This window comes from Eurosta solidaginis, chromosome 5 (genome assembly GCF_040869045.1).
Source record: "Eurosta solidaginis isolate ZX-2024a chromosome 5, ASM4086904v1, whole genome shotgun sequence".
Taxonomy (NCBI): Eukaryota; Metazoa; Arthropoda; class Insecta; order Diptera; family Tephritidae; genus Eurosta; species Eurosta solidaginis.
The window spans coordinates 273,795,346-273,939,524 of NC_090323.1; the positions used below are offsets into that span (position 1 = coordinate 273,795,346).

General features: G+C 37.7%; 7 protein-coding genes and 1 long non-coding RNA gene across 8 annotated transcripts; 4 read left to right on the plus strand and 4 right to left on the minus strand.

Annotated features, from left to right (window-relative positions):
* Window positions 1–1,435: 1,435 nt before the first annotated feature.
* Window positions 1,436–2,368, minus strand: LOC137253602 (uncharacterized). Its single transcript, XM_067790852.1, has 3 exons — window positions 2,098–2,368; window positions 1,934–2,008; window positions 1,436–1,871 (listed from the first exon to the last, which is right to left on the minus strand). The coding sequence occupies exons 1-3, from the start codon at window positions 2,247–2,249 to the stop codon at window positions 1,493–1,495; spliced, it is 606 nt and encodes a 201-aa protein (XP_067646953.1). The 5' UTR covers window positions 2,250–2,368; the 3' UTR covers window positions 1,436–1,492.
* Window positions 2,369–5,242: 2,874 nt separating this feature from the next.
* Window positions 5,243–8,703, plus strand: LOC137253598 (uncharacterized). Its single transcript, XM_067790846.1, has 2 exons — window positions 5,243–5,374; window positions 5,447–8,703. Exons 1-2 carry the CDS (start codon window positions 5,351–5,353, stop codon window positions 6,296–6,298), a joined length of 876 nt encoding a protein of 291 aa, XP_067646947.1. The 5' UTR covers window positions 5,243–5,350; the 3' UTR covers window positions 6,299–8,703.
* A 24,787-nt stretch (window positions 8,704–33,490) lies between these two features.
* Window positions 33,491–71,153, plus strand: LOC137253605 (uncharacterized). Its single transcript, XR_010953842.1, has 2 exons — window positions 33,491–34,324; window positions 69,611–71,153. It is a non-coding gene; the product is annotated as an uncharacterized lncRNA (long non-coding RNA).
* Window positions 56,949–61,333, minus strand: ArfGAP1 (ADP-ribosylation factor GTPase-activating protein 1). Its single transcript, XM_067790854.1, has 7 exons — window positions 61,102–61,333; window positions 60,464–61,032; window positions 60,293–60,407; window positions 60,145–60,234; window positions 59,942–60,001; window positions 59,735–59,864; window positions 56,949–57,447 (listed from the first exon to the last, which is right to left on the minus strand). Exons 1-7 carry the CDS (start codon window positions 61,159–61,161, stop codon window positions 57,122–57,124), a joined length of 1,350 nt encoding a protein of 449 aa, XP_067646955.1. The 5' UTR covers window positions 61,162–61,333; the 3' UTR covers window positions 56,949–57,121.
* A 3,131-nt stretch (window positions 71,154–74,284) lies between the features above and the next one.
* On the plus strand, window positions 74,285–76,175 carry LOC137253607 (nucleoside-triphosphatase THEP1). The gene is made up of 3 exons (XM_067790856.1): window positions 74,285–75,522; window positions 75,572–75,734; window positions 75,788–76,175. The coding sequence occupies exons 1-3, from the start codon at window positions 75,483–75,485 to the stop codon at window positions 76,149–76,151; spliced, it is 567 nt and encodes a 188-aa protein (XP_067646957.1). The 5' UTR covers window positions 74,285–75,482; the 3' UTR covers window positions 76,152–76,175.
* On the minus strand, window positions 76,097–77,888 carry Polr3E (RNA polymerase III subunit E). The gene is made up of 4 exons (XM_067790855.1): window positions 77,708–77,888; window positions 76,828–77,647; window positions 76,549–76,763; window positions 76,097–76,491 (listed from the first exon to the last, which is right to left on the minus strand). Exons 1-4 carry the CDS (start codon window positions 77,747–77,749, stop codon window positions 76,168–76,170), a joined length of 1,401 nt encoding a protein of 466 aa, XP_067646956.1. The 5' UTR covers window positions 77,750–77,888; the 3' UTR covers window positions 76,097–76,167.
* Window positions 77,889–89,927: 12,039 nt separating this feature from the next.
* Window positions 89,928–96,127, minus strand: msk (importin-7 msk). Its single transcript, XM_067790858.1, has 14 exons — window positions 95,906–96,127; window positions 94,591–94,826; window positions 94,423–94,523; window positions 93,934–94,330; window positions 93,686–93,862; window positions 93,482–93,627; window positions 93,314–93,423; window positions 92,518–93,205; window positions 92,215–92,438; window positions 91,978–92,154; window positions 91,785–91,918; window positions 91,510–91,712; window positions 91,183–91,449; window positions 89,928–90,907 (listed from the first exon to the last, which is right to left on the minus strand). The coding sequence occupies exons 1-14, from the start codon at window positions 95,993–95,995 to the stop codon at window positions 90,711–90,713; spliced, it is 3,147 nt and encodes a 1,048-aa protein (XP_067646959.1). The 5' UTR covers window positions 95,996–96,127; the 3' UTR covers window positions 89,928–90,710.
* Window positions 96,128–138,542: 42,415 nt separating this feature from the next.
* Window positions 138,543–143,494, plus strand: HIPP1 (HP1 and insulator partner protein 1). The gene is made up of 6 exons (XM_067790866.1): window positions 138,543–140,561; window positions 140,626–141,387; window positions 141,473–141,648; window positions 141,731–141,941; window positions 142,008–142,151; window positions 142,210–143,494. Exons 1-6 carry the CDS (start codon window positions 138,873–138,875, stop codon window positions 142,360–142,362), a joined length of 3,135 nt encoding a protein of 1,044 aa, XP_067646967.1. The 5' UTR covers window positions 138,543–138,872; the 3' UTR covers window positions 142,363–143,494.
* Window positions 143,495–144,179: the final 685 nt, after the last annotated feature.

A 144,179-nucleotide genomic window follows, 5' to 3' on the forward strand; every position in this document is an offset into this window, starting at 1 on the left:
ACCTATCCAGAATCAACCCCGACATACAAAATGTATGCCCCGCTTGCAATGTGTCCCCACATGACACCAACCATCTCTTCAATTGTAATGTGGAACCAACGCCTCTAACACCCCTTTCCTTATGGTCCACCCCTGTTGAAACGGCAAGTTTCCTTGGACTCCCGTTAGAGGATATTGATGAAAATTTGTGATCGGTCGCGGCTATTAGGTGGGGCGAGCATTGCTACAACAACAACAACAACAACAAGACAGGTTACCGTGGTAAGTTTTGTTTTTTTGCATGGAATCACTACCCAACATCGCTTACCGTTCACTTCTCTCATTAGTTACGGAGTATTTAAAGTAAAACTAAAAAAACATGGAAAAATAAGAAAATATAGGGTACTCTCACTAGAGTTCGACCAAATATTCGTTTCGGGTTCGGTTACCGAACTGCTTGGCTTTATAGTACGAATTGGGGTTCACTTCAGATTGGGCTAAACAATTTGACTAACATCCGAGCTTTTGTGAGATTAAATAAATGAATAAATGTAAGGCGCGATAAGCTCCGAAGAGATCTAAGGCCGAGCTTCTCTTCCAATTTGCGTCGTGTTCCTCTTGCTTTTCCCTACAAATTGGCCGGATTTGTAAGATTACCCTATTTAAAATTTGTATCGCAAGCATAGTAGCACAGGGCTATGCCGTATTACCTCTACTCTGTACGTGGTCTTCTACACTTTATCGCATTGTTTTCATGTAAATTCTCTTATTTTTTATTTAGGTATGTTAGTTTCTCTTAATTGGTTTGCGTTTCGGTTAAAATGCAATCTTATATAGAAAACTCATAGTTATAAAGCTAACAAAGATTTTGTACTTCAAAAACCTGGATAAATCCGGAAATTGTCCTTGCATTAATATCTATGCGCCACTTAATTGTTATTCACAGAAATCAAAGAGCAAATATCTGTCATATTTTAAACCTTGAAAGGGTAAATTTTGGCGGAGGAGTGGTATAAATAACTTTCAATGGCCAATAATAAAACGTTGACATACAAGGAACTTTGGTATTGTGGTAATTTAAAACTTTGGTAAGTCTATACGTGGGCATTACACTCTTAATACACGTCCAAAAATGTCGTTAAAAATTTGACTTCTGTCATCGGATATTCCCGGAAATTATCCCAGACTGCTCCGAAACCGGGGTTGAAATTCATAGTATTTTAGAGCAGAGCAGCTTTCTGCATTAGAGGCCTTCGGGCGCGCTTATAAAAAGTCATGCTGGTTGGGTTCAAAACCGGGTTGATATCAAAATTATATCCGTCCAAATTACCTTCCCAATTTATAAAATTACCAAAACTTTTTAATAATAAAAAGAAACTGTGAATTGAGGTGGAGGAGAATTCGAAATTAAATTATCCAAATACTGTGTGGGAAAGTACGAATAAAAAAATCAGAATAGGAACAGCCCTTACTTTTTATTAAAACAATTCTTTCATCTGAAAAATAATTAATTTTAACTTTCAACACTATTTGCTTCCGCACTTGTTTTAAGGGAATCTTCCAATGGTGAATTACCGACCACTGGCAGGAGATCAGCCACATTTGTTAATCCTTCAACGTTTGTCAGATGAGGTTTTAATGTTTCGCTGGCATTTGACTTCGTCAATTGATAGTAAGCTGTATTGCTATGCGTTATATTAACAATTGTACCCGTTAGAGGTAGTGTTTTCAAAAGTTCAGTTGGACTGCTAAAAGCGCCAATATTAACCGGCGCTATGCCAGTAAGGATTTGTCCGGATATGTTCGTTTGTATCGGTAGCGGCACATTACCAAGATCTATGTGGCTCTGATTAGAGTGCGCGTCGTAAAAAGTCAAATCTACACGCTCCTGACTGCAAATAGTATGTATGTAAGCGCTTGAGTCAATTCAGTTATGTAAGTGCGTATTATTTACCTTTCGAAACTAGTCACGTTGTCATCTACTTCCGTTAGTACTCCGATTTCATAAGCAACAGCCTTTACAACATATCTAAATACACACAATTCTAATATTACTTTAATAATTAAAAAATAATTATGTATAGGTATATAATAATTCATAATCAATGAATAACTTACAAGTCTTTCGGTGTATCATTAACACTGGCTTCCATTTCCTCAACTGTAGAACTATCGATTTCGGATGATGCGTCCAATACAGGCAATGTGACAGATGCCGCAAAAAGTGTAGCCATCACAAAAAGACTTAATATTTGGAGTTTAATCGCCATTTTTATTTATTTAAACCCACAGCGATATATGCCTAAGGAGGCTATATATTGTTCCATAGAACTTGAGCTTCGTTTCAGGCACAACAGTTTCCAACTGAATGATTTCGTTAACTGAAGTTGTTATTTATAATTTCCGTAGTTTTTATATGAGTAAGTAGATGCTAGAAGACTCTTAATTGAAATCGATGCTTATATAAATATGTTACAATTCAGATTAATTATCATCGACTGTTAGTTTGTCGATTCAGAGGTGTTAATTTGGAACGTAGTGAAGCAAGTGCGGAAAACGCTTTATGGCTCTAATTAATTTTGCGCGTTTCAGAAATTTAAATACAAACTCCTCAGCTCCCAAAATTATACATGCCTGGCAATTTATTTCCCTGAGATGTGGGTGTATTTGTGTTTACCTATGGCCATATTTATCCTCTTTGGCTTTGCTTGCAACAAAATTTGAGAATTGGCTACTTTTTCATATCAGATGGCGTCGCTCGATCTGTCGTTCTCCATAGAAATACGTGCAATCTACTCATAATGCATAAGATTGAGTAAAACGCATCTATATGAAAAACTGCTAATGCGTCTGGGCTTTTACAGTCAAAAAAGCCGAGGAAAATTGTATCCCTGTTACGGCGTTTTCACAGTCACTACAGTTATTGTGGTTAAATTCGATAATTCCTTAACACATAATGTTGTATCTTAAGGCGAGGAAGTTAGAAAGTCTACAAATCGCAAATCACCCGAAATTTGAATGGCGTAGGCGATGTACATTGCAATTAATCATCCTTTAGAAGATTGTGGATCAAATATATAGAATCGGAGACTTTATCCGGTCATTTTGAAAGCGGATGACCACGAAAGGCAACTGAACGCCATGATAGGGATATCATAAAGATAGCTCTTCTGAACACATTTAAAACTACTGCAGAATTGCCATTAAGTTTAAGGTACAGCGTCTCTTGAGGAAAAAGAATTTGATGTCCCATAGCTAAAAAAAATCCCACAAAAAAACGATACCGCACGCTAACTGGTATTACGAAAACATAAATTGGACAGGGAATGATTGGCTATGATTCATATTCTCTTACGAGTGCAAAATAAATTTTATTCAGTTAAGGTTCGCGATGCGCAGTAAGTCCCACAAATCAGGATGATTGAGTCAAAACTGCTTTAAGGCAACAGTGAAGGATTCTCCGTTTATAATGGTCTGGAACGCCTTAAAAACCGTCAGAGTTGCTTAGATTATGTTATTGGGGAGTTAAGCAAACTCCGCCGCCTACATTAGACGGCATCTCACCAAGAATTGAGGGGCTAATCGAGTACGGTAATCTGATCGCAGCTGTGAATCCATATTTTTGTATTTTTGGGGCTAACCACGCATTACAAAACTTAATTGAATATTTTTATTTTGTGCTAATCAGAGAATATGACTCATCCCCAGTCGCTGTGAGGCCCGTTTCTTTTTTGCAGAGCCAGCTTAGTTGGGGGAAGGATTTTTGTGGTAAGAAGCTGGTTTTATTCTAGGGACCATCCAATTTGTTTACCTCAAGTGACAGCGGACCAACAATATTATACGCGGAAGTTTCTGGAACAATTTTAAATGTATTCAGAAGAGCTATCGTGACAATATTCCTATTACGCGTTCAGTGGCCTTTCGTGGTCGTCCACTTCGATAACGTGTGGATAAAGTCCTTATTCAATATATTTCGTCCAGAATCTCCTTAGGGGTAATTCATTATAATATTCTCAGCCGCCGTTTTCCATATTTTGCGTGATTTGTTCTTTTTAGAAAATTGTGTTAATTTTTTCTTCAAGGATAAAACTATTACTTATATAAAATATAGTTGATTTCAAGAAAACTGCTAGGAACTTTCTCACCTTAAGATACAACATAATGTGTTAAGGAATTATCGATGTTAACCACAATAACTTAAAAGTTTCGTTACGCAGCTGTAGTGACTGTAGGAACGCCGTAACAGGGAACAAATTTTCCTCGGCTTTTTTCACCGTAAGTGTACGTTACAAAAATGTATTAGGTAATCTGGTTTGGGCATTTGTCACACCCTCAAGTGCTTTAAACTAAATTATAGATGTTTCCAACATTTCTACGCAATTACAAAAACTATGGCAACTCTGGGGAAGGAACTTTTAATATGTAGAAACAATAGTAGAAAGAGGGCAGAACACCGTGGCAAGTCTAGTTTAATCCTCCTTGATTTAGATTTTTAGTTCATAAATTGTGCAGACGACTGTATTATGTCATTCAAATAATTGATGGTCCTTCTCTGTGTGGGAGAGAGTATTTGTCTTGGAGTTGGAGGCCATGGTTGCCCGTCTCAAAAGCAATAAAATTCGTCGTTTATATGTACATAGGAGTTTATGGCACCTAGCGCGGGGGCTATGCATATTACGGAAGCCATGCTGATGTTATTGGTAGTGTAGGAGGAGAGGCGAATTTTCTTGAGTGTCTTCTCTGCCAATTTGCGTCGTACTCCTTTTTAGTTTTTCCTACAAATTGGCGGGACGGGACCCACTTGTTTAATGCCGACTCCGAACGGCATCTGCAAGGCAGATGAGTTTTCACTGAAAAGCTTTTCATAGCAGAAATACACTCGGAGTGCCTGCCAAACACTGCCGAGGGGCGACACCGCTTAGAAAAATTTTCTTCTAATTGAGAAAACTTATTTCTAAAATTTTGATATTGCTTTGCTCGAGGCGTGAACACAGGATCATCGGTGTGGTAGGCGGAGCACGCTACCATCACACCACGGCGGCCGCGCGGAAGAAATTAAACGCGCGTTATTCGTATTTCATTTGATTAAGAACTACATTGTCATATTAAGGAATATGTTAGTACAAAACTAGTTTTTCCATAAAACTCTTCAATGCTAATGCTGGGTATTTATATGCATAAACGCATTAGTGAAACAATTAGCACAATCACATACCGCTTTGCATAAAACGAAAAAGCTTTTCTACTAACTGCGATGAAAACTTTTAAAAAGCCTCACTCCTAACAATTTCATTTTTAAACGTATTGAACTTGAGGAAACGCAAACACATCTCCAAAACTTTAACTCACAGTAAAATTAAACACATGCAAGATGGTGGAAGCATCACATTTCCTGGTAAGCGATTTAGGATGTGGATATAAGTAAATCAAAAATTAAAGAGATAATAATAAATAAATTGTTTGCTAGATATTCTGCACATTGTGTGTTATGACGTTTGCACGTCCAGCGGACATTGATGATATATTTGATAGATATATAGGGAATGTAAACCTTATTAGCTCAGAGAGCCAAATGCATATAGTGAAACGCCTTACAGATGAAGGCAATAAGGATGTTGATGGTAAAAAAGTGTCCCTGAAGTCAATAATTGGGGACTTGGAAAAAAATTTTGTGCAATCTGCATCTATTCTTTGTTATAATCAAAGTCAATCGACGGAGTCCAATCCGATTTCATCTGATAACCACGCAATACTTAAACGGAAAACGGAAATTACTAAGCCGGCCGGGAATTTTCCACATAAACAAGAAAATCACAGCTTAGAGAATACAACAACAACTGACTCAATTGAAACAACGACCACAAATATTTCCACTCAAGAAATTGGGTCAACTCGAATACAATTTCCGCTAATCTCAGATGAACCGTATTATGGGGACTTGCCTGTTATACCAGCCTTTGATGTAAATCAAGCAAAACTGATCCCACCTACACTTAAAAACGGTAATTCAGATTCGAAACTACAAACAATCGACACAACAACAAATAAATATGTTGCAACGTCACAAGAAAATGCCAAAAACTCCAATGAAAATATAAAGGAAATCATAGCAAATCACCCAAACGACAAGAACCATGATTATACCGAAGGTATTCATGATTCCAATAATCGTGTTATTGAGAAATCTGATGTATTGACTTCTACAACAACAGCTGCTTCGAAAAAATCTGCAGAAGAATTAAAAGAAAGCGAAGCAGAACTTCAAGAAAAAATTGCCGAAATTGAAGCAGAACCAGTGATTTTATCAGCTAGAGTTTAATACAAAAAGTACACTATGCGACAAAATCAACTTTTTTCTGGGTATTGGGCCAAACCAACTTTTTTGAGGAGATTGAGGCTTAAGTATAAAAAGTAATATCTCCGTTTTCCTAATTCCTTTATTTTTTTGTTAACGCGTTCAGCAAATTAAAAAAGTAAAAATTAATTCTATTTGTGAGAAGCTTAGTATAACAGCTGTTATACGAGGTGAAAAGTCAGAGCTTCGAAAATATGAAAAACGTGATATTTCCGTATTTTCGGAACCCATATAAAAAAAATCGAAGGTGGCTAAATGGCCTTTATTTTGATTTGCATATCTTTAAAGAAAAATTTGGCAAAACCCCTGTTTAAGCGAAAAAAAATTTTTTTTTTAACAACACAACTTCTAGCTGGTAAAACTATTGAATATTAAATAAATCACAGACTTGCATTAAATGTGCTATTTTCAAATCAAAGTACTGCGTTTTTATACTTTTGAGCTCTTAACAGTACTTATGTCCAGCAATATTAAAATTTTTTTATGTGGGCTCCGAAAATTCGGAAATACGAGGTTTTTCATATTTTCGAAGTTCTGACTTTTCACCTCGTATAACAGCTGTTATACAAAAATTTTCCAAAAAGAATTCCGCCAATAAAATAAAAGAAAAAGGCGGACCACGACCATATTTTTAATTTGTTAATTTGCTGAACGCGTTAACAAAAAAAAAAAATAAAATTTCGAAATGAAGAATTTCGAACTTCGAAAGCCGAAAGCCGATATCTATTTTTTGGAGGCTAACTTCGAAAAATGGAGATGCATAGTACATACTTTGTCTACTTAAGCCTCAATCTCTACAAAAAGTGGGTTTGGTCCAATACTCAGCGGGCTGTTGCACAGTGTTATGTGCAAAATTTTGATGGAAAAAATAATAGGGACAAATATCAAATCCCTTATATCAGCGGTACTTCTATGTGTTTCTTGGCATGGTGCACCTTATAAAAAAAACAGCTAAAGATTGTTCTTTTGTAATAAATTGTATTCCGCCTTATTTGCGAAAATCTGAATGATTCCAGATTTAGCTTGGAAAAATAAATAGGGACAACAAATTTTTGATAATATTTTTCCACAACATAAATGGTAAAAAATTCGTTTTTGAAGCTTCTTATAACGTATTTAACGCATGTTAAGTAAATTAAAATAATAATATAGGTTATTGAACTATAAAATATAATTAAATAGGCCGAATTAAACACTGCACAAAAAAGGAGACGAATTGAGTTAATAGTAGTAGTTAGTAGTACTCACTTCCCCTCATCGCGAAAAAAAAACAAAAAACACGAAGTGAAAATCGCAAAATCTCTGCGGGCGATGAAAGGAATATAATTCGCCATTGCAAAGTTAACCCTTTTTTCCTATAAAGAGCTGAAAACAGAACTGAATTTAAATTATATAAGCCGAACGATTAAGTACAAATCGGCGGATGCCAAACTTTCAGTCAGAAATCCTGAAATGAGACTTATACTAAGCCTTATAAACAAAAACCAATAGACTTGCTCTTACCGGAATACATCTTTTTCGCCAAAGTTGAAGATTGTGTTCAAAAATGTGTTTATTAGCGGTTTACATATTGTTTACCATCTACTTCAAGCATAACAATTCAGGACTTTCAGACCGCAGCACATTTTTTCAAGTTTCACGGAATGGATGTATTCTGGTAAAAGCAAGTCTATTGGTTTTTGTTTATAAGGCTGAAAGTTTGGCATCCGCCAATATTTACATAATCGTTCGCCTTATTCAATTTCAATTCAGTTCTGTTTTCGGCTCTTCAGAGGACAAAAATGGGTTAGCTTTGTAATGGCGATTTCAATTCCTTTCATCGCCAGCAGAGATTTGCCGATTTTTACTTCACGTTTTTGAGGTTTTATGCTATGAGGGGAAGTGACCACTACCTTTTTCAAACAGTTCACCATATCTGCTATCTTACTCATCTCATTGTCTTTTTTCTTTAGACTTATTAACTAAATTCTTCTTCTTTTTGGTGCAGTGTTTATTTCGGCTTATGTAATTATATTTTATGGTTCAATAACCTATATTATTATTTTAATTTACTTAATGTGTTTAATTATTATAAGAAATTTTTTGCAAATAAGACAAATTGGCGGAATATAATTTATTGCAAAAGATCAATCTTTAACTGTTATTTTTATAGGGTGCACCATGCCAAGAAACACATTGAAGTCCTGCTGATATAATGGATTTGATATTTGTCCCTATTATTTTTTCCATCACTGTAAGTATGTAAGTAAATAAGGCTCATTGCAAAAATACTCGACTTTTGATGTGAAGTAAAGTTGATATGATGAACGTGTGAATACACATCACATGGCTTAACTATTTAAATAAAGCAGTTATGAATAAGACTCGAATTACAAAGTCAATAAAAATCTCACAGCTTTTAGGTGAACAATAGTTCAAATAATTCTCAGTGTTATAGTGAATGATTCAAATTTGAATTTAAGCTAACTATTTAATACTCAACGAGGTATATGCATTCGAACATGAATTAGAATATTATAGCTATTCCGAAGATATACATAGGGATGCCCCGTTAATGAAAAACGACATACCTACATATTTACTTAAAAACGCCATGATGAAAATGGTAGCAATACACCGAATGTTTGCCTAACCACTGCCGGTGGGTAACCCCCATTAAATTTTGTTTGTGTTTTAAAAAAGTATTTAGCCGCGAAACAAACGCGACGAATTTCGCCTAGTCAAAAATAGAAACGCCGTAATTACATGAAGATAAATACAATAAAAGCGAAGAGCGAAATTAACTTGACAGCATTTAGCGACGATAGATTTATTTCTATATTCTCCGGAATGCGTGCTCTGAGTCCATTTGTTTATGGTTAATGCAGGAATACACATGCCATATATTTTTGTCTGAACTGGCCTACTTAACTATTTTGTAAATAACATAAATATAGTTTAAAAAACTAAACAACAGCAGCAGTACCGAGGCTCGTGTCTTCGCTATTAAGCACAACTCGTTTTGTAGCGAGTTATTTAACTACTGCCTTCTTCAATAATTTCCGCTAGATGGGTCTCTTTGCGCGCCTAGCCCATTGTGGTATTTTACACAATGGCCTAGCCTAGAGAGTTGCAAACATACAAGTGACCGCAAAATATTTACAGCTATGTATTGCTACAATGCTGGGCAGGCTCGAAATTGTTTTCAGAGCTATGCCTTAGGTGAGCTGTTTCTAAGAATTTTAAGGAGCATCGAAAGCTGCTACGAATTTTGTCGAAAATAATGGCATAATGCAAATCGGGCCACCCTAATGGATAGATAAACTGTACAACATATTTAGGGTACTCCATGAAGTAATGAATATTCAGGTGTTCTCATCCCGTTTACGTTTTCCCTTATTCTGACAAGTTCGGCATGCATATTGTAACGAATTTACTTGCAAATCCTTTTATTTGCAATCCTCTGCTAAGTTCGAATCACTAAACTGTTGAATAAATAACTCCAATATGTAATAATGCAAAATGGCCTTTATTAAAGTACTTCACAATAACACTCAAACTGTGCAACGAATAACTTGCTTAATAACCAATCTGATTCATAGCTCAAATGAAACTCTACTATTCAAAATAATACTGCTCTTGCTCGCTAGATAGCGTCTTAGTCGAAACTGCTTGACAGCTCAAATCAAACTGAATTCCAGCGCCTCTACAATTGCCGCCTTTTATACTCTCGGATTTCAACGTTCGCATCTTCTAGGCGCTTCCAGAATCCACTAGTCCAGCAGCTCTCAAACTTCTCAGCTGTAACTACAATTGCATGATTTTATAGCTTTTCTCATTGCATACTTCCAGGAGTATCTCAGATATATGCATGTGTTTGTGCACTGACTCTCCGCTGCTCGTATACGTACATGGTACATATGTGTAGACGCAATTATTGTTTCGTTTATGTAGATACATAATGATTGAATTATTGATGTGAATTCACGTCACTGCTTAGCATCGGCTTAGAGATAGCAGCACCCCTTAGTTTTGCTAATATTGGTAACACTGCCCTCCACCTAAGTCTGATCGTCCCGATCAGACAAATCTCTCGATCTAAACGCTGCTAGCATCGCCAAATGTACCACTCTTCTATTACGTGATTTCCCAATTGCTTGTATGCGGTAGACGACATCACTGATCGTCTTCACACAACTCTGTACGGGCCTTCCCAACTGCACCGATATTTGGATGGAACACCTTTCCGCCGGTAAGGGTTGTATAGCAGTACCAAATCTCCCTCCCGGAAACCTTCCAAATTATTTTCCTTGTCGTACCTGTGTTTCATCTCACTACTCATTATCCTGGATCGTTTCCTCGCACTCTGTTGCTTGGCCAATGAACTACTTGAACTACTTCGTAGAGCTTGCGCTTGACGGATTGGCTTCGCATAATCAGTATCGTTCCCACATTTCACAACAGTAGTGCGCTCCGGCTTGAAACTACCCTCGCATTCTTTCTCGGAAATTCGTTGCTTCGTTTTCCTGCGTCTTTTAGGTTTTGTCAATGCCAGTGTTTCCCTCGCAGGTACCTAATTTTGATTTTGCTTTATCTGGCCCATTCGACCTATTAACCTTTGCCTTTGACTTCCGTGGTTTTTGTCGAGTCTTCTCCACCAGTACTCGATTACTACTGAATCCTTTCCGCAAACTGATGTTAAGTGGTATATCCTGGTTCTCATAACGCATCACCCTTCTCTGCATATCGATCCTAATGTCATGGTCAACCAAGAAGTCCACTCCCAATATGACTTCTTCAACGATCCTCGCCACAACGAATTTGTGTAGAACCGTGACCTTTCCAATCAAGACTTCACATATCACTTCTCCCTGAACTTGGTTATACTCGCCAGTGACCGTACGCAACTTTGCTCCAAGTAACGGTTTTATTATCCTGTTGACCAAGTCAGATCGGATCAAGGAATGAGATGCGCCCGTATCTACAGTCAGTACACGTTCTTTACCATCCACATTCCCTCTGACGGTAAGACTGCTTGATTTCCTTCCAATTTGCGACACAGATATCACAGGACATTCAATAGCCGGGGCAAGTTTTCGTTCTTTACATCCGACACGCTCTTGCTCATTTCCGCCAGCTTTGCGTTTACGGCCACCCACATTGTTGGAACTATTAGGACCAAGATCGCAGTGACGTGCAATGTGACCTGGGTTGCCGCACTTGAAACATTTAATAACTCCGGCATTCTTCTGTTGAGATCCCTTCAGTGCTTCCGAAATTGTGTCTACCCACTCTGGCCTTTCTACTTCCACACGGCGTGCTTTGAAAACTGGCTTACACATAAGCGACGCTGTTTCCTGAATCAGAGCTTGTGACACCGTTTCTGCGAATGTTGGCTTTGGGTTTGCATATGTCGCTCGCTTCGTTTCTACGTCCCGTATGCCATTTATAAAACTGGATTTTTACCCTCTCGGTGTATTCCACGGGTGCGTCCGCATTTGCCAAATGTGCCAACCTTTCAACATCCGAGGCAAACTCCTGCAAAGTCTCATTCGCTCTTTGGTGACGGTTTTGCAACTCAATTTGGAATATCTGCTTTCTATGCTCGCTTCCATAACGTCTCTCGACAGCGGCTATCAATGCTTCATAGCTGTTCCGTTCGTACTCTGGAATCGTCTGTAAGATTTCCGCTGCTGGCCCCTTCAATGCCACGAACAGTGCAGCAACTTTATCTTCCGCATTCCAGTTGTTCACTGCTGCGGTCTTCTCAAACTGTAGCTTGAAGACCTGGAAAGGAACAGAACCGTCAAAAGATGGAGTTTTTACCTTCGTATTACTCGCTGAAGCAGCCGGTCGATTAAGTTGCAATTCCTGTATACGACCTCTCAAAGCATCCACCTCTGCCTCGAATTTTTCTTCAAACTGCGTTATTTTCTCGTCCATACGCGCTTTGAGTTTTGATGATATACGCGCCTCTTGCTCTTTCAGTTGTGTTTCCATCTTTGATGTAATCTGTGTCGACATTTCTGAAATACGTGTCTCATGTGATTCCAATTGTGATGACATGTTGGTAGATATTTGTGATGACATTTCGGACATTTGTGCCGATATTGCAGTCAATATCATGTTCAGGTCTGTGTTCGCCATTGTCTGTGGTGTTTCATTTTTCTCTTCAATTTTTGTTGTTGTCTCGTCCCCATCAAATAAAAGACACATCAATTCCTTCTGCTTCCATTGCCTCTCGTAGCCGTGCCTGAAGTTCGAGTTAAACGCCGCTTGTATTCAATCCACGGCTCTCCAACTCCTTCTTCAGTTGCTGGATCTTCAATTCACTGAACTTTGCCATGTCCAAGTTGTATTCCCAATCTTCGGAATTTATTCACAATTCCTCTTCTGACACCAATTGTAACGAATTTACTTGCAAATCCTTTTATTTGCAATCCTCTGCTAAGTTCGAATCACTAAACTGTTGAATAAATAACTCCAATATGTAATAATGCAAAATGGCCTTTATTAAAGTACTTCACAATAACACTCAAACTGTGCAACGAATAGCTTGCTTAATAACCAAACTGATTGATAGCTCAAATGAAATATTCAAAATAATACTGCTCCTGATCGCTAGATAGCGTCTTAGTCGAAACTGCTTGACAGCTCAAATCAGACTGAATTCCAGCGCCTCTACAATTGCCGCCTTTTATACTCTCGGATTTCAACGTTCGCATCTTCTAGGCGCTTCCAGAATCTACTAAACCAGCAGCTCTCAAACTTCTCACCTGTAACTACAATTGCATGATTTTATAGCTTTTCTCATTGCATACTTTCAGGAGTATCTCAGATATATGCATGTGTTTGTGCATTGACTCTCCGCTGCTCGTATACGTACATGGTACATATGTGTAGACGCAATTATTGTTTCGTTTATGATACATAATGATTGAATTATTGATGTGAATTCGCGTCACTGCTTAGCATCGGCTTAGAGATAGCAGCACCCCTTAGTTTTGCTAATATTGGTAACAATATTTTAGAGGGTTGTCTATCATACAGAACTGCCTTTGAGTTCTACTACGATCGGAGTAAATTATACTATACGTTTAGAAATAAAATAACTATATAAGCCGCTACTAGAATTGTTTAGCCAAAAAAATTAAAGTAACTTTGTGTTCCCCAAAAGAATATAGAAAACAATTTGCAGAAAACTAATTTTTTGGGGAAATTTGTACGAAAAATTAAGCAATAAAATTTAATAATTTTGTAAAATTGTATTAATGTAATTTGTACTATAAAGGACTAAAATTCTACAATGAATTACCAAATGAAGTTAAATTTAGGAACATAAGGGAATTTAAACACAAGTTGTACAATTACTGTAGAGCACTGCCAATCTAGTGCAAGGTGGGCAAACTTTCGAACCACCAATAGCATTGCATACATCCCTAGTACTCTACGCTGGCACTAGGAAGCTTTCCCACGGACGCAAAAAGTAGACGAAGCTCATACTGTAACGCTTCACTCAACCTAATAAGTGCATCGCCGTTCAGATGTTTCCTTCGCACTTTAAATACGTTAACAGCGTCAGATACAACTGGTACAATCCTTGCGTTGGTGTCATTCGTCTGCTACCTATATCTTACTCCATTTGGGCAGTCAATAGATGCAGATAAATTAATTTAATTAGATTATATATTAATTACTATATATATGTAGTAGAGATATACGCCGCCGATAAACGCCGCCGCCACCGCCGATTTTGGTCGTTTTTCGCACGCCGCCGCCGAATATCAAAAATATCGGCGTGGCGGCGCGGCGTCCGGCGCGTTACTATATTTTCTACTCGTTTAAGACTGTTTAGGCCATTAATGTTCATGTCGAAAATTGGTCGGATATGGTCGAAAGTGGTATCAACGGATGCGCATCCCTGCCTGTTATAAGAAACTAATTGCGAAATTTAACTCTTTATAACTATTCAAAAGTTTTTTAAAATAACAGGCGCTTTGGATGTCAGCTTAACACGGACTTTCCATCACCCAATTCAGCAAGTTATTAAAACAAAACACTAAAAGAAAAGTTATATAATAAATTTATATGCTCACTTTGCATTTTTGAAAAAATTAATAATGAACAATTAATTCAAATAAAATGACCCAAGGCGAACATGATTTTAAACTGTCCTCAAGAATAAGCGAAATCAGTGATGCAAAATCCTTTAGTAGGTTCTAGGGGCATAAACACTCCTTCGAAATTATTCTTACCTCATACTTAAGTTGAGGATATATGTACATATGAGAAGGGTGTGAAAAATCGCTTGGGCTTACATTCAAACATCTGTTGTTTATTTGCGAAACTATACAATAGCGTCTGAAATGTTAATTTTGATTTTCACACTTCATCCTTCAACACCCAAGTCTCCCGGTTTGACATTTCCTAAATTTGGCGGCCCTATCCAAAACTAGTCCCTTGGAGTGAATCACATTGATTATAGCCTATCAACCAAGTTTAAATATCACCTACACGTTACGGCTCCTTTTACAATTGTGAATACTTAGGCACATATATCTACCAGGTGAGGCTTTGTCCCTCGCAAGAACACTCAAAGTGGTGAAGCAAAAGCTTTCCCAAGACAGTGGAACTAATGACCGTGTGTGATACTACCCTAACGTAGTGGACAGTTGAACTTGTCTGAAAACTGAAGCTACGCGGTCATCCATAATGAGCTCCTATATCGTAAGGCCGAAAAACAGTAGTTAACAACTTTCAACTTAAAATCCGTCGACTTTCATTCTAAATTTAACGAAGACTATTGAAATCAATGTTGTGAACACAAACGTCTGCAATCTTTGGTCTACATTTTAAAAATTTTATCCAGGGTCCTTGTAAAATTTTAGTTATGTAGATGCGCCGATGATTATACAGATTTTCACCCATGACGCAATGACATCCCTTAGACTGCTTATGATTTCGAGGGCGGCATCTTTGGCCGAATAGTCACACCCTAACGTTTCAAAGTGTAGCTCGGCAGCATAGCGCAACAAAAGCATCCGTTGGAAAGTCTTCGGAGCTACACCTAGAGCTTCTAGGAAAGTGACGTCGGCGAAGGTATGAGTTCGAAGTCGCAGTCGTATAGCTTCTGTACTGGCATATGGTGTGAGGCTCATGAGGCGTGGTAGCGACTGGTGGTAGGGATTCCTACTGTTCGCACATCGGAAATTTTAGCTCATAAAAACAGCTCAAAAAACTGGAGGCGCCATGTGCCACGATAGTCATGAGTATTAATAGACCATTCATAGCGACCCTAAGTCGCCTTTATGCGTGACCGCCAAGGAGCGACAAATGATTTAAAGAAATTGTGTTCGCGACGATTATTAGGAGTTAACCCTAGGTGAAACTACGCTTTGCACGAGATATACAGGCAAAAGTGTGACTATTTTATGTATCTCTATTTCTTTTCAGCAGACGCATCAGTACCAATTCCAAAGACCGGGGTTACGTTCGAAGCCTCTCTGGAGCATGCGAACGAGGGACAATCCCTTCGCAAGGAGCTACTCCTGAAAATTTTTGAACGGTCTGCGAGATTTTGATGCAAAAACCCCGGATCTTTCCGAAATGGCCAACACGTTGATTTCGTTAAATACATATAAACAAAAACTTTCCTAAATATTATTTTTTTAAATAGAAAAATCAAGCTTTTAAAGTAAGAACACCGGCGTACGCCGTCGCGCCGCCTACGCCGCCGCCGCCGGTATATACTAGAGCCTACGCCGCCTCCGCCGATAAAGTGATCGGCGTAAACCTCTAATATGTAGGTATAAGCTAGGCTTAGTATAAGCTGTAAGAAGAAATAAATAAATAAACATCGAGCAAATGCCTAAAAAATAACGAGTGACGGCTCTTATTATATATATACCAGGGATGCACCTTAACGTTAAGCTAATCGTTTATCAAAAAATTTCCACCGTTTCTGTTGAAACACTTCGAAATATTAGCCGTGTTTTTTAACACGCGTATATCCGTTTACGCTTAAACTTTATATTGACTGCTAAGGGACAAACTATAAATACACCTCTGAAATTGCTGCGCATAAATTTTGTCCTACTAAATTTCAATACGCATTATACTCAGATGTAACTGAAATATGTGTCTTTGTGTCACCCTCTACACTAATTCTATGTATTCTATGTGTGTCCACAATTCATCGCAACTGATTCAGCTATATGTTATACCCTATGGCCATCAGAGCGTTGCGTCTCCGCTTTTCGGTACACCGTGTTGCTGTAGCTAGTTGTTTAACCACAGCCGCTAGATGGGTCTCCTAAGCATTATCTAAGCGAAGATAGGCGTTTTTTAACACGCGCAAACGAAACGTATACGCGCGTGTTAAAAAACACGGCTATTATCGATAAAAAAATTATCAAGATAAATTGTATCTCGTTTTTAACCGAAACGAAAAGCTTTCGTTAACGTTAAAAACGTTAACAAAAACGTGATAGTTTATGCTTGAATTGTGCTGGCAATGCTATAGCCATGGTGAAGCCGTAAGGTGGTAACAGCGAGCGGACATACACACACAAACTCCATGTAATTTGTTTGTGTAATTCGTTGGTGGTAATGTCAAAAATACTCTGAGAAATGTTCGTACTGTCAAAATTCATGAGAAAAGTTGCAATCAGCTTGGCTAATGCTTTCACCTTTAATGACTCCGCCATCAATCAGCTTTGCCAGCATAGTTTGAAATAAATAATCAACATAAACGATTTGATTTCGTTTTGATAGGGCAGAAAACGAAACAAAATCATTTCGTTAATTTGACGTTCTTAACGTTAATAAACGAAAATTAATGACTTTGTTTCGTTTATTAACGTTAATTATCGTAACGAAATGATATCGGTTCGTTGGTTAAGCATGCCTGATATATACTCTTTGCCTCTTTGACACAAGTAAATACTGGATAATAGAGGTACTGAAAAAGTGAAGTTATGTTGTTGACATCACCTTTGTAATTACATCATGAGGTACTCAGAGTCCCTTTTAAAATTTAATTTACCACACTACCAGTGTTGCCAGAAAAAGAATTTCTTTGGGCTAGAAATAGCTAAATTTCTTCAAGAAAATCCGAAACCCGTGCAAAAAGAGCTAAAAGTATAAAATATACATATATGCAAGTTTTCACATTTATTTCAAATCAAACTTAGGCGAAGTTATAAAAAAGGTACAGTAAACTCGTAAAAAAATAAGGAACAAGAGATAATACTGTTTTTTATAGTTCATTTTATATTTTTTAATAACAAAAATACGTTTTTTTTTTAACTTTGGTAAGCAGTATATTTCACATATAGGTTCGCCAAAAATACGACTTGCCAAAATGTTGGCCGATGAAAATTAATTAAAATTTTTTCCAATTTTTTTATTCGATTTTTAAAGTCTGGTGTACGAATCGCCATTAAAACACACGCGTGCGACATTCAAGTTTATGTTGGGACGAGATATGTTTGAAGGGCCTTAGACTTCAAAATCTATGATTTACACTCATAAATATTTTTTTTGTTCAGATATGTATTTTTCCACTGCATTTGTAATCTCGTTATTTTATCAGAACTATACTTGTTTTTTTCATTTGTGAAATATGAAAACCATTGAAATTTTACAATTCTCAATGTGTTTTCAACCGAAAATAAATCTATTTTGCTAAGTGTTTCTATATTATACGGCAAGGGTTACCTTAACTGCTCTATTAATTTAATTATGAAGTCGCGACATATATTACGTATCTTTCTTTCAATGAATTCGTCTACACATTTACCTTCTTTTTTAATTCGTATATATTCTTCAAAGGTATAATGAAAATAAAGTACGGGAGACAAAAAATTTATTATAATTTGAAGGTAAAGGGTCGAAATTCTTAGACGGTGACACTATGCTACAGCACAAGCTGGAAAGCAAATGTACAACCTCATGACACGGTTAATCGATTAAAGCTTTTCATATCAGTTGAGTACCGAGTTGCCACATCATACATAACGAAACAAATAAAGTAAAACTTCGACACACATAAAACATATTATAAATTTCACAATACGTATTGCCGAAATAGATTTGGAGCCAAAAAGGGGCAAACATTTTAAAGAGGGCCAAAAAAGAGCTAGGGACTAAACCGGAATTTTTGGAGCTAAACGCAAAAAAAGAGCTAGATCTGGCACCAAAAACACTAAAATGGCAAAACTGCACACCACCATATCGAGACTGTGAGCATTCACTTATGTGTCAACCCACCGAGCATTTAGGTGACTAAATTTTGAATTTTTTTCCTACATATCAATACTATTTGATTACTCTTTCTGACTAATGAGTTATCATACGATAGAACAAAAAAAAAAAAATAAACAAATATAAATACTTTTGATGATCAAAAACTGAAAAAACATTTTTCGATCACTTTTTGGAACAATTTTTGAGGACCTTTGATTATTTAATCTTAACCCAGATATGCCGACGGACCTCCTGGTGAAGCAATTTCCACAATTTTTTTTAATACTGTTCTTTTAAAATAAAATATTACAGAAATTAATATAAATTAAAAAAAATATTTTTAAACGATTTTGTAGGGTGTACTACATGTAGTACGCTAGGCACATACACAAGGAAGAAGTAGTAATTTTTGGTTATATAGGAAAAATCGATTTTATTCTTCTAGAGTACTTATTATTTCATTTCAAGTTAACTCTGAAACAAAAAATTTGTTGTTTTTTTTAATTTTTTTTTGTACTCTAATGCCGAGCGTACTACATGTAGTACGCCAGCAAATAAATCAACAAAAATCACATATAATTGGGTTTTACACTTCGACTACTGGTGAACCTCAATTTCTACAACTATTTTAAATAAAAATATACAAAAACAGAACAAAACAAAAAAGGCTTAAATATTTTTTTCTTACCGATTACGCGACACCTTCACACATTTGACAATTTCATAAAACTCGCATTTTTGATATTAAAAAAGGCAATCAAGGAATTGCAACAGAAATTTTTTTCAAAGCCAACTATGATGCCTGTTTTGTACAATAGCACAGCGACAGGTTGGTTAATTAGTTTAAATTACTGTTTACGAAATATTTTCAAAATAACAGGTGTTCTACATGTAGTACGCTCGCCATATCTGGGTTAATATTTCAAAAAAAATCAACAAAAATAATAATCAAATTTGTTCACCTTTGATCATGATGAAATGAATATTCAGGTGTTCTCATCCCGTTGACGTTTCCCTTATTCTGACAAGTTCGGCATGCATGATTTAGAGGGTTGCCTATCATACTGAACTGCCTTTGAGTTCTACTACGATCGTAGTAGATTTTACTATACGTTTAGAAATATTATAACTATATAAGCCGTTACTAGAATGGTTTAGCAAAAAAATTAACGTAACTTTGTATTCCATAACAGAAAATACACAAAATTTTGCAGAAAACTAATTTATTTCAAAAATTAAGCAATCCAAATTTATTACGTTTGAAATGCACGCAAATACTGGCAAATAGAGTTGCCGAAAAAGTGGGGTTATGTTGTTGACATCACCTTGATTATTACACCATGCCTTTGATGATCAGAAGCTGAATATAGTTTTTCAGTCATATTTTGGAATCATATTTGAGACAACTGTATTAACATTAGAGGAACAAAAATTTCTAATAAGCTTTCTGAATCTTTTCTGACTATCTTTGTTGCTGAATAATGAATTTTGTACTTGTTTAAAAAAAAATTTGACTTATCATTGAAAATCTTATTTTTTTCAAGGCTCAATTATATGGTTGTAGTGATATATTTTATATCTTAATATATAAAAACACGTGTCACTATGTTTGAGGCCAATGGACTCCTAAACTACTGAACCGATTTTGAATTTGTTTTGAACCCCGTGTGTAGTTTGACCCAAATATAGGATAGGTTATATCTTAGTTTATAGTCGCAATGTTATTTTATTGCAAATTTTTTTATTTGTTTATACGTAATAATAAAATGTTACGTATACGCACCGGCACTCAAATTCTCAGGGGTCCGGATATACTTCCGTGTAATTGGTTGGTGTTTAATTAAACAACGTGCTTATCAATAAAAAATATTATAGCGATTGATATCAAGTATAGCACATCACCAGGCCCGCCGAGAGGGGGGAGGGGTTTCTGAGGGGCCCGCGATTTAGAGGTACTATGACATTTTTTTTAATTTAGGAGAGTCTTTAGTTGTTCCATGTGGAATTTTTAAGCCGAATTTCAAAAGCAACGAAAATCTGCATTTCGTTTAAATATTATAGTGAAGTGTGAAAAATAAAAGTCTATATATATAAAAAGAAAGGCCGGTGTTTGAAGTGATGCGTCGGTCGATTTTGTTCAAACTTTCACACAAGTTTCATAAACCTCACGCGGTGGTTACTACATAGGTTTGGTTGCGATTGACGTACAGGGTCTCGAGATATAGGCCGAAACGTGGACCCGGCTACCCCTAGAATGTGTTTATAGAATATGGATAACAAATGAAAGCTGTTGATGAGTGCTTTAGTAGAGGATAATTTTCATAGCCCTGGGTGACTAGGATCTCGAGATATTGCCCAAAACGTGGGCCCGTGAATGCCTAGACAGTGTTTATACAATATGGATATCAAATGAAATCTGTTGATGAGTGCTTTAGTACAGAGTAATATATTATCCAGAGACGGACTGGGACTGGGATTAGGACTAGGACTGGGACTGAGACTCGGAGTGGGACTGGGACTGACACTCGGAGTGGGACTGGGACTGGGACTGGAATAAAATACATACCACCCACTGGGACAGGCAATAAGGGATGCAGAAGAATGAGAAGGAATTGAGAGAAGAGAAAAGAGAGAAGGAGATTGAGAAAGAGATAGAATGAGACGAAGATGGAGATAGATGAAGCGAAAAAGACGGAGGGAGGAGTGAATAAAAGGATTAGGAAAAAGTGAAGAGGGGGGAGGGCAGAGTGAGACGGAAAAAGCTTATTAAAATGTATGCAGATAGGCCAAATTTAGGGCAGGACAACGTCTGCCGGGTCTTCTTGTTAATTATATTTTGATATATATTTTAAATTTTTTAATAATTTTTATTTCAATGTAAGTACATATATACATATGTATAAATGATATATCAACAATTAATAATCAAAAATTTTCTTTTCTTGATGCAACAATTAAAAAACTACTTAAATCTATATTTTCTAATATAACAAAGTTCAAATAAGTAAAGTAGAATTATAAACCCTACAATGGCAAACGCAAAATGTAACCAACAAATGACAATTATTTACTGTCGTGGTAATAAATTAAAAAAAAAAATAGTTTCACATCACTTTAAGTTATTTTTTTAGTAAATGCACCATTTTGGTCCTTTTTAGAGCGTATCCCCGATTTTGGTACTCTTCTTACTTCTTCACAGAGGTAAAAATATAAAAAACTGCCAAAAAAATTTGCCACACTTTCATTAACCCACATATAATTTTAAATTTACTGCATTTACCTATCTTACCACAAAAATTGCTCAACCAATAAAATGTAGAAGAGCAATGGCAATTCACCTAGGAGATAATTTAGGCGAGGAATTAAAAAGAAAAGTGTTGGATCTTAGGACAAACAAATGTTCGCTAGTTGTTGATGAAACAACGGACTTATCAGAAAATATTTAGTTTTGGTGGCTAGATATCGATCGGTTATCAAACACTTTTCGTGATAGATTCTTGTCCATAGTAAAGCTTAAAGAATTTGTTTCAAACGCACGTGTGCATCTACGAAATTTGGCATAACTTATTACTGATGAAGCCATTACGATGGCCGGCAAGCTAAAAAATTTAAAACTAGATTAAAGAAGGAACTAATTTATATTAAGTGTACTCATCCAATTGATGCTCAAGCATACCGATAGATGACGGTTGCCGTGGTGTGGTTGTAGCTTGCTCCACCACCCCGAAGATCCTGGGTTCACTCCGAGTGAATTTCTGACATGAAAAGCTTCTCAGTGAAAACTCATGCCATTCGGAGTTTTCGTAACACAAGTAAAGCTGCTGTTAAAATAATAGCACCACGCCCAAATTTATACTGACTCCGTTTACATCTGTTTAACTGTTGGGCCGATTCAACTCAAAACAAAATAATAAACCCTTTGATGTTAATGGTTTATTATCATAAGGAAATTATTTGGTATTTTTCTACAGTTTATAATACGCTACGTGAATTAAACAAAAACCTAAAAACTACACAGTCAAAATAATAGCACTTCAGTTCATTCTCAACAAAAATTAGTGGTATTTCTTAAAATAAATCAAAAAATGCACTTGGATATCTTGTATATAAACAAATTATATGGTTTCAACTGCGCAGGTCACTCCATTACATTGATAGAGTTATCGATGAACCATTTTTTTGCCATTTTGCTGGTGTGTTTGGGGTCATTGTCTTGCTGGAAGACCCACACCAGCGGCATTTCGTAGGAAGCATACGGCAGCATAATTTCATCAAGGATTTTTACATAAACCGATGAATCCATAATGGTTTTGATCTAATATATAGGACCCACACCTTGATACGAGAAGCAACCCCATACCATAATACTAAGACCTCCACGTTTGATAGTTTTTGCTGTAAATTGTGGCTTGTATTCGCTGTTACGTGGCCTACGGACAAAACATCTGGAACCCTTTCCACCAAAAAGAACAATCTTGGATTCGTCAGTCCATAGCACATTTCTCCACTTTTCTTTTGCCTAATTTTGATGTGCTTTAGCAAAATATATCCGTTTAGCAATGCTTAGAGGAAAGGAGCGGCACTTTTCGAGGACGACATGCATTGAAGCTGTTATTTCGAAGTATACGGCGAATAGTTTCCACGCTTGCCGGCCCATCCAATGTTTTTTTGAGCTCTGTAGCTGTCATAAAGGGATTTGCTTTAGTCGTCCGTATTAACGTTTTTACTATTAAGGGTGACAAAACTCGCTTTCTACCACGGGATTCAACTTTTTGCTCATATCTTAGGGACTTTATTGGAACAGCCTAGCAATTCCCTTATTTGGGAATACGATTTACCCTCGGACACAAATTTTTTTTATTAGTTCACGTTTTCCAGGGGAACAATGCTTTCCGAGACCCATAACTGTAAAATTTTTATAAAATTATTACACGATTTTATAAAAAGTACATTAACAAATTTGTATTACCTTCCGTTTTCACTTTTTTCACAAAATTTTGCAAAACAAATTTAAAAAAACCGACTGGTGCTATTTTATTGACTGCACGAAATGATAAGTGTTGACAAAAGATCTTTTACCACTCATTAACAGTTACAAAATTAGACAAAAAATGCACACATACTGAGAAAGCATACAAAATGTAACTGTAATGTACCCTCAAAAAACTAATATAGTAAATAGGTGAAATTTTTACATCTTTCGAATCAGAATATTGCAACCGGCACTGTAGGTCCAGACCCCCAAATTTGCAGGAAAAACTTAAAAGGAGCACGACGCAATTTGGAGTAAAATCTAGGCCTAAAATCTCTTCAGAGGTTATCGCGCCTTGCATTTACTTTTTTATTTATGCCGATAGATTTTGAGACTTTGTGCAGGAGTTCAAAGCAGCTCAGTGAGTGCAAGGATGCCCTAGTTAAGCTACGCAAGATACTTGAAAGCTAGGTATTTTGACACAGGAAATGTTTTTGTTGAAAGTAAGCGAAAACTTTACAAATCAAATTACAAATCACCGATTTGTAAAAAAAAAAAAAATTTTTATATTCTGCTTTTGAAGCAAATGTAAAAGAGATGTGATTTCGGAAGAAGTGCTTTTTGTAAAATTAATCCCGCAGGTGTTAGCAGAATTCCATACAAAAACAACGCTGTTAAATGTAAAATTCAGTAAATGTGAGTTTTGAAATAATTACTTTCCTTTCATACAAATTATATGGAAAAAAGTTGTGCATTCCAGTATTCAAACTTACTGAATCTCGGCCCTGACATGGGCTTTTTAGCGGTTAAGAAAAAAGTAAGCATCTATAAAAATAGCATTAACAAAAAATCTGCCTAAAATTGCTTAGGCTCCGTTTTTCAGTAGTTGGTTAAGCTAAGCTTAAATTAAGTTTGCTTAAACTCTAATCAAATTTAAACTCCAGTTAAACTAGTGAGTAGTTTTTCAGTCACAGTTTAAGGCCGCCTTTGGGGTATGCTTATTAGTGCGGCAACATTGGTTTTTTTTATTACTAGATAATTTGTAGATACGGCAACAACTGGATTTTGTTTACCCAACAAACATGGAAAAAAAATTCTCCAGCGAAATATATGTATATCTTGCTCCGGAAGTGATATCCAACATCATTATTTAATTATTCATAATCCAGATAGTTCTCGAGTTGATATCCAACATTATTCTCCAATCACTATCCAACATTTGAGAAATTTTGTCAAACTAAAAGCTTTTGAGTTGATCTCCAGCGTCATTAATACTTTCCAACTATTATCCTAATTTTGAGAGATTTTGAGAAATATACAGTTCTCAAATGAATATTCAACACATTTCTTCAGTTGATATCCTACATTGCATATCGAGTTGAGGTGGAGTTTAATAAAATCTCCAAGGCGGTACCACCAAAACCAACAGATGTTTATTGTGAGAAATAAACACCTGTTGATAGCAGTAATGAAGCGTAATTAATCAAAAATTAATTTTATATAGGCGGCCGTCGTGGTGTGATGGTAGCGTGCTCCGCCTACCACACCGATGATCCTGTGTTCACGCCTCTAGCAAAGCAATATTAAAATTTTAGAAATAAGTTTTCTATTAGTAGAAAATTTGTTTGAGCGGGGTCGCCCCTCGGCAGTGTTTGGCAAGCACTCCCAGTGTATTTCGGTGCAGTGAAATAACTCCCAAATGCAATAACTCCCAACAAAAAAATTAAATAACTCCCAAATATTTTCCATACAAATTGGGACTTATTTCATAATTTTTGCGGGTAATTATTTCATAATGAAATAATCCCCAACAAAATTTCTTTGGCAGTTATTTCATAATTTTTTGAGATTTGGAGTTATTTCATTTTTATTGGGACTTACTTCATTGTTTGTAATTCAGGCATTGGGAGTTATTTCATTTTCTTAAAAATACAAATTTATCAAACTTTGACGTTCTTCTAACAGTTTCTATGGGTCGGCTATACATTAAGGGACCAATTGGTTTTATTCGTAAACCAAAGGGGTTTGAACTTTGAAATTTTGCACATAGGTTCTCAGGGAGTTCCCCAACGAGAATCAGTAAGTAATTTTTAATTGTTATTAACAATTTACTAGTAATTAGTAGTTAAAGTTACCATGGTATAACTATCACTTTTTATCTACACAAGAACACATTCACAAGAATTTTATACATAAGTACACTTTATAATGTTTATAAAACCACAATCAACTATTTTCATTTGTTTAAACTTGCGTATGTATTATTGTAAAATTTAATTATTTATTTGTTTACTTTCCGCGAACACAAGCATACAGCCATTTTATCTAATTCACTGCTTGCTTGGTGGTACCAGATGCTTTAAATTGTTCCAACGAATGAAAAATTTTTAAGTAGTAAAAATAAAAATAAATGTAAGGCGCGATAACCTCCGAAAAGATTTTAGGCCGAGCTTCTCTTCCAATTTGCGTCGTGCTCCTCTTGATTTTCCCTACAATTTGGCCGGACGGTACCTACATGTTTTATGCCGACTCCGAACGGCATCTGCAAGGCAGATGAGCTTTCACTGAGAGCTTTTCATGGCAGAAATACACTCGGAGCGCTTGCCAAACTGCAGTTTTACAGCTCCGGCTCACGCTCAATTCTCACGGGAATGCTCTGGATCATTGAGAGACTTGAGAAGCAGATGTCGTGAAAAAAATAATCTGGCTCACAAATTGAACCAGACTTCTATCAGGATTTATCTGGCTCAAATCGTTGTTGTTGCATTTACATGCAAAATTATTTATCTGGCTCAGGATTTTGCCACCGGATGACAGCTAATGCCGGGCGAAATTGACGTTGTTTATTCAGAGTGGCCATTATTTAGAAATAAAATCGAACCAAAACCCTAAAAACTAATTGGTATGCTAAAGCCGTATCATCATCTAGAATAATAAACTACCATTCAAATCACCCAAGGATACAAAAAAAGAACACGGCCATAAGCTTTATAAAGAAAATCTACAATTTAAGTGAACAGGAGTTCATGACCACAAATTTTAAAAAAATTAAAAATATTTTATATAAGAATGGCTACCCTAATACATTAATAGACGCATGGATAGCAACAACAATTAGTCAAACCAACTGCGCGCAAAGCATCACTGAACAAAAGAATGCAAAAGAAAAGCAAATATATGCAGGCGTCAATTACATACCAGGATTAACGGACAACAAAACATTGTATAGCATCACACGCAACAACAATATAAAATTTGCGCATAAACCAAATCGAACTTTGAACACAATCTTAACACAAACAAAAGACAAAATCGACAAAGAACAACAACCTAAAGCCGGAGTCATTGGTGCCGTATATCGTATCGCTGTAGTCGTATCCCTAACGTAATCAGCTGTTTATCGTTACGACGGTAAAACCAAAAACCAATTGGTTGCCTACGATACGGTTACGACCTTAGCGACACCAATAATCGATTGCATTGATTCTCATAAGGTTGGTCGAATCAGCTGTTAAAAGGTTACCGATACGGTTACCGATAAAGCACCAATGACTCCGGCTTAAGCTGGTATGTCGTATCGCTGTATCCGTATCCCTAACGTAATCAGCTGTTTATCGTTACGACGGTAAACCAAAACCCAATTGGTTGGCTACGATACGGTTACGACCTTAGCGGCACCAATAATCGATTGCATTGATTCTCATAAGTTTGGTCGAATCAGCTGTTAAAAGGTTACTGATACGGTTACCGATAAAGCACCAATGTCTCCAGCTTTAATGTGTAAAATGTAATGGGAGCGCAGGAGAAACTTGCAATAAAATCAGGGATGCACCTTAACGTTAAGCTAATCGTTTATCAAAAAATTTCCACCGTTTCCGTTGAAACACTTCGAAATATTATCGATAAAGAAATTATCAAGATAAATTGTATCTCGTTTTTAACCGAAACGAAAAGCTTTCGTTTGCGTTAAAAACGTTAACAAAAACGTGATACTTTGTTTGAATTGTGCTGGCAATGCTATAGCCATGGTGAAGCCGTAAGGTGGTAACAACGAGCGCACATACACACACAAACTCCATGTAATTTGTTTGTGTAATTCGTTGGTGGTAATGTCAAAAATACTCTGAGAAATGTTCGTACTGTCAAAATTCATGAGAAAAGTTGCAATCAGCTTGGCTAATCCTTTCACCTTTAATGACTCCGCCATCAATCAGCTTTGCCAGCATAGTTTTAAATTAATAATCAACATAAACGATTTGATTTCGTTTTGATATGGCAGAAAACGAAACGAAATCATTTCGTTAATTTGACGTTTTTAACGTTAATAAACGAAACGAAATGACTTTGTTTCGTTTATTAACGTTAATTATCGTAACGAAATGATATCGGTTCGTTGGTTAAATATGCCTGAATAAAATATACATTGGAACGACGAAGCGATCGCTAAGTGTACGAATAAACGAACATAGACTAGACGCCAAAAATAGAAAAACAACAACAGCACTATGCGAACATTTGACCAACAAAACACACACAGCGGACTTCGAAAACGCAAAAATATTAGACGTTGAGGGGAAAGAACGAACTCGAATGACGCTGGAAGCTCTACGAATACAACAAAAAATCAATACTGCAATGAATTTCAAAGAAGACGTCAACAATATAAACTGCGCTTATATGACGGCATTATCAGCCAATGGATGAAGCAGGAAACATGAATGGTGGCAGTAAATTAAATGTAAAGTTTTTTTTATAGATTGAATGTAAGTATTATGTTAACAACAGAGTGATGTAAATTGTGTAATACTAAGTAATGTGTTAATGTTTGTTTTGTTTTATATCATATTTTATTATAATAATATAATATAAAAATATGATATAAAAATATATTTTATTATATATATATGTTTGTCGTCATCGCCCGGCGGCGACGAGAGAAATAAATCTATCGTCGCAAAATGACGTCGCGTAAATTTCGCTCTTGGCGATCATTGTGTTCACCTCCTTCATGTAATTATGGTGATTCTATTTTTGACAAGGCGATGTTCGTCGCGTTTATTTCGCGGCGTCAGGGCATTGTGTTTCAAGTTTAACACGTCAAATTATTCTATTTTGTGGACAATATTCGTCTCTGTTCCTCTTGTTGGAAATTGTTTTTGTAATTTGACTTTCCGATAAAGTTTCGTCAGTTTTTTGAGCTTGGAAGATGAGTACTATATAATGCAATGAAGGCCTCAGTTTAAAAATATATACAATATTGCGATTTCGATGCCAGCGCCGCTATTACCTATGCTTCACTCAAATGCATGGTGGAATCACCAGGTGAAGTAAATAAAAGAAAAGCTTATAAAGACAGAGGATGTACGCTATCTGAAACGGTAGTGATGTGTCTTCAGCGGCCAGAAGAAGGCAAAATTTTTACCCGCTTTGAAAAAATAAGACTAGAAATATAAATACCTTGCTGCTAAAGCCATTACAGAAACTGTTTTTCACAGGACCAGTGCGAGTTTACATTACTTTTTGGACTGTAGACTCATGACGGGTATTCTGACTGGTCACTGCCTTCTGGCGTCACATGCCTTTAAATTGGGATTGGTCAGTGATAGCAGATGTCGGAAGTGCGGGTTAGAGGAGGAAACGATCGAGCACGTTCTATGCTCGTGCCCTGCACTTGCCAGGCTAAGACTACAGCTGTCAGATCTAGAAGCAGCAAGTGGCTTAAGTCCTAGGAAGCTTTTAGTATTTGCCAAGAGGACGGAGTTATTTTATAACATAGGTCCCGGTTTTTGATAGGGTTTTTCAGTTTGGTCATTAAAACAAACTTCTGGTAACACTACGGACTCAATCAGTCTATGTGAGGTCCTCATGGACCGGCCAGTTCAACCTAACCTAACCTTACATTACTTTTGGCATCGAATAAAAATTAAAGAACTTAAGCTGTGATGAGCAGTAAAATTCAATGAATGGGTCTAAAGTAAACTGACCTCAACTTCAACTGCAGTTGAAACTTTCATCGAAAAATCGGGCATAAAAGGGAGAGGTGTTATCCATTCTTAGTTAACTGTAGTAACTTTGCGCGCACTGAAATGGGCTTCTGGTTTGATGAAAAGTGTTATAGTCACACTTGGAAGTGATCGTAATACTTTTAAATGGGTTTCCATCCCTAAACATTGCCATCTGCTCTGTGGATTTGTCGTTGAGAGTCGGAAGTAAAACATATGCCCTTCTAATATATTATACAAACTTGATCAGAAGATCCCTCAAAAACTCTTGACAGTTGAATTCATGATGTATTACTAATGTTACCAAGTTCTTATTTACTAAAATATGTCAGGGGATATACTAGCCCCGCGGCAGTTGGCGTAGAACCAGAAGATGCCCATCCGATCGAGCTGGATTCATATTTTCTAATCTACAATACATAACTGTAATATTCCTCTTATCTTAGTGGTCTGATTTTTAGGGCAAAACAACAACAGTGAGTTTAAATTTTTTGTAACTATATTTAGAAATTCATTTCTTTAGCGAAATTTTTACATAAATAAGGTGAATACGACAGTTTTGGTGTTCTCGTTGTAGGAATGACAAAAACATTCCTCGAAAGTCTTCAGTAGCGCTGCACAGGCGAAAATCCTTAGTTGGATATGACGTGAATACAAATAGTTTCTTTTAACAAAGACCTGTTTCAATTATTTTGGAACAAATTAAACATACATATATGCACGTAATAGTTTAGCACGGCCTTACTTATGGAAGCCAACACCAAAGATATCGAAATGATGAATCTCTGTAATTAAATCAAGTAAAGGCCCATCGATATTCACTACTGGGGTTTATGTGAAAGAAAGTACTAAAACTATCATATTTTACTCCTGAAAAATGCAAAAAAAACAACAGTTTTTCGGGGACAACATTGGTGAAATATTTTCAGATAGCCGAATGACAGAACAAAGAAGAATTTAGAGCGAGACAATTGACGGCGTACTTCCCCAAGTTATTTCATCATGCTCAAATGCATAGAAACATTTTCGAATAAGTAGCAAAGAGGGTAAATTATAATTAGAGCCACCAATTTGCTGCGAGTGGCGAGTAACTCGCTGGAAATAAAAAAATTGATGCTGAATGTTTTCTATGAGGGACATTTTTGAAATGTCTCCCATTTATCCATGCGGTGTAGGCACCTTGTGCAACTGTGATTTTTGGAAAGAGAATTAATTAATTAATTGATGTATATTGGAACGACTTTCCGTCATCCCTTGTCAAATTTGGTTTTGAGACAAACCGGTTTCGGCGTTGTGCCATCATCAGTGTCGATTTTCGTTCTGATCTGTTGTTTGTCCTGTATTCATAGTTCATAGGAGCAGGTATTGTCAAAAATGATGCTTGTGCATATTTAGTTTTGTGTATGTGCTGTGTGTTCATTCAGAACCGAGGGTGGTTTTTACTGATCGATTTGTGTGGCTGACTGGGGCAGGTAAAAATCCGTCATTTTAGTCGATTAATCTTCTTTGTGGTTTTGTTGTTTTGGTGCGTTAATTGTTTTGTGTTTATTTGTTGTTATGTGTTTGTCTGTTGTACCTGTGTGATTACTTTGTTTCTTGTAAACAAGTTTTAAAGGCTCGAATATTGGGTCAGAAATTGTGTTTATCTGTTCGTTTATTATTCAACCGTCGAATGTTTTCTGTTTGTAGATTTCCGTGTTTTCGAGTACGTTGAGACGTCGGCCTTTTGCTTGTATGTGAAGAACCCTAACTGTTTTATTGATGTTTGCTGGGGAACATTCATTCTCGACCATGTGATTCGCGAAGTTAGACTCCGATATAATATTTGGATTCCGTATTTTTTTGTTGTAATCTCTAATATGTTCTCTGAACCTCGTTCTTATTTGCCGTTTGTCCTATGGCATCCGCAGGTAAGCTTGTATACGCCGTGGCTGCTAAACGGATCCTCTGAGTTAGTGTTAGTTCTTAGTTTTCGTCCTAGATTGTTCGATGTTTTGAATGCTGTGTTAATGTTGTATTTTTTAAAGAAGTTTGCCAATCCAATCACTATCCAACATTTGAGAAATTTTGTCAAACTAAAAGCTTTTGAGTTGATCTCCAGCGTCATTAATACTTTCCAACTATTATCCTAATTTTGAGAAATATACTGTTCTCAAATGAATATTCAACACATTTCTTCAGTTGATATCCTACATTGCATATCGAGTTGAGGTGGAGTTTAATAAAATCTCCAAGGGGGTACCACCAAAACCAACAGATGTTTATTGTGAGAAATAAACACCTGTTGATAGCAGTAATGAAGCGTAATTAATCAAAAATTAATTTTATATAGGCGGCCGTCGTGGTGTAATGGTAGCGTGCTCCGCCTACCACACCGATGATCCTGTGTTCACGCCTCTAGCAAAGCAATATTAAAATTTTAGAAATAAGTTTTTTCTATTAGTAGAAAATTTGTTTGAGCGGGGTCGCCCCTCGGCAGTGTTTGGCAAGCACTCCCAGTGTATTTCGGTGCAGTGAAATAACTCCCAAATGCAATAACTCCCAAATATTTTCCATACAAATTGGGACTTATTTCATAATTTTTGCAGGTAATTATTTCATAATGAAATAATCCCCAACAAAATTTCTTTGGCAGTTATTTCATAATTTTTTGATATTTGGAGTTATTTCATTTTTATTGGGACTTACTTCATTGTTTGTAATTCAGGCATTGGGAGTTATTTCATTTTCTTAAAAATACAAATTTATCAAACTTTGACGTTCTTCTAACAGTTTCTATGGGTCGGCTATACATTAAGGGACCAATTGGTTTTATTCGTAAACCAAAGGGGTTTGAACTTTGAAATTTTGCACATAGGTTCTCAGGGAGTTCCCCAACGAGAATCAGTAAGTAATTTTTAATTGTTATTAACAATTTACTAGTAATTAGTAGTTAAAGTTACCATGGTATAACTATCACTTTTTATCTACACAAGAACACATTCACAAGAATTTTATACATAAGTACACTTTATAATGTTTATAAAACCACAATCAACTATTTTCATTTGTTTAAATTTGCGTATGTATTATTGTAAAATTTAATTATTTATTTGTTTACTTTCCGCGAACACAAGCATACAGCCATTTTATCTAATTCACTGCTTGCTTGGTGGTACCAGATGCTTTAAATTGTTCCAACGAATGAAAAATTTTTAAGTAGTAAAAATAAAAATAAATGTAAGGCGCGATAACCTCCGAAAAGATTTTAGGCCGAGCTTCTCTTCCAATTTGCGTCGTGCTCCTCTTGATTTTCCCTACAAATTGGCCGGACGGTACCTACATGTTTTATGCCGACTCCGAACGGCATCTGCAAGGCAGATGAGCTTTCACTGAGAGCTTTTCATGGCAGAAATACACTCGGAGCGCTTGCCAAACTGCAGTTTTACAGCTCCGGCTCACGCTCAATTCTCACGGGAATGCTCTGGATCATTGAGAGACTTGAGAAGCAGATGTCGTGAAAAAAATTATCTGGATCACAAATTGAACCAGACTTCTATCAGGATTTATCTGGCTCAAATCGTTGTTGTTGCATTTACATGCAAAATTATTTATCTGGCTCAGGATTTTGCCACCGGATGACAGCTAATGCCGGGCGAAATTGACGTTGTTTATTCAGAGTGGCCATTATTTAGAAATAAAATCGAACCAAACCCTAAAAACTAATTGGTATGCTAAAGCCGTATCATCATCTAGAATAATAAACTACCATTCAAATCACCCATGGATACAAAAAAAGAACACTACCATAAGCTTTATAAAGAAAATCTACAATTTAAGTGAACAGGAGTTCATGACCACAAATTTTAAAAAAATTAAAAATATTTTATATAAGAATGGCTACCCTAATACATTAATAGGCGCATGGATAGCAACAACAATTAGTCAAACCAACTGCGCGCAAAGCATCACTGAACAAAAGAATGCAAAAGAAAAGCAAATATATGCAGGCGTCAATTACATACCAGGATTAACGGACAACAAAACATTGTATAGCATCACACGCAACAACAATATAAATTTTGCGCATAAACCAAATCGAACTTTGAACACAATCTTAACACAAACAAAAGACAAAATCGACAAAGAACAACAACATAAAGCCGGAGTCATTGGTGCCGTATATCGTATCGCTGTAGTCGTATCCCTAACGTAATCAGCTGTTTATCGTTACGACGGTAAAACCAAAAACCAATTGGTTGCCTACGATACGGTTACGACCTTAGCGGCACCAATAATCGATTGCATTGATTCTCATAAGGTTGGTCGAATCAGCTGTTAAAAGGTTACCGATACGGTTACCGATAAAGCACCAATGTCTCCAGCTTAATGTGTAAAATGTAATGGGAGCGCAGGAGAAACTTGCAATAAAATATACATTGGAACGACGAAGCGATCGCTAAGTGTACGAATAAACGAACATAGACTAGACGCCAAAAATAGAAAAACAACAACAGCACTATGCGAACATTTGACCAACAAAAGACACACAGCGGACTTCGAAAACGCGAAAATATTAGACGTTGAGGGGAAAGAACGAACACGAATGACGCTGGAAGCTCTACGAATACAACAAAAAATCAATACTGCAATGAATTTCAAAGAAGACGTCAACAATATAAACTGCGCTTATATGACGGCATTATCAGCCAATGGATGAAGCAGGAAAGATGAATGGTGGCAGTAAATTAAATGTAAAGTTTTTTTTATTTATGTGTTAGATGTTAAAAGTTTCAATGTTATAGATTGAATGTAAGTATTATGTTAACAACAGAGTGATGTAAATTGTGTAATACTAAGTAATGTGTTAATGTTTGTTTTGTTTTATATCATATTTTATTATAATAATATAATATAAAAATATGATATAAAAATATATTTTATTATATATATATGTTTGTCGTCATCGCCCGGCGGCGACGAGAGAAATAAATCTATCGTCGCAAAATGACGTCGCGTAAATTTCGCTCTTGGCGATCATTGTGTTCACCTCCTTCATGTAATTATGGTGATTCTATTTTTGACAAGGCGATGTTCGTCGCGTTTATTTCGCGGCGTCAGGGGATTGTGTTTCAAGTTTAACACGTCAAATTATTCTATTTTGTGGACAATATTCGTCTCTGTTCCTCTTGTTGGAAATTGTTTTTGTAATTTGACTTTCCGATAAAGTTTCGTCAGTTTTTTGAGCTTGGAAGATGAGTACTATATAATGCAATGAAGGCCTCAGTTTAAAAATATATACAATATTGCGATTTCGATGCCAGCGCCGCTATTACCTATGCTTCACTCAAATGCATGGTGGAATCACCAGGTGAAGTAAATAAAAGAAAAGCTTATAAAGACAGAGGATGTACGCTATCTGAAACGGTAGTGATGTGTCTTCAGCGGCCCGAAGAAGGCAAAATTTTTACCCGCTTTGAAAAAATAAGAGTAGAAATATAAATACCTTGCTGCTAAAGCCATTACAGAAACTGTTTTTCACAGGACCAGTGCGAGTTTACATTACTTTTTGGACTGTATACTCATGACGGGTATTCTGACTGGTCACTGCCTTCTGGCGTCACATGCCTTTAAATTGGGATTGGTCAGTGATAGCAGATGTCGGAAGTGCGGGTTAGAGGAGGAAACGATCGAGCACGTTCTATGCTCGTGCCCTGCACTTGCCAGGCTAAGACTACAGCTGTCAGATCTAGAAGCAGCAAGTGGCTTAAGTCCTAGGAAGCTTTTAGTATTTGCCAAGAGGACGGAGTTATTTTATAACATAGGTCCCGGTTTTTGATAGGGTTTTTCAGTTTGGTCATTAAAACAAACTTCTGGTAACACTACGGACTCAATCAGTCTATGTGAGGTCCTCATGGACCGGCCAGTTCAACCTAACCTAACCTTACATTACTTTTGGCATCGAATAAAAATTAAAGAACTTAAGCTGTGATGAGCAGTAAAATTCAATGAATGGGTCTAAAGTAAACTGACCTCAACTTCAACTGCAGTTGAAACTTTCATCGAAAAATCGGGCATAAAAGGGAGAGGTGTTATCCATTCTTAGTTAACTGTAGTAACTTTGCGCGCACTGAAATGGGCTTCGGGTTTGATGAAAAGTGTTATAGTCACACTTGGAAGTGATCGTAATACTTTTAAATGGGTTTCCATCCCTAAACATTGCCATCTGCTCTGTGGATTTGTCGTTGAGAGTCGGAAGTAAAACATATGCCCTTCTAATATATTATACAAACTTGATCAGAAGATCCCTCAAAAACTCTTGACAGTTGAATTCATGATGTATTACTAATGTCACCAAGTTCTTATTTACTAAAATATGTCAGGGGATATACTAGCCCCGCGGCAGTTGGCGTAGAACCAGAAGATGCTGATCCGATCGAGCTGGATTCATATTTTCTAATCTACAATACATAACTGTAATATTCCTCTTATCTTAGTGGTCTGATTTTTAGGGCAAAACAACAACAGTGAGTTTAAATTTTTTGTAACTATATTTAGAAATTCATTTCTTTAGCGAAATTTTTACATAAATAAGGTGAATACGACAGTTTTGGTGTTCTCGTTGTAGGAATGACAAAAACATTCCTCGAAAGTCTTCAGTAGCGCTGCACAGGCGAAAATCCTTAGTTGGATATGACGTGAATACAAATAGTTTCTTTTAACAAAGACCTGTTTCAATTATTTTGGAACAAATTAAACATACATATATGCACGTAATAGTTTAGCACGGCCTTACTTATGGAAGCCAACACCAAAGATATCGAAATGATGAATCTCTGTAATTAAATCAAGTAAAGGCCCATCGATATTCACTACTGGGGTTTATGTGAAAAAAAGTACTAAAACTATCATATTTTACTCCTGAAAAATGCAAAAAAAACAACAGTTTTTCGGGGACAACATTGGTGAAATATTTTCAGATAGCCGAATGACAGAACAAAGAAGAATTTAGAGCGAGACAATTAACGGCGTACTTCCCCAAGTTATTTCATCATGCTCAAATGCATAGAAACATTTTCGAATAAGTAGCAAAGAGGATAAATTATAATTAGAGCCACCAATTTGCTGCGAGTGGCGAGTAACTCGCTGGAAATAAAAAAATTGATGCTGAATGTTTTCTATGAGGGACATTTTTGAAATGTCTCCCATTTATCCATGCGGTGTAGGCACCTTGTGCAACTGTGATTTTTGGAAAGAGAATTAATTAATTAATTGATGTATATTGGAACGACTTTCCGTCATCCCTTGTCAAATTTGGTTTTGAGACAAACCGGTTTCGGCGTTGTGCCATCATCAGTGTCGATTTTCGTTCTGATCTGTTGTTTGTCCTGTATTCATAGTTCATAGGAGCAGGTATTGTCAAAAATCATGCTTGTGCATATTTAGTTTTGTGTATGTGCTGTGTGTTCATTCAGAACCGAGGGTGGTTTTTACTGATCGATTTGTGTGGCTGACTAGGGCAGGTAAAAATCCGTCATTTTAGTCGATTAATCTTCTTTGTGGTTTTGTTGTTTTGGTGCGTTAATTGTTTTGTGTTTATTTGTTGTTATGTGTTTGTCTGTTGTACCTGTGTGATTACTTTGTTTCTTGTAAACAAGTTTTAAAGGCTCGAATATTGGGTCAGAAATTGTGTTTATCTGTTCGTTTATTATTCAACCGTCGAATGTTTTCTGTTTGTAGATTTCCGTGTTTTCGAGTACGTTGAGACGTCGGCCTTTTGCTTGTATGTGAAGAACCCTAACTGTTTTATTGATGTTTGCTGGGGAACATTCATTCTCGACCATGTGATTCGCGAAGTTAGACTCCGATATAATATTTGGATTCCGTATTTTTTTGTTGTAATCTCTAATATGTTCTCTGAACCTCGTTCTTATTTGCCGTTTGTCCTATGGCATCCGCAGGTAAGCTTGTATACGCCGTGGCTGCTAAACGGATCCTCTGAGTTAGTGTTAGTTCTTAGTTTTCGTCCTAGATTGTTCGATGTTTTGAATGCTGTGTTAATGTTGTATTTTTTAAAGAAGTTTGCCAATTTATATGTTACTTTTCAAGTATATGTATGTCATAGTCGTCCAGCTATTATTTTCCTTTTCATTATTTCTTTTTGGTTCTCCATTTGTCCTTCTGAGCTTATCTACTAGTGCTTTTTTATATGCGTTGTTTGCAGCGATATTATATATAACCTCATAAAATAAAAAAAATAAATGTAAGGCGCAATAACCTCCGAAGAGATTTAAGGCCGAGCTTCTCTTCCAATTTGCGTCGTGCTCCTCTTGATTTTCCCTACAAATTGGCCGGACGGGACCTACATGTTTTATGCCGACTCCGAACGGCATCTGCAAGGCAGATGAGTTTTCACTGAGAGCTTTTCATGGCAGAAATACACCCGGAGTGCTTGCCAAACACTGCCGAGGGGCGACCCCGCTTAGAAAAATTGTCTTCTAATTTAAAATCGTTATTTCTAAAATTTTGATGTTGCTTTGCCCGGGGTGCGAACCCAGGGCATACGGTGTGGTAGGCGGAGCACGCTACCATCACACCACGGTATGACCTCAAGTTCTCTCTTATATGCCTCTTATGTAAGAGGTGTTCTTTCAAGTCTATGTACCAAGTGCCTTAATGCTGCATTTTTATGCTGTTGGGGGTGATTTGAAGTATTATGTGTTATTGTGTCGGTGGCCGTTGGCTTTCTATATATGTCATAGTTAAATCTTTTGGCTTCTTTATCAATATTTATCGTGAGGTCTAGATAATTGATTCCTCCGTCTTTTTCGGTTTCCATTGTAAATTTTATATTTCGGTGCTGCTAGTTAAGGTACTCCAGTACAAGCTCTTCGTTATTAGTAGTTAAAATGCATATTATGCCATCCACGTATCTAGCATAAAATGACACGCCTAATTTGGACTTCAGCTCCTGTATGTACTTTTCTTCCAGATTTTGGATGAACACTTCCATAAGAATTGCTGATGTGGGGCTTCCCATTCCAAGACCGTTTGTCTATATATTTTATTGTTGAATTGAAAATAGTTTTGACGTAAAGTGGTTCTTAGCGTATTTGTGATTTGCATACTTTTCACTTTGTCTTTTGTATTATGAACTATTGTTGACCTAACTATGTCCAAAGTCTCCGATAGTGGTATTGATGGGTATAAATCTTTTATGTCAAAAGATACCAATTTGCTGTTCTACGTTAGCTCTACGGTCTCAAGTTTCTCTATTAGCTCTGTTGTGTTAGCTATTGCATATTCGTTCCTTAGCTCCAGAGTATCTTTCAATATCGTTCTTAAATTTGTAACATGGTGCCGATTTAAATATAATTATGGGCCTCATTGGCGTGCCCAGCTTGTGGTTTTTTGGTAGCGCAATGAGTGGAGGAGCCGAAGGGTTCATTTGGACCAATCTATGTGCTATGTTAGAATCTACTATATTTGTTGCATTTTTTATAGCAACTTTGATTTTTTTTCATCTGTGGGATCCTCTCTTATTCTACGACATTTCCTCTATGAGATCTTCGGTTTTGGATATATTTATTTATTTTATTTATTTATTTTCGTCATAGTTTACAAATAAATTTATAAACTATTTTTGGTTAGGGTACCTGGTTACTGAGACCATATGGTTCCCTGCAATTAAACATATTGGTATGTAAGCTAAGTGTATATTGTCTTGTCTTAACTTAAAGGGTATTTATTTTTCTTTGCTGTGTTAAGTAGTGTGGTAGACGTTGTGAGTTTTCAAGGCGTTATTGACAGTGTTTATCGTTTCCGTTTTACTGCAATCTAGTGCAACATCCATGGGGGTTGATACTTTCGTCAACGGACAAATTTGCATCATGTGTTCGGGAGTCAATGCAGTGGAGCATGTCGAACATTGAATCGGGCCATTATCATTGTAATGATGAGATATGCTGAACAGCGTGGTTCCAACTCTCATTCTTGCAATCTTTATACATTCATCCCTGGTAAAGTTTATATTGTAGTTTGGCCGCTTTGTGCCCGGGTTGTGTGTTAGAAGAAATAAAATTGAACTTTTCCATTTTTCTTGTTCTTCAGCATCTTGACAAATGTAAAATTAGTGTTAAGATGGGCTTTATGTTGATAGTTTGGTTTTTGTTGAGTCGATTTGGGCTATGATATGAAAGTCGTCTACGTATGTACAGAAAGTTAGCTCCCTAATCATTGATATGATGTTTGCGGGTTTGTTATAAGCAGTTGAAAATAGTACCACTGATGGGAATTCTGTTTAAAATGTGTTTGTTTTATACATTTGTGGTAACTGTCAAAAATTTTATTGTATAGAGAAACTAGGCGAATTTTAGCTGTGTGTAAAAATTGCTTTTATATCGCGTATGTATTTAATTCTGCCAAGACCTGGAATGGAGCCCTTTTATTTGTTCAGCGTTATACATAACATCGTATAGGTAATGGATTTTTCAATTTTTGCGCCTTTTCTGTTAGTAATGTTGTTCTGTGGGTTTTTCCAAAGAGCTTCCTTTTTAGACTTCAATGTGTCCGGGAAATTAAAGTCGTCCGGTTGTTCCTACCAGTGGGTACAAAAAGTATTGGCAATCTCAAAGTTGTCCAGTTTGGTAAAGTTGTCATGCGTTACGCAGTGTGTTCCGGTGAGGGGCTTAATACCGCAAAATCTTCTAATATTCGAACACGGTTCTCTCGTGGGAGTAGTGGATTTACATAATTTCAGAGGTGAAAGCAGATATTGAATATTTTTTGGCTATTGTAATTTCTCTTTTTAATTTAGAGGTTGCTTTTTTATAATATAATATTTTCGCTTTTTATAACTATTTTTTGCATGTTTGTTGACAGTTTCACATGTAGACATCTCGTTAAAAAAACTTTTCTGAGAGATTATGATAAATCTCCCAATCCGCATGTGCTATAAGGAATTTAGGTTTCGAGGATGTGCGACTGGTAAGAAAAGTCACATAGTGTTGTTACAATTGGGTAGAGGTTGCTTCCTAAGAGGTGATTTTCAACGTTCCATATTGCATCGATAGCTATTTGGGGGGAACAGAAATTGCGGTCTAAATGGGGGGGGGGGGGGGGGGGGGGGGGGGGGGTTCAATGTGTATTGAAATGAGTGGCGAGTCGTCAAGGTATAGTTAGAGTTATATAAGAAATTAGCAATTAATTCTCCACGGAAATTATTGCGTGGGGAACTCCATTTTTGATGCCAACTGGTAAAGTTGGGTAAAGTCGTCGGTAATAATGACATATATATATGATTTCATATTGAATTTTGTTATGAACAGAAGTGCAACCCCTCCGTAGGTATTTGAGGAAATATTATTTATAGGTTGTAAATGTGTTTCCTGCAGAGATATTATATGCGGGTGCGGGTTATGTTTTTCATTAAGGTAAGAACTCCATTATATTGGTTAACATAACCGTTTATGTTGCACTGTATTACCTTCAGGGTCATTTTAACGATGTTTATACTCAGCTGAGCAGAGCACACTGAGTATATTAACTTTGTTCGCATAACGGCAATCCGTAACGGCATAAGCTAATCGAGATAGATATAGACCTCTATATATCAAAATTCATTTAGCCATGTCCGTCCGTCCGTCCGTCTGTCCGTGAACACGAAAACTTGAGTAAATTTTGAGTCATCTTAATGAAATTTGGTACGTAAGTTCCTGGGCACTCATCTAAGATCGCTATTTAAAATGAACGAAATCGGACTATAACCACGCCCACTTTCGATATCGAAAAACCGAAAAAGTGCAATAATTCATTACCAAAGACGAATAAAGCAATGAAACTTGGTAGGTGGGTTGACCTTATGACGCAGAATAGAAAATTAGTAAAATTTTGGACAATGGGCGTCCACCTTTAAAAGAAGATAATTTAAAAGTTTATCAAGCTGTAATTTGGCAGTCGTTGAAGATATCACGATGAAATTTGGCAGGAACGTTACACCTATTACTATATGTGTTCCAAATAAAAATTAACAAAATCTTACAAATCTACTTAAAAAAAAAAATTGTAAAAGTCAAATTTAACAAAAAACTGAATATCTTTACAGTATATAGGTAAATTATGTCAACATTCAACTCCAGTAATGATATGGTGCCGCAAAATAGAAAAATAAAAGAAAATTTCAAAATGAGCGTGGCTCCGCCCTTTTTCATTTAATTTGTCTAGAATACTTTTAATGCCAGAAGTCGAACAAAAATCTATCAATCCTTGTGAAATTCGGTAACTGTTTTCTGTGAAAATGGGCGAAATCGGTTGAAGCCACGCCCAGTTTTTATACACAGTCGACCGACTGTCCTTCCGCTCGGCCTTTAACACGATAACTTGAGCAAAAATCGGTATATCTTTACTAAAATTAGTTCACGTACTTATCTGACCTCACTTTATCTCGGTATTAAAAATGGGTGAAATCCGACTATGACCACGCCCACTTTTTCGATATCGAAAAATGAAAAAAATTACATAATTCTATACCAAATACGAAGAAAGGAATGAAACATGGTGGTTGGATTGGTTTTTTGACGCAAAATATAACTTTAGAAAAAACTTTGTAAAATGGGCGTGACACCTACCATATTAAGTAGACGAAAATGAAAAAGTTCTGCAGGACGAACTCAAAAGCACATATATAAATAAATTAGCTGTACCCGACAGATGAAGTTCTGGATCACCTTGGTCCACATTTTGGTCGATATCTCGAAAACCCCTTCACATATTCAACTAAGGGCCACTCCCCTTTGAAACCCTCAATAATACCTTTAATTTGATACCCATATCGTACAAACACATTCTAGAGTCACCCCTGGTCCACCTTTATGGCGATATCTCGAAAAGGCGCCCACTTATAGAACTAAAGCTCACTCTCTTTTAAAATACTCATTAACACCATTTGATACCCATGTCGTACAAACACATTCCAGGGTTACCCTAGGTTCATTTTCCTACATGGTGATTTTTAGTATTACCTTTTGTATGTATACATGAAAAAGACAATTTTGTCTCCAAAGCTCTCAGCTGAGTATGTAATGTTCGGTTACGCCCGAACTTAGCCTTCCTTACTTGTTAAATAAAAATTTAATAATAATTTAAACTATGATAAATGTGGTTTTAAAGATTAAGGCGTTTGATTGTTGCTATTAGCGCGTTTGGGTTGATTGTTGAGTTGTTTATCCTTTGGAGTTGACATCGCAGGCGTCTCGACGATTTTAAAGGAAGTATTTTGGTTGCGGCTGGTGATTTTTTGGTGCTAGTTGGTTTTGGCTCAGAGCCGTTTTCTGAGTCTAAACCGCTAGATGATCGGAGTATGTTGCTTGCCCTGTCTGTGATGGGTGGCGGTAGATGTGCTGTTATTATTTGTGTGTTGTTAGTGATCGTTTTACTATTTTTTGTGTCTTTTCCATTTTCTAGAATCGGTGGCTGTCTAGTTTGGTTGTTATTGCGAGCTATTGTTCCGTATTAATGTTTTTGTGCTGGTGTCTTTCTTTGTAAATGACAACTACCTTTTAGTGATCGTCTTTTTGTACAGTCTTTATTGCCTTTTCTTTTAAGAAAAATGAGCACTTCCTGTCGTTGACTGAATGGTTTTTAAGTTCTGGGTGATGTGAGATACAGTTAATGCAGGTATCTTCATTATTGCACTCTTCCATCTCTTCTTGGAGGTGGTAAATACTGGCGCATTTGTTGCATTTTTTTATGTTTACATATTTTTGCGGTATGGCTGCAGCTAAGGCAGTTTTTGCATTTTAATGGGAGTGGCCTATGTTTAGCATTGTTGGTAGAATAGTGGTTTCGACTGTTATTATAAGTAGTCCTGTTTCGACGAGATCGGTATTAACTTTCTTCAAAATTTTGTTTTATTTTGGGATTTCAATTCTGTTAGGATGAGTTTTTAATTTATTTATTATTACGGCTGTTTAGGCCTAAAACTTAAATTACTAAGTACAATTCATGATTATAATCACTTATTTCTATTGAATATGCTGTTGGAATGCCATATGATTCCGATCAGCATATTTACTGGCGTGACAAACGGACGAGTCTGGGAGCCACTCATTTAAGGAAGGTTGGAAAGGACGCGTTTCAAATCCTCCAGTGCTCCCAGCTTAAGGCAACAAAACTTGGAACTTATATTTTTCAATTATATTTGTATTTTAAGCTGTCGGAATGTATTGGTCTCCGATCAATACCGCTAAACATGTCTTTGGATGTTGGAAATTGAAAATAACGTGTACCCAATCACCCCTCAACTTTGTTTAGTAAAGACGCTGTCGGAATGCATGAAGATTCCGATCAGCACAGCTCAAAATATAAGTTGAAAAGGACGTGTTTCCAATCCCCCCTGCTCCAACTTTTGTTTGACCTTATTTTCGTTACACAATATTATTGTTATATTAATGCTGTGGGAATGCGAGTGCTTCCGATCAGCAACGGTAAATATAGGCTGAAAATACCGAATTCCAGCGAAATTAGTTGTTGGAACTGTCTGGAGTTACAAGTGGCGACTGATTATCTTTTCCTTAGGGCCGGGTGCATTGTATTTTGCTGCTACCAATATTACCATTCCCTTTTCGCGCTCCAGTATCGGATATATCATGTAAAATAAAAATAAAAGAAAAAAATTATCTTATTGGAAGGGTTTTACAATGCTCCAATAAATTTTTTTAAAAGTATTGAAGTTATTACTACTTTTTATGTGATTAGGAAGTTTATTGAAATATTTCAGGCCCTTATAAAATATATTTTGCTTGTCCACTTCTGTTTTGAAAAGAGGTAATCTAAAATTATTGTTTTCTCTGATTACATATGAATGCGCATCATTTACATATGTATATAAGCTTTTCGCTGAGGTATGTTGGTAATTTACCGTGCTTAATATTAAATACAAATTTCATACTGTGGTAGAATATAAGCTGTTTTATACTCAACCAGTTTAGTGCTTCTCATGTTATTAATGGGAGTATCATACCTCATGTTTAATATAAATCTCACAGCTTTATTTTGCATAACTTGTAGCTTATCTACCTGAGTTTCATTGGTCATAAAGAATATTGTGGGACAATATATGAAATGCGACTCTATGATGGATTTATACACTTTCAGTTTGTATTTTGTACTGATAAATTTTCATGACTCTTCCAAAAACCAATTTTTTTGCCTATTTTGGCAATTATATAATCAATATGATCATTAAATTTTAATTTATTATCAATCTGAACCCCTAAATACTTGAAAGTTTTAACTTCGTTAATGTTTGAGTTCATTATTTTTAGCTCGATATTACAAGATTCCTTATTCATCGCTCTAGATATGGGTTTTATTAACATTAAGTTTAAGCTTATTGTTACAAAGCCACCTGTATAGGGAGTTCAAGTCTTCCTGCATTTTGCTCCTAGCTTACATGATATCAATTTCACTTACTTCGAGCAATGCGTCATCCGCAAACAGCCTTATTTTACCATGTTTTAGCGCCGAAGATATGATATATATATATGTTAAATAGGACCGGTGCCAAAACCGATCCTTGTGGCAATCCAATTCCTGTCAATACTCCATCCGAGACAACCGACTCAATGGCTGTTTTTTGTCTTCGGTTACTTAAAAAGCTCTGAAACCTCTGCTGCTCGTTGCCCCTAATTCCAATTTTTTAATCATTATATTTCTGTCTACAGTTTCAAATGCTCTCTTTAAGTCGATAAAAACCGCAAGTATACTTTTCTTTTGATTTAGTTCTTCTTTCCAACTCGATATTACATAATTTAAAGCCGTTTCACAAGAGTGGCCTTCTCTGAAACCGGATTGTTCTTTAGTTAGTATTTTATTTATTTCCAAGTAACTTATGAGCTGATTTTTTACTACTGTTTCTAGAATTTTTGGCAACGTGTTGATCGGTCTAAGATCTTCTGCCTTTATTGATTTCTTTACCTTCTTTATTGGCACTATTGTTGATATTTTCCATGCGTCGGGCATTATTCCTAAATTTGTTCCTCCGGTTTTATATTTTAACCTTTTAGCTACCAATATGACATCATCAACCGTAACTTCTTGGAATTTCAGACATGTGCTAAGCGTGTATTGCACACTGTCGCCTATCAAAAGTTTCGATTTCTCGATTTATGTCAACAATACTATCAACAAAGAAGGAATTCAATGCTTGAGCTATATCTTCGGGTGTTTCATATGTTATACCATTTACAATCACTGTCTGGATATTGTCTCGCACCTCAGTTAAGTTTACTGCTTGCTTAAGGTGTTTCCACATTAATTTCCTGTCAGAGGAATTTAAGGCGATATTTTTTTCCATATACTTAATCTTTTTAATTTCGATTAGTTTCTTATAATACTTCGCAACCGTATTATATTCCGAAAATTCACCAGAGGATCTGGCTTGTGAGTGCAATTGGATTTTTAATTTGTTAATTTCGGTCAGTTCGTGATCGTACCACTTATTTCTCAGCTTCACTATCCTGTCTTGTTCTGATGTAAATAAACCCATGCAGTGTGATAAGCAGGTATTTATATATTCAACCGAGTCATTGAGATGCATATTTTTTAATACGCTGAAATCATAGTTTCTTAATAAGTAAATGAGGTTATCGGCAGAATAATTCTTCCAACACATTGTGGGTATCATTCTCCGCAGAGGATTTGCATTACACACTTTGAAAGCAAATGAAATGGTTTCGTGATCAGAAGTTCTGTTATTTTCAAGATTAGTACAGGACAGTACATCAGCATTTGCATTCTCGTTTGGGACCTCTCAGCAATCCTTGTATTGAAATTTACCATTTGCCTCATCGCACTACGTGAAAATATCTCATTGAGCTTAAAACTCGTTGCGGTATTAACATTCAGGTTAATGTTAAAATCTCCAATTAACAAGGAGTTTGTACCATTCTCCAGTTCCTCAGACAAATCTCTAAGGGGGTAACAAAAGCTCACCCCTTTAGAAAGGTTTAGTGTTTTGTGTTGTATAATTTCACCGTATGTATTGTTGTAGAGTTTTAAACTTCTGTTTTTTTTTGCACTCATCAATTTCGGTGCCGCGTGCTGCGTCGATCGTTTTTTTACTAGTTTGCTGGGGTTTCTTCGGTGTTTGTTCTTGACATTATCAAGTATATAGGACTGCTGGAAGTTAAACTGAATGCCTTGGTTTTGTCCCATTTTAGCATGTTAGTGTTGCCATTAGTTTTGTCTGCGGTTGACCCATCTTGAGGGTCTTAAGGCTTTAAATGCATTTTAATAAATACTGAATATTTTTATTATCAGATGTGAATTGAGAAAAAAAAGTGGTTTAGATGCATATAATGTATGTATGTATGCGCGAATGTCGATCAAAAAGGATTATGTAAATTATATTGACTGTTGTTGTTGTAAAGTGGTTACACTGTAATTATATTGACTATCCACTATGCTAAAAATTTCAAGGATGTAGTGCAATGTCAAAATAGATATAGGTAAAATATTATTAAAAATGTGAATGAAATAAACTATAGAAATTTTAGGTGAGTATACCAACTTATTTTCCTATATACTCGCTTATATCAAATAATTTCTTATGGCTGAGCACAAGGGGGTTACCAATTTCAATGCCTACGAGTTTTACAAAAACAAAATGAAGCACGTGTGAATATGGAATGGGTATCTCTAATTAAAAGCATATTTCAGAATAGATATTTATTTGAATTAAGTTATTTTTATGTTGTTACGAAGATACACAACTTTCACATCAGTAATCGGATATTACATGTGTAGGTATATAAATGTTTTGAACTATGGTAAGATTGAAATATTTTATTTCATCAACAAATCCCATGCAGCATCTTCTTCTGTACTTTTTCCACTATTATTACTTTTATTTGGCACATTTTTAACATCAAGATTGTTTAGCCCTTCACATAGTTTTTGAGAAGATATTTGAAGCTTTGAATTTTTACCTACATATGCGGTTTTTGTATCCTCCGTAGAACTTTTGGATTGTTGGTAAGCATTTTGATATCCGCTTGCGTCAAAGCCTGCCCAGTTGTTATCATTCATTTCACCCAATTGTTGATGGTATGAATTAGACTGAGGAAAATTTGACTTCGATGTATTATTTTCCCACTCCCAGTCACCGCCCCCTGTAATTTGAGGTATTTATTTCACACAATACCTAGACTATTATGTATGTATATGTTCATATATTTGTGACCATAAGCAAGAAGTTTCGATTTGATATAAGTATGTATAAGCTAACAGTTTGGCGACCCCCGTGGAGTGGCGAACTAAGCCGTAACGAAGTTCCAAGGTTCAAACTACGAGCAAGTAGCATTAAAAATATATTGGAAACTTGTTTCTAAATTGTGTCAGGGGCCTTATTACGTAACTCGATTCGAATGGAAATACGACTCGAAAGCCAAATCACATAAACATGTTTTTTACATCGGAACGAAATTTCTTTCGATTAGAGTTACTACATACTAAAGCCCCAGCTCTGAGACCAATCCACTTTCTGTGAAGTGATAAATCATAAAACAAATTTTCGAAACGTAATAAAGTATTCATTATATCAAAGAACACGAATTGCCCCCATGGGCAGTAGTTTGGCAGTTCTTTCAAGTTCGGTCTTAATATTTTCGGGTGTTATCAAACTAAACTACTATTATAAAAAAAAAAATAAATGTAAGGCGCGATAACCTCCGAAGAGATCTAAGGCCGATCTTCTCTTCCAATTTGCGTCGTGCTCCTCTTGATTTTCCCTACAAATTGGCCGGACGGGACCTACAGTTTTCACTGAGAGTTTTTCATGGCAGAAATACACCCGGAGCGCTTGCCGAGGGGCGACCCCGCTTAGAAAAATTGTCTTCTAATTGAAAAACATTATTTCTAAAATTTTGATGTTGCTTTGCCCGGGTGCGAACCCAGGGCATACGGTGTGGTAGGCGGAGCACGCTACCATCACACCACGGTGGCCGCCAAATTACTATTATATCTAATATAATTATTCGATTTCTATTAACGCCATGTTTTACCGTTCATCGGAGTTTATCAAACCAAATTACTGTTATATCATAATGATTCGATTGACTTTAAGGTGATGTCTATTCCGCAGCTGTACTTTCGAATTCAATATGATTCTCACTTTTATGGTAGCTAAAGCATAATCCAATACATGGGTGTGTTCGAGATGCAGCTGTTGCAGCAGTGTTATTTTTTTATTACAGAGCATCACTTTCTCCGGCAAAGACTGAACAGCTGTGGCAACGTAACTCGTTCGTCGAATAAAATGCTGACAATCTATTTATCATAACTATCGAATCAAACACAAGAAAAAAATTTCACTGCGCTGTTGCAGCACATTATCAACAACTTTCCATCAATTAAATACCACTTTAGCAAAAAATACAAGGCGCGATAACCTCCGAAGAGAGTTTAGGCCGAGATTACCTTCCATTTTGCGTCTTTAATTTTCCCTAGAAATCGGCGGGGCGTGCTTTACGACTCCGAACGGCTCTGCAAGAAATTTAAGTTTTCACTGAGAAGCTTTAATTGGCAGAAATACGCGCGGGAGTGTTTGTCAAAAGCGCCTATTAACAGAGCCCTATCAGAAATTAATTGTTTCTCAAATGTTTTGGATAATGATTTCCCGGACTAAAAATACGCTTTTCAACTTTAACTAAAAAATTACTTAATCTGTAATAATATAAACTCTATTTGGTAATGTGTTCCACAGCTTAATATAAGCTGGTTTCTGTAATTTAGTCATAAGTGTCTGTGCTAAACATTTGTTACTAGACTAAATAAATAAATAAATAAATGAAAATTACTGCCGAGGGGCAACCCAGCTTAGGAAACCTTTTTCTAATGAAGAAACTCGTAACTAAATGTCCAATTTTTCTTTGTCCAGGACTTGACAGGACAGGGGGGGGGGGGGGGGGGGGTTCAATGTGTATTGAAATGAGTGGCGAGTCGTCAAGGTATAGTTAGAGTTATATAAGAAATTAGCAATTAATTCTCCACGGAAATTATTGCGTGGGGAACTCCATTTTTGATGCCAACTGGTAAAGTTGGGTAAAGTCGTCGGTAATAATGACATATATATATGATTTCATATTGAATTTTGTTATGAACAGAAGTGCAACCCCTCCGTAGGTATTTGAGGAAATATTATTTATAGGTTGTAAATGTGTTTCCTGCAGAGATATTAAATGCTGACAATCTATTTATCATAACTATCGAATCAAACACAAGAAAAAAATTTCACTGCGCTGTTGCAGCACATTATCAACAACTTTCCATCAATTAAATACCACTTTAGCAAAAAATACAAGGCGCGATAACCTCCGAAGAGAGTTTAGGCCGAGATTACCTTCCATTTTGCGTCTTTAATTTTCCCTAGAAATCGGCGGGGCGTGCTTTACGACTCCGAACGGCTCTGCAAGAAATTTAAGTTTTCACTGAGAAGCTTTAATTGGCAGAAATACGCGCGGGAGTGTTTGTCAAAAGCGCCTATTAACAGAGCCCTATCAGAAATTAATTGTTTCTCAAATGTTTTGGATAATGATTTCCCGGACTAAAAATACGCTTTTCAACTTTAACTAAAAAATTACTTAATCTGTAATAATATAAACTCTATTTGGTAATGTGTTCCACAGCTTAATATAAGCTGGTTTCTGTAATTTAGTCATAAGTGTCTGTGCTAAACATTTGTTACTAGACTAAATAAATAAATAAATAAATGAAAATTACTGCCGAGGGGCAACCCAGCTTAGGAAACCTTTTTCTAATGAAGAAACTCGTAACTAAATGTCCAATTTTTCTTTGTCCAGGACTTGACAGGACAGGGGGGGGGGGGGGGGGGGGGGGTTCAATGTGTATTGAAATGAGTGGCGAGTCGTCAAGGTATAGTTAGAGTTATATAAGAAATTAGCAATTAATTCTCCACGGAAATTATTGCGTGGGGAACTCCATTTTTGATGCCAACTGGTAAAGTTGGGTAAAGTCGTCGGTAATAATGACATATATATATGATTTCATATTGAATTTTGTTATGAACAGAAGTGCAACCCCTCCGTAGGTATTTGAGGAAATATTATTTATAGGTTGTAAATGTGTTTCCTGCAGAGATATTATATGCGGGTGCGGGTTATGTTTTTCATTAAGGTAAGAACTCCATTATATTGGTTAACATAACCGTTTATGTTGCACTGTATTACCTTCAGGGTCATTTTAACGATGTTTATACTCAGCTGAGCAGAGCACACTGAGTATATTAACTTTGTTCGCATAACGGCAATCCGTAACGGCATAAGCTAATCGAGATAGATATAGACCTCTATATATCAAAATTCATTTAGCCATGTCCGTCCGTCCGTCCGTCTGTCCGTGAACACGAAAACTTGAGTAAATTTTGAGTCATCTTAATGAAATTTGGTACGTAAGTTCCTGGGCACTCATCTAAGATCGCTATTTAAAATGAACGAAATCGGACTATAACCACGCCCACTTTCGATATCGAAAAACCGAAAAAGTGCAATAATTCATTACCAAAGACGAATAAAGCAATGAAACTTGGTAGGTGGGTTGACCTTATGACGCAGAATAGAAAATTAGTAAAATTTTGGACAATGGGCGTCCACCTTTAAAAGAAGATAATTTAAAAGTTTATCAAGCTGTAATTTGGCAGTCGTTGAAGATATCACGATGAAATTTGGCAGGAACGTTACACCTATTACTATATGTGTTCCAAATAAAAATTAACAAAATCTTACAAATCTACTTAAAAAAAAAAATTGTAAAAGTCAAATTTAACAAAAAACTGAATATCTTTACAGTATATAGGTAAATTATGTCAACATTCAACTCCAGTAATGATATGGTGCCGCAAAATAGAAAAATAAAAGAAAATTTCAAAATGAGCGTGGCTCCGCCCTTTTTCATTTAATTTGTCTAGAATACTTTTAATGCCAGAAGTCGAACAAAAATCTATCAATCCTTGTGAAATTCGGTAACTGTTTTCTGTGAAAATGGGCGAAATCGGTTGAAGCCACGCCCAGTTTTTATACACAGTCGACCGACTGTCCTTCCGCTCGGCCTTTAACACGATAACTTGAGCAAAAATCGGTATATCTTTACTAAAATTAGTTCACGTACTTATCTGACCTCACTTTATCTCGGTATTAAAAATGGGTGAAATCCGACTATGACCACGCCCACTTTTTCGATATCGAAAAATGAAAAAAATTACATAATTCTATACCAAATACGAAGAAAGGAATGAAACATGGTGGTTGGATTGGTTTTTTGACGCAAAATATAACTTTAGAAAAAACTTTGTAAAATGGGCGTGACACCTACCATATTAAGTAGACGAAAATGAAAAAGTTCTGCAGGACGAACTCAAAAGCACATATATAAATAAATTAGCTGTACCCGACAGATGAAGTTCTGGATCACCTTGGTCCACATTTTGGTCGATATCTCGAAAACCCCTTCACATATTCAACTAAGGGCCACTCCCCTTTGAAACCCTCAATAATACCTTTAATTTGATACCCATATCGTACAAACACATTCTAGAGTCACCCCTGGTCCACCTTTATGGCGATATCTCGAAAAGGCGCCCACTTATAGAACTAAAGCTCACTCTCTTTTAAAATACTCATTAACACCATTTGATACCCATGTCGTACAAACACATTCCAGGGTTACCCTAGGTTCATTTTCCTACATGGTGATTTTTAGTATTACCTTTTGTATGTATACATGAAAAAGACAATTTTGTCTCCAAAGCTCTCAGCTGAGTATGTAATGTTCGGTTACGCCCGAACTTAGCCTTCCTTACTTGTTAAATAAAAATTTAATAATAATTTAAACTATGATAAATGTGGTTTTAAAGATTAAGGCGTTTGATTGTTGCTATTAGCGCGTTTGGGTTGATTGTTGAGTTGTTTATCCTTTGGAGTTGACATCGCAGGCGTCTCGACGATTTTAAAGGAAGTATTTTGGTTGCGGCTGGTGATTTTTTGGTGCTAGTTGGTTTTGGCTCAGAGCCGTTTTCTGAGTCTAAACCGCTAGATGATCGGAGTATGTTGCTTGCCCTGTCTGTGATGGGTGGCGGTAGATGTGCTGTTATTATTTGTGTGTTGTTAGTGATCGTTTTACTATTTTTTGTGTCTTTTCCATTTTCTAGAATCGGTGGCTGTCTAGTTTGGTTGTTATTGCGAGCTATTGTTCCGTATTAATGTTTTTGTGCTGGTGTCTTTCTTTGTAAATGACAACTACCTTTTAGTGATCGTCTTTTTGTACAGTCTTTATTGCCTTTTCTTTTAAGAAAAATGAGCACTTCCTGTCGTTGACTGAATGGTTTTTAAGTTCTGGGTGATGTGAGATACAGTTAATGCAGGTATCTTCATTATTGCACTCTTCCATCTCTTCTTGGAGGTGGTAAATACTGGCGCATTTGTTGCATTTTTTTATGTTTACATATTTTTGCGGTATGGCTGCAGCTAAGGCAGTTTTTGCATTTTAATGGGAGTGGCCTATGTTTAGCATTGTTGGTAGAATAGTGGTTTCGACTGTTATTATAAGTAGTCCTGTTTCGACGAGATCGGTATTAACTTTCTTCAAAATTTTGTTTTATTTTGGGATTTCAATTCTGTTAGGATGAGTTTTTAATTTATTTATTATTACGGCTGTTTAGGCCTAAAACTTAAATTACTAAGTACAATTCATGATTATAATCACTTATTTCTATTGAATATGCTGTTGGAATGCCATATGATTCCGATCAGCATATTTACTGGCGTGACAAACGGACGAGTCTGGGAGCCACTCATTTAAGGAAGGTTGGAAAGGACGCGTTTCAAATCCTCCAGTGCTCCCAGCTTAAGGCAACAAAACTTGGAACTTATATTTTTCAATTATATTTGTATTTTAAGCTGTCGGAATGTATTGGTCTCCGATCAATACCGCTAAACATGTCTTTGGATGTTGGAAATTGAAAATAACGTGTACCCAATCACCCCTCAACTTTGTTTAGTAAAGACGCTGTCGGAATGCATGAAGATTCCGATCAGCACAGCTCAAAATATAATGGGAAGTTGAAAAGGACGTGTTTCCAATCCCCCCTGCTCCAACTTTTGTTTGACCTTATTTTCGTTACACAATATTATTGTTATATTAATGCTGTGGGAATGCGAGTGCTTCCGATCAGCAACGGTAAATATAGGCTGAAAATACCGAATTCCAGCGAAATTAGTTGTTGGAACTGTCTGGAGTTACAAGTGGCGACTGATTATCTTTTCCTTAGGGCCGGGTGCATTGTATTTTGCTGCTACCAATATTACCATTCCCTTTTCGCGCTCCAGTATCGGATATATCATGTAAAATAAAAATAAAAGAAAAAAATTATCTTATTGGAAGGGTTTTACAATGCTCCAATAAATTTTTTTAAAAGTATTGAAGTTATTACTACTTTTTATGTGATTAGGAAGTTTATTGAAATATTTCAGGCCCTTATAAAATATATTTTGCTTGTCCACTTCTGTTTTGAAAAGAGGTAATCTAAAATTATTGTTTTCTCTGATTACATATGAATGCGCATCATTTACATATGTATATAAGCTTTTCGCTGAGGTATGTTGGTAATTTACCGTGCTTAATATTAAATACAAATTTCATACTGTGGTAGAATATAAGCTGTTTTATACTCAACCAGTTTAGTGCTTCTCATGTTATTAATGGGAGTATCATACCTCATGTTTAATATAAATCTCACAGCTTTATTTTGCATAACTTGTAGCTTATCTACCTGAGTTTCATTGGTCATAAAGAATATTGTGGGACAATATATGAAATACGACTCTATGATGGATTTATACACTTTCAGTTTGTATTTTGTACTGATAAATTTTCATGACTCTTCCAAAAACCAATTTTTTTGCCTATTTTGGCAATTATATAATCAATATGATCATTAAATTTTAATTTATTATCAATCTGAACCCCTAAATACTTGAAAGTTTTAACTTCGTTAATGTTTGAGTTCATTATTTTTAGCTCGATATTACAAGATTCCTTATTCATCGCTCTAGATATGGGTTTTATTAACATTAAGTTTAAGCTTATTGTTACAAAGCCACCTGTATAGGGAGTTCAAGTCTTCCTGCATTTTGCTCCTAGCTTACATGATATCAATTTCACTTACTTCGAGCAATGCGTCATCCGCAAACAGCCTTATTTTACCATGTTTTAGCGCCGAAGATATGATATATATATATGTTAAATAGGACCGGTGCCAAAACCGATCCTTGTGGCAATCCAATTCCTGTCAATACTCCATCCGAGACAACCGACTCAATGGCTGTTTTTTGTCTTCGGTTACTTAAAAAGCTCTGAAACCTCTGCTGCTCGTTGCCCCTAATTCCAATTTTTTAATCATTATATTTCTGTCTACAGTTTCAAATGCTCTCTTTAAGTCGATAAAAACCGCAAGTATACTTTTCTTTTGATTTAGTTCTTCTTTCCAACTCGATATTACATAATTTAAAGCCGTTTCACAAGAGTGGCCTTCTCTGAAACCGGATTGTTCTTTAGTTAGTATTTTATTTATTTCCAAGTAACTTATGAGCTGATTTTTTACTACTGTTTCTAGAATTTTTGGCAACGTGTTGATCGGTCTAAGATCTTCTGCCTTTATTGATTTCTTTACCTTCTTTATTGGCACTATTGTTGATATTTTCCATGCGTCGGGCATTATTCCTAAATTTGTTCCTCCGGTTTTATATTTTAACCTTTTAGCTACCAATATGACATCATCAACCGTAACTTCTTGGAATTTCAGACATGTGCTAAGCGTGTATTGCACACTGTCGCCTATCAAAAGTTTCGATTTCTCGATTTATGTCAACAATACTATCAACAAAGAAGGAATTCAATGCTTGAGCTATATCTTCGGGTGTTTCATATGTTATACCATTTACAATCACTGTCTGGATATTGTCTCGCACCTCAGTTAAGTTTACTGCTTGCTTAAGGTGTTTCCACATTAATTTCCTGTCAGAGGAATTTAAGGCGATATTTTTTTCCATATACTTAATCTTTTTAATTTCGATTAGTTTCTTATAATACTTCGCAACCGTATTATATTCCGAAAATTCACCAGAGGATCTGGCTTGTGAGTGCAATTGGATTTTTAATTTGTTAATTTCGGTCAGTTCGTGATCGTACCACTTATTTCTCAGCTTCACTATCCTGTCTTGTTCTGATGTAAATAAACCCATGCAGTGTGATAAGCAGGTATTTATATATTCAACCGAGTCATTGAGATGCATATTTTTTAATACGCTGAAATCATAGTTTCTTAATAAGTAAATGAGGTTATCGGCAGAATAATTCTTCCAACACATTGTGGGTATCATTCTCCGCAGAGGATTTGCATTACACACTTTGAAAGCAAATGAAATGGTTTCGTGATCAGAAATTCTGTTATTTTCAAGATTAGTACAGGACAGTACATCAGCATTTGCATTCTCGTTTGGGACCTCTCAGCAATCCTTGTATTGAAATTTACCATTTGCCTCATCGCACTACGTGAAAATATCTCATTGAGCTTAAAACTCGTTGCGGTATTAACATTCATGTTAATGTTAAAATCTCCAATTAACAAGGAGTTTGTACCATTCTCCAGTTCCTCAGACAAATCTCTAAGGGGGTAACAAAAGCTCACCCCTTTAGAAAGGTTTAGTGTTTTGTGTTGTATAATTTCACCGTATGTATTGTTGTAGAGTTTTAAACTTCTGTTTTTTTTTGCACTCATCAATTTCGGTGCCGCGTGCTGCGTCGATCGTTTTTTTACTAGTTTGCTGGGGTTTCTTCGGTGTTTGTTCTTGACATTATCAAGTATATAGGACTGCTGGAAGTTAAACTGAATGCCTTGGTTTTGTCCCATTTTAGCATGTTAGTGTTGCCATTAGTTTTGTCTGCGGTTGACCCATCTTGAGGGTCTTAAGGCTTTAAATGCATTTTAATAAATACTGAATATTTTTATTATCAGATGTGAATTGAGAAAAAAAAGTGGTTTAGATGCATATAATGTATGTATGTATGCGCGAATGTCGATCAAAAAGGATTATGTAAATTATATTGACTGTTGTTGTTGTAAAGTGGTTACACTGTAATTATATTGACTATCCACTATGCTAAAAATTTCAAGGATGTAGTGCAATGTCAAAATAGATATAGGTAAAATATTATTAAAAATGTGAATGAAATAAACTATAGAAATTTTAGGTGAGTATACAACTTATTTTCCTATATACTCGCTTATATCAAATAATTTCTTATGGCTGAGCACAAGGGGGTTACCAATTTCAATGCCTACGAGTTTTACAAAAACAAAATGAAGCACGTGTGAATATGGAATGGGTATCTCTAATTAAAAGCATATTTCAGAATAGATATTTATTTGAATTAAGTTATTTTTATGTTGTTACGAAGATACACAACTTTCACATCAGTAATCGGATATTACATGTGTAGGTATATAAATGTTTTGAACTATGGTAAGATTGAAATATTTTATTTCATCAACAAATCCCATGCAGCATCTTCTTCTGTACTTTTTCCACTATTATTACTTTTATTTGGCACATTTTTAACATCAAGATTGTTTAGCCCTTCACATAGTTTTTGAGAAGATATTTGAAGCTTTGAATTTTTACCTACATATGCGGTTTTTGTATCCTCCGTAGAACTTTTGGATTGTTGGTAAGCATTTTGATATCCGCTTGCGTCAAAGCCTGCCCAGTTGTTATCATTCATTTCACCCAATTGTTGATGGTATGAATTAGACTGAGGAAAATTTGACTTCGATGTATTATTTTCCCACTCCCAGTCACCGCCCCCTGTAATTTGAGGTATTTATTTCACACAATACCTAGACTATTATGTATGTATATGTTCATATATTTGTGACCATAAGCAAGAAGTTTCGATTTGATATAAGTATGTATAAGCTAACAGTTTGGCGACCCCCGTGGAGTGGCGAACTAAGCCGTAACGAAGTTCCAAGGTTCAAACTACGAGCAAGTAGCATTAAAAATATATTGGAAACTTGTTTCTAAATTGTGTCAGGGGCCTTATTACGTAACTCGATTCGAATGGAAATACGACTCGAAAGCCAAATCACATAAACATGTTTTTTACATCGGAACGAAATTTCTTTCGATTAGAGTTACTACATACTAAAGCCCCAGCTCTGAGACCAATCCACTTTCTGTGAAGTGATAAATCATAAAACAAATTTTCGAAACGTAATAAAGTATTCATTATATCAAAGAACACGAATTGCCCCCATGGGCAGTAGTTTGGCAGTTCTTTCAAGTTCGGTCTTAATATTTTCGGGTGTTATCAAACTAAACTACTATTATAAAAAAAAAAATAAATGTAAGGCGCGATAACCTCCGAAGAGATCTAAGGCCGATCTTCTCTTCCAATTTGCGTCGTGCTCCTCTTGATTTTCCCTACAAATTGGCCGGACGGGACCTACAGTTTTCACTGAGAGTTTTTCATGGCAGAAATACACCCGGAGCGCTTGCCGAGGGGCGACCCCGCTTAGAAAAATTGTCTTCTAATTGAAAAACATTATTTCTAAAATTTTGATGTTGCTTTGCCCGGGTGCGAACCCAGGGCATACGGTGTGGTAGGCGGAGCACGCTACCATCACACCACGGTGGCCGCCAAATTACTATTATATCTAATATAATTATTCGATTTCTATTAACGCCATGTTTTACCGTTCATCGGAGTTTATCAAACCAAATTACTGTTATATCATAATGATTCGATTGACTTTAAGGTGATGTCTATTCCGCAGCTGTACTTTCGAATTCAATATGATTCTCACTTTTATGGTAGCTAAAGCATAATCCAATACATGGGTGTGTTCGAGATGCAGCTGTTGCAGCAGTGTTATTTTTTTATTACAGAGCATCACTTTCTCCGGCAAAGACTGAACAGCTGTGGCAACGTAACTCGTTCGTCGAATAAAATGCTGACAATCTATTTATCATAACTATCGAATCAAACACAAGAAAAAAATTTCACTGCGCTGTTGCAGCACATTATCAACAACTTTCCATCAATTAAATACCACTTTAGCAAAAAATACAAGGCGCGATAACCTCCGAAGAGAGTTTAGGCCGAGATTACCTTCCATTTTGCGTCTTTAATTTTCCCTAGAAATCGGCGGGGCGTGCTTTACGACTCCGAACGGCTCTGCAAGAAATTTAAGTTTTCACTGAGAAGCTTTAATTGGCAGAAATACGCGCGGGAGTGTTTGTCAAAAGCGCCTATTAACAGAGCCCTATCAGAAATTAATTGTTTCTCAAATGTTTTGGATAATGATTTCCCGGACTAAAAATACGCTTTTCAACTTTAACTAAAAAATTACTTAATCTGTAATAATATAAACTCTATTTGGTAATGTGTTCCATAGCTTAATATAAGCTGGTTTCTGTAATTTAGTCATAAGTGTCTGTGCTAAACATTTGTTACTAGACTAAATAAATAAATAAATAAATGAAAATTACTGCCGAGGGGCAACCCAGCTTAGGAAACCTTTTTCTAATGAAGAAACTCGTAACTAAATGTCCAATTTTTCTTTGTCCAGGACTTGAACTCAGAACCCTCGGTGTTTTAGAAGGAGCACGTTACCACCACATCACTTGTACTTTACAATTACTTAAAATTTTTGATAATAGGCTTTACTGATCTAAGTCGAGTGTGCAAATAAAACTAAATTATTTCACTATCTTCCCAACGTTTCGCTAGTTTATTGCCAATTTTTCTGTTTGTGGCCGGGATTTTTTAAAATAAATACTCCCCTGCAGATGCCAACAAAGATTAGCGAAACGTTGGAAAGATAGTGAAATAATTTATTTTTAATTGAACACTCGACTTAGATCATTAAAGTATATTATCATAAACTTTAGAATTACTGTTGTCAATATTTGGCCGCTCGGACACACTACATCTTAGATTGTTTATGACCACAAATACATGCACGTGTGCCAATATCTTAAAGTAAGTCGGTGTGTGAAAAATATTCAACCCACTGGCTCCTCATCATTGAATTTATTTAGCCTACTTGAAAAGTTTGACACATAAATATAATGAAATTCGGTATGTTACCACCAACGGAATGTGATCGCTGATACGAATTTTCATTGCATCCATTATTATTGCCAACAGCATTTAATTGATTAGATGGAACGTTACTTCCGCCAATATTGCTCCAACCTCTTTTGCCAATATCTGTCACCTATAACCAAGAGAAATTAATTAAAAAAGAATATTAAGGTAAATTTCTGTAAAATTTGAACATCTAAAAATACAAACCTTGTACGCTACACCAGAAACATGACCCTGGACGGTTTCTAGCAAACCGCCGTCTTTAATCTACAAATTCATGACAAAGAAAATTTAACTTAAAATAAAATCAACAAACTGAAGTTCTTAAAAATTAAAAGAAGAAAAAACTAAGCTATTTTGCTAACTAAACAACGTCCATTTAATTAAATAAACGTAATTGCCAAACAGACCTTTGATGAAGCCAAACTAACAGTCGTAACAGCTTTTTCCTTAGCAGTAGTAGCTATCTTCGATGCACCTGCTGAAAGCATACTCCATCCCTAATTGAAAAAGAAAATTCGAATAAAAAAAATACCAAAAATTGTTGAACAAATTTACCGAAGCTAAAGAGGACAGCGTAGTGTCGAGGATTTCTTGAGATTGAGTTTTAGGTGGAGGATCGCGAGAATAGCCGAAACCAGAATACTTTCCACCTTGGCTGGGAGGCAAATTGCTATACGAATTGAAAGAATAAAATATAACTATGGATGACTATTTTCTAATACTCACTCTGGTCGTGATGCATTTTCTATTTTTCGGCGCTCAAAGAACTCCTCTTTTTGCTCTTTGAAGGCTGATGTATTAAATTGTTGGTAATTATTTGCATTATATCCACTTGATAAGCTTTCTTCCGACTGATAAGCTCCATCAGCGTTACGAGACCCACTGCTTTTAGAATGTGATGTATAACTTGCATTTTTATCTTCGAAACTACTTCCACCGAAAGCATTGGGAACGACAATTTGGTTTTGGGCTTCAACAATATCCCATGGTTTGCCTTGGGCTAAAGAGCTTATTTTGTCGCGATACAAAGCAGCAGATTTGGAATTGTATCGCTGAGAGATTGGTGCACGATCGTCCCAATCGAGTTGTCTTTCGAAAAATTCTCGAGCTTTACTATTACCACCTACTTTCATCTTTTCCAACTCAATGTCCTTCCACTTATCCATAGTAACTGAACGCACAAACGATATGTGCACGCCTAAGCCGCGATGTTTTCCTGAACATTCCAAACATATCCAAATACCATACGTCACAGAAACCCACTGTGGATTATGCGTACCGCATTCAAAGCATTTCTTAATATAATAAGTATATAAAAGCATTTATATATTCATTATCTCTACTTTTTATAAAAACCAACTTACGGAGTTTTCATTTTGTGGCTTTAGCTCTTGTAGAACGCGACGGGTGCGAGGGCTAGCCATTATAAAATGCTATTTACTTTACGGTTAAATCTATCTTTAGGATGGCAAACTTTAGCTCAACATATTTTCGCAATAATCGTGTTTTATTTTTTATTGTCAAGTCGATGGGTGGAACGAATAAAAATTATTTTGTTGACGTGTGCTAATCAGTGCGCCATTGTGAATGATAACATAGTGTACCTATACCAAGTGTGTTCACTAAGCGATAAACGTCAAAACTACAAACAGCCTCGCTCACCTGATGGAAATCTCAGGTCTAGAGTCGCATTTTTAGTCTCAACGACAACATTTTTGACTACCAATCGTATGGACTTTTTCAATTTTTCAATCATTCGGAGCATTCGGTAATGGTATCCATTTTGAATTCGCTGTCATTCCGAATCCAGCGAGTGCCTGTCAGAATGCTTGACAGATAAGTCAACACACTTGTACTTGTACACTATGAATGATAACTAAGTGTGATATATTCTGCATAGACGTCAAAATTCCAGAATGATTGGATCACCTGATTTGTAATTGACTATCGCTATCTCATTCTGCATCTCTCTATCACCCGCTGAAGATATGCGCCGCCATATTGAACACCCTGTCAAAACGCTAAAAAGTAGCCATATTGAACATCCTGTCAGGCAGTTGACACATTCACAATGCAGTGCGCATTGTTTACCATGATGTAATAACGGCAAGGTGGTCTATGTAGTGACAGCTCCTTTTGAAACCTCCCATCCCATACAACACGAATGATGAGAGAAAGGGGAAGAATAGAAGAGGCCGTTTTGTGAAATAGTTATAAATAAAGTACTTTTTTGTATCAAGCCTAAGTACGTTTTTTACACTTTTCATGAAAATAATTCTTATATTAAAGTACGTTTATATAAAAAAAATCAAAAAGATAGTAATTTTGGAATTTAGGATTACGCGAGAAAACAATAATTGAGTGGGAATCTTCATTCATGAAAATCCGTGCCTGCGGATTTATTGAGGAGACTGGTGACCGAAGTCGAAATTGAGGTCACGTGAACCCCAAACGGCGCGAAAGTCTATATGATAAAACAAAAATCCTTTAGCATTTAAAGACTCACCTGGTAAATAAATATTCCACATCATTATGCAGCAATGAAATCTTGTCCTGGTGGTTGGGTTTTGTGTCGCCTTTTTCCTTTAAAATTACCGACCGAAACCGCGCTTCTAATAGAAGGCAATTTGCCTTACATCAAAAAACTAAAGAATTATTGTTTTCGGCACTACACTGATCCTTTCTGGATCTCCGCGCACAAGGAATTTTTTTAAGAAACTTAATCGAAAACAAAAATTAAATGTATTTTGTTTTATTCGGAAAGCGGCGCTCGCACTGTAGCCCGATATGCTGCTATATGTTACTTTACTTTTGTTCCCTCCAGTTACCCCTTTTATACTATCCAAACCGCTGAAAAGAACCGTTTCCATTTGCCGTTTCCCACGGTCTTTCTTTCGTCTATCGCAATCAGGCATGCTTAACCAACGAACCGATATCATTTCGTTACGATAATTAACGTTAATAAACGAAACAAAGTCGAAACAACGTCAAATTAACGAAATGATTTTGTTTCGTTTTCTGCCATATCAAAACGAAATCAAATCGTTTATGTTGATTATTAATTTCAAACTATGCTGGCAAAGCTGATTGATGGCGGAGTCATTAAAGGTGAAAGCATTAGCCAAGCTGATTGCAACTTTTCTCATGAATTTTGACAGTACGAACATTTCTCAGAGTATTTTTGACTTACCACCAACGAATTACACAAACAAATTACATGGAGTTTGTGTGTGTATGTTCGCTCGCTGTTAGCACTTTACGGCTTCACCATGGCTATAGCATTGCCAGCACAATTCAAACATAAAGTATCACGTTTTTGTTAACGTTTTTAACGTTAACGAAAGCTTTTCGTTTCGGTTAAAAACGAGATACAATTTATCTTGATAATTTTTTTTCGATAATATTTCGAAGTGTTTCAACGGAAACGGTGGAAATTTTTTGATAAACGATTAGCTTAACGTTAAGGTGCATCCCTGATCGCAATCATGACCACCCTATATCTATCCCTGTCCTTATTCTCACCATATCATGCATGCCCATCTGGCGATCTTCCCAATAAAGCTTTTTTCGTCATTGTGAATTTATGTGAGTTCACCATGCATGGTGTTTTTGGGACATTTTCATTTGACGTTTCTCGTGTTTACATTTTTGGTAAACACGATTTTTATAAATCGTTGGGTACCCAACAGAAAAAACTGTGAACATAAGTGTTTTGTGTGGATATAGTTTTGGTCTCCAAACCGGTGTTGAACCCACCCAGGGTACTTCTTTATAAGCGCGGCAGAAGGCTGCCAACGCAGAAAGGTGTTCTGTGCAAACATGCTGTGGATACCACCCCTGGTTTAGGAGGGACCCGCTGGTAATTATTCGGTTTCTCGTCATTCACCATCGAATGACCCACGGGTAGACTGACCATCAGTATGGTAATGTGTTTAGGGCTAAACCCATGCAAGTTCACTCCGTCATAACCTCTTTCGTGTTTTCCTGATGGACCGCTTTACAATGAGTATTTTAACGCTATTGCTTGCTGACCGAGATGAGCACTGGAATTGGCACCTGCCACATAAAACAACATATACATGAAAACAAAAGAGCCACCAAACGATATGAAAGAAATATAGTCATTTGTGGAAAAGCTTGACTCTTGTGTAGTAGTTCTTGAATGTAACATTAATCTACGAGCTACAGACGAAGAATATTGATTGTGCTACCATTGCGCATTAACAAAAGTGTGCCTGTGTGACACCTTAAACATTGGCAAGGTGATAATTCTGTCTTCCGATATTATGGTCCACTTGGGAGAGTCACTCTTGGAACGTATCAGTTGGCTGGTGATAGGGAAAAAGGTAGGATTCATCCTCACTCATGGTTGCCTGGTTACACACCCTCCGTACTAAATTAGTGCAGGTGGCATCGCCGAGAACTTTATCCTATCCTATCAGCTGACTTTGTTTCTTCCATCACTAGTAAAAAGAGATGGCAAAAGCAAAACATAATCAACACATTGGTAACTACTGCGGCCGTGATGGTGAATATTGTTTTTTTTTTTATAGCGCTCTAAGCTATCTCTATTGGCAGTCCAATTAACTCAGCGCACAATTCTCTCACGACGCAAGAGTTGAATTCCATACGCCCATCATCAACACTACGACAAAATCGGAACATGGTATGTGTGACAGGGGCATGAGCCAACAGGTGGGTTAAACGAACTGATAAAAACATGGAGGTATCGATTGATCGGGGGATCTAGCGGAAGCGGATACGGAAGCGGGTTTTTTTTTAGCTTTTTTCTCTTCTTGGCTGGCTGCACACGTGAAAGGTGGTAGAAGTCGGAACGGACGGTAAAGTTTCTGAAGGAAATACGGAAATATTTAAATTGAGAAAGAGTTGGGGAAGTTACTTCCAAAATAAGCAAAACAACATCCATTAGCATTATTTTGTGGGTTTGTTCCTAAGTTGTGCTTTGAAACCCACGAAAAGCCAGATTGTAATGCATTTTGGAGCGACGCATACACAACTATAACGTGAACATTAACTTTGCTGAACCATGTTACGGTCTGCTGTTATGGTCTACGGTTACGGTGCAATTGGGAGGTGCGAACACACCTAGTGATTAGTGATGGGACCAAAAAGTTGCGATGCAATAGTATGGAAACAAGAAAGAAAAGACCGGCGATCACTAGCGAAAAAAAAGCCATGCGTTTCCGGCCGTAAAACCAAGAAGGTGAGAAAAATTTTTAGAAACCAAAAAAGCAAAAAGATAGCCACGAGTTTTCCGGCCGAAAAGAAAAAGAACAAGTAATGAAAAATTTGGGGCTCCATAACGAACATACACATGCATAGGCATATATATTTTGCTAATCAGCAAATAAGGGAGAAAAGGAGATAAATAAGTTGGGGGAAAAAAAACCTTGAGCTATGAACCAATTGAAATTCACGCTAGCGCAGATTGGTATTTTGGTCAAACAACCGAATAAGAAAAACTTTGCTGAAACAAAATAGTGCATTAATCAATATATACAAGAGATTGGCTTGGAAGCGGATCGCCATTGCTTGCGCTGCCTATTCTCTATCATCAATTTTGCTGATACGACGGCATCGACAAGTCCGAATTCAAATAACAATTTTATAATAGTACAAGCACAAGCGAAATTGCTATGTGATCAATTAGAAAGCCAACTAACTAGATCAGCTGTTATATCGAATATCTGTTTGTGCCGTCGACCACTGCTTTCCTCAACAGAAGACTCTTAAACCAACACCGCAGCTGATTGGGCAAATAACAAATATAACTGGAATAACTCAACTGTGTGAAGTTGTAGTATCATTGGCATTAACACACTCATCGCAACCCGATTTCAATAAGTTGCACTCATTCCGCAAGACGTTTGAAACTGTACGCAAATTTAGCAATACATATGACTACGTCCTTTGTGACGGTCGTTTGGTAGGACCTGCATCCGGGTTTTATGGCAAGGTACACCAAAACCCCCACAAACTCCATACGCAGCAGCATATGATACAACGCCAGCAACAACAACAGCCGCCACCAGTACGGCTAGACCGAGCGCAACAACCACCAACAGTACCAACACAGCGCGCCCAAGACCGCGCGCCACGAACACCAACCGCGACAACTTAACCAGCAACAACAACGTCACCAGTAACCACGCCGGCAGAGGCCCACGGTACGTACTCTGGCGGCTATGTAAGTACCAGCCATGTATAAACTTAGATACTATTGGATTTTTTGCGACCTGTGTTCTTGCAAATATTTGGCGATTCTGCCTGCTCAAGGTCTCTTTAAATAAAACACATAGGTTTTTTTTTCCTTCCGATATATTTCGGTTACACTACGGTAACCGTCCTCAGGGAACTACAAACGTACAAAAAATTTTTATTAATAAATAAAACCAAAAACTTTACAATAAAATTAATTAAAAATATCATATACATTATTTTACACGTCCTTCCGCCGTGACGTGGAGTTTGGTACTGGTCGTTTGTTTGTTAGTAAATATTTATAGTTGTGAGCGGAATGGTCAATGTTAGTTTTATAGTTCAGTCTAATGTGTTCTGGAGTGTTTACGATATGTAGCATTTCCAATGTAAAGCGCTTATTCTAGTGTTGCTCTTGTTGTAGAATGCTCGCGCTCTCGAAGCTCGGTATATGGCCGCTAGCTGCACAGTGAGACATTAGTGCAGTTTTATGATTATTAGACTGTTGGCAATATTGGCAAATAAAATCCCATGCGGCGGCAAAAACAACGAACCATGTAACAGCGTTTACGTAGGAACAACAAAATCAAAATTAAAAACCAGATTGTCGCAACACATATCAGATTTAAAATATTGCCAACAGTCTAATAATCAAAAGACTGCACTAATGTCTCACTGTGCAGCTAGCGGCCATATACCGAGCTTCGAGAGCGCGAGCATTCTACAACAAGAGCAACACTACAATAAGCGCTTTACATTGGAAATGCTACATATCGTAAACACTCCAGAACACATTAGACTGAACTATAAAACTGACATTGACCATTCCGCTCACAACTATAAATATTTACTAACAAACAAACGACCAGTACCAAACTCCACGTCACGGCGGAAGGACGTGTAAAATAATGTATGTGATATTTTTAATCAATTTTATTGTAAAGTTTTTGGTTTTATTTATTAATAAAAAATTTTTGTACGTTTGTAGTTCCCTGAGGACGGTTCAAGAAGGCCTCAACGGCACTCTATGCATGTAAAAGAATGCTGGGGTGTACGTGGGGCCTATCGCCCTCTCTTTATCATTGGGTTTTTACAGAGATTGTAAGCCCTATTATATACTATGGAGTTCTTGTTTGGTGGAAAGCCACACAAAAAACAACATACCTCAAAAACTTAGATATGCAGACTATCGATGCTTAGCATAACGGGAGCCCTGAAAACAACCCCGACGGCTGCACTGTATGCCATTCTGCACATCCCACCTGTAGACCTGGTAGCAAAGAACAAAGCTTTAACGACCGCAACCAGGCTCGGTGCTTCAGGGCAGATTGAGCGCCGACTATATGGCCATAGTAGTATAGCGTCATCAATCACAAGACGAACGGACTACATGATTCCCTATCTGCGTTTCTACGGTTAGCGCAAGGGTGCGCAAATGGCGGACGAGGCGGTACATGTGTACACCGATGGTTCCAAAGTAGTGGAAGGAGTAGGGTCTGCGGTATACTGCGCTGATCCGCAAATAAGCAGATCCTACAGGCTGCCGGATTACTGTAGCCTTTTCCAAGCGGAAATATTAGCCGTAACCAAAGCAGTAGAAACCCTGGAAGAGAATAGTTTAAGCTGCAACCGTGTTAACTTTTATATTGACAGTCAAGCAGCAATTAAGGCAATAATCTCGCATAGCACAGCATCTAAATTCGCGTTAGAGTGTAAGCAGTCTATAAAGAGAATCGGGACAGGGAGAAGCATACATCTATATTGGGTCCCAGGGCATATGGGAATAGATGGGAATGAAAAAGCGGACGAACTAGCTAAAAAGGGCGCATCCCTTGAAGCTTACTCCGTAGATGTCATAATTAGATTGGGCGAGATTAAGCGAAGGCGAGAGGTGCACATGATCGACCAAGCGGGAAAGGCGTGGGTTCAAGCGCGGGGCTGTAAAGTGTCGAAGATTGTGTGTAGGTCTTACAACCTTAGACTAACACAGTTGCTTCTATCATTAAAAATGGAGGACTGTAGATTCATGACGGGTATTCTGACTGGACACTGCCTTCTGGCGTCTTATGCCTTTAAATTAGGCTTGGTCAGTGATAGCAGATGTAGGAGGTGCGGGTTGGAGGAGGAAACGATCGAGCACGTTCTGTGCTCGTGCCCTGCACTTGCCAGGCTAAGACTCCAGCTATTAGGTGTGATACAGCTGTCAGATCTAGAAGCTTCTAGTATTTGCCAAGAGGACGGAGTTATTTTATAACATAGGTCCTGGTTTTTGATAGGGTTTTTCAGTTTGGTCGTTTAAACAAACTTCTGGTAACACTACGGACTCAATCAGTCTATGTGAGGTCCTCATGGACCGGCCAGTTCAACCTACCTACCTGTTGTTTTACTCATTAAAAATAAAAAAATTATATTCTAAAAAATTGTTTGAAATTTCTAAATTGATTAACAAATTCAACATTTAATTTGCGTGCACACAAAGCGGCGCGACACGTAGCGGCAGCGGCGCTTCACTTTTTAAACGGTTTTATATAGGTTGACTTGACATTGAATTTCGTAATTAAAATTTAAGTAACTTCCCGATAAGCTACAAGCTTAAAACTTGGAATATAGTTCAGAACTTGATGACAATGCAATAATAAGAAAAAAATCGCCGCTAAGTGGCGCAAGGATCGAGATATTCACAAAAATTGTATTTGTGGTCCGATTTCGCTCATATTTGGAACACATAATACATACAAGAATAGAAACGACCTATGAAAAAAATCGCCGCTAGGTGGCGCATGGATCGAGATATTCACAAAAATCGTATTTGTGGTCCGATTTGGTTCATATTTGGAACACATAATACATACAAGAATAGAAAGGGACCTATGAAAAAAATCGCCGCTAGGTGGCGCAAGGATCGAGATATTCACAAAAATCGCATTTGTGGTCCGATTTCGCTCATATTTGGAACACATAATACATACAAGAATAGAAAGAGATCTATGAAAAAATCGCCTCTAGGTGGCGCATGGATCGAGATATTCACGAGAATCGTATTTGCGGTCCGATTTGGTTCATATTTGGAACACATAATACATACATGAATAGAAAGCAACCTATGAAAAAAAACGGCCGCTAGGTGGCGCAAGGATCGAGATATTCACAAAAATCGTATTTGTGGTCCGATCTGGCTCATATTTGGAAATCATATTTGACATAAAGAAATAGAAACCGCTTTAGTACAAAAAATTCACACTAGGTGTCGCAAAAATTGAGATATTCAAAAAACTCGTACTTGGCTGTCCGATTTGGCTCTTTGAAAAAATATTACTAGAAGTGGCATCAAAATACTTTGGAGCACATAAGTTCCAATTTTGTTAGTGAAATTTCTGTAAAAAATTCATTTCCCGGTAGAAGTGACGTAAAAATAATTTGGAGCACATAAGTTCAAATTTTGCTAGTGAAATTTCAGTATTAAAATTCTAGTCCCGTTAGAAGAGACGTGAAAATACTTTGGAGACATAAGTTCAAATCAACGCCCTAGATTGATGAGGAGTGTGATGGCTAGTACCTAGGACCTATCAAATTATTTTCTATCTTTTAGTATGTAATGTTCTTATATTTAATCTGTCATTTCACCCATTTTATTATACCTTGCATTTCTGACAGATCGTAAATGTTACCTGCTGGCGGAAATGCAGCCAACTTCGCTTTTGCTCTGGGGCCTTCTTCTTCCGGTGACAGCGAAACGCAGAGGTTGTTCAAATAAAAATAAAGCAAAAGAAATAAATCAAATCGTTTTAAATTAAAAGGAGCAAATTGCATCCTCAGGTGTGGGGTGCTACCCTATATACGCATAAATAAATATTAGAAGAAAAACTCGAACCATAAAAGAAAAAAAGTGAAAATGCCGCTCACATGTTTTAATACATCAAGCGCATCGACAGTGGAGCAGAAATCTACAGGTACACAAAGAAAACCTAAGGCTTCTGAAAATAGCACCATCGTTGTACGTCCGCCTGCTCCTGGTGCTCCTGCTGCATCTGCCATTTCATCGATCGCTGTAACTGCTGCCACTACCTTTGCCACTATGGCGCCTGTTGTCACCGGCGTGAGAATACTAACAACGTTGCCTGGTATGGTTCCACTCAGCCTCATGTGAATGAATCCGCTGCAAACTATGCCATAAGCCCAGCTATTGCTTCTGACGTATCTGTTTGCCTTGAAGCCACACCATCAAGTGGAGAAATAAACCACATTCAAAAGCAGTTAAGATCATTGAAGCTACGTAAAGAAGTAATGGAGCTCCAAGGTGTAGTCCAGCAATTGGAGTCTGGTCCGGTCGTGCGCATAGGAAAGTACATCCATTTCGACGAACTTGATGCAGCACTCCCGAAGTTTAGTGGCGACAATCACTACGATATAAATCGATGGTTTTTACAGTTTGAAGACTATGCTGATGCTAACAACTACAATGAAAGACATAAATGCCTAGCATTGCGCCGATGCATGACTCGAACAGCGAAATAATTCGTTTTGAACCAAGGCGTAACTGATTACTCCACGATGACGCTTTTATTATGTGCAATGCTCCGCCGTAATTGCTCTCGACAGGAGGTCTATCGACAGCTACGGTTATGCAAACTAAAACCGTCAGAATCGTGTGTCATTTATGTGGTGGCAATGCAATCAATCGCTGCCCAATCGGAGATAATGGAACAGGAGACATTGTAGTGGACGGAATCCCAGACAGCAGCAACAATATAAGCATCTTGTATGGCGCTAATACTATAAGCGAACTCACGCCGAATGGACCGTTACGAGCAACGTCGTCACAGCGTTGGTGTGCGCAAACCATTGAGCACAGAGGTATCAAATACCGCAGTAAAGGCAAACACTACTGAACATCTTTCCACTGTACGTTGTTTCAACTGCTCGCGATTCGGACATTATCAGAGTGCCTGCCCAAAGCCGCAAACGCCCAGCCGGGTCATGTTTTATTTGCCACCAACTAGGACATATGCATCGCAATTGCCCAAAGAAGAAAAACGAAACATCTCAAGTTGCAGCCGTATCCATGGATGACTATGTTCCTTTAGAATCTCAGCAAGAGGTTAGTGTGGCCTTTTACAATAAAAATTTAATAAAAACGTTAAACAAAAAGTACCTTCTAGAAATACTGAATTAAATAATGAAGATCCGGAAAAATATATATCTGATTCGATTATTAATAAATTTGTTGATGGTGACATAAGTGTTAAATTAGATGGTAATTAAGGCCCCATTACTGATACTTAGCATAGACTTGACTTGACTTGGAGTAAACTTGACAACTTAGCCTTGAATATACTCCACTTAGCTCATACAATCTGGCTCATAATCAATAAATGTCAATTTGTATGACAAAATGTCAAAATGAAATGGAAACAAACAAATGGCATCTCAAAATGTAAACGTCACTTAGAACTTACATAGAAAATCAAAATTCGACAGACTTCTAAGTCAAGTTAAGTGTTGCTAAGTTTTGAGTAATCAGTAACATGCAATGTTCATTTAACAGAACTGTAAGTGACAGTTCTCAAGCCAAGTCAAGTCTAGTATCAGTAATGGGGCCCTAAAGCCCCCATTACTGATACTTAGCATAGACTTGACTTGACTTGGCGTAAACTTGGCAACTTAGCCACGATTATACTCCACTTGGTGCATAAAATCTGGCATCATAGTCAGCGTTGAAATTTATTTTTAAATAAATGTCAATTTGTATTACAAAATGAAATGGAATCAAAAAAATGGCATCTCAAAATGTAAACGTCACTTAGAACTTACATAGAAAATCAAAATTCAACAGACTTCTAAGTCAAGTTAAGTTTTGAGTAATCACCCTACAAGAACACTGACTATCATATGACTATCATCTGATTGTCAGCAATGTCAACCTAACGATCAGCGCCTCATACAAACTTAAGGGGACTTGCGCAAATGTGATGTAAACAACTGTGTACGTGTGAGTTTTTGTCTCCTTCTTATACACCAACATCGCCTACTGATTAAGTATATAGCCATACTGCTCACTCTCATTCCTTTTCCTGGATCAGTGCTGACACTCTAACTATCAAAAAGTGTCATAAATGATAGTTTACTGTAGATATCAGGTTTGACTGTTATACTATCATAAATGACCATTGTTATATTCCGCCAAAAATGAAACAATGCTTTTTGCTTTTTATTTACTTTATTTCATTACGTTTTTAATTTTGTACGTGATAAAAGCATACGTGTTTATTTGTTTAAAATAAATAGTTTTATAAGAATTCGAGTTCAAAATGTTCAATTTAAATTCAGAAAATAACAAAACAACAGAAGAGCGCTTTCCTCATGCGGAAACACATTTAAAAATGAATCAACACTAACCACTATTATTTTTCGCGTATCAATTTTTTGAGTGCACCCCATACATTCCGCCAGCTTTTGGTATTTTTTAATCACCCCTATTCTGCATTTCGATTACGTTCCCGTTCTACGCTCCGCTTCAATCGAAGTTTGGTATTCTGCATTACGACGGAATCGTAAAGATAAGAGGAAGAGCAAATGATTTTTCGAAATCAGCTGTTGGTACGGAATGTGTGAACATTGGAACAAAATCAATTAAAGAAAATTTGTAAAAAACACTGAAAAACGTTTATATTTTATTATCCACGCCATTTTGTACAAAAAAAGCAATAGAATATATTGCCGCAGTGTTATATTTTTTTGAGTGAAGTTCTTTCATAATTGTAAGTGTGTTTTTGTCGTTCTTTTGGCCAATTCCCTGCCGTGGCCACCAAGTTTTGTTAAAACGGATTCCTGCACGAATATAGTTGACATTTTCTGAATTTTAGGGATGCTAATTTCATTGCACTGGCCTAAAATACTTTATAAAGGTTTATTTATTCTTTCCGCACGGATTGTTTACGTTTTCGCTTCACCTTCCTCTACGCCGGCAGCTTGCTTTGGCATATAACTAGACCCAACGAACAGACACAAATTATAGCTGTCTATTATAATGGAATCAATAGCCGCGGCATTATTTATGGAGTTGGAAAGCAACGCATACAAAAATTGCCAGGCAAGAATGGAAAGGCAAATATTGCGAAATTTGTGTAATCCATTTGAGATGAGTGACGAATTGTAAGAAATTGAACTTAAGAGTGGTAAAGTTTAATGACTTATTTTCTTATTTAGGTTCAAAAATAACTTTCGACTTAACAAGTATGCTTTCAAGTATGTGTTAGATACTTTTGCGGGGCAAATACGTCCAAGGACTTCGACATCGACATGTTGTTTTTGACCTGGAAACATATAAAAAACAATCATCATCAATCCTTCTACGTTTCTTAACAAGTTTTACTTATATTTTTGTCAAAATTCTGTTATAAATTAATAAAAAAATAAAAAGAAAATATTTTTCCGCCAACTAATTTGCAACTTAGAAAAACGGAACTACGATCGAAATGCAGAATACAAAAAATCGAACGATTCGAAGTTGGATCGAAAGAGATTGGAACACAGAATACCAAAATTGCCAAATCGAAAAAATTCCAATCCAAGTCGAAATGCAGAATAGGGCTGAATATTATTTTCGATTTTTTTTTCTTTTAGCATGGAGCTTTGAAATGCTCTCTTTTTCATTTTTTAAACTTATTTTTTATATGGTTTTCGTCGGTTGAAAATGGCGGAATTTAAAAAATAACAAAACAACCGTGATAATCATTTGAATGTCATATGACAGTCAGTAGTGACAACATGATTAAATCGGAAAATCTGTTCTCGCATACATAAAATTCCGTTGAGAATTATGTATCTGTCTCACATGCATTATGGTATGTGCTGTATGTTCTTTTGTTCTGTACCATGTGTCCGAAGCTTTCCCAGTTTCAGTCCTTTTTCATGATTATAGGCTGTCGTTGGGAACATGCGGACATGCGTGAGCGAACAAAGGAACATACATAAATTTGAGTATCAATGTTTACGTCATCGCAGGATCAGCATTGTCAATTACAAGTGTGAGTGTATTAGTAAAACTATCAGCGTTTCTTGTAGGGCAGTAACATGCAATGTTCATTTAACAGAACTGTAAGTGATAGTTCGCAAGCCAAGCCAAGTCTATGCTCAGTATCAGTAATGGAGCCTTAAGCCTACATTAAGTGAAGTATATGACAGATGTGATCATAATAAGCAGGACTCAAAAGAAATGGGCAATTACCCCTATGATATGACGGATCTGTTTGATTCAGCTGTGAAAGAGATAGGGGCAATAGATGAAAGTGTTTTTCAGTCGGAAATATGTAGATATAGGGCCTAAACGAGAAACAGGGGGTAGTAATGGAAGTGTGGTCTAGTGAATATTTATCGCCTACATCAATTGAAAAAAAAACCGTATGACTATAAAATGACAATCCGTACAACGGATGATATACCTTTCTATTCTTTGCCAAGACGATTATCGTTTAAGGATAGGGAAGAGGGAAGATCACTGATGATTTAATGAAACGCGAAATTATACGACCTAGTAACTCCGCTTATGCTTCTGCGATTGTCCTGGTAAAAACAAAGAGTGGCGAAACTCATATGTGCATCGATTACAGAGCTTTGAATAAGAAGACAGTACGCGACAATTTTCCATTGCCCCTAATAGACGATTGTATAGATTATATGTCGTGGAAAGGGAGTGGTTCACTCTCTTGGACTTGAAATATGGGTTCAATCAGTTAGCAATGGATGAGGGATCTATTGCATTAATATCTTTTGTCACACCACAAAGGCAATTAGAGTACCTTAGAATACCATTTGGGTTGATGAATGCACCGGCTAATTTTCAGAGATTTGTCTATAACATCTTCCGAGACCTAATTGATACAAAATAATTGTTGTGTATATTGTTGACATATTAATAGCGTCAAGTGATCTTGAAAGTCATATTAAGATCCTGCGTGAAGTGCTTAGGGGGACTTATGAAAAAAATTGCAACTTTAACTTAGGAAGTGCAAGTCTTGCTACAACGTCATTAAGTATTTGAGTTATCAAGTTACTCCTTCAGAATACAGCCTTCGAGGATCCATATTAAGGCAATTGCGAATTAACGATTTATATGGCCACATTAAACCTTCAGGCCATCCTCCCTCCCCATTCCATGAGGAGCTTGGGGTCGCCAGAGCCTCGTCTGTTAGTGAAAAGGGATTCGCCGCTCGAAGGTGAGGTTGACAATTGGGTTTGGAGAAGCTATATATTACGCTGGCAACCTGAAAAGGTTGCGCTACACAACACCTTGAATCTGGTATTTTAGTCGCCTCTTACGACGGACATACCTACCGTGGGTATATTCTAACCCCCCTAACCCTCTGGGGTACAATAATTGCTGATGTTGACATATGTAGCTGATATCAGCTGATTTAGTTGTTTATTGTTTTTATATTCACAACTATTTGTTTACTTTCAACACGGCCTACATTTATATAACATCATAATTACATTTTCGGCGATTTCCCTGTCAGTGGCACCGGTAATGGAACGCAGTAATTTGATACTAATTACAGGCCCGCCAGGTAAACAATTGAAATGGTTCTTTGTGCCAAAATAAGCAATATTTTTAAGGTGTGGGCAAGACAACATTGGTTCTAAAAATATGCGATGAGCTTAAAGAAAAGTTTATTTGCCGTGGTTTCGTTACCGAGGAAGTTCGCAGTATAGGTAAGGCCTGCAAGCGCATCGGATTCGATGTGCGAACACTTCACGGCGAACGAAAGCCATTAGCTAGGTGGGTAGGTATGTCATATATGCTGAAGTAATTCTAATTTCAATTTATTTTAGAGAATGCTCCCAAAACAACTACACAATGCCAAAAGTTGGCAAATATTCAGTTTACGTTAAAGATTTCGAGGATCTAGTTTTACCTTTACTTACCCAACCTACTACAAAATCCTTTCTGCTAATTATTGACGAAATCGGAAAAATGGAGTTAAAAAGTAAAAAATTTGAGGCCATAGTGAGGACCCTAATCAACAAAGTCCCAATTTTGGCAACCATACCATCTCAGATGAGTCACCAAATACCACTGGTTGAACATTTAAAATCGTCGCCTTCCACTCGAATATTTGAAATAAATAAGGGTAATCGTGATAAGGTTCAACATGATATTATAAAGTATATTGACAGCATTTTAAAAAGGAAATAAAGCAACAATAGGGTTTTTATGATACTTCCCCTTGAGATGATTGGCTAGACTGGGACTTGGATTCACGAATAGAACGTTTTCGGGAACGCTTTGGAGACTTTTCGCAATCCATTTCATTATAAGTTTGTTCAGTAGCACGCCATACCATTTCTTGGCGTTGCACAAGTTCTGGATATCGTTGTTCAAATTCTTTGTTAGGAGCTAGTAATAGCTCCCACTTTTTTTCTGAATTTAAACGTGCAACAGAGTGAAGAACTTCAGCAGCCTCATCAGGCGGTAGCTGCGTGGCGGAGATGACTTGACGCCGGTATACGTACTTAACACGAGAAAATCTGTAAAGCTACAAAAATAAGTATTCAACACATGTAAATATGAAATAGAAACAGCGTTGGTTTACCACATAATCTCGGGCACGTATCATAAGATCGGATGATACACCATTTGAATTTGATATTGTATCTGCAGGATAAATTATATCGGATTGCGGTACCCAATTGCCATGAATCAATACCCCCATTTGGGGTAAAGCACGTAAAACTTTCTCGTTTGGAATTTTACTATCACTGCATTCCTGGAGTATGGCATTTATATCTTCAAAACTCATCATTCGTACTATAAAATAAATACAGCCTCATGAATAATTGTCTTTGTAATAACATCCAATAATACTACTCACCGTCTTTTAAAATTACTTTCAGTTGGTCTACAAGGGGCATTGACTTCAAACGGGATTTGCTGATAACCTTAGGAGGAAGTACAGCGTCTATTCCTAAATCTTTTCCGTCGTCCGGTAAAAGTTTTCTTACATATTTATGTGAGTCTAGACCCAACGCTAAGTTTATTTGTTGGTTTGTTGCAAATAACTTTTGCCTTTCAAGTTCTGCGGTAGGAGATATTCGTGGATGCCAATACGTTTCGCACCACGATTCTTCATTGCTTCTTTTGACATAATTTGCATAGCCTAGCTTTTCTTTAGTTTTTGTCTTTTTATTTCCAACGCCGGATTTTGCGAACTTCACTGTTACCTGCTGCAATTCTTCCTCATCATCTTCATCATTTAATGCTTTTTGTTCGGCTTTTATACGCTTATCTTCTTTATCGAAGTGTGAGAACGATGGCCGTAACTGCAATATGTTTGCCAAAGGCGTGAGGTGCAACTCTTTATCAGAAAGAATTCCAACGACATATTTGTCAACATTGTCCAGGGAACGGCTGCTAGTAAACGCTTGTTTATCCATTATGCCACGTTTATACGTTGGACGCTCACCTTTCAATTGACCTTTACCATCGGAAGCCAAAGCGAATGCTTCACCTTTGAAGCGATCATAGAATTGTGACTCGGTATTTAATGCAAAATCAACTTTTACCTCCTGATTCACAGGTTTCACACAGCAATTTACCACTGCCGCATTATCGAAGTTGCTTATCTGAGTTTTGGTTGGGTATTGAAAGAGATACAGGTTTTCCTGTAGATTTTTTGATAAGTAAACGGGAATCTGTAAATTATGCAGTTGGTCAGAAACGAGTATAGTTCTTCATACACGTAGATATCAAACCTCTTCCACTATCACATCATCATCGTCGCACCCGTCCAACATTTTTGTGAATAGTTTTTCTTATTACGAACTATAAAAACGTACTTAAATACAAAACAGATGTTTTGCGACGGTGTCACCAATAACTAAAGATGAAAAGCCACACATCTCGATATTCGTGTAGTCGATTTTATCAGGCATCGCACATCACAATCATCCTTATCGCGAAGTTCACACGGAAAAGTGTTCGCTTTCACTTTTTTGCTCGGTTAAACTTTTTCCGCCTATCGGCAATTTCGGGCGAACAAAAGTTCACTTCGAAACAGCTGATGCCCTATTGTGAATTAGCAGTGAACAAATAATTTACTTTTAATTTTGTAAACAAGCAAAGCATATATTTCCTTAAAAGACAGCAAAAATATAGATAAAAAATGTTTAGTATTGCACATATGTAGGTTGGTATTAGCTGTGTTTTTTTTTACATCTATAGACGTCTACGCTTAAACTTTATATGGACTGCTAAGCGTCAAACTTTAAATACACCTCTGAAATTGCTGCGCATAAAATTAGACGGCCCATACATGACACAAAAGCCATGTGCAAATATAAAACGACGAAATTTGTGCAAATGATAATTTTGACATACACGGCTCAAAAACAGCGCGAATATTAATTATTAAAGTAGCGGTACAAATGAAACATGTGTTTTAGTTGTATAAAAAAGGCACTAATTGTATAAAAACCACTCTATTTTCCACAGTGCTGGTAATTCACTGTATAAGTGGAAAAACTCGCACCAGAAGCATTTTTTTATAATATATATTTTTTAATTGCAAGACCAGCTCAACTTATTGCAGCACTGCGCAATATTCTTTTTTCAACTAGCGCAACAAATGACACATGTGTTATAATCGTATAAGAAATTATTGAATTTGTTTGAATTCCTGGAGATGGTCATTACGCCTTCAATATTAACATTTTTAAGCAATATTTACTGAAAGAAACCACAGGTAAACTGTATAACATTCACCACACACGAAGAAAAAAGCATGTGCAATATTTGCAGACATGCGTAAATATCTAAATCGTTTTGATTTTAGCGCAGTTCTCTGCGCAAATAGTGCAACCAGTGCACACACCGGGCAAATCCTTGTGCACATTGGTAATTGGCACAAGGATACTTGAGTACACGGCGTATTGTATTAGTACTACAAAATTTCAATACGCACTACACTTAGATGTAACTGAAATATATATCTATGTTTCACCTCAACACTAATTCTATGTTTCACCTGTTAAAATGGTGCGTATCCACAATTCATCGCAACTGATACAGCTATAGGTTATACACAGCCATGCAAAAGAGGTTCGTGTCTTTGCTTTTCGGTACACCCTATAATGTAGCTAGTTATTTAACCACTGCCGCTAGATGGGTCTCCTAAGCATTATCTAAGCGAGGATAAGCGTTTTTTTACGCGCAAACGTAAAGGTATACGCGTGTAAAAAAAACACGGTTATCGATTGAGCGCTAGGAGAATATAAATGTGAAAACGATTCGGAGGCAATTAAGGGAATGTTCTAACCCTTTGGAGGTAAGTGATCCACCGTAAGTTAAAAACTTCTATTTTCAGCACTTTTGAATAAAAATTTTACTTTTTTCAATTAATTCAAGGTTCGAATCGAGCTCAAGGCCAGAACAATAATTTTTTTCTAATAATTTAGAAAAAATAAAAAATAACAATAATTATTATTAGGGGGACTCATGTAACCGTATAAATGCCTTATAAAGTGTGTAAACGTATAAATTTATCTAGTTTACGCACGAGCTGTCAAATTTTGTATGAAAAATCATTTACACAATTTGTATAAATTTACGCGCATATTTCATTGTGTAAACGCGGTAAACTCAAAGGAATGCAACCTTGCAGACATTACAGACGGCATTTTCATCAAAAATCTCCAACATCAGCAAGTAAAGGCGTTTTAGTTTTGATTTTTCACTTAATCTTGGTATTTTTTAATTTGTATAACAATCCAAAAAATTTTTTTGGAAATAATACAGCTGAAAAACAATCAAGTTTATCAAGAGTATTACTAGGTGCGTTCATATAACCGCGTGTGTAAATGGATTTAATTTTACACCTTATAAGTTTATATGCTATCATGAGTCCCCCTATTAGAAAAAAAATTATTATTCTGGCCTTGAGCTCGATTCGAACCTTGAATGATTTATCAATAGGCCGATAAAAACAAAAACAATTGTTTTTTCAATTAATTTTCGACAATAATAGAGGCTGAACAAGCGGGCATTCAAATATTTGCTAGACATTCTTAACAACTCCTTGCCACCATTGAAGCAAAAATTTGGAGTTCCAACAATTGTTAAGTTGAGCGCATGACTTCGTTTTTTTCGCAGAGGGAAGAAATCAAAAAGGCGTTGAAAAGGATCATGAGGTTTGGCTTAGCCAATCTTGTCTCAGTGAGGTACTTTCAAAGGTGCTGAACATTTTGGAACCGTTACTTAGTCCACAATGGATAACTTTTTGGTCATTCCATACCTAGAAAAAGATACGTTGCCATAAAAAATTGAATTTAAATACTTAGCAATACAATAATTTTACTTTTTTCACTCAGCTTCACTCTTAACAGGTGGACCAAGGCTATTTAAACATAAAGTAAGCTGCTTCCAGAAGTCCGGAACTTTTTCCCGATCATCTTGTCAAGCAACATTTCCGATTGTTCATTATTTATTGATGTACTCCTAATAATAAAAGTATATATAATTATAATATAAAATTTAAGAACCAAAAATTACTTACAATTTTGTTTTTCTCTCGTTCGTCTGTAAAATATAAGTGAATAAATTTGGGTTTCCCCGCTATTCATTTCGGCCGAACAAAGAGTTGCCGTTTAAGCAGAAATCTTTTTCGAACACGAAAAATTGTTTCGCCACCCTCTGCGATAGGGTGAACAAAAACTGTGAATATTTTCGGGTGAAAATAAAACTCGCGATATGGGTGAATGCGATTTTAAACTTTAAAATTTAAAGACACAGCAACTGCATTATTCAGTTATAGCGGAATATATGTTTTTGTGCAAAGATAATTAGCATTCGGCGTTGTACTCTCTAACTGTGAAGGTGGTAGGCTTTTTGCTATAAAGAAGAATATAACTTATATTGTAAAAGTTGTCTAAATAGCAGTGGTAAAAGAGTGCTCTGTACAAATTGTCATTAAAAGTATTTTGAAAATAGTAAATAGTGGAAAAAAAGTGAAATTAAAAAACATTTTCAGCATTTAATTAGAAATATAAATTCTGGTAAGTGTATCTGAAGACGCTGTATTACTGGGGAAAAAATACAAAATGGCCGACGCCGGGGCGTCGGAGGCAGTGGTCAGGGATGACGCTGGTGCGGACGACATGGAGACGGACGTGGAAGATGACTTAGACACGGGTTTTTTGGAATATAGGAATCGAAATAGGCAGACTAGCTATAGGCGAAATACAAAAAATGAACGAAAGCAGTTAGAAATCGAAGAAAAAAGAAAGTTTGATTTAGGTAGGGAGTTAAAAGCTAAAAAACTAAAAACGGAAAAAAATAACGGCATTCAGATTCCGTTACAAGGTATGCTAATTCCAAGAAGCGAGTGGACCAAATTGGTAGCAGAACGCAAACAAAATGAAAATAAAATGACTGAAAAAATGGGGACAGGAGCAACAAGAAAAACGCAAAATGTGACAAATGAGGGTATGGACATAGGGACAGAAGGAAAGAAGGCAAATAACACGAGTGTTCAAAGTAAAGGTAGAGAAGAAGAAAACAAAGATGTTGGTAAGAAAGAACAAGACAATATTAAATGTAGTGAAGTACAGGCAAGTGGAAGTGAAGCAGGTATAAAGAGTGTACATTATAATAAACGACAAGAGGCAGAAATTAATATGGAGACAGAGGAGAATAAAGATAGGAGAGAGGAAAGAAAAAGTGAGGAATACACGGAAAGACACCGTGGTGAATTCAGTGTATTGGTGGACTCCTCCAAAAGTGAGTTATTTAAAAATGTAAAAATTAGTAATGGGCTTTTTTTATGGGAAAAAATCAGGAAGTTAAATGTAACAGGAATTAAAAACATAAAATTAATTGGAAGAACATTATTCAAAATAAATTTTTTAAGTCATAAGTATGCAAATGAATGTGTAAACAATGAAAAGGTGAAAGAACTAGGGCTCAGACCTTTCATACCCAAAAAATTTGTAGAAACTGTAGGAGTAGTAAGGAATATTCCTTTAGAATTCACTGAGGATGAAATATTGAGTAATATAAACACGGATATAAAAGTAACATCTGTCACTAGGATAACCAAAAGAGATCCGGAAGAAAAAGAAAAATTCGTTCCGACCTACACGGTAAAAATAGGTTTTGAAGGGCATGAGATACCTGAGGCTATAGATATTTACTGTGTCAAATTCAAGGTGACACATTACATTCCAAGAATTAGGCAATGCTATAACTGTGGTCGGCTAGGACACACGCGACTGGGGTGTAGAGCTAAGCCCAGATGTATTATGTGTGGAAAAGATGAAGGCTGCGAAAAAAAAAATTGTAAAGAACCAAATCGGTGTGTTCTTTGTGGTAGTGGTGAGCATTGTGCTCTGAATAGAAACAACTGCCCTAAATGGGAAAAGGAAAAACAGGTAATAGAAATAATGACGGTTAAGAAAGTTTCAAAAGTTGAGGCGTTTGAAACGTATCATAGCGCCATTAATTACAACAACAGATTTAGTCTTTTAGAAGAAATGGATGAAAGTTTTCCGATATTGAATAAAACAAATGTGGAATGCATTAACAATGACAAAGTGATAAACAAACGTCTTACAAGAAATAGATATAGTGATGTAGCAAGGAACGGGCGAACAGCCAAACCAGAGAAAAGTTATACTAGGAAAGAAAACAAGTTGGAAGAACCCTGCTATCAAAAGCAGAACTGGACGAAAGTAGGAGAAATAGAAAGATTGCTAACTTTGCTAGTGAAAAAATTTAATATAGACACCAATGATGCAATAGTGCAGCTCATAGAAAACTTATGTCAGAATCAGGTTAGTGAGAGGCTAACAGTTAAACAAAGTCGAAATAATGAATATGGACACAATAAAAATACAACAATATAATGTGCAAAGCTTAAAATCAAACAAGTCATATAGATTTTTTTGATCAAAAAAATAAAATTGATATAGTGTGCCTTCAGGAGATATTTTCTCATGACATAAAAAAATGTAATCACAAATTAATTGGATTTAATTTATTAAAAAAAACTAGGACCGATGGGTATGGAGGAGTAGCCATTGGTTTTAGAAAACAAATAAAATTTACAAAAATCAAATTTCATACTGATCAGGATATTTTAATAGCAAAAACAACTAATTTAAAAACGAATTTAACTATTTGCACGGCATACTTTCCGCCAAACCTAGGTACACAAATGTTTGAATTGGAAGTAAGTAGAATTTTAGCTCATCTGGAAAAATTTGAAAACGTTCTATTCCTTGGGGACTTTAATGCACGGATGTGCACCTGGGGGGATGTAGTGGATACTGCAAAAGGTAAATTTTTACATAGTGCTGTAAACAATATTAATTTGGATATGTCTGAATGATGGGTCGGCGACATATCACTGTGCTAATTATAATACGAACTCGGTTTTAGATTTAGCCTTTACCAACATGGGAAGACTACCAGTTTTCAAATGTCATGATGGGTACCTGGGTGGCAGCCATCACAAGCCGATAGTCATAGAAATGATAAATAGCAAACAACCAAACCTTTTTGTAGCTAGAAAAAAGCTCCAAGATAATTTAAATACGGTAGATTTCATAGATTTGGAAGACTTTGAAAGAAAATTAAGACATGTGAGGAAAAAAGCAACTATTGATTTGAACAATACGGGATACACACCAAAAGCGTGGTGGGATAAAGAACTGGAAAAACATTATAGAGTCCTGACAGCCAAAAGGAAAAAAGCTCGGCAAACAGGCAATGTATTGGACCTTGAAGCGGCAGCAATTGAATCGGAAAGATGGAAGAAAGCAGTTAAGGAAGCGAAAAGGAAAAATTATCTGGAAAAAATTGAAGAAATAAACATGAACCCAAATGCTAAGGAGGCGTGGCGGTTTGTGAACAATGTTCATAACATGAATCACGGCGAAAAAAATTTATGGGCAGAAGAAGATAATGCGAACTATCTTAAAGAACTTGAACAGCAAGTAAAACAAAGTAGCACAAACATATCTGAGCAGGATATGGCAAGTGGGCAACAATTAAGGGAGGAATTATGTTTTAGTTTTGAAAAGTTCCTTGAGTTATTAAACAAGAAAAAATCTACTGCGGGGGGTTTGGATAGGATCACGTTTGATATGCTAAAAGATCTTTCAATTAAAACAAAAGAGGGTCTGTTTTATGCGCTAGTAGAACACTTTAAGAACAATACAGTAAAGGCAGAATGGAGGGAAATAAAAATTATCCCTATCCCTAAGGCTGGGAAGACTTGGATGATTTCAGAAACTATAGACCCATATCACTGTTATCTGTAGTCGTAAAAAGTCTCAATATGATGATAAAAGATAAATTAACGGAATTTATAGAAAATAAGAAAGTAATTCCTAACAGAAGCTTTGCATATAGGGAAAATCGATCTGCCACGATGTGTCTAAATGAAGCCTTGCACTACATTGCAGAGGTAAAAAGCAAAAAAAACAAGGTTTTCATATGCATCCTAGATATTTCAAATGCATACAACTGTGTTGATTTAAAAATTCTCTACAATATTCTAATACAGAAAGAAGTTCATCCAAACATTGCTAAGTGGATATTTAACTTATTTTCAAACAGAAAGTTGACTTTAGGGAAACACACAATACAAATTAAAAATGGTCTACCGCAGGGTAGTTGTCTTTCGCCCATACTGTTCAATGTGTACACTGGAAGATTGCATGAGGTTAATGACGAAAATACACAAATATTTCAATATGCGGATGATGTGGCAATAATTTGCCATGGCAAAACAGACGAGGAGGCACTGTTGAGATTAAAAACTAATATAACAAATTTTAAACAGCTTTGTGAGGAAATTAACTTAGAATTCAATACAGGAAAAACGTGTTTCATGTACATGAGCACTACAAAAAGAAGGTTTAATTTACAACTAAATGGAGATAGCATACAACAAGTAGAAAAAGTAAAATGGCTAGGTAGAATAGTCAGTGCCAATTTGACTTCCAAAGAACATGTGCAGGGAATTAAAAACTCCATCATAAATGCAAAAAACCTCATAAGTAAATTGACAACAATTAGGGCAGGTCTGGCTCCCAAAAATGCTGTAAATTTATTCAAAACTTATGTTAGATCGAAAGCGGAATATGCAAACACGACGTTTGCAGATGCGCCAAAAGGAGCGGGTAAGCAGTTAATTACGTCTGTAAATGAAACTCTGAGAAGATGCCTGGGTGTCCCACCAAACACACCAACGTATGCAAGATATGCTCTGGCCTGTGAACTTCCTCCACTCTCCAGAGCGCTTTGGTTAACTTCCAAAGAATTGACGAAACAATGGCTATTGAACCCGGAAATGAAGAACAGTATACAAAAAAATAGCACAGCTAGATCGAGTTACAGCTATGCATATAATCAGTTTAGACATGTTTTGGATAAGATAAATACAAAGACAAGCTTTCAAAAATATAATAATATAAAATTTACATATTCGAAATTAAGTAATTCCAAAAGGGAATATTCAAGAGAAAATTTAAAAGCAATGTACTATGCCAAATTGGACGAGCTTGTAAATGAGGAATTCTATACACTGGCCACAGATGCCTCAGTTGAAGGTGATAGTACGGGATGTGCTGTATATGACATTGAAAGTAAGGTATCCTATCTTTTCAAAATAGACCAGGTTTTTACTTCAACTTTTGGAGAATTGGTGGCAATATATGAAGCGGTGAAGCTAGCAATAAGGTTTAAACGAAACAAATTAGCTATTTTTACGGACAGCCTAGGAGCAATAAGTATTCTTGATTGTGATAGCACAACAAATTTTTTAGTAGCGGAAATTCATAATCAATTGCAGGCATCAAAAATTGAGACAATCCAAATAATTTGGGTACCCAGTCATATGGGTATAACATTCAATGAAAAAGCTGATGAAGCGGCAAAAAAAGCAACTGAAGTAGGACAACATCTAAATCCAGATTTAACACCCAGAGAAGCCCTTCTGAGAATTGGCAGGGAACTATGGGACAGAACGTTAGGAGAAATAAAAGACAAGTGTCCAAAACTGGATGCAGATATTATAGAACTAATAGCATTAAAGGAAAAGAAACCTTGGTTTAAAAACAAAAAAAACACATTAAATGCATATGACACGAAGTTATTGAATAGACTGATTTTAGGATATACGTATGGAAAGATATACTTAAAAAAATTTAAAGCAAACATCTCTGACCACTGCCAAGTATGCTATGTGGCAGAAACGACGCAGCACATGATATTTGAATGCAACAAATACAGTGCCTTCAGAACCAGTACCATTTTTAAAAAATTCAATAATTTAAAAGATCTCTTTATGACAAAAAATTTTTCGTATTATGAAGAATTAATTAATTTTCTGCATAATGCTGGTCTTGCTAATTCACTTTAAAGCTAAAAAAAAAAAAAAAAAACAATAACAATAAACATTAGATGTAAGATTCCTAGGTAGTAGAATATTTGCCCTAATATTAATAAGAACTTTTGTATTAAAAAGACAAAACGGAGTAAAGATATATGTATATATACATATAGATATGTACAAACCTTAATGTTAAGTAAGAAATGTTAAACAGTAGTAATGAACTTTTAAAAAAATATATATATCAATCAAAATAACTTGCAAAAATGTATACTTAACTTGTTATAAAAATTATAATAAGTAGGATAAAGGGATGAGATACTTATTATATGCTAATATGTACACAACTTATCAAAATGTAATAAATTTGTAAGCCTACCACCATTTTTTTTTTTCTGAAGTAAAAAGTAAAAACAATATAAAATTGAGATAATTAGTACGACTCTGTGAACATGGGAGCAAATGACAGAACGCACAGCTGTTATCTGAGGTTCACATTTCCACATCGCCAAAAATTGTCAAAGAAAGTGACATAAATAAAAACCATTACATTATCAACCTGGTGTATAGAGGAACAGATATAACTCTCACCATTTTAGCTGTATGTGCGACAGCATCAAAGCGCAAAAAAAAAAAAAAAAAATTTAAAGACGCGTTGGTTGAACTAGCCGGTTAATAAAGACCTCACATAGACTGGATGTGTCCACAGTGTTATCAGAATTTTTTTTTCGACCAAACGGAAGAACCCCAATCAGGTACCAGGACTTATGTTAGAGAATAACTCCGTCCTTGTCATTGTGGTAAAAGTCTAGTTGAGAGGGGTCGACTGCTAATACGCTATCCAAAATATCGAGAGAGGTGTCAAAAGACGCGTATTGGCCGCGACTATAATCCGAAGGCGGAGAAGAAGGTAAAAGTCTAGTTGAGGGGTAGACTGCTAATACGCTACCAAATATCGAAAAAGGTGTCAAACGGCGCGTCTTGACATCAGTATTAATAATCCGAAGGCGGAAAATAAAAATTTTAACTCGTTCAAAACATATTAACGAAAAACCGAAAAAAGACCCGCGTGTCCCTCCGAAACCAGGGATGGTATCCATAGTATTTTTGCGCAGAACACGTTTCTGCGATGGAGGCCTTCGGCCGCGCTTTAAAAAAATTTCCCTGGGTGTGTCCAGCACCGGTTTGGAGACCCAAACTATATCCGCGCAAAACACTCATGTTTAGAATTTTTTTCTGGTTACATTACAATAACCACATGAAAATAGCCAACTTCAACTGCAAATATCTCCCGGCAGAGATACGATTTTTTTCCGCCTTCGTATTATTGTTGTCGAGGTCAATACGCGTCTTATGACACCTCTCTCGATATTTTTGGTAGCGTATTAGCAGTCGACCCCTCACAACTAGACTTTTACCGTTGTAGTAATAACGATAAAGACACTCCCCAAAGGCTTTTTCTATAGTGTTATCGCTTTTCATGGTCCTTTGGCGGATATAGATTCGGTACGCCTCGGTAACAGAGCAGCATTAAGGTACTACCCCATCTCGATAACGATTAATATGGACCACATTAAACCTCCTAGGCCATCCCGCCTTCCGCACCCCTAGCTCCATGAGGAACTTGGGATCGCCAGAGCTTCGCCTGCTAAATGTGTATGATACATTCATATTTGTAACAGGATTCCCCTTGCGTAGGTGAGGTTGACAATTGGGGTTGCGAAAACTTTGAAGATATAAAGCATTGCGCTTATCAACCCATTGAATCCCAATAACTCCGTCATCTTGGCATATACTAGAAGTTTTCTAGGGCCTAGCCTAATTGCTGCTTCGAGCCGCCCCTAATAACTTTAGCCTTGACCTGGCGAGCGCATGACACGAACACAGAACGTGCTCAACCGTTTCTTCCTGCAGCTCACACTTCCTACACCTGCTGTTACTGACGAGGCCTAACTTATAAGTATGTGACGCCATAAGGCAGTGTCCGATTAGTATGCCCATCGTGAGCCTCAAGTCTTTTCTCTTCAGAGATATGAGTCACTTTGTGAGTCTGATATCATAGGCTTTGCACATGATCTTAGAAATTTTGCAGCCCTACGCTTTTGACCACGCCTTTCCTGCTTGATGGATCATATGCAACTCCTGTCTCCTTTTAATTTTTCCCAAACGGATTGGGACTTCTGTTGTCGTTTCAGCGAGTGTTGGACCCGCCTTTGCCAACTCATCGGCCTTTTCGGTACCTTCTATCCCTTTATGACCGGGAACCTAGTATATATTTATGGACCGGACTCCGGACTGAGCGAAGTTTTTCCAATGCTTCTTTGCATTCCAGAACACTTAAGCCTTCTTGCAGCTGCTAACGCGACGTTTTTGGCCATTAGGTCTGCAGCGGCATGTCTAGAATGGCGTGCAATGCTGCTGTCGGGGTAGTTTTTGGTGCTCCCGTTATGCTAATCATTGATACTCTGCAAACCCCCTTAAGTTTTTTGGTATACGTACTTTTTTGTGGGGCTATCCACCAAACAAGAATTCCATTGTAAATGTGTATACGCCCGAAAACTGTCTTAAATAAATAAATAATGTAAGGTGCGATTTACTATTATACCATATTAAGGTTTAAAATGATTTTCATATTCGGCACCGAGGGTTCATTGTGAATATCCTAATTTCGATAATAATAAACATATGTATATGTAGCTCTTGTTATGGAAATTTGGAATTGTTATTTCTAGGAAAATTCATTTTAATTCCATCTAAGTACATATACATTATTTGGTACCAAAAGTTCCTTTGGAAAATGTAAGAGTTCTCTTTCGTTACTTAATTGGTTGGGTCTTAATTTCACACCAATTTCTTAATGAAAACAACTTCTTAGTTAGTTGATTTAATGTCTGGACCCCTCGATAGCGTATAAATTTTACAGCAAAACATACCAAGTACCACAACAGAAGAATGTAGAATAATTGATCAAATAAAAGAATGATTGCCAAGATCGCCTCCAACGAATTCATAGTAGCTTTGTATTCGTCCACCCAAGCGTCGGTATACTCATTAAATCTGGACACTAAACTCATTTATCAATTTTGTTTAAATTTTTTATTATTTTTCATACCCAGAATTACCTTTCAGACTCCCTAATTCTATGGTTGAGTTAACATCGATTTTAAGACAGTGAAATACGTCATCCCATTTCCGATCAGCTGCCAGTTTATCTAAATTCGTACACTGTGTATTGAGCATTGTTGATGGTATGTTTAAAGTAAAAGCAATTTTCTTTGTTGACTGATTTGACGAGTTTTGTATTTCACTTTTGAAAAGAAATTCAATCTCCACTTTGATATTTTTATTACATAGAAATTATTGTGGAAACGATATCGGTAAAAGTCTAGTTGAGAGGTCGACTGCAAATACGCTGCCAAAAATATCGAGGTGTCAAAAGACGCGTATTGACCCCGACAACAGTAATCTGAATATATCCGCAATACCCTCTAAACCTTCGGGAGATTTTTGGGGTAACATCGACATTATAATTTACAAACTTTGCTCCTTATTCATTAACAAACCCAAGATATTTATGAAGCTTTTTAAAATGACATTTCCATACAAATTTCTAAATATAAGAACTTTATAAGTCAATATTTCTTTATGAATATGTGGGTAAGCATATACGTATATACATAGTACGTTCAACGAAAATTTTATACATACATGTGTACATTTAAATAAATTGAGTGTATTTATTTCAAAATAAAAAAGGAAAAAAAAATAAACTTAATAGTCAGTTAGATATATGTATGTATCATGTACGCTTTTAATTCTTTGTCGTTCGTGGCATAAAATAATTGATAAAATGAGATGACATAGTAAATATTTTAATTTACCTCTTAACAATTTTGGTAAATGTGTTAGGTTCGAATGTTTTATATATATTTATGCACCGTGCCACTCTCAGCTTCAGAATATTCGTTAACAATATATGTATGTAGTAAAATTTGGAGACCATATGAAACCATTCTAGAGTACAAACATTTCATTATAAATCATCAAAGTTGTTCGTGAGTTTTATATGTAAGTAGAAAACTGTACGAATCTAAGAGTGCTAGTCTCTTTATATGTAGAAAATATTCTACTGAATACACAGATATACAATATACATAGTCTTGAGAAATCACTTTATAATTACGGTACATATATTCACCATGACCAATTATCATCATTTCTATTCCTTTGACATATAGCAACTTTCGAATTGTTAAAGGTTTACTCAAAACATGTAAAACATTATGCATGCAAAATATGCAGTAAGTTTCTTATTTATATTCTTGAATAGGTGTCACACACACAAAGGCTTGAGCTTATTGGTATTAAGACCCAAATTTGAAGGATGTGGGAACAGTTTGTTGTGGAAATGCAAAACCTCCACGTTTCTCTATGAGCTTTGATTCTTTAGCTGCTTTTCGTTGATCTGCGGTAACTACAATCTCTTGCAACGCCTTAGTTTGCTCGGTTGTAAGACCTGATGTTAGAAGTACATACCACGCTTGATCTTGAGTTGATAATGCTGTAAAAAAAAATAAATAAAAAAGAGAAAAACCATTTAAATATGTAGCATTTACGTATTCTTTCATTTTATATATAAGTGGGTGGAATTTTTTTGGCCGGACAAAAGACAAAAAAAAAACTAAAAAAAAAAAACTAAAAAAAAAAGCTAAAAAAAAAAATACCAATACATGTGCGATGTTCAACTATATTCATCTTTAACTGCAGTTAAAACTCGCACTGAAAAACTAGGTTCTTAGTCGAAGTTACGCAGAACGGTTTGTAGAAAAGAATTACCTGTAAATACTTCTTTAAATGTCACATATTCATCAATCGCATTTTCCTCTTCGTCCTCATCGATTGGCGTGGTAAAACCTTCAAGTGCAGTTTCATTTAGATCATCGACAGATTCTTCTTCTTCATCATCGGAATCTTCATCATCTTTTATTTCAGCTTTCATTTCGAAGCCAGCTTCTGCAGATTTTTTTTTAGAAATTTCACCAATTTGTTCTAAATAATTGGATGCAAATTCATCGACTTCATCTTCATCGCTCGACAGAGCCTCTGTTAGTTAATAAATTACAGTTAAGAAAATACATTGAGTCCCTAAGTCTAAATACCCACCTTCACCGTCGTCTTCGTCTTCTTCTTCCTCATCTTCCTCTTCCTCTTGTGCACGTGACTCATATGCTCGCTTAAGTCCATCGAAGAGAAGAATTAAATTCGGTATAATTTTATCGGCCACCTCGCTAAGGACCGCTGGCTTAGCATCACCTAATGATATAAGTGTACATAAACCGAGTACACATAACTTTCTATCGTGGATACTATATAAAAAAATATTATTGGAAACTTTTGATAAATATGTACATATCCATGCATTTATTTTTATTGCTCACCCCAAGAAACAGTCAGTATCATGAAGCCATTGTTTAATGAAATGTGATGAAATAGATCCATTATTCGGCTGAGACATTTTCTCCAAAATATTCAGTAGAAGTTGAGGATTATAGTAAAGTGCTGCTATTACTACCTGCATATATGTTGATAATGTTTATGTACAAAGACTATATATTACATTAAGTACATTACCTGTAAACACATGGTTCGTAATTCGGACGACTGCACTTCTCGGGTCAGGCGTGACAGAGCCAATTCAACAAACATCGGAATTACTGAGTCGATTTGGCCTTTGCATTGTAATATTATAACTTCAAGAAGTTTAGCAGCATGACATTCAGGGTCCTCGCCTGGATTACTCGTCAACATCTAAAATAAAGTGGGTGTGTCATAAAAAAAATTATAATAAATATTTAATATTTCTCTTACAGTCTTACACATGTCAAACATGGCTAGAAGTCGATTGGGATTGGAAAGAAAAGCTGGTGTATCAACAGTCACATAATTATGTAGGGCTGGCATTATATCAATAAAATAATCCACACCATCCTTTTTAAAAACTTGATAAATCAACTCCATCATTTGCCACATTTCTGGAGAAATTGTTTTGGCTGTTAGATCAAAAACCAAAGAGAACGTCTCCTCATAGAAGTCTATAAAGAATTACCACACATTAAAATATAATATACTTATTAAGAAAATTACGTTTTCATTAGGATTTCAAAGTTTTACCTGTGATATTGTTTTGAAATATGTGACCTACTACATTAATTACAATCGGATGTAAGTTTAATAAAACATCGGGGTGGTCTTCCATAACAGTAAGTAAAGTTTCGATTGTGTTTAACAATCCCATTGCCGTGATCGCTTTCTCATCTGAATTTTCTTCCGATTCAAGCACTTGACTGAAGGTGGTAGCCAAATGCTGACATATTTCCATGGCTACCGGTAGAAGTTGAGTAGTAAATGTACACATAATTTTTTGCATAACATTAGTTAGATCCTCGTTTTCGGTTTCACGTATTATTGTTAATAGTTCTTTAGTAATTTCTTTAATTTGACTCTCGACATACTGTGCAGCGTCATCATTGGTTGATAAAAACATTTGCAACCCAATAGCTGCTTCAACCTTAACTGGAAGTTCTTTATCATTTAATAATGCATGTATATTTAAACGCATAATTTCGGCTAATACTTGGGGATTTTTTAAATGAATGTCACAAAAATAGTGAAGCACCCAACAAGCACGGGCGCGCATATGTCCAGCAGGATTTTGAAATTCAGGAAAGACGTATGTGGTTAACATAGTTTCTACTTGATCACGATATATACGCTTCTTAAGTAACACATCTGCTAATGTTCCGATCATATGCAATGCACCATCTTTTTGTTTATTGTCTGCGTTTGGAGATGTTATAATCTATTAAAAGTAAAAAAAAATCAAAACCAAATTAAATGACCGCTTTTGCTATATATAAAAAATATACAATAACAATTCTTTCCCATTCAATAATGATATTTAGCTTACTTGCATTATGATGTTCATAGCCTTGGGTAAAATACCTTTCCGCTTTTTGCAACAAGTGTGTAGTAATGACTGCGCTGCTGGAACCGGTGTTGCATAGTCTTCAAATATATCTTTATGATTCGTTATTTATTAAAATGAAGTTTTTCAAAAATATTTCAACTAAATTACCGAATTTTAATCTCAAATATTCGTGCGGATCAGTCTCCCATAACTCTTGGTCGGCATCGGTAAAAGACATAATAGGAAATATGACATCTTGAACAATAGCAACCATATGAGGTTTAATTAATTTCCAGGAGTATGCGTGACTTACACTGTTCGAAAATTAATATTAACTTAGATATACATATTTATTCCGACAATGTTACTTACGCATTTTTCAAGTAAGCCAAAATATCAGTTAAAACGCGAGGTGATACGTAAATATGATTTCGATATTGATCTAGTATTTTAAGTAGAACTTCCAAAATACCTGACGTAAATGTAGGAAGATACCATTCTGCAAATTTTTGATACTTCTCACTTACAACATTTCGTGGGCTACCATAGCTGGAAAGAAGAAAATAACCAAAATTTACAAATTGAATATTTCTTTATACATTTGATGAATATTGCCATACCGTTCAAACATGCGTACTATTATATGTAAAGCCCACTTTTTTACTTTCCACCATGGAAATTCTGGCTTCTCTTCGTCATCTATATGGGAACAATCTGGTAATGGCCTTTCAGCAATTTGCCGACATATTTCCATCCACTGCGAAAATGTTTCTTTTGTTATCAGATCTAATGGCAGTGTATACTGGGTTAAGGCGTAATAGATTTTTAAAATCTGCTTCTGAAGTAACATGGACTGCTCTGATTGGTCGTTCATTAAATTTATCATCAGCTGATATATCATTGGAAGCAGAAGATTCATTGCTTCATTAAGAGGAACTCGCTCCTCTGAACGTTTGTATTCATACGTTTTTACTAACTGATACATAGTAAGAAGGGCACCATTCCATCCATTGACATCTATTGTTGAATATAGGGGTTTTTTTTTTGTAATGTTACAATATTAGAATTAAGTTAAAGTTGCTTAAATTACAAGTAGAACAATATTGTACCTGGATTTTGAAAGTAAATGCTAATATTATCCACAACTTGTGGCCACCGTCCGGGAAAATCATTTCTTATGATATGGTTTACGCATACTGCCAATTGAACTCTAAATTATATACACAAAATAGGAATGTAGAAAGTTAATACTACGGGATTGGTATACTATGACAAACTTTATAATGTCTGGAGCGTGCACAATCGCATCGACAATTGATCCACGTATCATAGCACGATCTTGTTCATGGATGGAGAAAGGTATTGGCTCACCAGCTTTAGCCTCATGGTCTGACCAACTGTTCGTTATAAGGTTTTTTAAATATATCGCTCCCGCTTGACGCACTGGCTGATCTACATTATTTTGCATAACAATTTGCAATATTGTCGGTACAAATCCAATTATTTTGTGAATCTAAAAATGTGAGAAAACGACATTGCTATTAATAATAAATAAATGCAAGGCGCGATAACCTCCGAAGAGATTTAAGGCCAATTCGCTATTCCAATTTTTTTTACAAAGTGGCGGGAAGGGACCTACATGTTTTATGACGACTTCGAACGGCATCTGCAAGGCAGATGAGTCAACTTCGCTCAACTTCGTTCTGGATACTGTAACAGGTTAAACTCTTACCTATCCAGAATCAACCCCGACATACAAAATGTATGCCCCGCTTGCAATGTGTCCCCACATGACACCAACCATCTCTATAATTGTAATGTGGAACCAACGCCTCTAACACCCCTTTCCCTATGGTCCACCCCTGTTGAAACAGCAAGTTTCCTTGGACTCCCGTTAGAGGATATTGATGACAGTTTGTGATCGGTCGCGACTATTAGGTGGGGCGAAGCACTGCTACAACAACAACAACAACAGTTGTCACTAAGAAGCTTTTCATGGCAGAAATACACTAGTGTTTGCCAATAACTGTCGAGGGTCGACACCAATTAGAAAAACTTTTATCTAATTGACAAATCTATTTTCTATGTTGCTTTGCCCGGTGACGTGAACCCAGGATCTTCGGTGTGGTAGGCGGATCCACACCACGGCGCCCGCCGACATAGCTATTAATTTGGTAATTAAACGATTTTGCATATTATATTTCCGCTGTAATTGTGGCATTTCTTTCACCAAGTACGCTATACCCAAATTTTCCTAAACAAAATCGTTTGTCGTGGCCACGAAATTAAAAAAAATCATCAGTTGCCTAGACTGATACTTGAGTTTCTGTGTTGACCCGCAACACTCCAATTATCTTCAACGTATACATAAAACTAAAAGTTGATAGATGCTATTGGAACACGTGCTGTGAATAATTCACAAAGTTCTCAATAATTGCAAGTTTTCTTCGAATAGGCTCAGGCACATGTCTTCAGATCGAATATTTCACTAAACATGTAACTCAATCAATAAAAATACCCGTTTCAATGCAAAAATTTTGATATATTACCGCGTACGGATGAAATAACCTCAAATATTTTAACTGAGCTTACTTGAGCCAATTGGTCTTCTGCCGACTTCCTTTGCTCCGGATTCGGCTCGATAGTAGCCCGCAACAAATCAGTTAACTTTTGGACATCCATTTCTGCCAAACTATGCAAAGTATATTACACAGATTACGGATTTGTCCAATATTTATACAAAACAAAGAAAATATCGCGACAATACGACAATGTTAATTTTCAAAACGCACCACCCTTGCCGACGTCAATCAAACTAAGATGACAGTCAAACACCAATGCACCAATGCGAAAAAGAGCGCAAAACGAATTGCAATTATGATTTTGACAGTAACAAGTTGCCAATTTAAAAAAGTGGTAATAGCAAAGAGGATATCTATTATCCTCTTTGGTTGAGGGGTCGACTGCTCGACTGCTCGACTGCTAATACGCTACCAAAAACATCGAGAGAAGTGTCAAACGACGCATAATCCACAGACGGAAAATAAAAATTTTAACTCGTTCAAAAGATATATACGAAAAACCGAAAAATGATCCGCGGGTCCCTCGGTAACTAATTCATAGTATTTTTCCGCAGAACACCTTGCTGCATTGTCGGCCTTCGGCCGGACTTTTAAAATATTACGCTGGGTGGGTCCAACACCGGTTTGGAGACCAAAACTATATCCGCACAAAACACTTATGTTAACAATTTTTTTTGTGGGTACTACAACATTGCAACAACCACATGAAAATCGCCAACTTCAACTGCCTTTTACCAAAAAAGTTTAAGGGCCGTTTTCGCCTTCCCCGGGTAACGCTGCCGGCACTTTATCACCAGAATACATTGAAGACAGAAGCCGTGTGGTCAGAAATGTTGAATGCAGTAAGCAAAGTAGAATAAGAGCGTATCGGTTGGCTAATAAAAAGTTAAAACTTCAAAAATTTGTTACGGTCTGCTGTTATGGTCTACGGTTACGGTCCACTTGGGAGCGTTTTCGTGCGAACACACCTAGTGACTGGTGATGGGGCGAAAGTTGCGATACAAAAGTATCGAAACCAAGAAAGAAAAATTCGGCGATCACTAGCAAAAGAAAAAACCACGAGTTTCCGCAGATCGAAAAATCTTTCCTGCTTTCCTTTTCCTGGTTGGCAGCGGACGGAGCATTGTTTACTATATAGTTTGGCAGCTTAAACAGAGGTTATGTAGCGAATAGAGTGGAAGGCAGTGGACTAGGCAGTCGAATGTCATATAATGAAGGAATGGTGTTCGGAGTTTTTTCAATGTTTTAAACAAAAATGATAAAAGCTTTAATATAAATAAAACTATTGTTTTAATAACAACAAAAACGACTTATATATTCTATATACATAAATTCGTAAGGATTATCTCACTTTAAAATTTGAGTTAAATAATCTAAAGTTTTTTTTTGAAACTGAGTCGAGAACTGTGCGTGTGAATGTTCGAATTTTCACCGATCAGCTGTTAGTTGCGCTACTTGGTAAAATTTACAATGGGACGGAGTAAGTCAAACGAGAATTAACAATTTATAGTGGCTTAGCGATTGGTGTGCTTTGAATGCTTTTTTTTCCTGGTTGGCAGCGGACGGTGTAAGTCAGACAAGAATTAACGAATTTATAGGGGCTTAGCGATTGGTGTGCTTTGAATAGTTTTTTTTTCTTCCTGGTTGGCACGCGGATCAACTGAGGGTTACAGATCTATAGTGGCTTAGCAATTTGTGTGCTTTTAATGCTATTTTTTTTCCTGGTTGGCACGCGGATCAACTGAGGATTACAGATCTATGGTGGCTTAGCAATTTGTGCGCTTTTAATGCTTCCTTTTACTGGTTGGCACGCGGAACGAGGATTAGAAATTTATAGTGGCGTTTAGTGATTTGCGTGTTTTTAATACTTTCTTGTCCCGGTTGGCACGCGGACGATTTATGTGCGTTTAATTCTTTCTTGTCCTGATTGGCACGCGGAGTTCGTATGCGAGGGGCCACTCGACCTATTGGCAACAACGACAATTCGAGCAAGGCCTATTAGCCAAAGCGTTTAATGCCTGCGAAAAGTAGGGGTTGCATTCGTACCAGCGCCACCAAAACGCGCCAACCGCCATCGCCGGTGCAACCACAACCATTACAGTGCACAACCGCCAACCGTGCCCACCAAAACCGTGAACCACCACTACTACAGCGACACCAAAACGCGCCAACCACCATCGCCGGTACAACCGCAACCATTACAGTGCACAACCGCCAACCGTGCCCACCAAAACCGCGCACCACCACTACTACAGCGCCACCAAAACGCGCCAACCACCATCGCCGGTGCAACCATAACCATTACAACGCACCAACCACCACCAACAGCGCCTACCATTACAACGCGCCTACCATTACAACGCGCCAACCACCATCACAAGTGCAACCACAACCAATTAGTCGGCGCAACCACCACTGTCATCGCACGCCCAAAACCGCGCACCACCACCAACATTGCGTGCCAAAACAGCAACAACTAGCCGCCTCATAAGCTATACCACCAATATTTAACAACCACCATCATTGCGCGTCAAAACCGCGCACCACCACCACTACTAATAGCGCCAACACTATGCGCACATACTACCAGATACGACGACATCAATACCGGCAACAACACTCCACACCGGCACGACCATTACAGCAGGGCCATGGGCATAGGCCACGACAGCAAACATACGGCTGTTACGCTCTGCTGTTATGGTCTACGGTTACGGTCCACTTGGAAGCGTTTTCGTGCGAACACACCTAGTGACTAGTGATGGGACCAAAAAGTTGTGATGCAAAAGTATCGAAAACAAGAAAAAAAAGATTTGCGATCACTAGCGAAAATTGCCACGAGTTTCCGGCCGCAAGTAAAACGAAGACGTGGAAAAATTTAGAAAAAAGCAGCAAAAACGATAGCCATGAGTTTCCGGCAAGAAAAAAGGAGGAAGGTTGGTAAATTGCTTGAGAAAAATTTCTGGCGGCCCTGCAATTATATATAAGGGATCATATAACACTTAGGGCCACAACTTCAACAGCAAAGGCGTCAAGCTCAGTTAATATACTGCTTCAGTAACTTTATTGCTCACTTCAACTGCGCCTCCCCAACGATACTCAACTAATCACAAAACACCCTCGCCGACCCAGAAACTAGGAAGGAGTCGATAGCGCAAAGTACCGAAACCGTTCATTCCGACAAACCTCGCTTCTACGCGTCTAATTTTGGGTGGTAATAAACCTTACACCGGGTGTGTTGTGTTGACCCAAGATCCCGTTGAAGTAGGTCGGCGTTCACAGTCACACCTAGTGAGATAAACCCCTTCCTCTACGTTTACGAAGAACACTACCACCTGCGGAAAAGCGTCCGACACCACCTTCGTCTCCAGGGCCAGCAGTACGCTGCTGCGTAATACAACTAACGTCAAAATGGCCAAGTCATCCGGCTCGTAAAGGCCAGCACGGGTCATTCGGTTACCTCGGACCAAAGCGCCAACCACCACCAACGGCGCCTACTATTACCACGGGCAGCACCATCGGTAGTACCTCCCCCAACCCCTTCATTAGCGCCAACCACGAGCGCAACAACTACCAGGCGTACCGCCACACCAGTTGCAACGCACGTAGCGGAGCCGCGACGATAGGCCTGCGGCCACTAATGTTAACACCAACAGCAGGCGGTACCACCGACAACAATACTAGCCGCAACATTATCAGCTACGACCATACCGGCTACAACAATACTAGCCGCAACCTTATCAGCCACGACCATTCAGGCTACAACGATACCAGCTACAACAACAACCGCAGGGCAGCGAACCTAGGCCTGCGGCCATCCCGATTACGACAACGAATATCAGCGGTTAAAGCGGTGAGTTCGTTCCGATACTGACTAAATATACGTATTGGTAGCCTCAACCTTGTTCTTTCATTTTTTTTTATGACTGCAACAACATATAGTATTAATATACAAACATATTCAAATTTAAGGCTATAACCCTAGTATAGAATCTTAACATACATACATGCATATACCTAAGTTAAAGAGAGCAAGCAGCATCCACTTGTAGTGAAGTTAAAAAGTAAACGTAACGTAAAGTTAAGTTAAAGAGGTTTAATTAACTTAGACGCAAGAAAAAAAAAACAAAACAATACCAGCACTGACTGGTAAATGCAAAACAGTTAACGTTTTACTTGAACATGTAAAACGATTTCGTTAATTTTACTATAAATTTAAAAGTTCACGTTTTACCTGAGCATGTGAAACGATTCCGTTAATTTTACTATAAATTTAAAAATTTACGTTTTACTCGAATATGTAAAACGATTTCGTTGACGAGTATGATTTACTATGAATTTAAAGGTTTACGTTTTACTTGAATATGTGAAACGATTTCTTCCAGGAGTTTGATTTACCCCAAATTTAATCTTAATTGCTTTTATAACAAATTTTCTTAGTACATATTACATATTAGTGTCATTATACTATGCGTTATACCAATTTGATATTTTGTTAAACTCAAAATAAGTTCTACTACAACAACATAATAATTTTGTAAGGGGGCCCCAATTATCGGAATTTGTATCCAAATTTTATAGCCCTTAAATATGTTTTGTGAATAACAAAAAAAAAAAAGGCCATTAAACCAAATTTTTACTTTGTATGTAGTATATTTACTATCCATAAGCACATTTAATTACATTTTTTTTTTCTCACACCAAGCATTTATAACCCTTATATATATAGGTATAGGTTATAGGTGGGTCGGTGGCCATGGTTTTTTGAGGGTGGGACATAAGCACCGGGCGTCGCAACACCACCCGCGGCGCCCCCATGTATATTCGGCCCTTTTTGTTTATTTTCCCTTTTCAGCTTTTTTTTAATTTTATTTTCAGGGGTTTTTTTTTTGATTTTAAAATTTTATCAATTAGTAACCGGTCATTTCCGGTTCGGTTAGCTTTGTCTCCTTTTGCGTTAGATTTTTTTTTGAGTTTATTCTTTTTGAATTTGAATTTAAAGTTTCGAATGTTAACGGTCTGTCCGTGGCATCCGGTTCGACCGGATGCCGTTTTAATTTGAATTATAAGCGTTTTGAGTCGGTCTCTGCGCTTCTGTCGGTTTTTTTTGAACTTAACAGCTGCTAGTTTGATAGGCATGATATGACTTTTTTTCTGTTTATGGCGCAGGAACAGTAAGGTTGGCAAGGACCCGCCTCAGCCGACAATGACTAGCCACTGTGCACCAACACATCATGCCGATCGCCTTCCTTACTGCTTCCATCGTAAATGCGATTCCATAACACGGCATCATCTTAGGAACACCAAACACCAATTCTAGCAACAACCGGGTGAGTTCGTTCCGTAAAGCGGACAACTACAATTTTCTAAGTTAGGAATTTTCATGTTTAAATTTGGTAGTTTACTTTTTTTCCAATCAGTCATGTTTTAATAACAAGTTTTACTTAAGCCTTAATAATATCAATGCAACAGCGCTCTGGTTTTATGTATACATATTATATTAGTTTCTTTATTCACGTATGCGTATTATATTAGTTTCTTTATTCACACAAATGCTAAATAACATAAGAATATTCGTAGTATAAAATATAAAAGTTGTATTGCCCCTCTTCATTTACTCTCATTTTAAATTAAATTTACTTCGATAATTCTTTCCGACACAATTCCTCTTTAGTACTTTGGCATATGATCCTCTGTGGGTGCTCCATGGAGTACTACAGTGAAAGTACTTTGGAAAGTACTCTCACGTATGTACTCTATGGAATACTCACGAACAAAGCGAGAGTGGGATCACCTACTCCTCTCCTAGGACATCGCAATGTTAATTGGAGCACATTTTTTGTATGAATACAGATTAGATTTGGAGCAGTCCTATGCTCCCAAAGGAGTATTCCTTACATTATTTATAGAGTACTCGCGTTTTTTGAAGGGTACATCTACATTTGGGGGTAAAAAAAACGCTTATCATCACTTAGATAATGTTTAGGAGACCTATCTAGCGGCAGTGGTTATATAACTAGCTACAGAACGGGTTGTACCGAATAGCGGAGGCACGCACCTCTGTTGCCATAGTGTATATATAACCTATAGCTGAATCGGTTGCGGTGAATAGTGGACACACACCATTCGTAGAGGTAATACACAGAGGTAGTGTAGAGGTAAAACATAGACACACATTTCAGTTGCATCTGAGTATAAAGCGTATTGACATTTAGGAGTATTTATTTTCTGCCAAGGCGAATCCATACCAGGTGGTGGGAAAGCGAATTCAACCAATTCGCCGTGCAGAAGAATGTCAAATCAAAAGAAAAGTTTCATTGATTTCGATTAACTGACATTTTAAAGTACAAGGCGCTGTATGGAAAATAATCAAGGCGAAACCATACCAGGTGGTGGCAAAGCGAATTCAGCCAATTCGCCGTGCAGAACGATGCCATGTCAAAAGAAATTTTTCATTGATTTCGATTAACTGACATTTTGTAGTACGAGGCGTTGTATGGAAAATAGTCAAGAAGCAATCAGCTGTTGGGATAACAACACCTGGTACTGAATTCGCGTTGGTGGTGACAAAGCGAATTCAACCAATTCGCCGTGCAAAAGAATGTCAAGTCAAAAGGAAATTTGCATTGATTTCGATTAACTGACATATTGTTGTACAAGGATTTGTATGGAAAATTATCAAGAAGAAGCAATCAGCTGTTGGGATAACCAATCCAATCCGGGTCCGTCTCCTGACCCCGGTCCTGAGAAATGGTTTTGCTGCATCTGCCGGAAAAGAATCGTTTGAGCATGAGCCCCTGCCCCCGTCTTCTCCCTCCATCTTTTCCGGCAGCAATCGTGCAGGTCAGGGAAACAGACTCTTAGTCCCTACCTCCGTTTGCTCCATCTACCAGCACAGAATATATAGGTTTGCGACATCCGACCAATGCAGCTCCTGCCTTGGGTGGTGCCACTTTCCTAGATGTTCTGGTCTGCGCGACGGCAACCCCCCGACGGGTTTCACCGCGCCATGTTGCCAGGTCGCAAACCCAAATCATCCGGGTATCCCAATGCTTGCCCAAGGACGCCCAGTCCCAGGGCCACAACAGCAATTGCGTCCTGGCCTTCCACAACCCAGGCGTAGTCACCCGTCACTTACCCCCAGAGTGGCGGCGTCTCCCCTTATGCACTTCAGAATTCTGCAGTTAAACTGTAATGGACTAACTGGGAAGATTACGGAGATAGTCGATTTCATGAAGTGGCACAACATCCGCATTGCTGGATGAGAGACTAAACTCACAGCAAGATCTGCATTGCAGACCTGCTCTGGGTATAATGTCCACAGGAAAGACCGCGAGAGCGGAAATGGAGGCGGTCTCGCGTTTATCATACACCACTCTGTGCAATATTATATATTTGATCTTGGCATCGACCGCAGGGACAATGTCTTAGAACGTCAAGGCCTATCTGTCCGTTCAGGCGATGCAAACCTAGAAATCATCAACATCTACATCCCTCCTGCCACCTGTTGCCCCAGTGGATACCACCCTAATATCAGGGCCTTACTCACTGGCAACAATCGCACTATCTTAGGCGATTTCAATGCCCATCAAGATCTATGGCATTCAAACTTGCGGGCGGACAGTAGGGGTGAGATGTTGGCGGATCAAATAGAAGAAACGACGTTCTGCACAATAAACGGAGACGCCCCCACACGTATGGTAGGAAGCTAGCAAACTTAGCGAGAGAACGTGACCTTATAAGACAGCTTGATCCAGGCGACCCCCAAATAAGGGATATAAACCAACGCATCGGATTGCTTGTGGATGAACACAAGCGGGCGAAATGGGAGGAGCACCTAAGAGGTTGTAACCTCTCTACCGGTGTGGGTAAACTTTGGTCCACCGTAAAGTCCCTATCGAATCCGACTAAGCACAAAGACAAAGTTTCCATCGCCTTTGGCGACAAAGTGCTGTCGGACGCGAAAAAATGCGCGAGCGCTTTCTGCCGACAATATATAATGCATCCTACGGTCGACAAAGATAGACGGAGAGCCAATAGACATGCAGATAAACACAAATTCAGCGCGTCACCAATCACCATCACCGCTAAAGAGGTTGAGGACGCCATTGGTCGTGCTAAACCATCCAAAGCAGTGGGCCCAGACGGCATAGCCATGCCGATGCTTAAAAGCCTAGGGAAAGAGGGTTTCAAATACTTAACGCATGTCTTCAACCTGTCTCTTTCCACCTTTGTCATACCCGAGAAAGAGAAAATGGTCAAGGTGGTCCCGCTACTAAAGCCTGGGAAACCAGCTAACATAGGTGAGTCGTATCGTCCGATATCTCTCCTATCGCCAGTGGCAAAGACGCTTGAAGCAATTTTGCTCCCTTATTTCCAAGCAAATTTGCAGCTAGCCCCTCACCAGCATGGCTTCAAAAAACTCCATAGCACTACCACCGCGCTAAATGCCATTAGCACCCAGATAAATTGCGGTTTAAATCAATACCCCCACCATAGAACAGTACTCGTAGCGCTAGACCTATCAAAAACTTTTGATACGGTCAACCATGGCTCGTTACTGCAAGACCTGGAAGGGTCTACCCTTCCCCCCTGTCTTAAAAGGTGGACCGCAAATTATCTGAGTGGTCGGCAGGCATCGGTGCAATTTAGAAACGAAACATCAAAACCAAGGAGAATTAAACAAGGGGTGCCACAGGGTGGTGTCCTGTCCCCACTTTGGTTTAATTTCTACATTTCTAAGCTACCTTCACCACCGGAAGGAGTCACAATCGTTTCCTACGCCGATGACTGCACAATAATGGCCACAGGCCCATGCCCAAAGATCGATGCGCTATGCAATAAAATAAACGGCTACCTCCATGATCTCTCCAGTTTTTTCGCCTCGCGAAACCTGGCATTATCACCGACTAAATCTTCCGCGACCTTATTTGCAACACGTCCCAAATGTCGACCATTTTGAACATCCACGTCGATGGCACTACGCTACCGACTGTCCTACACCCCAAAATCTTGGGTGTGACGTTTGATCAGGATCTACATTTTGGTGAGAACGCAGCCGCAATTGTTCCGAGAATTCAGAGCCGTAACAAAATCCTCAAATCCCTCGCTGGCAGTACCTGGGGAAACTATAAAGAAACGCTCATGACTACATACAAAGCAATTAGCCAGCCGATTACGTGCTACGCGTCACCCATATGGTCGCCAAGCCTAAAAATCACCCACTGGAAGAAACTACAGGCCTGCCAAAATACTGCTCTCAGAATCGCCACGGGCTGTCTTCTTATGTCCCCAGAACACCATCTGCATAATGAGGCGAGAATACTTCCCATCAGGGAGAGAAATGAGATGCTGACCAAACAGTTCCTGTTGAATACCCAGAAACCTGGGCATCCCAACAGACATCTGATTGATGAACCAGCACCGCCTAGGGGCTTAAGGAGTTATCTCCGTAAGCATTTTGAGGAAATACGGCACCTGAGAACCCAGCCGTATGAAGTGAAAAAACACAAGCAGGTCCTTGGTGAACTCCATAAACAGGCGTCGGACCTTTATGCCGGGAATTGCCCGGTGAATCCAGTACTTAAAGAAAATTATTCAAAACTCGCGGAAGAGGAACGCATACTCCCCAGGGAAACGCGTGTCACTCTTGCTCAACTTCGTTCTGGATACTGTAACAGGTTAAACTCTTACCTATCCAGAATCAACCCCGACATACAAAATGTATGCCCCGCTTGTAATGTGTCCCCACATAACACCAACCATCTCTTCAATTGTAATGTGGAACCAACGCCTCTAACACCCCTTTCCTTATGGTCCACCCCTGTTGAAACGGCAAGTTTACTTGGACTCCCGTTAGAGGATATTGATGACAATTTGTGATCGGTCGCGGCTATTAGGTGTGGCGTGCATTGCTACAACAACAACAACATAACCACACCTGGTACTTAATTCGCCTTGTTTTCTGCCCAGCAATTTCAGAGGTGTAGATAAAGTTACACACTGGCAGTCCATATAAAGTCTAAGTGCATATGTATATAGATATAAAAAAAACATAGCTAATATACGATATAAAATAACGATAGCCTCCGAAAAGATTTTAGACTGACCTTTCTTTCTAATTTGCGTGAGCTCTTTTTAATTTTTTTGCAATAAAATAATATTTTCTTATATTTCATAAACATTTTTTTTAAATATTCGTTCATTAATTTCTCCACCAAATTTCATAAATTTTTTTTACATTTTACCCGGAATCGTTTATGGTCCACTAAGAGAACATACAGCCACCACTTTTGTTCCGACAATAGAAAAAAAATTATTTTTCAATTAGAAGTTTCGAACAAAACTAAAATATTTTGAAATTAAGTTGGTGGTACTGAAATGTGTTCAAGGTTGGGAAACTTCACATGTTTTTATAATTCCAGCAAGCTTGTGGTGCATAATTCACTACATAGAACTAAAGACTTGACCATTTACTGCCTCTTTTGGCTATTTTTATACTCAGTTGAGCAGAGCTCACAGAGTATATTAACTTTGATTGGATAACGGTTGGTTGTACATGTATAAAGGAATCGAGATAGATATAGACTTCCATATATCAAAATCTTCAGTATCGAAAAAAAATTTGATTGAGCCATGTCCGTAATGCGATAATTCATTGCCAAAGGCGGTTAAAGCGATGAAACTTGGTAGATGTGTTGACGTTATGACGCAGAATAGAAAATTAGTAAGATTTTGGACAATGGGCGTGGCACCGCCCACTTTTACAAGAAGTTAATTTAAAAGTTTTGCAAGCTGTAATTTGGCAGTCGTTGAAGATATCATGATGAAATTTGGCAGGAACGTTACTACTATTACTATATATGTGCTAAATAAAAATTAGCAAAATTGGATGAAGAACACGCCCACTTTTAAAAAAAAAAATTTTTTTAATTCAAATTTTAACAAAAAATTTAATATCTTTACTGTATATAAGTAAATTAAGTCAAAATTCAACTCCAGTAATGATATGATGCAACAAAATACAAAAATAAAAGAAAATTTCAAAATGGGCGTGGCTCCGCCCATTTTCATTTAGTTTGTCTAGAATACTTTTAATGCCATAAGTCGAACAAAAATTTACCAATCCTTCTCAAATTTGGTAGGGGCATAGATTCTATGACGGTAACTGTTCTCTGTGAAAATGGGCGAAATCGGTGGAAGCCACGCCCAGTTTTTATACACAGTCCACCGTCTGTCCTTCCGCTCGGCCGTTAACACAATAACTTGGTCAAAAACCGATATATCTTTACTAAACTTAGCCCACGTACTTATCTGAACTCACTTTATCTTGGTATAAAAAATGGCCGAAATTCGACCATAACCACGCCCACTTTATCGATATCGAAAATTACGAAAAATGAAAAAATGCCATAATTCTATACCAAATACGAAAAAAGGGATGAAACAGGGTAACTGGATTGGTTTATTGACGCAAAATATAACTTTGGAAAAAACTTTGTAAAATGGGTGTGACACCTACCATATTAAGTAGAAGAAAATGAAAAAGTTCTACAAGGCGAAATCAACAGCCCTTGGAATCTTGGCAGGAATACTGTTAGTGGTATTGCATATATAAATAAATTAGCAGTACCCGACAGATGATTTTCTGGATCACCTGGTCCACATTTTGGTCGATATCGCGAGAACACCTTCACATATACATCTAAGGGCCACTCGCTTTTAAAACCCTCATTAATACCTTTAATTTGATATCCATATCGTACAAACACATTCTAGAGTCACCCCTGGCCCACCCTAATGGCGATATCTCGAAAAGGCGTCCACCTATAGACCTAATGCCCACTCCCTCTTAAAATGCTCAGTAACACCTTTCGTTTGATACCCATATCGTAAAAACATTCTAGAGTCACCCCTGGCCCACCCTAATGGCGATATCTCGAAAAGGCGTCCACCTATAGACCTAATGTCCACACCCTCTTAAAATGCTCAGTAACACCTTTCGTTTGAGACCCATATCGTACAAACATTCTAGAGTCACCCCTGGCCCACCCTAATGGCGATATCTCGAAAAGGCGTCCACCTATAGACCTAATGCCCACTCCCTCTTAAAATGCTCAGTAACACCTTTCGTTTGATAATCATATCGTACAAACATTCTAGAGTCACCCTTGGTCCACCTTTATGGCGATATCTCGAAAAGGCGTCCACCTATAGAACTTTTAAAATACTCATTACCACCTTTCATTTGATACCCATATCGTTCTAGTGTCACCCTGGCCCACCCTAATGGCGATATTTCGAAAAGGCGTCCACCTATAGACCTAATGCCCACTCCCTCTTAAAATGATCAATAACACCTTTCGTTTGATACCCATATCGTACAAACATTCTAGAGTCACCCTTGGTCCACCTTTATGGCGATATCTCGAAAAGGCGTCCACCTATAGAACTAAGGATTACTCCCTTTTAAAATACTCATTACCACCTTTCATTTGATACCCATATCGTACAAACACAATCTAGAGTCACCCCTGGCCCACCCTAATGGCAATATCTCGAAAAGGCGTCCACCTATAGACCTAATGCCCACTCCCTCTTAAAATGCTCAATAACACCTTTCGTTTGATACCCATATCGTACAAACATTCTAGAGTCAACCCTGGCCCACCCTAATGGCGATATCTCGAAAAGGCGTCCACCTATAGACCTAATGCCCACTCCCTCTTAAAATGCTCAGTATTACCTTTCGTTTGATACCCATATCGTACAAACACATCCTAGAGTCACCCCTGGCCCACCCTAATGACGATATCTCGAAAAGGCGTCCACCTATAGACCTAATGCCCACTCCCTCTTAAAATGCTCAGCAACACCTTTCATTTGATTCCCATATCGTACAAACACATTCTAGAGACACCCCTGGTCCACCTTTATGGCGATATCTCGAAAAGGCGTCCACCTATAGAACTAAGGATTACTCCCTTTTAAAATACTCATTACCATCTTTCATTTGATACCCATATCATACAAACACATTCTAGAGTCACCCCTGGCCCACCCTAATGGCGATATCTCGAAAAGGCGTCCACCTATAGACCTAATGCCCACTCCCTCTTAAAATGCTCAGTAACACCTTTCATTTGATTCCCATATCGTACAAACACATTCTAGAGACACCCCTGGTGCACCTTTATGGCGATATCTCGAAACGTCGTCCACCTATGGAACTAAGGATCACTCCTTTTCAAAATACTCATTAACAGCTTTCATTTGATACCCATATCATACAAACACATTCTAGAGTCACCCCTGGCCCACCCTAATGGCGATATCTCGAAAAGGCGTCCACCTATAGACCTAATGCCCACTCCCTCTTAAAATGCTCAGTAATACCTTTCGTTTGATACCCATATCGTACAAACACATCCTAGAGTCACCCCTGTCCCACCCTAATGACGATATCTCGAAAAGGCGTCCACCTATAGACCTAATGCCCACTCCCTCTTAAAATGCTCAGTAACACCTTTCATTTGATTCCCATATCGTACAAACACATTCTAGAGACACCCCTGGTCCACCTTTATGGCGATATCTCGAAAAGGCGTCCACCTATAGAACTAAGGATTACTCCCTTTTAAAATACTCATTACCATCCTTCATTTGATACCCATATCATACAAACACATTCTAGAGTCACCCCTGGCCCACCCTAATGGCAACATTTCGAAAAGGCGTCCACCTATAGACCTAATGCCCACTCCCTCTTAAAATGCTCAGTAACACTTTTCGTTTGATACCCATATCGTACAAACATTCTAGAGTCACCCCTGGCCCACCCTAATGGCGATATCTCGAAAAGGCGTCCACCTATAGACCTAATGCCCACTCCCTCTTAAAATGCTCAGTAACACCTTTCATTTGATTCCCATATCGTACAAACACATTCTAGAGACACCCCTGGTCCACCTTTATGGCGATATCTCGAAACGTCGTCCACCTATGGAACTAAGGATCACTCCTTTTCAAAATACTCATTACCAGCTTTCATTTGATACCCATATCGTACAAACATATTCTAGAGTCACCCCTGGTCCACCTTTATGGCGATTTCCCGAAAAGGCGTCCACCGATAGACCTAAGGCCCACTCCCTCTTAAAATGCTCAGTAACACCTTTCATTTGATTCCCATATCGTACAAACACATTCTAGAGACACCCCTGGTGCACCTTTATGGCGATATCTCGAAACGTCGTCCACCTATGGAACTAAGGATCACTCCTTTTCAAAATACTCATTAACAGCTTTCATTTGATACCCATATCGTACAAACAAATTCTAGAGTCAGCCCTGGTCCACCTTTATGGCGATATCCCTAAATGGCGTCCATCCATAGAACTATGGCCTACTCTCTCTTAAAATACTCTTTAATACCTTCCATTTGATACACATGTCATACAACCACATTCCAGGGTTACCCTAGGTTCATTTTCCTACATGGTGATTTTCCTTATTTTGTCTCCATAGCTCTCAACTCAGTATGTAATGTTCGGTTACACCCGAACTTAGCCTTCCTTACTTGTTTATTAAAAAAATAATAATAGTTTGCGGCATATACCTTCGAAGAGATTTAGGCTGAGCTTTTCTTCCAACTGGCGTGGGTAGGTAGGTAGGTTGAACTGGCCCATCCATGAGGACCACACATAGACTGATTGAGTCCGTAGTGTTACCAGAAGTTTGTTTTAACGACCAAACTGAAAAACCCTATCAAAAACCAGGACCTATGTTAAAAAATAACTCCGTCCTCTTGGCAAATACTAGAAGCTTCCTAGGACTTAAGCCACTTGCTGCTTCTAGATCTGACAGCTGTATCACTCCTAATAGCTGGAGTCGTAGCCTGGCAAGTGCAGGGAACGAGCACAGAATGTGCTCGATCGTTTCCTCCTCCAACCCGTACTTCCTACATCTTCTATCACTGACCAAGCCTAATTTAAAGTTATGTGACGCCAGAAGGCAGTGTCCAGTCAGAATACCCGTCATGAGTCTACAGTCCTCTCTTTTTAATGATAGAAGCAACTGTGTTAGTCTAAGGTTGTAAGACCTACACATAATCTTCGACACTTTACAGTCCCGCGCTTGAACCCACGCCTTTCCCGCTTGGTCGATCATGTGCACCTTTCGCCTTCGCTTAATCTCGCCCAATCTAATTGGGACATCTACGGAGCAAGCTTCAAGGGATGCACCCTTTTTAGCTAGTTCGTCCGCTTTTTCATTCCCATCTATTCCCATATGGCCTGGAACCCAATATAGATGTATGCTTCTCCTTGTCCCGATTCTCTCCAGAGACTGCTTACACTCTAACACGCATTTAGATGCTGTGCTATGCGAGATTATTGCTTTAATTGCTGCCAACTGGCGTCACGCTCCTTTAATTTTTCCTACAAATTGGTGGGGCGGAACCTAATTCAAACGGCTCCTGCAAGGCAAATGAGTTTTCACTGAGAAGTTTTTCTTGGCAGAAATACACTAGGGAGTGTTTGCCATATCACGTTGCCAAATACGTTGCGTTTACATTTAGTGGGAAAAGGGATCACGGCCCGCATTACGTGTTACCATCAGTGACTGAAAACAATTTTCAATCAAGCGATAACTGTGCAACTGTCAAACTATTTCTAAAAATTATAATATGTTATGTATCTAACGAATACTCTTTAGCGCTAGTTCGCATATGCCTCTAATCCGATCCACAATTTCAGAGTATTTTGTGATTTAAAAAATGGGCTTCGATAGCGGACCGTAAGATGTAATGCGTGCCCAGAGAAAGGACTGATACGGACTAAAAACAAGTATTTTGCATGCTTTTTTGTTAAATAATCGGATGCGTTTGATGATATTTTGTGGCTGGTACATTATACGTAATTTGCATGTGTGTACCACGAGATCCATCACCGCAAAGCAAAATGGTTATTTCGTTTCTTCACCAGAACTAGAACACTTGACAATTTCACTTTGTAGCTTTCTTACTTAACAATAGCTCACGGCATCGTCTAAGTATTGATTTTCAGACAAAAGACATTCTTCAACCGTATTCTGAGATAGGGTGTTTATGAAACAAATTCTGTAATAGGGCGCTATTGAACCGTTTTCTGAGATAGGGTGTATTCGAAACGGCATCCGAGATATGGTGATATTCCACTCAGCAGTCGGAATATAATAAGGGAATTTCAAAAGGGCACGGAATTTAATTCGCATGTCTCATTTTTTTTTGTTTTGATTGTTTCATTAAAAACAATAAACAAATCAATATATTTTTTTAAATTTTGATTGCATATTTCATGCATTCAAATAAAGCTAAAGAGTAAAATAAAGTTACCAAACGGCCATATGCTTCATGTACCGGCGGGCTAACGTATGAAGTAACTGGCCGGCATGTGGTACTATTCCCTGAAATGGGCTTCCGATATAAAAAACCTATCGGAGAAAGAGGCAGGCCCGCCAAAACTTCAGATTCAGACCTGCCATGAGGTGTCCCTTTGTAGCATAGCAAGGGAGAAATACTATATCTCAAAAACGGTAATGGGATGCTGAACAGGAGCTGAAATTATCTTAACTAAAACAAGCAATTAGAACTGCTTGATGCATGTGTGCCCTCAAGGTACATCTCTATTAGCCCTATGATAAGATCCCATCATATATCACGATATTAAAACAGCATTTCCGTACACTTTAGAAGGAGAAAGAGCACATAGCAGAACACACGCGTAACCCTTCTCATAAGTCACAACTGAAGTGTGGAACCAGTCCCTTTAACAGAAACTTCGTTATGGTTCAGAGGGTTCAGTAATGAAGTCCTTGGACGGCCACCGTGGTGTGATGGTAGCGTGCTCCACCTACCACACCGTATGCCCTGGGTTTGCACCCCGGGCAAAGCAACATCAAAATTTTTGAAATTAGGTTTTTCAATTAGAAGCAAATTTTTCTAAGCGGGGTCGCCCCTCGGCAGTGTTTGGCAAGCGCTACGAGTGTATTTCTGCCATGAAAAACTCTCAGTGAAAACTCATCTGCCTTGCAGATGCCGTTCGGAGTCGGCATAGAACATGTAGGTCCCGTCCGGCCAATTTGTAGGGAAAATCAAGAGGAGCGCGACGCAAATTGGAAGAGAGCTCGGCCTTAGATCTCTTCGGAGACTCCTGCGAAGACAGTCACCTTGTAGCGGTGCAGGGGCTTATGCCGATCGCATTTGATACTAATTGGTCAGATGGGAGCGGCGCAACCGCGCTTACCTGACAAATGTGGTCGAATGCTATCGGTAACCAGGAACTGTCACCTCCTAATCCAGGGTGTCATGCGTCACCGTGCCCATTGGACTGGTTTGCAGCCAGGAGGTCCACAACACCGGCTGTATTATAACGGCGCCTCCCCAAGATCGAGCCACCTTGGGGAGTAATCATGGCTTTACCGCGTCAAGGGGCTCTGCCGCGGCGGACCAACCCAGTTCCCCATATAAATAAGACAACTACGCTTGCCACGTCAAGCATGTACGACAAAAAATGAGTAAAAGTAACAACCAAAACAACAAAAAACCAAACAACAACAGCAACGCAACAAAGAAAACGGGCTCCAAGATGAGCAGCGGACAAAGCAGTAGCAGGCCACGGAAGTACTCCAGGAAATTCCTGGAGAGCCTCTCGAGAGAGGAGGCAATGCTCTTTTTAGAGCATATGAGGGACGATGAATCTCCCTCCACCAGCGCTGGAGTGCGCAGAGAACCGGCTCTTAAACCCACAAACCCAAAGGGCAACACAAATACCCAAGGAAAGCAATGCGGGCCAGAAGAGCATAATAAACAAAAGGCGACGAAAGCCGCGATCCCGAGAGGCATCTCGGCCACTGGTGAGCAGCGCGGGCAAATCAAAAAAGGGGACCAGGAGGGGCAGGCGTCGAGCAATAAACCCGCGAACCATGGAGGGCCCAGTACCACCATAGAGCATCGCAGGCCCCCCGAGGAAAGAGGTACACCAACTAAGCGTAGCTCCGACGGTACCTCTACACAAATGAGCGAAGGTAGCAAAAACAATCATAGCAGGCCCTCTAGTGAGCCGAGTAGAGGGCGCTCACCGTCGAAGCATGATTCTGGAAGCAGCTCACAAGGTAGCTGCGATAGGTCCCAGAAAGGGAACGACACTGAGCGAAACCGGGAAGAGTGGAAGCGGCCCAACAGAAGACATAAAAGAGGCAGGCAACCTGCACTACCACCACCGGGCAGATCAGGATCGCTTACAGATAAATGGCGCCTGGGACAAAGTGGGTCTGGTATAAAATGGTATCTCCGATACCTTGAGGAGGGCCTGTCGCCCAGGGAAGCAAGGCCCAGGGCAGACGAGAACAGGCATAAACCAGCCCACGAGCAGAGAACAGCGACCGCCGAACGGAGAAACAGAGGCGGAAGTAGAGAGAACAGCTGGCCAGCGTACACCCGCTCCCGCTGAAAAGCGTAGGATCGGGCAGATCACACCGGAGGAAACTTCCAGTTCGAAGAGGCAACGGGCCCATACTCCGCAGAACACGGCAACCATGCGCCGGGAGATTTTGGCCAGGGCGACTGGGATACTCGCTGAGTCAGCCCTCAGGGGTATCCGAGTGGCTGTGCTGCCCAGGAACTACGCAGCGGATGCCCTCAGTCAAGAGGACCTGACGATTCCCCAGGAACAGATCATGGAGGGAGTGTTCAGGGGGTGTAGGCATGCCCTAATATTTTGTGTACTTCGGAGCAGGGCTCCTCCTCGCAGACTGCGAGGACGAGAGAACCGCGAAGTGGCTCGAAGAGGTATTACCAACACTAGAGGGGTGGACAGGGCCACCATTATGTACGAGGCGCGGGGATGATATACCGCCCACACATAATGTGACAATGTTCCTCCCCAGAAGTGCGGAACGCCCCAAAGAATTTGCGATCCGGCACCTCGCGAACCAAAACGAGGGCCCCAAGACGCAAAGGTGGCGCGTTATATACTGCAGCGCGGAAGAAACGGGCCTACGTTTCGACGTGGGCATTTACGAGGAATCATACCAGCTCACTCGTAGGAATGGTTTCAAGCTGCATTCCAGATACGGCTTGATCCATGTGAGACCCTGGCGGCAACCAGGGAACAGTGAGCGGCCGGAAGAAAGGGCGGTGGCGGAGGGCGTCGACAAACAGGGGCTGTCGGACGAGGGCATGTCGGATGCAAGCACCGACACCATCCGAGCGTGTGAGTCCACAAACCCTCCCACCGCAGCAAGCAGAAGCGATGCAATCGCACAGCCAAGGGATGAGGAAATCCCTACCACACAGGAGCTCATCGAGGGCTTGAACCTCCAGGAGCTGGCATTGAATAAGCAGAACGACAGCGAGAGCGGGTTGTCGGATTACGACGATCCGATAAGGCCAGCCGGGCCAAAATGACCGGCATAAGTATCAGGCTAGCCCAGATCAATCTCCATCACGCCATTGCAGCCTCGGCAGCACTGGCGAGGAAGTTTGCCTCGAATGATCTGGGATTGCCCTCATACAGGAACCTTGGGTATATAAGGGACAGGTGAGGTGCCTTAATGTGAGTAATAACAGAGTAATTTGGGATCTCTCTGAGGAGAGACCTAGAGCATGTGTAATGCTTAAAACAGATATTAACTATTTTTGCATTACAGAGTTTTTAATTCGAGATTTGGTGGCGGTGCAAATCGATGCAAAGATCAATGGGGACGACTCCAGCATTGTGCTAGCCGCAGCCTATTTCCCGGGGAACGAAAATACAATCCCTACAATCCAGATAACGTCCAGAAGCTGGTAGCAAACTGCAGGAGAGCCAAACTTCCGCTAGTTGTAGGAAGCGATGCTAACTCCCACAACACGGAGTGGGGCAGCAGTGATACCAACCAAAGGGGTGAGTGTTTGCTAGAATATATAGCCAGTAATAATTTAACAATATACAACGTCGGGAGTAAACCGACGTTTGTTACAAGAGCCAGGGCAGAAGTCCTTGATATAACACTCGGCAACAACCTAACTGAGAATATGATCTCGAAATGGAGGGTCTCGGAAGAACCTTCCCTTTTGGATCACAGGATCATAAGGTTTGAGCTGGGTGCTGTATCGAGGCAAGGCAACCCTAAAAGAAATCCCAGGAAAACAGACTGGTGCAGCTACAAAAGAATTATAGAGGCTAACGTAGATAGCCTCAAGAACAAGTGCAGAAGCACCAATTGTACCGAGTTAGAGAGTAGAGTGGACAGGGCAAATCAGATAATGATAGATGCCTACAACTCCAGTTGCAGAGTCTCCTTAGTTAAAGGTAAAAAGACAACCCCCTGGTGGTCGCATGATCTGACGTCACTAAGGAGGAAAGTCAGAATACTTTTTAACGTGGCAAGGAGGACCGGCAACTGGGAGGAATACACTCAAAATCTGACAAAGTACAATAAAGAGATAAGGAAAGCTAAAAGGGAAAGTTTCAGGATTTTCTGTGAGGGAATTTCCAGCACACCTGCAGCGGCAAGGCTCCACAAGGCCTTAGCCAAAGAGCAGAGAGAGATTAACCTAGCAATTAGGCTCCCGGACGGTACCTATACAGGAACAGGGGAGGAGCGAGGAAAGGTTCTGATACAAGCGCATTTTCCGGGTGCCTCTCCGCAAGTACCGGAACCTGTATTCCCCAGAGTGAAACCAATCCCATCAGACTGGCAATTAGCAACTCCCTCTTCTGTGAGGTCAGAGTCAGATGGGCAGTGGAATCCTTTGAGAAATACAAATCTCCGGGGGTGGATGGCATCTACCCGGCGCTAATGCAGCAAGGAACACAGATTATCCCACATCTCGCCAGTATCATGTGAGATAGCCTGGCACTGGGATACATACCCATGATGTGGAGAAGAGCAAAAGTGGTTTTCATACCTAAAGTAGGAAAAAGGGACTATTCACAAGCAAAGTCCTTCAGACCAATAAGTCTAACATCCTTTGTCTTGAAGGCAATGGAAAAGATAATACACCAAGAAATTAGGTCGAACGCCCTCAATAGCTGGCCCCTATATCATAGCCAGCATGCGTACCGAGCGGGTAGGTCCACGGACACAACTCTGTACCAATTAACATTTGAAATACAGAGGGCGTTAGAAACAGAGGAAACAGTGCTTTGCGCTTTCCTTGATATCGAGGGTGCCTTTGAAAACACATCTCACGAAAGAGTAAATATAGCACTGCAGAGAAGAGGAGTACAGATGCCTATCCAGAGATGGATTGACATCCACTCCGCACAAGAATCGCTGAAGTCCATGTAGGTAACAGCGCAGTTAAGGTTAATACCACGAGGGGGTGCCCCAAGGAGGTGTTCTGTCAGCCCTTCTGTAGAGCCTAGTAGTGGAGAGAACTCCTGCAAAAGCTATCAAACAGTGGCATAAGATGCCAAGGATATGCTGACGACATCGTCATAATTGCAAGAGGTAAATTCGAGAGTACGCTCTGTGACATAATACAAAGAGCATTGAATATCACAATGGGGATGGTGCGCCAGTGTGGGGCTTAACATCAACCCATCTAAGACAACCATCATCCCCTTCACCATAAGAAGGGTCCTACCAGCCCTGAGAGCAATGACAATAGATGGCGTGGCACTAGAATATGGAACCGCTGTGAAATACTTGCGGGTCACTTTCGACACCAAGATCCTATGGAAACAACACTTCGACTCCATGAGAGCTAGGGCCACGAGGTCCATCATGGTATGCAAAAGTCTAGCAGGCAAATCATGGGGCTGTAGCCCACATATGCTAAGATGGATGTATACCATGATAGTAAAACCTATGATAACATATGGCTCGATAGCCTGGGCATCGAGAACAACTCGGACGACGACGAGGCAAGCACTGTCAAAACTTCAGCGACTGGCATGTGTATGCATCACTGGAGCTATGCGCACATGCCCTACAACGGCGCTGGAGGCTATCCTCGATCTAACCCTGATACATATATCAGTAGAACAGTCAGCCAAGCGTACCCTCCTGAATATCGTCAAGGAGGGTTCGGGCAAAGGTAAAGTCATGTCGTCCCGGAACATGGAGGAATTGAGAGAGAGGATCCCAATCTCTCAACTCCCGAGGGATGATAGATAGTTTATGAGAAAAGGTACAAGGTAGAACTGGCAGACAAGTGTACGTGGGAGGAAAGCAGAATTGAGAACATTCATCAGCTAAATAGAATAGTATGGTATACCGATGCCTCGAAGACGCCAGAGGGGATTGGATCTAGAGTCGTTGGACCCAGAGCCAAGATATCAACCCCCTCGGAGCATACCCGAGCATTTTTCAAGCGGAAGTATTCGCCATAAGCCAGTGTGCTGACCTGAACCTTCAGCGCGAATACTCGAATGAAACTATTGCCATACTCAGCGACAGTCAGGCCGTCCTCAAGGCGATATTGGCGTCTGAAATAAAATCAGCACTGGACCTTGAGTGCGTTGAAAAGCTAAATCAATTGGGAGCACACAATGAACTACTGCTGGCCTGGGTTCCTGGCCACAGGGGAGTTGAGGGTAATGAATGGGCGGACAGCCTGACCAGAGAGGCAGCAACGAAACGACCTATTGGTCCTGAGCCGATCCTGCCAGTAGGCCCGCAGGAAATTAGAGGGCATCTATTAGTAAAATAGAGGGAAAAGAGAGAAGAATACTGGCGTAATATGCCAGGCCTGAGACAATCTATTTTACTGTTAGGGGGTTACAACACAAATCGATATAGGGCATTAATAGGCCTTTCGAAAGATAACCTAAGAATCCTAACAGCTATTCTTACAGGACATTGTAGACTGAACAGTCACATGCAAAAGCTGGGTATAATATCGAGCAACATATGCCGATTTTGTGATCGTTCAGCGGAGACGGCGGACCATGTGACGCAATCTCAAGACGCAGAGCTGAGTTTATGGGCTTACCATGGCCAGAGCATTCTCACATCAAATCCCTCAAGCCAGGTGAACTGCTAGGGTTCATCAGAGATGTCGGCTTGGATGAAGTGTTGTGAAACAGCTGAGGGCACAATAGACCAATGGTCGCAGTGCGATCCTCAATTAATTATCTATCTATCTATCTAGATCTCTTCGGAGGTTATCGCGCCTTACATTTATTTTTTTTTTAAGGAAGTCCTTGTGTCAAACGATTAAACGACAAGACACAAATTCAAAAACTGTACTGTTGAACCGGTTGCGACCGCTTCGGTCCTCAGAATTACCAAAAATACAATAAAAATCAGTTTATTGATTTATTACAAACATTTTATTTGGCATTTGAAAAGGTCAAACACACAAAATTTATTGTTTGTTTCGGGGAATATTTTGAACAGAGTACCACGATTTTCCAATTGTTTTTTTGAGGGGTAGAGAGCGTCCTAAAAATCACCCTGATCTCTCGGAAACTCTTAGTTTATGAAAAAAGCTTTTCAAATTCCGAAATTTGGTAATATTACAACTTAGGCTTTGCAACTTAAATTCCCGTCGAACTTGTCGAAAGTGGGACCCAAATACGCATATTTTCCTCAAGATTCAGAATCCATATAAAAGAAAACATATGAAGGTGGTGAATAGTATTGGCAATAGAATTTACTTGCGTTCTTCTTACCTACATATATGACACTACTTTATTTTCACAGTATTTTTCTTGTACTTTCTCTTATATTTTTTGTCGCCCTCCCACCTTATACGGTTTCAGTACTGGTGTAAGTGTATAAACTATATTTCAAAAAATGAACATAAAAAAAAAATAAATGTAAGGCGCGATAACCTCCGAAGAAATCTAAGGCCGAGCTTCTCTTCCAATTTGCGTCGTGCTCCTCTTGATTTTACCTACAAATTGGCCGGACGGGACCTACATGTTTTATGCCGACTCCGAACGGCACCTGCAAGTTTTCACTGAGAGCTTTTCATGGCAGAAATACACCCGGAGCGCTTGCCAAACACTGCCGAGGGGCGACCCCGCTTAGAAAAATTTTCTTCTAATTGAAAAACCTTATTTGTAAAATTTTGATATTGCTTTGCCCGGGGTGTGAACCTGGGGCATACGGTGTGGTAGGCGGAGCACGCTACCATCACACCACGGTGGCCGCCGTTCAAAAAATGAACGAAATACAAGAAAAATACAATCTAGTTCATTACAAATACACGAGCCAGTTTGTATTTCGATACGTTTTTTTGACATTCGGCCGTTTTTTCTTTATTTTGTCTGAGAAATGAAAATTTTGTGCATAAAAACACAATAAAATCAAGTTTCTTGTGAAAAAAGTGAACCATCAGAGACCGAAATCATTCTCCCGTGTTATTTGCATTGCTTTTATTGTTAAAAATGGTAATAAAAAATAAAATTTAAAACATAAAAACATGTCAAACTCACTAATTTGGGGCGGATTAGTGGTCTCGTTTTCTCATGGTAGAAATTGTTTTTGTAATTTTGAAGTTCCGATAAAGTTTCGTCAGTTTTTCTAGCCCGGAATCCAAGCAAAAATAAAGTAGTGCCATATAGGTATCTGACGTAGAACATTATAAGGTGGTGGCAGGTCGACATAAATGCAAAAAAACACACATTATCTGTGTATTTTGTTTTATTGCAATTTTTTAAAATGCAAAAATTTTAAATTTGTATGATAGGAAATTTGAAAACAAAGTTTTTTTATTTTTTGAACAATAAAAAATAATAAAAACAAAATTTAAAGAAATATAATGTATCTTATAACTTTAAACGAGCAATTCTTGTATATTTGTATAGCCGAACGATCTCGGGAACGGCTCAACCGATTTAAATGAAATTTGGCACAGAGATAATGTATCACCTTCTAAGACTTTCTACCTAGGTGTTGCCACTCAGAATGTTTCACAAGGCTGCCACCTATTCGAAATTAAAAAAAAAAATGCATGAGATATATCGATATGGGTATCAAACGAAGGGTATTTCACTCCGCATTACAATAGGGACATCTTTGAGTAGGGTTGCCATCTATTCGAAATTAAAAAAAAATTGCATGAGATATGCCGATATGGGTATCAAACGAAGGGTATTTCACTCCGCATTACAATAAGGACATTTTTGATTAGGGTTGCCATTTAAGGTTGCCACCTATTCCAAATTAAAAAAAATTGCATGAGATATGCCGATATGGGTATCAAACGAAAGGTATTTCACTCCGCATTACAATAGGGACATTCTTGTGTAGGGTTGCCATTTAGGGTTGCCACCTATTCGAAATTAAAAAAAAATTGCATGAGATATGCCGATATGGGTATCAAACGAAGGCTATTTCACTCCGCATTACAATAGGAACATTTTTGAGCAGGGTTGCACTTATTCGAAATTAAAAACAAATTGCATGATATATGCCGATATGGGTATCAAACGAAAGGTATTTCACTCCGCATTACAATAGGGACGTTTTTGAGTAGGGTTGCCCTTTAGGGTTGGGGTAGTTAGACGAAATAGTACTCTACTTACTCATATCTTATTAAAGCTTTAAAGGAGAACATTAAAGTTGAAAATCTTCGAAAAAATCTTACACATGATTCGACTTAATTTTCTTAATTTCACACACGCTAATAAAATTGAAATGCAATATCAAGGCACTGTGTCAAATTCTAGCAAAATATATTTAAATGCATATTTTTGGCAAATATGAAATGAATAATTGCAATTTCTTACAGATTACTATTAGAAAGATTTCTCACCATAGCAACAAGATATCTCACCATGGTAATTTTCTACCGTTGAACACTAGAGGCATATGTTATAGTTAACTGATAGTTGTCATAACTGATAGTTGTCATTCGTGAAATTTACAAGTTTTTGGAATGTAATAAAATTGTGAGACTTTCATTTGAAATTAATAATTCGGCGCATGAAGATACTCGACCAAAATAACTTAGTTCTCGATTTCACTAATTGTCATAACAATCCCTTATACTATAGGCTGGAAGTACCCATTTAAAATTTTTCATTCCAGTTAATTTTGCGGTTAGTGTTTGATGTGTTTTTGAAATCTATTTTTAAGGAAATCAAATATTGGTAAGTAAAAATATATAATATATGTACATATAAAAAAGTAGAGTTTGATTAATGATGACATGTAGAACAAAGTATGTTATGCGTCATACTCGAGATTGCCGAGCAAAGCTCAGTCGCCAAGGTACTTTTTATTTATGTAACAAAAGAGTCGCAGGGAAAAGAGAAGAGAACAAAAGAAAAGAGTTAATTTTTAGTGACATTTCATTGGTGAAAACAGTGAGTGAATCAATTATTTATTTGTATTTGTATTGTATTTGTATTTATTTAGTAATTAAACATTAGTACAATAAGACTTAGTCTTTTATAGTACAACAGCAAAATTATCAAAATATAAATGCTTGGGGAAACAATAAAATAGAGATATCGGATACATCATATCTTAAAAGTAATGCAAATCAGCAACCCCACTAATCTTGGCTTGCTAGGACCGATAAAATAAATAATTAAAAATAAAATAAAATTTCATAAAATAAAATAATTATAATTATGTTAAGATTAAAATGTGTATGACAAACATTACAGATTGAAATTAAGCCACTCTTAAAAATATAATGATTCATTGACAAGCAGAGAAGTGACTGTAGATCAGTTTTTTGAAGTGGCCTTTGTTAAACTGGCTTTTTACAGAATAAGGAATTGAATTCCAAAGACGAACGGCGTTAATGAAAAACAGCTTTTCCGAATTTTTAAATTTAAATGTGGGAAGTATTAACAGCAAGGAGCACTCCGATCTGGGAAATGTGAGTTTATCATATAGATACCGAGGTGTTTTGCAGTGAATAAGCTGATATAAGAAAATACAGTTTCTGGATTTCATATATTCGGAAATCTCACATCCCAGAAGAGAGGTTCTCTACGCAGAAATATGGTCAAATTTACGCAATCCATAAAAATATCGATAAACGTGGTTAAATAGAACGTCTATTTTGTGAGAAGAGCTAGAATCAAGTCTACTATATACTAACTCAGAGTATGTAATAATAGGCAAAATCAACTGTAGCGCCAGATTACGCCTAATAGTAAGCGGGGTGAAATGTGCAGATTGTCTCAGGTTCCTCAGAGTGGCATAAACTTTGCGTATAGTCGAGGTGATATGATCTATGCATCTATGCCTAGTGAATGTAAAATACTTGAAGCTTATGTTAAGAACCAGTTAATGAAATACCTTGAAGATAATAATATACTAGCCCACCAACAGTCAGGCTTTAGAAAGAAACATTCATGTGAGACAGCTCTTAATTTGGTGATACATGACTGGAAAGAAGAGTTAAATAATAAAAAAGTGGTTGTTTCAGTCTTCCTTGACCTCAAACGAGCATTTGAAACAGTGGATAGGGAGACCTTAATTAAAAAAAAAAGGGACGTATAGGTATAACTGGTATAGAACTTGACTGGTTTCGCAGCTATTTGAAGCAGATGAGACAGAAAACGGTTATACATACCGCAATGTCTGATGAATTGGAAGTACCCATAGGGTTACCACAAGGCTCAGTTTTGGCACCGATACTGTTCTTAATTTATATTAATGACCATAGTACAGCTCTACAAGTAGGATATGTAGCAGCACGCACATACACAGCCACGCTCACCTGATAAAATGCTTGTTCTTGTTCGTTTTTTTGTGGATACTATTTGGCACTGTTGTACTTCTTAGGTCCAAAAAAAGTGTAGTAGCTGCTAACGAAAATTGAGTAAAATTTTTATCGTAAAATTACAAAGAAATGTCCTTATTTACTTTCAAACGAGCACTTAATTACATCCCTCTTTAAAATCCATATGTTTAGGACAATTTTAATTAACAAATTGTGATAATTTATTAACGGGGACGATTGCTAAAACACGACCAAAACCGTCGGGGGAGGTATTAATAGACGCGTTTTGCCTCGCTTCCAATAATTCGAATACTTCTTCGCCTTTGGACTATTGAAAACAGGACAAAACGCGTCTTCTCATTTCTCTTTCGACATTTTTGGACGGGTTATTGCAGTCAACCTCGGTTTCAAGCTGTTTTTCGCGGAGAACTTTTGAACGGGTAGAAAAACTTAGCACCCGTGTTTGTATTCTTAATACTGGAAGAACTACGCGTCCTCTGATAATCCAATTCAAGACTTTTGCATACTTTTCTGTAGGACCCATATAGGTGCACTAGATTTTCTTACTATATTCGTTCAAAAAATTTACCATCACAGCAACCCATATCTGATATTCCGCTCATTTTTTTTGTTTCCCTGCGTAGCTTCCAACGACAGCAACCCCGGTAATTTTGACACTTCGTTCAGTAGCAAACGCATGCTCCACGCAGGTTCCACTGAGTTCCACAATAGTTTGACACTGACCGAAGTGTCAAACTGCAATGTGTTAGAAAGAGAAATGAGTTGCTTCCTTCTCATACATATCATACTTCTAAACCTGTACTATGATTAATGACTAGCTTTACCAGGCGCACGTTGTAACGCCCGAGATCGAATGGATGTTGCGTTATTTTTTCTGTGTTGTTTGCTGATAATTTAATTTATTGTTCTGTAAATTGAATTGAATTTTGTACGTATATTTGGTGAAATTTTTTGTTAAAACATTTTATTCTTGTATCTTATTGTATCTTATTTTATATTATTGTATTGCTTTTACCGCTGATGATTGTTGCTTTGATTACATTCCGAAGAAGCATGACTGGTGAGCCAATTTTCAAAGTTGATATATGCGCAGGCATTCCTTTTGGTTCTAAGGAGTATAGAAATTCATTTGGATAATTCGCAATTTTATCTTCACCAGGAAATTGATTTTGTTAACATGATCATTTTTGGGAGCTAAGATAGTTCTTTCGCATAGCCAAAAAACAAAAACATTTAAATTTAAAATTCTTAATTCTGAAATATGAAAAACTTTCGTCTTGATCGAAGGAACCTCGAGCCAAAGTTTGGTGATGATCGAAGTATAGCAAACACGTTTTCATAGGGAACACACACACAGAATTTTATTTTTTATAGAAGATGTAGATAGACTGAAGCTAAACAATTTTTTTAACAGCGGCAGATTAAACGTCCAAAAGGCATAACAGCTAAACTCAACAATGCAGTCAAACTTTAGGTGTTAAAATAACTTAAGTTTGTACGGCAGCCATAGTTTTTCCCCATTCCACATTTTACTGGAGGTTTTAGGACCTAACGTCACATAGCTCCTTACCAATTTTAATTATCCTACCATTACGACATCCAGATATATGCAGTATAATATATTCCAATTGTATGGGAGGTGCCACGCCCCCTTTTTCCCAATTCCATATTTTCTTGGTGGTGTTAAGGATTGACCTCAAATAACTCTTTACTGAATTTCAATGTTCTGGCATGTATACCTTCAAAGTTATGCAGTACCAAAGATTCCATTTGAATGGGAGGTTCCACGCCCCCTTTTTCCCAATTCCGCATTTTCTTGGTGGTGTTAGGGATTGACCTCATATAACTCCTTACTGAATTTCAATGTTCTGGCATGTATACCTTCAAAGTTATGCAGTACCAAATATTCCATTTGAATGGGAGGTTCCACGCCCCCTTTTTCCCAATTCCGCCTTTCCTTGGTGGTGTTAGGGATTGACTTCATATAACTCCTTACTGAATTTCAATGTTCTGGCATGTATACTTTCAAAGTTATGCATTACTAAAGATTCCATTTGTATGGGAGGTGCCACAATCAAAATGTACACTTATTTTTATATATGTATATAGTTAACGCTATTGAAGGTTGTGAAATTAAACTATTCGCTGATGATGCATTAATAATGATTAGTGAGAATAATATTAATTCTGCACTATTTGGCGATTCTGCTGGCTCAAGGTCTCTTTAAATGAAACACATAGGTTTTTTTCTTCCGATGAATTTCGGTTACACTACGGTAATCGTCCTCAGGAAACTACAAACGTACAAAAATTTTTTTATTAATAAATAAAACCAAAAACTTTACAATAAAATTGATTAAAAATATCACATACATTATTTTACACGTCCTTCCGCCGTGACGTGGAGTTTGTTACTGGTCGTTTGTTTGTTAGTAAATATTTATAGTTGTGAGTGGAATGGTCAATGTCAGTTTTATAGTTCAGTCTAATGTGTTCTGGAGTGTTTACGATATTTAGCATTTCCAATGTAAAGCGCTTGTTGGAGAATGCTCGCGCTCTCGAAGCTCGGTATATCGCCGCTAGCTGCACAGTGAGCCATTAGTGCTGTTTTTTGATTATTAGACTGTTGGCAATATTTTAAATCTGATTTGTGTTGCGACAATCTGGTTTTTAATTTTGATTTTGTTGTTCCTACGTAAACGCTGTTACATGGTTCGTTGTTTTTGCCGCCGCATGGGATTTTATATATGACATTGTTTTTTTCGGTTTCGGGTATCTTTGCTTTTGTTTTGTTAAAGAAACACCTTAATGTGTTGTTAGGTTTATGTGCAATTTTAACTTTTTCTCCGTCATAGCAATCAGACTTTGCGAGTCGTTCCGATAACCGCGGTATATATGTTACGGATCTAAAAATGGTAGGTTTTTCGGATTTTTGTTTCCCTTTGTTGGATTTTGCATTTTTAATTAATGTTTTAATAATGTTGTTCGGGAAATCATTGCTCTTCAATATATTTTCCGCTTCTCTTATTACCTCGTTGTGGTACGTGTCGTCTGATATATGCAGCATCCGTTGTATACAGCGCATTGCTGTATTCATTATCATTGACTTCGGGTATTTTGAGTGGAAGTTAATGATTCGTCCTGAAGATATTTGCTTCTTATACCACGATAACTTTAGTTGATTTCCTCTTTTTATCACAATGGAGTCTAGATACAGTAGTTTTTATGAAAAGTGTTGAGAGCGTTGAGTGTGTTATGTACTTCTTTTTCGGGGACAATCGCGAACAGATCATCAACGTACTTTGTTAGCAATCTTGGTGGCTGTGCTAGATTTTTATTGTGGTGGTTAAAAGTTCTTCCAATATTATGTCCGCAATCACTGGGGATAACGGGGATCCCATAGGCATTCCCTTTAGTTGTGTGTATACCTGGTCGTTGAACTTGAAATAACGGTTCTCTTCAATACATAATGTTACAATTTCCATAACTGTTTGTTTTGGTATCTTCGTGTAGTTTTTTATCAGCAGCCATTTACTTTGTATTATTTCGAGTGATAACTGTGTTGGGATACTCGGAAACAGCGAGACCACATCGAAAGAAACCAATTTTTCATCGTCGCATATAAATGTGTTATTAATTCTCTCTTTAAAATCAATTGTATTTTTGATATTAAATGCAGAGTTCGCTGTTATGTTGCTTAAAATGTTGGTGATGAATTTGCATAAACTATATGAAGGTGATCCTACGGCTGAGCATATTGGTCTCAGTGGGGTTCCTTCTTTGTATATTTTCGGGAGACCATATATCCTTGGAGGCAATGCAGTAGTTGTGGACAGTTTAAATTTTTCTTTCTTTGAAATAATTCCCATTTTAAAAAGTTTTTCCACCAGACTATTATTTTTGCTTTGAAGTTTCGATGTGGGATCTTGTCTTTGAACTGTGTAGGTCGTCAGGTCGCTTAATATATTAGTCATTTTATTTTCATAGTCATCTTTTTCCATTGCTACAGTTTTATTTCCTTTGTCAGAAGTTAAAATTTTAATGTTTTTATTTTGATTTAAAAATTTCCGCGTTTGTCCCACTGTGTCTATTATTGCACGATCTACTGCACTTTGGTTGTTTGTTTTTGTGTGCTCTTGTAATAATAGCGCAAACTTGGTACGCGCCTCCTCTTGTTTCTCCTTCTCATTGAGAGTCTGTATTAGATGCTCTCCATCGGCGATATATTGAAAAAGAGGAAAACGTTTGTTTTCCACTGGTATCCCGTACTTCGGTCCCTTTGTCAACAGCGCTTTAATATTTTGTGGGAAGTCCACTTTTGTTTTGTTAACAAACCAATCTTCGTGGTTGTTGTTGGTGAGAATATTATTGCGTTCACTTCGAAGTTTCTCATATTGTAGTTCCCTGAGGACGGTTACCGTAGTGTAACCGAAATATATCGGAAGAAAAAAACCTATGTGTTTCATTTAAAGAGACCTTGAGCCAGCAGAATCGCCAAATATTTACAAGAACACAGGTAGAGGCGCTGGAATTCAGTTTGATTTGAGTTGTCAAGCAGTTTCGACTAAGACGCTATCTAGCGAGCAAGAGCAGTATTATTTTGAATAGTAGAGTTTCATTTGAGCTATCAATCAGTTTGGTTATTAAGCAAGCTATTCGTTGCACAGTTTGAGTGTTATTGTGAAGTACTTTAATAAAGGCCATTTTGCATTATTACAAATTGGAGTTATTTGTCAACAGTTTAGTGATTCGAACTTAGCAGAGGATTGCAAATAAGAGGATTTGCAAGTAAATTCGTAACAATTGGTGTCAGAAGAGGAATTGTTGAATAAATTCCAGAGGACAACAAGGACATGGCAAAGTTCGGTGAATTGAAGATCCAGCAACTAAAGAACGAGTTGGAGAGCCGTGGATTGAATACAAGCGGCGTTAAACTTGAACTTCAGGCACGGATACGAGAGGCAATGGAAGCAGAAGGAATTGATGTGGAAGAGTATGTCTTTCATCTTGATGGCGAGGAGACAACAAAAATTTAAGAGAAAAACGAAACATCGCAGACAATTACCAGCACAGACTTGAACATGATATTGGCTGCAATAACTGCTCAAACATCGACAGTAACATCCAAGATGGAAGCGCAAGAGGCACGTATAACAGAAATGTCATAATAAATATCCACCAACATCTCATCTCAACTAGAAGAACAGAAAACGTATATGTCATCACAGATGGAATCCCAAGAGACACGAATAACATCGAAGATTGAAGCACAGGAAACACAAATTTCTTCACAACTGGAAGAACAGAAGACGTATATGGTATCCCAACTGGAATCGCAGGAAACCCGTATAACATCACAATTGGAAGAACAGAAGACATATTTGGCATCTCAACTAGAAGCGCAAGAGGCACGTATATCTGAAATGTCGGCACAAATTTCGGAACAGGTATCATCGCAGCTCTTTGTGAAACTGGAAGAGTAGGATGCAAAAATTTTACAACTCGAGGACAAAATTGATGCCGAAATAGAAGCGTTAAAAGGTCATATGGAGCAGTTACAACTAAACCGGCCAACTGTTTCAGCAAGCAATCCAAAGGTAAAAACACCATCATGTGACGGTTCTGTTCCTTTCCAGGTCTTCAAGCTACAGTTTGAGAAGACCGCAGCAGTGAACAACTGGAATGTGGAAGATAAAGTTGCTGCACTGTTTATGGCGTTGAAAGGGCCTGCAGCTGTGATTTTACAAACCATTCCAGAGGGCGAAGGGAACTGTTATGAAGCATTGATGGGCGCTCTAGAGAGACAAAAAACCTAAAAGACGCAGGAAAACGAAGCAACGAATTTCCGAGAAAGAATGCGAGGGTAGTTTGAAGCCAGCGCGCACTACTGTTGTGAAACGTCCAGACGATAATGATGATGCGAAGCCAACCCGTCAAGCGCAAGCTCTACGAAGTAGTTCATTGGCCAAGCAACAGAGTGCGAGGGAACGATCCAGGATAATGAGTAGTAAGATGAAACACAGGTACGACAAGAAAATAATTCGGAAGGTTTCTTGGAGGGAGATTTGGTACTGTTGTACAACCCTCACCGGCGGTAAGGTGTTCCTTCCAAATCTTGGTGCAGTTGGGAAGGCCCAAACAAAGTTGTAAAACGGATCAACGATGTAGTGTACCGCATACAAACCATCGGTAAACCACGAACCAAAATGAAAGTGGTCCATTTGGAAAGGCTGACAACGTTTAGATCGGGAGATTTGTCTAACCGGGACGATCAGACTTAGGTGGAGGGCAGTGTTACGAATATTATCAAAACTAAGGAGTGCTGCCATCTCTAAGCCTATGCTAAGCAGTGACGTGAATTCACATCAATAGATCAATCATTATGTATCTACATAAAGCATATATGACACTACTTTATTTTTGTTTGGATTCCAAACTAAAAAAACTGACGAAACTTTATCGGAACTTCAAAACACAAAAACAATTTCTATCATGAAAAAGCGAGACCACTATTCCCCCAAAATTAGTGAGTTTGACATGTTTTTGTTTATGTTTTACATTTTATTTTTACATTAACACTTTTAACAATTAAAACAACAAAAATAACACGCGAAAATTATTTCGGTCTCTGATGGTTCACTTTTTTCACAAGAAAGTTGATTTTAGTTGTGTTTTATGCACCAAATTTTCAAACTAAAAACAAAATTTTCATGTGTCAGAAAAAAATAAAGAAAAAACGGCCGAATGTCAAAAAAACCTATCGAAATACAAACTGGCTCGTTTGTTTTTAATGAACTAGATTGTAATTTCCTTGTATTTCTTTAGTTTTTTTCAAATATAGTTTACACACTTACACCAGTACTGAAGCCGTATTAGGAGGGAGCGCGACAAAAAATTGAAGATAAAATACAAGAAAAAATACACGAAAATAAAGTAGTGTCATATAGGTATAAACGAAACAATAATTGTGTCTACACGTATGTACCATGTACGTATACGAGCAGCGGAGAGTCAATGCACAAACACATGCATATTATGAGATACTCCTATAAGTATGCAATGAGAAAAACTATAAAATTGTGCAATTGTAGTTACAGCTGAGAAATTTGAGAGCTGCTGGCTAGTCGATTCTGGAAGCGCCTAGAATATGTGAAGGTTGAAATCAAAGAGTATAAAAGGCGACAATTGTAGAGGCGCTGGAATTCAGTTTGATTTGAGTTGTCAAGCAGTTATCTAGCGAGCAAGAGCAGTATTATTTTGAATAGTAGAGTTTCATTTGAGCTATCAATCAGTTTGGGTATTAAGCAAGCTATTCGTTGCACAGTTTGAGTGTTATTGTGAAGTACTTCAATAAAGGCCATTTTGCATTATTACAAATTGGAGTTATTTATTCAACAGTTTAGTGATTCGAACTTAGCAGATGATTGCATATAAGAGGATTTGCAAGTAAATTCGTAACAATACTTCAGTTTCTCACTCCTTATTATTTGCGTAGCTCGATTTCAAGCCATGCGAAAGCCATCCCAGTTAGCACTACTTCTATTAGACTTCCAGACACGATATGCCTTATTGCGAGCTTTAATGGCTTTCTGGACATTGCTTTTGAACCACAGGTAAGGACTCATTTGCAAGCAATTTTACGCATGCAACAGAATCTAATTATAAACCCGAGCAATGTCAACTCCCCAAATAATATTAGACTACAAATTATTCAGAGAATAACAAAACTAAAAAAAATAAATTTTTTTTTTGATTCTGAATTTTGAATACGCGTCTTTTGGTACCCCTATCGACATGTGCGACCCGTATTTTAGGTGCAGGACTTAAGTTGCAATGTTACGAAATTTTGAAATTTAAAAGTTTATATTTCATAAACTAAGAGTTTCCTAGAGTTGCGGATTCCATTTCGGTGAATTTCGAAATTTTCGCCTCTATACCTACAAATCAACAAAAGTTCGAAAATCGCGGTACATTATATAAAATCTAAACCTTTGTTTCCTTTGGCTTGGGATCCCCACAGAATTTCGGAGTGATTTAAATTTTTTTTTAAATCAAAAAACCATTATATCCGCCGAGAAGAGAGAATGATTTTACCTTCCCATATTTTTATCGAATTATGAAATGCACGAACCACTTCGCTTTTTATGTCGTGATTTTAATAAACACTGTAAAAATATAGACGTCTGCGACTCGTTTCTTGGTATTAAAAAATACCTTTTAACTACATTAAATTTGTAATTCGAAATGAAGCAAAGAACACTAAACTGTGATATACTGTTCAACCCTCTGTTTCAAATATGAAGTACCAGTTACTTGAAACTTGTTTGCGAAATTGCGTTGTGATCATTATTTTTATATGTATGCAATCAAATTTACTCTGTATAAATTCTATTCTGTATATATTGTAACGAATTTACTGGCAAATCCTCTTATTTGCAATCTTCTGCTAACGTTCGTATCGCTAAACTGTTGAATAAATAACTCCAATATTGAATAATGGAAAAATGACCTTTATTAAATTACTTCACAATAACACTTATACTTTGCAACTAGCTTGCTTAATAACCAAACTGACTGATAGCTCAAATGAAACTCTACATTGCCCGACAGATTGCGTGCTCAATCAAAAACTAATTGTAGCGCCTCTACCGGTGTCGCCTTTTATACTGTTCGGTTTACTCGTTGATATTTCCAGGCGGTTCTGTTCTAGAATCTACTAGTTGGTTATCTGCTATAAGTTTCTCAGCTATAACTACAGATGCACAGTTCATGCGCGTGTGTTTGTGAGCGACACTTCCACAATTATATTGCATGTCTCAGATAAGATATCTGCATGTGTCTGTGCGCTGCTCCTCCGCTGCGTGTTCGTACATACATATGTGTAGACACAATGATTGAATTATTTATGTAGATACATAATGATTGATTTATGGATGTCCGTACAAGTCACTCCCAGCATCGGCTTAGAGATGGCAGTACTCCTTAGTGTTGCTAATATTCGTAACACTGCCCTCCACCTAAGTCTGATCGTCCCGATCAGACAAATCTCTCGATCTAAACGCTGCTAGCATCTCCAAATGAACCACCCTTCTACTTCGTGGTTTCCCAATTGTTTGTATGCGGTAGATGACGTCACTGATGCTCTTCACAACTCTATACGGGCCTTCCCAACTGCACCGATATTTGGATGGAACACCTTTCCGCCGGTGAGGGTTGTATAGCAGTACCAAATCTCCCTGCAAGAAACCTTCCGAATAAAAGTTCTTGTCATGCCTGTGTGTCTTTGTCGAGTCTTCTCCACCAGTACTCTATTACGGCTGAACCCTTTCTCTAAACTAAATTTAAGTGGTATCTTCTGGTTCTTATAACGCATCACCCTTCTCTGCATATCGATCTTGATGTCATGGTCAACCAAGAAGTCCACTCCCAATATGAATTCATCAACGATCTCCGCCACAACGAATTTGTGTGGAACTGTGACCTTTCCAATCAAGACTTCACATACCACTTCTCCCTGGACTTGGTTATACTCGCCAGTGACCGTACGTAACCTTGCTCTAGGTAACGTTTTTACTCTCCTGTTGACCAAGTCAGATCGAATTAAGGAATGAGATGCGCCCGTATCTACAGTCAGTACACGTTCTTTGCCATCCACATTCCCTCTGACGGTAAGACTGCTCGATTTTCTACCAATTTGCGACACAGATATCACAGGACATTCAATAGCTGGAGCTAGCTCTCGATCTCTACATCGTACTCGCTCTTGCGCATCCCCTCTTGCTTTGTTATTAAGGCCACCCAAGTTGGGACTACCAGGACCGGTGCTGCAATGACGAGCAATGTGACCTGGGTTACCGCACTTGAAACATTTGATTGCACCATTATTCTTCTGTTGCGTTCTTTTTAAAGCTTCTAAAATTGCGTCTACCCACTCTGGCCTTTCCACTTCTACACGGCGTGTTTGAAAACTGGCTTACACAGAAGCGACGCTGTTTCCTAAATTAGAGCATGTGATACAGTTTCTGTGAATGTTGGCTTTGGGTTTGCGTATGCAGCTCGCTTTGTTTCGACGTCCCGTATGCCATTTATAAAGCTCTTTTTACCCTTTCAGTGTATTCCACGGGCGCGCCCGCATTCGCTAAATGTGCCAGCTTTTCAACATCCGACGCAAACTCTTGCAGTGTTTCACCAGGCCTTTGGAAGTGGTTCAGTAACTCCATTTGTTATATCTGTCTCCTATACTCGCCTCCATAACGTCTCTCGACAGCGGCCATCAATGCTTCATAGTTGTGCCGCTCTCCTTCGGGAATCGTCTGTAGGATTTCGACTGCTGGCCCCTTCATTGCTACAAATAGAGCAGCCACTTTATCTTCAGAATTCCAGTTGTTCACTGCTGACGTCTTCTCAAATTGAAGCTTGAATACCTCGAAAGGAACAGAACCGTCAAAGTATGGTGTTTTTACCTTTGGATTACTCGCTGAAACTGCTGGAGGATGTAGTTGTAACTTCTCGATACGTCCTCTCAAAGCATCCACCTCGGCCTCGATTTTATCCTGTCGACCACTGAAGCGTTCATGAAACTGGGTTAGTTTTTCTACCATATGCGCTTCCAGTTAGATAATATACGGACTTCCTGCTCTTCTAGTTGTGTGAAGATCTGAGATGATATCTGTGCTGAAATTTGTGGCGACATTTCTGAAATACGCGTTTCTTGTGCTTCAATATTTGATGTGATACGTGTCTCTTGTGCTTCCATATTGGATGTTAAACGTGTCTCTTGCGATTCCAGTTGAGAAACCACTGTCGATGTTTGAGCAGATATTGCAGCCAAAATCATGTTCAAGTCTGTACTCGTAACTGTCTGCGTAACTGTCTCTTCCATTTTTCTTGTTTCTTCGCCATCAAGATGAAATACATACTCTTCCACGTCAATTCCTTCTAGTTCCCTTGATTGTCGTAGTCGTTACTGAAGTTCTAGTTTAATGCCGGTTGTATTCAATCTACGGCTTTCCAACTCCTTCTTCAGTTGCTGGATCTTCAATTCACTTAACTTTGGCATGTCCAAGTTGTATTCGAAGTCTTCGGAATTTATTCAACAATTCCTCTTCTGACACCAATTGTAACGAATTTCCTTGCAAATCCTCTTATTTGCAATCTTCTGCTAACGTTCGTATCGCTAAACTGTTGAATAAATAACTCCAATATTGAATAATGGCCTTTATTAAAGTTCTGCACAATAACACTTATACTTTGCAACTAGCTTGCTTAATAACCAAACTGACTGATAGCTTAAATGAAACTCTACTATTGCCCGACAGATTGCGTGCTTAATCAAAAACTGATTGTAGCGCCTCTACCGGTGTCGTCTTTTATACTGTTCGGTTTACTCGTTGATATTTCCAGGCGGTTCTGTTCTAGAATCTACTAGTTGGTTATCTGCTATAAGTTTCTCAGCTATAACTACAGATGCACAGCTCATGCGCGTGTGTTTGTGAGCGACACTTCCACAATTATATTGCATGTCTCAGATAAGATATCTGCATGTGTCTGTGCGCTGCTCCTCCGCTGCGTGTTCGTACATATGTGTAGACACAATTATTGAATTGTTTATGTAGATACATAATGATTGATTTATGGATGTGCATACAAGTCACTCGCAGCATCGGCTTAGAGATGGCAGTACCCCTTAGTGTTGCTAATATTCGTAACAATATTTTATCTATTATTAATTTGCTTTATTGTCAATTTCATAAATTATTATTTAATAGCTCCTTCATGAGTACATTTTAACACATTTACAACATTTTAACTTTTGCTTACTTCTATGTTTTTATTTGAAATTGCCAAGCGTTTAATTACTGTTTAAATATTACTTTAAAATTGATGACTGCTTAAGTTGTTTATATCGTGTACTAGCAGACCCGGTAGACGTTGTTCTGCCCTAAATTTGGCCTATCTGCATACATTTAATAAGCTTTTTCCGTCTTGCTCTGCCCTACCCCTCTACACTGTTTCCTAATCTTTTTATTCACTCCTCCCTCCGTCTTTTTCGCTTTATCTCCATCTTCGTCTCATGCTATCTCTTTCTCAGTCTCCTTCTCTCTTTTCTCTTCTCTCAAGTTTTTCTCCTTCTTCTTCATCTCTTATTGCCAGTCCCAGAGGGTGGTATGTATTTTGTTCCGGTCCCATCGCGAGTCTCAATCCCAGTCCCACTCCGAGTCTCAGTGTCAGTCCCAGTCCTAGTCCTAATCCCAGTCCCAGTCCGTCTCTGGTATACTTCCCGGAAAAAAGCATCGTAAATACTAATATCGAATAGGACGTATGTAAATAGGTATATGGGTATTATTAATTCTTGTCTTTATTTCGGCTTCGCATGCATATTTATCAGTTTTGCCAGGTTGATGCGGCTAAATCGAATATCACAATGAACTTTAGAGCTCTCAGCAACAGCTTTCATTTGATATCCATAATACACACACATTCTAGGAGTATCCGGGTCCATGTTTTGGCCTATATCTCGAGACCCTAGTCACTCATCGGTGTAAAACTTACTCTGTATTATAGCACACATCAACAGCTTGAATTTGATACCCATAAAGTAAAAACACATTCTAGGTGTATCTGGGTCCACGTTTTGGGCTATATCTCGAGACCCTAGCCTCCCAGTTGTATTAAAATTATCCTGTACTATAGCACTCATCAACAGCTTTCATGTGATATCCATATTGTATAAACACATTCCAGGGGTACCCTTTTCCACGTTTCGGGTTATATCTCGAGACCCTAGCCTCCCAGTTGTATGAAAATTATCCTGTACTATAGCACTCATCAACAGCTTTCATTTGATATCCATATTGTATAAACACATTCTAGGGGTACCCGGGTCCATGTTTTGGGCTATATCTCGAAACCCTAGCCTCCCAGTTGTATGAAAATTTTCCTGTACTATAGCACTCATCAACAGTTTTCATTTGATATCCATATTGTATAAACACATTCTAGAGGTACTCGGGTCCACGTTTTGGCTATATCTCGAGACCCTAGCCTCCCAGTTGTATGAAAATTATCCTGTACTATAGCACTCATCAACAGCTTTCATTTGATATCCATATTTTATAAACACATTCTAGGGGTACCCGGGTCCACGTTTTGGGCTATATCTCGAGACCCTAGTCTCCCAGTTGTATGAAAATTATCCTGTACTATAGCACTCATCAACAGCTTTCATTTGACATCCATATTGTATAAACACATTCTAGGGGTATCTGGGTCCACGTTTTGGCCTATATCTCGAGACCCTAGTCACCTAGTGGTATGAAAATTATCCTGTACTATAGCACTCATCAACAGCTTTCATTTGATATGCATATTGTATAAACACATTCTAGGGGTACCCGGGTCCACGTTTTGGTCTCAAGACCCTAGACACGTAGCGAAAAAAAAGGTAGACGTTGGCCGATTCTCGGACCTAACCAATACGCTTACAAAATTTCATGAGAATCGGTACAGCCGTTTCGGAGGAGTTCAGCCTCTAAAACCGTGACAGAAGAATTTTATATATTAGATGTTTTGAGTATTTTCCCGGCAAGTATTTGAATTTTTCTCACCTTTTAAACCTTCCCTAGACCTCCACGAATAATTCAAGACCAAGATAAGATAAATCCGTTCAGTCGTTCTCGAGTTTTAGCGAGACTAACGAACAGCAATTCATTTTTATATATATAGATTACATTTGAGAATTAAGTGTCGGTATATTTGGTCTGTATAATTGTTGTGGCGACCACCGTGGTGTGATGGTAGCGTGCTCCGCCTACCACACCGTATGCCCTGGGTTCAAACCCCGGGCAAAGCAACATCAAAATTTTAGAAATAAGATTTTTCAATTAGAAGAAAATTTTTCTAAGCGGAGTCGCCCCTCGGCAGTGTTTGGCAAGCGCTCCGGGTGTATTTCTGCCATGAAAAGCTCTCAGTGAAAACTCATCTGCCTTGCAGATGCCGTTCGGAGTCGGCATAAAACATGTAGGTCCCGTCCGGCCAATTTGTAGGGAAAATCAAGAGGAGCACGACGCAAATTGGAAGAGAAGCTCGGCCTTAGATCTCTTCGGAGGTTATCGCGCCTTATATTTATTTTTTTTTTTAATTGTTTAATTTGTAGACTGTTAAATAAATAAATAAATAAATAAATTTGATGGATCGTCTGCAAAAATTAAATCCAGGCATTTGCCAAATTTATTCTGAATGTTGTTCACTTGAAAAAGTCCAGCACCAGATAAGTCGTTCAGGAAATCGCCGAAGATAGCGCGAGAAGAAGTAGGGACAAGTATTCCTTCTATAAGACTCCACCTCATAGATGGCAGATTGAAGTCGCCAAGTGCAGTGACAGAGTCGCAGGCCCTGGCAGTACTGAACACATATTTCACGATTGAGGAATGTTTTAAATATAAAGAAATGTCAGAATGTGGGGAATATAACTTGCAATAAAATATTTGTAAGTTGAGGACAATTTTACCCTCACACAAAGAAAAAATTGGTATTAAAAAAATACTTTTAACCACATTAAATCGATTAAATCTGTAACTTGAAATGAAGCAAAGAACGCTAAACCGCGAAAATACTGTTCAACCCTCTATTACAAATATAAAATACCAGTTATTGAAACTTGATCATTTTATTATGTATGTACTCAAATTTATTCTGTTTAAATTTTGTCTACTATTAATTTGCTCTATTGTTGTCAATTTCATAAATTCTCGTGTGCCCCTTCCGGGAAACAGTTTCATCATGAGTACACTGCGCGAGGTCTTTATGATATACTTACAGGAATTCATTTACTACGTTTTAACTTCTGCTTAATTTCTTAAAATTAAATTAAAATATCAACACAGTTATATAGACACCCTAATGTAATCTACATTCATTCAATAAAATTTAATTAAGTCTGGCAACAATAGATGGCCAAATTGACATTTGATAATGGATAAGATTTTGTGAAGTGGAAAAGTCGAATAATTAATTTTGTGGTAAAGAATATTATAGAGTGTTTTAATCAAACAAAACACCGTGGAATTTAAATATTAAGCCAAATTCGTTATATTCTAGTAACAGTGTTTGGACATATTTATATATTTAAAGAAAGGCTGAAATAAGGATGGAAATTTGTAAAAAAAAAATGGCGCATGGTGAGATGTAAATATTTCGTAAAATATCCAGCAACGATAAAACTTAAAAATTAGTAAAACTTCAGAGCTTGTAAGAATAAATCCTAGCAAATAAAAATAGCTTTCGCAAATCAAAAATGTCGACAAAGGAGTACGATTCGTCAGCTGAAGAATTTGTAAAAACGGAGAAATGCGAAGACTCAAACGATGGTACAGCTAAGATTATATCAAATGAACTTCTTGTAGGAGTCCATAGTGGAGCTGAAAAAATAGATGAGCTGACGTCGTTAGAACGCGAAATTGCCAAAATGCACCACGTTGGACCTTCATCAAATTTAGATTACCTTGAAGGAGGCAATTACGACACTGGCGACAGTGGATTGAATAATCAAAATTTAGTTGCTGGCGACAGAGACGCTGATTCGAAATCGGATTATCCTAACATGAATGAATTGGAGATTACCGATAGCGCTGAAAATGTGGAGTTTATGAAAGGCGATCGAGAAGATGAAACGAATGTTATAAAAGAAGAAAATGGGTCAACAGCCCTAGAACATGAGGATTTAATAGCTGTCCTAAAAGGCATTGACGATCATTCGATTCCAAATATCAAAGGAGAAAAAGATGGCGAACAAAAAAATCGACCACCATCTGTTACAGAAAGTGAGCTAGCTGAAGGGGTGACCATCGAGGGTGAAGGACAGTTTCAAATTATGGATGTGGTTTATGATGAATTGGAAGATGAGCCTGCATCAAGAAACGAGTCACATGAAGCGTCAGGTACCAAACCGTCAACTTGCAATGCCGTACCACATGTTATATCTAGTGGAATAACACATTTGACAAATGAAGAAATTCGAGCAATGGCTATGGAACAAATGGCGGGTTTAAAGTCAATTGTTGTTGATCGCCAACGGAAGCGTAAGCAAGATATCAAGCCATTGCAAGTGGACGACAGTGCTGATTTGGTGACATCGCTTGGAGCAGATTGGAGTGAAGATGACGCTGAAGCTGATATAAAAGCCTCAACTAGCTTAAGCAGTTCCAAAAAATCAAATATCAAAACTGAGCTCACGAATAAAAAACATGAAACCAAAATTGAAACAACCCCTCAAAATATTAATGGGAAAGAATTATCAAGTAAAGCCAGTGATCCCATACCAATAGTATCTAAGTTGGAAAATATTGATGAAAGTGTATCGGATAGTACCCGTGGTGAAACTGCTGTTACTACTGATCAAGCTGTTAAAAATGAGAACACTGATTTGAAACCCATAGTCGGTTTTAAGCGCACACGTATTATAAAGCGTAAAATAATATGGGATCCCGATGCTCCTGAAACTCAGATTTCATTTGCACAATTTGCTCGCAATAGGTCTAGGATTAGCTTGGAAGCAAATAACCAGCCTGCAAAGACATCTACACAAAAGACTTCTGGTGTATCGGTTTTAAAAAACCCAAATAATCGCCAAAATGACCAAATATTACGACGATCAGATTCAAAAATTAGTTCCACCTCGGCTGTTTCTAAATCAAAGCGTGCATCAATGTCACCTTTGAATATACATATTAAGGAAGAAATACCAAGCGTAACTGAAGCACACTCGCCAGTAAAGCGACGATCACAGACACCAATTATAAATGGCAATAGCTCGGGATCGAAAAAGAAAAGAGTAAGTGAAATAGATCGTTTAGTAAGCGATGAAGGTGCCGCCAACATGCTACATTCATTGGAGAGTGAGAGAAACAAACTAGTTGCAGAGCAAGGAGTCGACAAGCCACACAAACCATTAATGCGAAGTCGTGCTGCAACAATTTCAGAAAGGGTATGTACCCTACTTTAAAGATATAATAATAATATTCAAATTTATTGCTTTTTAAAAATTTCAGATATTAAAGCGAGAAACAACGCCCACACCGGCAAAAGTAACACCTACTGCAAGCACTAGTGGAGGCGGAAAGAATAAACGGTATTCCAAGCAAAAACCTTCATCAACCTGGGATTTTGTATACAAACAAAAGGCCAGCGAAGATGCGATGATTATAAGACGTCGATCAAATAGTTCTTATTCCAGCAACGCATCAGTAAGACGTCTTAGTATAGATGCACCAATATCAAAAAGTACAAGCGGTTCTAAGACAACGTTTACCAAAAGAGTACAGCAAAATACAATTTCAGACACAGCAGCGAGTGGCTCTGCAAAAGCTTCAGGATCAAAGACCACTCAAAGAAGCTTACTTAAATCGTCAAATGAAACTAGTGTGACTGCAAAAGAAACTGGCGCTGGCATAAATACAAAAGCTAGTTTAAGCAACTCATTTGAATTTATCAAACCAGAAATGAAATCAAATCAAAAGGGTAATCGTCGTTTAAAGGGTAACTTCGAAGAAGATGAATCCTATATAAATGACATAAAAAAGGCAATTACAATACCAGGAGCGCGAAAAGGTTCACGTAGTCCAGCCACAGTCGATGACAAAGATAAAAATCGGTGCTCGGTAGTAAGTAGCAAAGCTTCTACAAAACATCCAAAAGAGGAATCATCACCTACATCTAACGCATCTGATGTTGTTGTAAAGAAAATTTCAAAAGTTGGACAAATAGTATTCAATACACAAAAGGCGAAAATAAATTACACATTCACAGCCCAGGTATGAACGACATATACAATACATACATTATCTATTGGAATTGTGTAAAGACGAATTCTAAATTACAAATGTATTTACATTTTAGATGCTAAATAAACTGGTTGATATATTAGATAAATTAGGTAAAGACACCGAATGTAATGCTGTACTAATGACAACGACTGCTCCTAACTTTTGCTTTGGTATTGACTTTACTGATCTAACCTCCGGTACTGCGGAAAAGCGCAAACTAACAGCTTTGCATTTAGCTACGGCAGTCAAGTAAGAGAAATACATATGTATATTTATATAAAAGTCAATAATATTCACAGAAAACATTTATTTATCTGCAAAAATATTTTAGAAAATATTTAAAAGCTTTGGCAACATTTCCGAAACCATTAATTGCTGGCGTTAATGGTAGTTGTGCTGGATTGGGTGTAATGCAGTTACCATTGTTTGACATAGTTATTGGAAGTGACAAGGGTTCGTATGAAACTCCTTACATAAAAATAGGGCAAGTTCCGGAAGGGTACTGCTTTTGGAATAACACAACAAAAATCCGTGATAATTATGTAAGTTTAAAAATTAAATTATTTCAAAGCAATAACATGTGTATTTACTTCACTGACCTTTTTAAGAAAACTAAACTTCTGTGGCTCGGGGAGAAATTACACTCAACCGAGTCCGCTTTATCTGGATTAGTACACAAGCTTACTGCGTCTAGCAAAGTGAACGACGATTCATTGCAGACTGCTAAAAAAGTGGCAATGATGTCCACAGAGGTTTGTTGGTCCCTTGAATATGGCTTTCAAATTTGTGTTAATTCATGTTCTGTTGCAGTCATATCGTTTTATGAAGCAATCTGTAGTAAATAACCATTTGGAAACAATAAACAATGTTTTGGATGAGGAATTCGATACAATCATTGAACAGTGGACATCGGCTGAATGTTACGATAATTTCAAAAAATATTTGGAAAGCGGTCATTTTTAAATTTCTCAGATTGTAATAATGTCTTGAATATTTTAATATTAGGGAGTAATTATTAGGAGACTTATATTTCACTTGTACATACAAGTATGTACATAGGGCATACGTATAAAAAAATAAAAAAGGATAGGTGTATTAACAATTTTCGACATTTCAAGGAGCCCTTTATAAATGAATCGGCCAAACATGTATGCAGCTCCCTAACCTGAAATCGTTTAATTTTTTTTATTTTAATACTTGTTAAGAGTTGATAATGTACCAGAGCTGTATACATTTACAATCAATGAATGCCCTGCTCATTTTATTATAATCAAAGTAGATTTTTTTTTTTTTTTTTTTGATTGTAAAATTTGCAATCTACAGTCAGCTTAATTCTAACCACCTGATTCCATTGAATTTAGAGACGAAAACAAATACTACTACTGCAATCATCGAATAAGCAATCATTTTGAACTTGGACAATTATCTTCAATTCTGCTAGCTTGTGCTTATATGCTCACGATAAAATAAGTTTGAATTACATTTTATAAGCGTTCACGTGTTAATATTGCAAAGCAAAAATATTTATATACTTTGGCAAAATGTATCAAACATACGACATCAGGAACAGATGTTATTCAAATTGAGGTATCTACAATGTCGGACAAGGAATTAAGGAGTGACTTTTTTCTGATGATTATCATAGATTTTCGCTACCAGAAAAAAAAGATGGAAAGTCAGTTGCCGCCTTCTGCTGGTTCACAGTATTTTTTTGACGTTATTGGATATCAATTTCGAAACACTGTCACTACTGAAGACCAATAGCTGGTTGAAAAAAGTTTGTGATTCATTGTACCCGGCACCACAGTTAGCTAACCACAAAACATTGTTTTTTGAGATGATTGCAATAATTTGTATAATTAATGATTGCAATATTTTACTATCTTAGCTGTACACTACATTATTTTGCAGGCGTAGATATGTATGTACATTCGCGTATAATTGTGTATGATGATTGATTATACTTATGCTATGATGTGAAATTGTATTAAACAAAAATGCTACATTCAAATTAAAAAAATTAAATATTGTATTTGACCACTTAATTACTTCAATAAATATAGCTCCAATACATCATATATTACTAAAAACTAAAGTTCCTGAACGCATTCTTTTTTCTTTTACATATGCATACATATGTACAAATTTGATACAACAATAATCTTTGTAAACATTTTTTTCGATCGGTTAAGGGGGAATTCGAAATTCGTATAGTTGAACGTCTGCAAGGTGTCAATAAAAATTGTGTTCGCTGAAAGGCCCATTAACATTTTAACGATACTTTTTAACATTTTTTATTATTTATTAAGGTCTTTCAAACCTAGTTCAAAGTATATTAAACACTTTCATGACATGCTTAATTGTTTTCAAATAAACAATTTTTTTAATCTTACCCCTTCAGTACAGTAATAGCTAGGTAAAAAGTATCACACTTAAATTTTGGTCCAACACAGGGGCCAAAGTGAAGATTTCTCTATGGACACTCAAAAATCAAAAATTACTACTGCTTTATAGTACCCAAAATCGATAATATTATAGTTAGATATGACATATATTTTGGTCCCGATTGGAAACGATTAACCACTGTGTTGTTACGTAATGAAATGTTGTTGTTGTTGTAGCGATAAGGTTGCTCCCCGAAGGCTTTGGGGGGTGTTATCGATGTGATGGTCCTTTGCCGGATAAAAATCCGGTACCATAGCACCATTAAGGTGCTAGCCCGACCATCTCGGGAACGATTTATGTGGCCACATTAAACCTTCAGGCCATTCCCACCCTCC

What these genes read in the sequence shown, in the direction of transcription:
- Polr3E (XM_067790855.1), bottom strand. Translation starts at nt 77,749, where the DNA reads ATGTTGGACGGGTGCGACGATGATGATGTGATAGTGGAAGAG. An exon ending in ATGATGTGATAGTGGAAGAG is followed by an intron (nt 77,648 to 77,707) that starts GTTTGATATCTA and finishes CATAATTTACAG; the next exon opens with ATTCCCGTTTACTTATCAAA. An exon ending in GAAAGTAATTTTAAAAGACG is followed by an intron (nt 76,764 to 76,827) that starts GTGAGTAGTATT and finishes TTTATTTTATAG; the next exon opens with TACGAATGATGAGTTTTGAA.
- LOC137253607 (XM_067790856.1), top strand. Translation starts at nt 75,483, where the DNA reads ATGGAACGCAGTAATTTGATACTAATTACAGGCCCGCCAG. An exon ending in ACTAATTACAGGCCCGCCAG is followed by an intron (nt 75,523 to 75,571) that starts GTAAACAATTGA and finishes AATATTTTTAAG; the next exon opens with GTGTGGGCAAGACAACATTG. An exon ending in GAACGAAAGCCATTAGCTAG is followed by an intron (nt 75,735 to 75,787) that starts GTGGGTAGGTAT and finishes AATTTATTTTAG; the next exon opens with AGAATGCTCCCAAAACAACT.
- msk (XM_067790858.1), bottom strand. Translation starts at nt 95,995, where the DNA reads ATGGATGTCCAAAAGTTAACTGATTTGTTGCGGGCTACTATCGAGCCG. An exon ending in CACGCTCCAGACATTATAAA is followed by an intron (nt 94,524 to 94,590) that starts GTTTGTCATAGT and finishes TATATAATTTAG; the next exon opens with AGTTCAATTGGCAGTATGCG. An exon ending in TTGGCTTACTTGAAAAATGC is followed by an intron (nt 93,628 to 93,685) that starts GTAAGTAACATT and finishes ATTTTCGAACAG; the next exon opens with TGTAAGTCACGCATACTCCT.
- LOC137253598 (XM_067790846.1), top strand. Translation starts at nt 5,351, where the DNA reads ATGGTGGAAGCATCACATTTCCTG. An exon ending in TGGAAGCATCACATTTCCTG is followed by an intron (nt 5,375 to 5,446) that starts GTAAGCGATTTA and finishes ATTGTTTGCTAG; the next exon opens with ATATTCTGCACATTGTGTGT.
- ArfGAP1 (XM_067790854.1), bottom strand. Translation starts at nt 61,161, where the DNA reads ATGGCTAGCCCTCGCACCCGTCGCGTTCTACAAGAGCTAAAGCCACAA. An exon ending in TTAGTTTGGCTTCATCAAAG is followed by an intron (nt 60,002 to 60,144) that starts GTCTGTTTGGCA and finishes ATGAATTTGTAG; the next exon opens with ATTAAAGACGGCGGTTTGCT. An exon ending in GCGATCACATTCCGTTGGTG is followed by an intron (nt 57,448 to 59,734) that starts GTAACATACCGA and finishes CTCAAATTACAG; the next exon opens with GGGGCGGTGACTGGGAGTGG.
- HIPP1 (XM_067790866.1), top strand. Translation starts at nt 138,873, where the DNA reads ATGTCGACAAAGGAGTACGATTCGTCAGCTGAAGAATTTGTAAAAACG. An exon ending in CATTTAGCTACGGCAGTCAA is followed by an intron (nt 141,649 to 141,730) that starts GTAAGAGAAATA and finishes AAAATATTTTAG; the next exon opens with AAAATATTTAAAAGCTTTGG. An exon ending in TGGCAATGATGTCCACAGAG is followed by an intron (nt 142,152 to 142,209) that starts GTTTGTTGGTCC and finishes GTTCTGTTGCAG; the next exon opens with TCATATCGTTTTATGAAGCA.
- LOC137253602 (XM_067790852.1), bottom strand. Translation starts at nt 2,249, where the DNA reads ATGGCGATTAAACTCCAAATATTAAGTCTTTTTGTGATGGCTACACTT. An exon ending in AATGATACACCGAAAGACTT is followed by an intron (nt 2,009 to 2,097) that starts GTAAGTTATTCA and finishes GTGTGTATTTAG; the next exon opens with ATATGTTGTAAAGGCTGTTG. An exon ending in AACGTGACTAGTTTCGAAAG is followed by an intron (nt 1,872 to 1,933) that starts GTAAATAATACG and finishes TACTATTTGCAG; the next exon opens with TCAGGAGCGTGTAGATTTGA.